The sequence below is a fragment of the Oryza brachyantha genome, chromosome 11 (assembly GCF_000231095.2).
Source record: "Oryza brachyantha chromosome 11, ObraRS2, whole genome shotgun sequence".
NCBI classification, from domain to species: Eukaryota; Viridiplantae; Streptophyta; class Magnoliopsida; order Poales; family Poaceae; genus Oryza; species Oryza brachyantha.
Genome location: NC_023173.2, coordinates 6,311,388 through 6,455,566, shown reverse-complemented (window position 1 = coordinate 6,455,566; position 144,179 = coordinate 6,311,388). Strand labels below are relative to the sequence as shown.

At 41.6% G+C, this 144,179-nt stretch overlaps 8 protein-coding genes, 1 long non-coding RNA gene and 3 pseudogenes across 16 annotated transcripts in view; 4 read left to right on the top strand and 8 right to left on the bottom strand.

The window, feature by feature from the left end:
• Positions 1 to 5,266: 5,266 nt before the first annotated feature.
• LOC102701586 (achilleol B synthase-like) lies at positions 5,267 to 32,912 on the top strand. The gene is given in 19 exon segments (XM_040528789.1): positions 5,267 to 5,470; positions 7,009 to 7,194; positions 16,366 to 16,454; positions 16,534 to 16,726; positions 17,003 to 17,087; positions 17,983 to 18,105; positions 18,108 to 18,148; positions 18,952 to 19,140; positions 26,187 to 26,300; positions 28,426 to 28,548; positions 28,643 to 28,762; positions 29,156 to 29,254; positions 29,671 to 29,727; positions 30,758 to 30,804; positions 30,881 to 31,024; positions 31,110 to 31,287; positions 32,300 to 32,374; positions 32,461 to 32,544; positions 32,796 to 32,912. Coding segments are annotated over 19 exon segments (2,268 nt in total).
• LOC107305252 lies at positions 26,618 to 35,147 on the bottom strand. Of its 2 annotated transcripts, XR_001551373.2 has the most exons (4): positions 34,703 to 35,147; positions 34,466 to 34,611; positions 27,606 to 27,659; positions 26,618 to 27,502 (listed from the first exon to the last, which is right to left on the bottom strand). It is a non-coding gene; the product is annotated as an uncharacterized LOC107305252 (long non-coding RNA). The 2 variants fall into 2 exon arrangements; XR_005812739.1 differs by having other exon boundaries at positions 26,618 to 27,659.
• A 14,189-nt stretch (positions 35,148 to 49,336) lies between these two features.
• On the top strand, positions 49,337 to 51,750 carry LOC102719907 (probable glutathione peroxidase 2). The gene is made up of 6 exons (XM_006663301.3): positions 49,337 to 49,615; positions 50,055 to 50,131; positions 50,244 to 50,305; positions 50,407 to 50,525; positions 51,301 to 51,468; positions 51,545 to 51,750. Exons 1-6 carry the CDS (start codon positions 49,442 to 49,444, stop codon positions 51,575 to 51,577), a joined length of 633 nt encoding a protein of 210 aa, XP_006663364.1. The 5' UTR covers positions 49,337 to 49,441; the 3' UTR covers positions 51,578 to 51,750.
• Positions 51,751 to 53,425: 1,675 nt separating this feature from the next.
• LOC102701865 lies at positions 53,426 to 55,630 on the bottom strand (annotated as a pseudogene).
• A 6,621-nt stretch (positions 55,631 to 62,251) lies between these two features.
• LOC102702140 lies at positions 62,252 to 64,094 on the bottom strand. The gene is made up of 7 exons (XM_006662835.1): positions 63,984 to 64,094; positions 63,818 to 63,907; positions 63,509 to 63,715; positions 63,223 to 63,378; positions 62,966 to 63,016; positions 62,733 to 62,873; positions 62,252 to 62,626 (listed from the first exon to the last, which is right to left on the bottom strand). The coding sequence occupies exons 1-7, from the start codon at positions 64,092 to 64,094 to the stop codon at positions 62,252 to 62,254; spliced, it is 1,131 nt and encodes a 376-aa protein (XP_006662898.1).
• A 1,875-nt stretch (positions 64,095 to 65,969) lies between these two features.
• LOC102719627 lies at positions 65,970 to 67,749 on the bottom strand (annotated as a pseudogene).
• Positions 67,750 to 82,409: 14,660 nt separating this feature from the next.
• On the bottom strand, positions 82,410 to 86,507 carry LOC102719057. Of its 4 annotated transcripts, XR_001551507.2 has the most exons (5): positions 85,913 to 86,507; positions 85,168 to 85,579; positions 83,132 to 83,276; positions 82,984 to 83,049; positions 82,410 to 82,701 (listed from the first exon to the last, which is right to left on the bottom strand). XR_001551507.2 is itself a non-coding variant. In XM_015842668.2 (4 exons), exons 1-3 carry the CDS (start codon positions 86,129 to 86,131, stop codon positions 83,158 to 83,160), a joined length of 750 nt encoding a protein of 249 aa, XP_015698154.1. In that variant the 5' UTR covers positions 86,132 to 86,507; the 3' UTR covers positions 82,826 to 83,049; positions 83,132 to 83,157. The 4 variants fall into 4 exon arrangements, 3 of the variants coding, with proteins under 3 accessions (XP_015698154.1, XP_015698153.1, XP_006663363.1); XM_015842668.2 differs by lacking the exon at positions 82,410 to 82,701 and having other exon boundaries at positions 82,826 to 83,049; XM_015842667.2 differs by lacking the exons at positions 82,410 to 82,701; positions 82,984 to 83,049 and having other exon boundaries at positions 83,184 to 83,716.
• Positions 86,508 to 87,083: 576 nt separating this feature from the next.
• Positions 87,084 to 94,932, bottom strand: LOC102718782 (UPF0481 protein At3g47200-like). Its single transcript, XM_006663299.2, has 2 exons — positions 94,327 to 94,932; positions 87,084 to 87,740 (listed from the first exon to the last, which is right to left on the bottom strand). The coding sequence occupies exons 1-2, from the start codon at positions 94,930 to 94,932 to the stop codon at positions 87,084 to 87,086; spliced, it is 1,263 nt and encodes a 420-aa protein (XP_006663362.2).
• Positions 94,933 to 99,824: 4,892 nt separating this feature from the next.
• Positions 99,825 to 102,701, top strand: LOC107305223. Its single transcript, XM_015842144.2, has 5 exons — positions 99,825 to 100,347; positions 100,459 to 100,559; positions 100,674 to 101,501; positions 101,855 to 102,190; positions 102,282 to 102,701. Exons 1-5 carry the CDS (start codon positions 99,825 to 99,827, stop codon positions 102,699 to 102,701), a joined length of 2,208 nt encoding a protein of 735 aa, XP_015697630.2.
• A 903-nt stretch (positions 102,702 to 103,604) lies between these two features.
• Positions 103,605 to 104,589, top strand: LOC107305313 (annotated as a pseudogene).
• A 3,715-nt stretch (positions 104,590 to 108,304) lies between these two features.
• LOC102702696 (protein NRT1/ PTR FAMILY 4.5-like) lies at positions 108,305 to 115,265 on the bottom strand. Of its 2 annotated transcripts, none has more exons than XM_040528738.1 (5): positions 115,081 to 115,265; positions 114,311 to 114,528; positions 110,319 to 110,762; positions 109,367 to 109,491; positions 108,305 to 109,226 (listed from the first exon to the last, which is right to left on the bottom strand). In XM_040528738.1, the coding sequence occupies exons 1-5, from the start codon at positions 115,169 to 115,171 to the stop codon at positions 108,368 to 108,370; spliced, it is 1,737 nt and encodes a 578-aa protein (XP_040384672.1). In that variant the 5' UTR covers positions 115,172 to 115,265; the 3' UTR covers positions 108,305 to 108,367. The 2 variants fall into 2 exon arrangements, with proteins under 2 accessions (XP_040384672.1, XP_040384673.1); XM_040528739.1 differs by having other exon boundaries at positions 114,311 to 114,958; positions 115,081 to 115,172.
• A 23,813-nt stretch (positions 115,266 to 139,078) lies between these two features.
• The window catches only part of LOC107305221 (protein NRT1/ PTR FAMILY 4.5-like), a 5,855-nt gene continuing 754 nt past the window's right edge, over positions 139,079 to 144,179 (bottom strand). For all 3 annotated transcript variants that reach the window (XM_040529125.1, XM_040529126.1, XM_040529124.1), the window contains exons 3-6: positions 143,806 to 144,023; positions 140,772 to 141,224; positions 140,280 to 140,404; positions 139,079 to 140,185 (exon numbers count right to left, since the gene is read on the bottom strand). In XM_040529125.1, the coding sequence (XP_040385059.1) occupies positions 139,294 to 140,185; positions 140,280 to 140,404; positions 140,772 to 141,224; positions 143,806 to 144,023 (1,688 nt within the window). In that variant the 3' untranslated portion in view covers positions 139,079 to 139,293. The remainder of the gene's footprint in view (positions 140,186 to 140,279; positions 140,405 to 140,771; positions 141,225 to 143,805; positions 144,024 to 144,179) is intronic.

Genomic DNA, 144,179 nt, shown 5'->3' with positions numbered 1-144,179 from the left:
GTGCGTACTTGGGTTGATTTCTAGACTAAAGTTTAATTCATAATATTGTTGAGAAATTTGTGCATAATTTTTTAGCATGACAGGATACCTAAACACTTCTTAGAATCCTACATGGTGAAAGGAATACATGTTGGTATAAATACAAGATCTTTCTAGGAGGACAGAGCATCGAATTTCAAGATAAACATAAGCCACACTGAACCAAGATCGAAGGACTCACCTAGCTACTATTCACTAACTTCAATCTCTCTACCTAGGTCATTGCTCTATAGTTTGATAGGCTAGACGAGTAAATTGCTCATGCCTTGTACTCTATGTAGTTGGATAGGCAAGGTCACTGAGCTTGCTTTGATTCATTGCTTGTTTTGAACAAGGCCAGGCATGGTGAAAAGAAAGAATGACTTGAGGTGTCAGGCTGATGGAAAAACTCGTGCATGGGATGTTAAGGTTTTGTGCATGTGAGGTGCTAGCTTCTGCATGCATGGCTGACAGGTGGCCAATTGTCGAATTGAAATGAGAGAGTTGAACGTTGGCCAGAGTGTGGACAACGGGTAAAAATAAGGGGTAAAAACAAGGAGTAAAAACAAGGTTTTTTTAATAGCCTGGGTATTGGGATTTTTGGAGATTTTTTATGGTTGATTTAGACAGAGAGAACGAAATAAAACCTAGAACCACCAATTCAAACTATGAAAATAAAACTCTCTCCTTAATCTAAATGGGAACCTAACAAATAAAATAAAATGAAAAAGCTATCATTACAACCTAAGATTGTCATGTGTTGTCGACGTGCATAGGTACTCATTTGGGACTATCAAATGCTAGTCTTATAATGCGATGTGGATGTGGATGATCAAGATGGGATTTGTCTCTCTTAAATAGGAGATTGTAGGCCACTTGATGTAATATTGCGGAAGCAGATGCCCGGTTATGTGATTAAGGACCGAATCACGAGTTGTGTAATCTGTCACATGATCAAGAGATTGATTGATTTATCAAAAGGATGGTGCGTGTATTGCTTTGATCTTAATATACACTTGGTGGGACCATATGTTTTGCAAAGAGATTTGTACATACATTACAGGTCAACTGATTTGATCTTAATATATACTTGGTGGGACCATATGTTTTGCAAGTTGCTATTGTTAACATGTGGACCAAAAATATGTTTTTGGGTTGTCACCCGAGTATACATGAACCTACCAGGTTGAACATTTAACATGTTTGATCGACATATTTGGATAGAGGTTTAATGCGGTTTAGATCAAGTATGGATACGAATAGAGTTCTTGGTGGGTGCGGAAGACCTAGTTAGTAACTCTATATATATTTAGAGGGGAGGGCTGTGGGATTGATATACACAAAATCGCTAGCCTCACCTCCACCCACGAGACTAGCCCTAGCTGCACAGGAGTGCTTGCAAACTCAAATTCGTCATTCCACCCATGTACATGCTCTGGTCTGGTCGTCAAGTTGTAATAATCTGCTATCTTTAAACTCTGCTGAACGAAGAAAGGCTAAAAACATGTCCATGGTGCTACTTTAGTTCAGAATTATGGCTTAGGTAGCGTTCAGGAGGCTGGTTAGATCCGGATCAATATGGAGAAAATCCCCAAAATTCTCCAACTCAATAAACCTTGGTTTTTGAGAAATCACCTGAACGAAACAGGTTATCTCTAATGGACTTAAAGTGTCATCTCTATCGGACATGGCTCCCGTCACTAAACAAAGGTCAGTGATGTGAGAAAATATCTTAATCGAACATCCGACCGTCACGGATGATACTCATCTCAATCGGGCCTAGATTATGGCCCATGACAGATGACTCTCATCTCTGACAGGCGGTAATTATGGTCCGTCACAGATGACTCTCATCCCTAACGGGATATAATCTAGGCCCGTCATAGATGAGTATAATCCAAAAAAAATAAATTTTATTATCTGTGGACTCTCATCTTTGACGGGCCTAGATTATGGCCCGTCACAAATGAGTATAATCCGAAAAAAATAAATTCTATCATCTGTGTACCTTTGGTCATCTCTGACGAGAATTTGTTGGTTAGCTTTTGTCCTCACTCGTGTGCCCTAAGCATGCTTAACCTCATAGTTCTTTGAAGATTGCTTTTCTGAAATAAATTGTAATTTGTTGGTATAAGTATCCTATTAATCCTATTAACATCTGGGCCAGGATGTCACATTCTAACATCCCCAATTCATATACATTCACTCACAAATACAGCCATCAATATATTTAACACAACCACATTCATACAAATTTTACTCTGGTATTTTTTTCTATATAACATTTTTTGAACAATTTGAATTCGAATTTAAGAATATGACAAATTCAAAAAAAAATTCAAATAATAAATGATTTCAACTGAAAAAGTCAACAACAACAAAGTTTTATAAGTCATCAATATCTATAACTTTTATTTTATTCATTTTTCTATACAACATTTTTTTAAACCATTTGAATTTGAATTTGAAAATATGACAAATTCAAACAATATTTTGAAATAATAAACGATTTCAACTGAAAAAGTCATCAACAACAAAGACGTATAACTGATCAAGATCTATAACTTTTACTTTGGAATTTTTGCTATATAACATGTTTTGAACTTCAATTCAAATTTAAAAATATGACAACTTCAAACAATACTTCCAAACACTAAATGATTTCAATTGAAAAAGTCATCAACAACAAAGTTGTATAACTTATCAATATCTATAACTTTTATTTTGGTTATTTTCTATAAATCTTTTTTTAAACAGATTGAATTTAAATTTAAAAATATGACAACTTTAAACAATATTTTGAAATACTAAATGATTTCAATTAAAAAAGTCATCACCAACAAAGATCTATAACTCATAAAGATCTATAAATTTTATTTTGATTATTTCTTAATCCGATAAAGTGATAGTAACATTATTCACAAAGTTCACATATCTCTCATCTGGTTTATAAACTGTAACGCATATATGCCAATTTTGTGAACAATGTTACTAATACTTTGGCGGATGAAGAAATGACAAACATAAAAGTTTTAGATTTTGATATGTTATACAACTTTATTGTTGATGACTTTTTTAGTTAAAATAATTTAGTATTTGAAATTGTTGTATGAAGTTGTCATATTATTAAATTCAAATTCAAACTATTTAAAAAAAGATATATAGAAAATGACGAAAATAAGAGTTATAGATCTTGATAAATTATAAAACTTTGTCGTTGATGACTTTTTTAGTTAAAATCATTTAGTAGTTGAAAATGTTCTTTTGAAGTTATCATATTTTTAAATTCAAATTCAAATTGTTCAAAAAAACGTTATATACAGAAATGACCAAAATAAAAGTTGTAAATCTTCGTATGTTATACAACTTTGTTGTTGATAATTTTTCCATTTGAAAATATAGTTTAAAGTTACCATATTTAAAAATAGTCATCAGTGACGGGCCATAATTTAGGCCCGTCAGAGATTAGATTCATGTGTGACAGACCATAATCTAGACCCGATTGAGATGGGTGTCATCTCTGATGGGCTTGATAGTTCGGCCCGATTGAGATGATTGAGACAATCTCAATCGGATATACATTTTGTGCTCGTCACAGATGAGTATCATCTCTGATGGGCTTTAAATATATACATCTGGATTCGGTCGTTGGACTACATTTACAACAGGCTCATTTTAGGCCCGATTAAGATGACTGTGTTCTGACGGCCCACTAGCACAGCCATGCGATGGGCCGTCACAGGAGGATCTGTACTAGTGAATCCTGAATTTGGTACCCTAATTATGAAAATTTTGTAATTCCCAAAGGGAAAAATCCATAAATTGATAAACCCAAAAGAATCCACAAATTACGTACGGTTTAGAATTCAAAAATGTTTGGAGATTTGCTGCGCGTGGCATGAGCTTTGCCGCCGTGTGACAATTTTCACAAGGGTCTTTTCATTATTTTTTGAATACCTTTCCGTGTCAACATGATCCACGAGCATTTTTATATGTGTAAAAGGAAAGGACATTATATATGGACAGGACAATTAACAATAATATCTGCAGACCACAATGCGGCCCTAATACATACTAAACAATATATATAGTAAGATCTAACAATAAGATACTGCATATACCAGCTGCAATAAGATATGAGAAATAATGGATGTCTCAAGGGCAAGGAATTTTATCCCCAATATATAGCAAAAATCATTTTCTGCGCATTTGCGTATTTGTAACCTAGAAAAATTCCAACAAGCTAGGTTTAATTTGTATACAAATTTAAATCAACCATCCGTATTTATTATGGTTGAAGAGTATGAGAGAAGAGAAAATATGTACTGTAACCACATTAATTTGGCGCACATATATACCACTGTCCAAGTGTGTCAAACAAAGATTCGACCTCTCATAAGATTTATTTCCCAGTCAACTTAATACGCTCTAGCTTTTCGCTTTTCTCCTAGTCTATCAACAGAAGAGAAGATATTGCTGTCCTTCAATAAAAAAAAAAGGTTGCATGATGTAAGAAAACAGGTGGAGATAATACAGAAAAATTTAAATATAAAACAATTGATGAGCCCAGTAGTATCATTGATAAGACTAAAAGTTCTGTGATACCCATTTCACAATTAAAACTGATTGTTTTGATTCAAACAATACATGTATATACAAAATATATATTGATTGCTACATGAAACATAACACATGTTGGAACAATTTCTAAATGGTACATTTTTTTTATATATTTCACAATGTATTGTGCACTACGTAGGAAAAACGTTTGGTATTGCTTCAGGTATACATCTGACAAATGAAAGTCACACATGTAATGCAGAACTAAGGACAGATCTAGAATAAAAATAAATCTGATTCCAGCCGCAACCCAGATTGCTCATGCAATCAATGTAACCATTTCTTATTAGTAGCGTAGTATCAGTATCCCACCAACTTCTTATCGCTGCTCACAGATATATTCAAAATGATATGATTCGCTTTCTTTCCAAACCAGGGTATAATCGGATGGACAAATTAAAGTTAATTGTTTGATGGACATGCGACCCTCGTGTGCAAATAAACATAGCACACGTACGGTGGCACCCTGCAGGCTAGGCTACCAACCATCACTCCCAATTAACCAAAGGTAAGGTCGGTGACGGCGATCGATCAATCTCCCGCTTGCCGGCGCCGGAGAAGAGAGCGACCGTGGAAGCTAGCTAGCTACCAGCTGGGTCATCGATCGACGCCGCCGGCCAGTAGATCGATGTGGAGCCTGAAGGTTGCGGATAGCGGAGGAGGCAGCCCGTTGCTGTGCACGGGCAATGGCTTCCTCGGCCGGGCCGTGTGGGACTTCGACGCCGGCGGCGGCACGCCGGAGGAGCGCGCTGAGGTGGAGAGGCTGCGCCGTGAGTTCACCGCCGGCCGCCACTGGAGGAAGGAGTCGCAGGATCTCCTCCTGCGGATGCAGGCAAGTTGTTATAATTTTCCTCATCGATCATTATACAGAAAATTACTCAATGGATGAATCCATATTTTAAAATTATAACAAGTACTCGCTCCAATTCCAAAATACTCCTAGTTGGCTTTATGGACAATGAGACGGTCAACAAAACATATCTTTTATTATAACTTTTTACGGTAATATATCTTTCATTTTCATAATATACACATTGTTTATTTAACTTTTGTTTAGTCAATTGTCTTATTTAAAAAAATTTACATGACCATCCGTCTTATTCACAACAAATTATATAATTATAAATTATTTAATTTATTATATGAGAATTTAAGAATGTCTTATAATTTTACATATTTGCATAAAAATTTTGAGTAAGACAAACAATCCGACGTAGATCCAAAATTCAATGATGTGAAATAGAAAATAGAAGGAGTATGATGTTTTGGACTACATAAATTCATCCACGAATAAACAAATATATTTTATATATTTTTGAAGATTCATTAGCATCTATATAAATATTTATAGTGTTTTATATAGTGAGAGACATAAAATAATATAATATGGAGGGGAGGTAATAGAAGAAATAAGTAAATTCTTCGTTTTACCATAGTACTTTCTAGGTCTAATCTATACGAATTGAGATCACGTGCATACTTTCCGTTTTGTCCCACCGATACCATCAGACATATCCTCATTGTTAGCATGCAGCACGCACGAGGGTCCCCCATTACGACCCTCCTCTTGGCTATAGATGCCAACTGGGCCGCCCGGCCTGGCACGGTCCAGACACGGTCGGGCCCATGGAATGATTAAAACTAAATTGATTTTTTTCAACAACATGGAATGTATCGTCTTTTGCTTTTGCTTATAAGTCAAAATTTAGATTTTCCAACTTAAATTAGAGCTGATTCTGGGGTTTTTTCGTTGTAATTTATTTTTCGGTCTCGTGCTTTTAAGTCGCTAAAAACACTTACATAAAAATTTTATTCACAATTATTCTTTGTTCGTAAATATGAGAGCCAAATGATCATTGCCCCGGAAGAAGCACGAGGCGTATACCACTCTACACAAATGTATATAACATGCATTCAGCATTATCAGAAAAATGATTCATATTAATTAACTAATGATATAGCAGCCGGTAACAATAGTTTAAATGGAAAACGGTTCCAGACTGTTGTTATGCTCTATCGGTGCTATTATATATTTTGATTAAGGAATCGGCAGTCGTGTTTTGTACTATAATCTTTTTAGTAGTGACCTTTTGAAAACAAATTATTTGTACATAAAAGGCCTAGTTTGGGCCCAAATAAGCCTTCGTTGACATCTCAACAACTCAAAAAACTTCGTTGTTTTTTTTAATTTTAAAAAAGGGCCTCACTCTGTAGAGGACCTATGAATTACGACGGAGTTATAGTTCAAGTAGAATTTGTTACAAAGAAGTTACGGGCTATTAATTAAATTTTTAAATCATTCAGACAATACTGTTATCATATCATCGATATATCCTTTTGCTAAATGGTATCGATCTCTCTTCTATGCAGTATGCAGAATCAACCCGTCTTCAACCAAATCTTTCGGCTGTCGTAGTTCAAGACAATCAAGATGTGACAGAAGAAACTATATTATCTTCGTTGCGACAAGCTCTTAATCAATATTCGACTTTGCAAGCACATGATGGGCATTGGCCTGGTGACTACAGTGGCATCCTGTTCATTATGCCACTCCTGGTATGCATTTTATTTTTATGTGTCCCTAGATTGACTATAATGACTAGTTTGTATAGTAATAATAAGATCTCTTATGTACTAACTGGTTTTACTCATCATCATCATCATCATCGTATAACACATCGGACGGTCTAAAACATATGTAAGCAGTTTAACGATCTGGATCATCTTCCCCCGTATGACAGGTAGATATTTCTATTTAACAGAAACCTTGAATATGGAAAGCCAACGGCATATCGTGAAAGGATCACTAATTAATAATTTTTCTTCTTAAATTTATATATTTAATTATTTTTTAAGGATTACTAATTTATGATGGATAATATTTGATATACTATTTCTATATTACGAGAATTTCTATAAACAAGACAAACACTTTCATAGACTAATTTATGATGGATAATATTACTGTTAGTCGAATCACTAACAATAATTCAGAGACAAATCTCTCGTAATAGGAATGACTATGTGGTATTCTACAAATACTTTTTAGCACCATGTTTTTATGTCAAATAAGTATTTTTTTATATGTCAAATGATGCATCATTGTAGAATATTTTTAAATCATTGAAAGATATGTTCATCTACTTATCATAACGGACTGGAAACACAACTTATGAAAATATCATCAGTAATTTCTCTTTATTAAAAACTATTATATATGTTTACAACTATAAAAAATTCGTGCGATAAATATCTTTTAGGTATTTATTTTAGAGTTCCACAGTTATTTTGTTACTTTGATATATACAAACGTTAATAAAATTTCATTTATTACAAGAAGACGAAAAGTTGAATGTAATGCAAATTATGTTTGTATAAAGTGGTTTTCATTGAATTTAACTTTATAGGGTTTAAATTTTCTATTAATATCAGGTAATGCAAATAATTTATTTAACTGAAATTATCCTAGCAACGCGTGAACATGATATTAAAGTAATTCTGAAATTAGTGTATCAATTTGTTGTTGCAATATTTCTGAAATTTGCATATAAACATGTCCTTGCAAGTTCTGCAATTACAATCCTAACTTGAAAACTCATAATTTATTACAATGTGGTCCAACCTATGATTAATTATTTAAAGGTATAATAGTGACTATTAACTGGTGGATTGCTGCTATTTTGTCAGACTTTGTTTAAATAATCAGATTAAGGAATGCTTGAAAGACAAATAACTTTGAATGTTTGGTTTATATCTGATTTCATTTAAAAGAATTTAAAATATCTTATTTATATTTTTGGATTGGGTCGTAGCGTTAGCACGAGTATATTGCTAGTATGACCTGAGAGAAACAATTAATAAGAATGACTAGATTGTCCCTAGATTGAAGTGGCCCAACAAATTTTGTCCCACCTAATTTGTATTGTATGATCTCGTATAACCTAAATTTGAATCAGGTCCATCGATTAGCAAGTGAGAAGTGTGGCACAAGGGCCCCCACAATTAAGGCCGTAACAAAAATTTGTACGTATAGGGCTTCTAGATTTTGATGTTTTAATTGAAGGCAGTATGTTCGAACATGTTTCAAGATTGCTCATTCCATTTCTATAAGTTGTCACTACTACATATACGAGCATCCATGATGTTTTTTAACAAATCAATATGATGTACTATATAATAAACAAGTCTAACGAGTTTTAAAAGTAGCTTGTTTGACATATGACTATGATGCTAGATTATGCCCAAAAAATGGCATTTCATCTGTGATAGATGTAGTGGGATGAACCATCATACACAAATAAGGTCATCCATGATTCTCGATATTATGAGAACTAGGGTTCTGGCTTGTGAATACTTAGCACCTAGGGTACGTCCCCTGTAGGGGGGCAGGTCACCTTAGGCCTTCCACTGTAGGAGGGCCCTGCGGGAGAGAGAGAGGAGAGGGGGTCGGTGAGGCTGACCGGTGGGCCCTAGGGGGAGGAGAGAGAGGGAGGCGGCGGGGACCAACAAGTGGCCCCACCAGGAGAGAGGGGAGGCTGGCTGGTGGGTGGGCCCCACTGGCCAAAGAGAGGAAACTGGGGAGTGGATGACCGGCGCGGCGGCGATGGCGGCCGGAGGAGGCAGCGGCGGTGCGACAACCGATCGGTGGCGAAGGGGACGGCGCTGGCGGCACGGTGATGACGGAGGATGGCGACGTTGGACCGAGAAGGACCCAGCGGTGTTGGCGCTCGGGACAATGACGGCGTGTGGCGGTGGTGGCCGGAAAGGAGAAAAAGGGGAGGGGAAAGGGAGAGAGCGCTCACCGGCAGCGGGGATGGCTGCGGTGAGTCGGCGAGGAGACGGCACGGGTGTTGACGGCGGCCGGTGGCTTGGAGAGGCGGCAGTCGACGAGATTGATTTGCAGCGACGCATGGGAATCGAGAGGAGGGTGCCGATGGCGGTGCCGAGTGTATTTAAGGGGGTGACAACGCTGGGTAGGGTGGGAGACGGTTGGGGGAGTCCACGGCGTAGACATGTCAAAGGCGCGCAGCGCAGGCCGTGAAGTTGGGATGAAGGCAGACTTGACCGGCGGTGCTCGACCGACGGCTGATAGGCGGGGCCCGTCTGTCGGTGGCGCAGGAGGACGAGGGAGGCGGCGCGAACTTCCAGCATAGGCGGCGCGTTGGGTTGGCAGCCTAGAGTAGAGGGGGAGGAGCGCACGGGCATGGGGAGGAGTTGGGTCAAGCGCGATTGGCTAACCCAGGGAGAAAGAAAAGAGAGGAAGGGGGAGGAGGTAGGCCAGGGGAAGAGAAATTGGGCTAAGGCCCAATTCTAAAAAATAAAGAAGCCGGGAGGAAAAAGAGAAAGACAAAAAATTTTATTAATTTATGGAGCAAAATTTTATCCTCTGGAATTCAAATTTAAATCTTGTTAATAATTTCTTTTTTCCCGACATATTTTAGAATATTCTAGCGAACATAATTTAATTAAATTAATTCTTTTGAGGATTATTTCTGGGTTAATTAAGCCAATTATTATTAAACAATTTTTTTAGTGATTTGGGCGTAGGATAGAAACTCAGGGTTTGACAAACCTAACCCATAAACGAAATCTCGACCCCGAGATTTGGCGGTGCTGCCGAAGAGGTGTGGATGGGCGACATTGAGCTCATCTTCTCTTTCCCAAGTGGCTTATTCTTCCGAGTGATGACTCCACTGAACTCTGCAAAATTTGATCACACGATTCATGGTCTTTCTTTTGATGGTTTCCAAGATCCGAGCTGGCTTCTCCACATAAGTTATGTCCTCCTGGATGTCAAGGTGCTCTGAATTGGCTTGCTCTTCAGGCACATAGACATTTCTTCAACCGCGACACGTAGAAAACATCATGGATTCCGACCATATTAGCAGAGAGCTCTAACTGGTAGGCAACTTCTCCTCTACGTTCCTTCACACAGTATGGTCTCACAAAGCATGGTGCCAACTTTCCCTTGGTCTGATACCGATGAACTCTTCGTAGTGGCGTGACACGAATATACACATAATCTCCTACCTCAAAGCCGAGATCTCTTTGATGGTTGTCGGCGTAGCTCTTTTATCTAGTCTGAGCAGTCTTCAATCTTTATCTGATGATTATGACCTTCTCTTCAGCTTGACTAAGGACTTCAGTCGCAAGAACTTGATGTTTTCCTGTATGATCCTAGAAAAGAGGTGTGCGGCATTTCCAACCATACAAAGCTTCAAACGGTACCATCTGCAAACTGGCTTGATAACTGTTGTTGTAGTAGAACTCTGCATATGGTAAACTTTTGGCCCATACTCGACCAAAGTCAAGTGCACATGCTCGACGCATATCTTTTAGGATTTGATTCACCTGTTCAGTCTGTCCATCTGTCTACGAACGATAAGTTATACTAAAATTCAGACGTGTTCCCAATTCTTCCTGCAATTTCTATCAAAACTTTGACATAAACTAGCTCCCACAATTAGAAACAATCTTCTTGGGTACTCCATGTAGACACATGATCCTGGGCAAGTAAATCTCGGTGAGTTTCTTCCCAGAATAGGTGGTGTGAACTGATAAGAAATGTGTCACCTTAGTCAAACGATCCACGTTCATCCAAACCAGTGATGAAGTCCATCCCGATTTCTTCTCATTTCCACTCTGGAATCTTGAGAGGTTGTAGCAATCCTGCTGGTCTTTGATGTTCCACTTTGACTCGTTGACAAACATCGCACAAGGCGACATACTCTACAATCTCTCTCTTCATACTAACCACCAGAATCTTTCCTTCAGGTCTTGATACACCTTGCTACTCCTTGGATGAATAGAGTGCTAAGTTTGATGAGCTTCTTAAAGTATCAACTCCTTCAACCCCTTGTTGTCTGGCACACACAATCTATCACCCATCCAGATTGTTTCATGTTCATCTTCCGTGAAGTCTTGAGCTTTACAAACTCTCATGTTCTTCTTGAGTTCCGCTGTTTCTGGATCATTTGCTTGTGCTTGGCGAACTTGATCAACAAGTTTAGGTTATGCCTCTAGGGCTGCAACAAAACTTTCTTCGACCAAACTCAAATTTAGTCGTTCAAACTCTCATTGTAAGAGCATCTGCAACCACATTTGCTTTGCCTAGACGATAATGGATACTCAAATCATAATCCTTAATTCATTCCAACCATCTTTGTTGGTGAAGATTCAAATCTGGCAAAGTAAAGATATACTTTAAACTCTTATGATCAGTATAAACTTCACACCTCTTACCGATTATGTAATGTCGCTAGATTTTCAAAGCATGAACCACTGTTGCTAACTCCAAATCATGAGTTAGGTAGTTACCTTCATGCAGTCTCAACTCTCGAGGAGGATAGGCAACCACTCTTCCTTCTTGAATCAATACACAACCCAGACCTAACCTGAATGCATCACAATACACCTAGAAGTCTTTCGTGTGATCTAGAAGGATCAAAACTGGTGCGCACTCGGCTATGTCATTGGCTTAGCAATCTTCAAGAAATTCTCAATGAATCGACGGTAATAGTCTGCATGTCCTAAGAAACTTCTGATCTGAGAAACAGTCTTTGGCGGTGTCCACTTTGTAACTGACTCCACGTTACTGGGGTCTACTGCTACTTCTTGAGCATTGATCACATGGCCCAAAAACTTCACTTCACTTAGTCAGAAATCACATTTAGTGAACTTGGCATAAAGTTGGTGTTCTCTTAGCTTCTCTAGCACTATTCACAGATGTTGTTTGTGCTCTCCTTCTGACTTGGAGTAGATGAGAATGTCATCAATGAAGACCACCACGAACTTGTCCAAGTATTCCATGAATACTTTATTCATGAGTTCATGAGGTTCATACAGAATGTCGAGGCATTGGTAAGTCCAAAAGACATTAGGATACACTTATACAACCCGTAACAAGTAGTGAATGCGGTTTTAAGGATATCTTCTTCTTGGATCCTTAACTGATGATAACATGATCTTAGATCGATCTTGGAGAAAAATTTGACATCGTTCAACTGATCAAACAAATCATAAATCCTTGGCAAAGGGTACTTATTTTTGATGGTAACATCATTCAATGCAAAATAGTCAACACACATCCTCTTGGTCTTGTCTATAACCGGAGCACCCTAAGGCGAAGTACTCGGTCGAATGTAACCCTTCTGTAGTTGTTCATCAACTTGCCTTTTCACTTCTGCCATCTCATTGGTTGTCATTCTATAAGTTCTCTTGTAGATCGGTGCAGTTCTAGGTACCAAGTCAATACGGAACTCAATCTCTCTTTTTGGCGCCATGGTAGTAAGATCATCTAGGAAAACTTCTGCATACTCAAAAACCACTGGAATGTCTTCCAACTTCTTTGAGTCTTCAAGTGCTTTTGACGGTTACACTTCTGCTTCTGCTTGATTCAAACTTGTCCCGACTTTCACTAAATCTGGAGACTGATAAGTCACCACTTCTCCACCTTCACTGGTCAAGGTGATGGTGCGATTGACACAATCAATCACTCCTTGGTGTATGGTAAGCCAGTCCATCCCAAAATGACATTTAGGTCTTTGGATTCAAGAAGGATGAGACTGGATTTTTATGGGCACAACTGGACTATAGCTAACATGAGTCATACTATTTCCTAGGGTACTAACCCACATCGGGTTCTTTAGTTCTTTCCATAACCCATGAATCCCCACAAATTTCTTCGATATAAACGAATGTGTAGCACCAGAATCAAAAAATATTATAGCAGGTATTGAGTAAACGAGGAACGTACACAATACCACTTATGGAGCAGCTTAGGCTTCTTCTGCGGAAGCGTGATTGACATGAGCCTACACAAACTTCTGCCCGCCGCACTTCGGCTTCAGGCACTTGTCTGTGAAATGCCCAGGCTCACCACAGTCGTAGCACACTCTGGGTTTCCCACCTGAGTCCTTTTTGGCTGGATCAGACTGCGTTGATGGCGCTGAGGTGTTCTACGAACTCTGAGTCGGTGCTTGGAGGACATGTTGAGTTGAAGCACGCTGAGATTGGCCCCCACTATTGTTGTTGAAGTTGCTGGGGTTATAGGGACTGCCCTTGCTATTGGGCGATATGGAACCAGGGCTTCTGGTTATTCCCAGGATTAGGCCTGAACTAGGAAGCCTTCCTTTTGCGGTCCATCTTATTATGCTGGTCTTCCTGGTGAATAGCTTTATCCACCAGCTTCTCAAAGTCAACATAGTCACCCGAGGGCAACTGCTTCTTCAATTCATCTTCCATACCTCCGAGAAACTTCTCCTACCTCTCGACATCTGTAAGGACATCTTCAGGTGCATACCGTCCCAGGCGGTTGAACTCATGCAAGTACTTAGTCACTGATTTGCTACCCTGCTGCAAAGCGCGGAACTCCCACTTCTTATGAGTCACAATCCCATCAGGTATATGATCTTTGTGGAAGTTGTGGCAGAACTCCGCCCATGTAACCTTTGTCGTATAAATGCATGTTGCTAGGAAATTATCCCACTATGCAAAAGTGGGACTCATCAGTTGATGCGTGGCGAAGGCAACCTTTTCCTAGTCAGTGCACTGTAGTAGATTCAGCTTCTTCTCAATCGCATGAAGCCAGTCATTAGCTTCCATGGGATTGGTGGTGCTTGCGAATGTTGGCGGCCTGATGCGAAGGCATGGATCTAGTTTGAAACTAAATGAAGTTTGATTTTCTTTTTAAAGGACTGCAGATGCAACAAGTTGTATCTCAAAGTTATACAACTTGATAAGATCTATGTTGTTGTTGAAGTTGTTTACATGCTCGAATATGTGTTAAAGGTGATGTGATCTATTTTAGAACATGAAGTTCTAAATATATTTCAAATGGCATATGTGGAGACATGCATGTATCAAATGTTGTAGAGTTTAGCCAGTGGCGGATCTAGAGAGTGGTTCTAGGCTCATCCAAAAAATCCCAACTTAAGCCCATATATATAGAAAAAAAACTCATGTGAGAGGAAAAAGACAAGAAAAGATTATTTATTAACATATACAAGATGCACTTTTAATCAGTTATATACTTCTATTATATATTGCATGTTAAATTTGTGACATTTATAAAAATTATGTAAGTTGGACCACCCCTGCTAAAATCATCGATACGCCACTAAGTTCAGCAAGATGCATAGCTTTGTAATTTAACCATATTTTCATTTGAAATCATTTGTATGCTATAATATGCACTATAATTGATGAGATTTAAAAATTGATTTTTGTTTAGAATTTCCAAATGATCTTGGACAAAGACATGCCCTATGTAAAAATTATAGAGATTATGAAATATACAACTTTGTATGACATCATTTTGATTTAAAGTCTATTATCAATATGTCCTACATGTTTCAGATAGGTACAGTGAAAGCAATTGAAACAAAAATACAGTCAATGTGTGCTCTATGAGTGAGATGTGAGATGTGAGATGGTAAAGGTAGTCTATGCCGAGAAACATGTCTCATGACGGGTGGTATGTTTTCTCACATATGAGGTTTTCTCACTGCTACTCACTCCGTCCCACTGTACTTGATGTTCTTCGTCTCCTCCCTTGTCCTAGAAAGGATGATGCCCTACGATTTCCAAGTACCGAGCGAACCAACATATGGGAGAAACTCTGCTGCGTGTGGGCCCAAGCTGCTATGCGTGTGGGCCTGTCTGTCCCCCTCTCTCTCTCAGGTCTGCCATTTCATAGATAAAATGACGCTGCTGCTGGAATGATTTGGGGGCAAATTTGTAATGTTCACTTGGGTTTATTTTTCCTTCACCATCCCAGAACGTCAAGTATAATGGGACAGAGGGAGTAGTCAATAATTAGTAAGGAGACTATATGTCCATGGATGAGCAGTTCTCACGATATTGTCTTCTCTCATTGCTCTATTGGTTTGGCTAGAATATTCATATTTTTTTTGGCTTTCATACGTGTTCAATGATATGATAACCATGGTAAACTCAACGAATTGTAGCTTATATGACCATGTGAATGCACTTTCTATGGACTAAATATTTCATTTGTGACTTGGTAAGGGAACTGAATTGCTGCATTAGGACACAATACTGGTTACTAGATAGCCCATTACCACTATTGTGATGTGGTGTGTTTCCTCCACATAACTCCAGTTGTCACATTGCAAACTAAATAGATCGAGTAAAGTGCAGCAGTAGCATAATTCATAATCAACAAATTGTAAATAACTTGCATTAAGTGAAACAGTGTGTCTAGCTATGTTGTATTCTGTAACTGTCAATATATACATCCCAATTTAAAGTAAATTTACTTTTTTATTTATTGATATTTTTTAAAATATATGGGTTCATGTTGTGTTCTGCACCAAAGAACTAAATTCGTAGGGACGACACTGGTTTGAATAGTTGTCCGTTCCTTGGAAGCCATCAAGACTAGCTATCCTAATATACTAACAGTACTGGTTTACCCTATTATTGTTCAACTGTATAATAACTTCTTACATAGTACTCCAAAAAAAATTTGACATTGGCTATAGTTTAATTTTGAACTAATCATCGTGAAACATTTCCAAATGGAGGGAATATGTCATAACCAATACAGTTACATTCATATGTTTCTTCATTCTCAATAGTCTTAAGGTCTCTACAGCCCAATATTGCTGATATTTGAATGAGGATGACACCCAAGTCCTAGTTTCATATCCATCATAATCATCATAATGTTACTCATACATCCTGTGATTCCTGCATCTTTTTCAGATATTCTCCTTACATGTTACGGGAACACTCGAAGTCATCTTATCATCGGAACATAAACGTAAGATATGTCGTTACATACATACAACATTATTTCAGTCGGAATAGAATGAAACATGTAATTAAATAAGCTGAACATTTTTTTCTATATGTATAAAACATGTTTATATAGAATGAAGATGGCGGTTGGGGGACACAGGTTCTCAGCCACAGCACCATGTTTCGCTCATGCCTGAACTATGCTACACTGAAGCTCCTTGGTGAGGCCCTGGATAGCAATGAAGCTTTAGCCAGAGGGCGTCTGTGGATCTTATCTCATGGAGGTGCAACTGCAGCACCTCAATGGGCAAAGATATGGCTCTCGGTATGCATTGGAACAGACTTAAAAACCTTCTCTCTTTTTGGGTTTTTTTTTCTTTTTGCCCCCTTTTTGTTTAGCTGTCATGGGCAGAGTTGAATCAAAATGTTGAACCCCATTCCAATTAGTTAGTTGTGGACCATTCTGTTTTAACTTTTCTGTGTATGCTTAAAAGTGTTAACCATTTTACTGGAATGCCTTCAGCATGACCAAATGAACTTGTTTAATATTTATGGACTATATGGCCATAGTAACACAAGCTAATCTTATATGTTATCAAAGATCATTAGTGTATACGATTGGTCCGGAAACAAAGCAATAATTCCTGAATTATGGATGATGCCCTATTTTCTTCCAATACATCCAGGTAAATTATTCATTAGTTTCTTGCATTAGTCTCACAACTTTTTACATTTCTTCTCATTTTAATTTCGCTGCAAATAATGTGGAAACAGACATTATGTTACTGTCGTAGTTCTTCTAAGTTAACTTGAGCACACAGTTTGCTGGATTAATTACTAGGTAATAATTTTTATGTCATCGTCCTTCGTCGGGAAAATTTTATTTTTTTTATCAAAGGGAAAATTTTATTTCTACCCCTCATTGCAGTTGTATTCTCTCTTTTGTCGTCAAAATTTTGCATCTCTCTTTTACCATTCTTCCGTTAGCAAGCATTTTCCTTTTGCCATTACTAGCACTTGAAATTTTAACAAAACAAAAAAATACCAATAAGCCAAAATCTAGCAAATTAAAAGATATAATTATAAAATATAAAAGTGGAAATACAATTATTATTATTATTATTATTATTATTATTCAAAATATACAATACAATGATTTGGTTCATAAATGTTTCGTAAAATAATTTACGCTAGGGAATTATATGGATTGTGCAAAAATATTTGCATTTTAATGTTACATATTAAAGTTACACAAAATTATTCTAACTAATTAAAAATTTTCTGTCCATGTGTAGTAATAGATACATTATATATTATTGTTTGTATTTCTAACTATTTTTATTCCCATAAGGGCATAATGGTCTTTGGGGGAGCCAACCTTATGGCCAGCTAGTGTTGACCGGTCATAGTGTTAAAAAAGGCCAACAGAATAGTGGTAAAATTTTGATGGCGGAAAATAAAGTACGCGTTCAACAAGTGGCAAAAAGAAAACTTTCCCTTGTTTGTTTGAGTGAAAAGAATATCAATGGTAAAGTTATCCTTTTAACTTCATCTTAAGAACTGAGGTTACTTTTTTCACAGCAAGATTTTGGTGCTTTGTTCGTATGATTTACATGTCCATGGCATATCTTTATGGGAAAAAGTTTGTCGGCCCAATCACTCCAACTATACTGGAATTAAGAAAGGAGTTGTACAACATACCTACAATGAGATTGACTGGAACAAGGCTAGAGATTCTTGTGCCAAGGTTTGTAACTCCCTTCAATAGTTAAATTACTAAATTATATAGTTAAATCATCCAGAACTTTAGTGAAGCCATAAATCTCTGTAGTTCAGTATTACCGAGGCTGTGTTGGTTTTATATAGTTTTAGGGTAAGTTATCTCGCGTAAAAAACTTAGTAATATATTAGTACATGATTAATTAATAATTAAACATAAAAAGTTAAAAATAGATTAATATGGTATTTTAAAGCAACTTTTCTATAGAAAATTTTCGCAATAGCAGTTTGAAAAACTTACGCACGGAAAAAAAAGAAAGGAAAATCTAGTTTATTGGCGTCCCTGCCGAACACGGCCTGATTGGCACTACTAAAGAACAGGAGAAAAAACAAACCACTTATGTGTGGATATGTATTCCCATGATCTTGGTTTAGGGGGTAAATATTGGGCTTTTTATAACATATTTACCAACGAAAAACAATTTATGAATAAAAGTTTTTTATATGTAATCTCAGTGATCTAAAAGCTAGCTAGAAAATAAACTTCAGTAGAAAAACCCAAAATCAACTTCAAATTTAAGGTTAAAAATTTAAATTTTGACTTATAAGCATAAGTAGAAGTGAAAAGATAGACGTCAGTTTTATCCTTCAACATGGCTAGAATTGTCATTGAGCACTTGCTGGAGCCAAAGAAGACAATGTTTTTTCATTAATGATTATTGCTCTTGCATAGCTACAATTGACCTAAGCAAATTCTACAATATGTTCTCTATTAGATATTGAATTATTGTAATTAAGAAATTAATATGTTTATCAAAGCTCGTGTTACAGGAAGACCTTCGATATCCTAGTTCATGGATACAAAATATTGCATGGACATGTTTAAACAAGTTCGTGGAACCAATCTTTAATGTCTGGCCACTTAATAAGCTTAGGGAGATATCTCTGCGCAACCTTATGAAACATATCTACTATGAGGATGAGAACACCAAATATCTCGGTTTATGCCCAATAAACAAGGTAATTTGCTCAAAACATTTTTTTGTCTTCTAAGTAAATGTTTTAGTTTTACTCCCTAAAGATGATTATGTAGTAACTTAGCTCGCAAGTGTTGTGGCCCATAATAGGGTTATGATACTCAGGTAACTGAAGAGGACTTTTGAATCTGAAATTTAATAGGAATTCTCAGAAAATACAGCAGGAAGGTATAATAATAAATGAATACAACACAAATCACACACGCACTACCATGATCCATATCAAGAAAACCACATGAACAATCTCGCACAACTCGACCTCTACACATCCATGGTCTCTGATATGATAGTCTATCTGATTAACAGTTCAAAAGTCAAGTTTCATACCTCTCTTCTGCTTATTCTTCCAGAATTTATAGTTGAAGCGCATAGGTATTAATAGAGGTTGTTCACTTTCCCCTTTGTGTGTGTGTGTGTTTGTGTGTTTGTTGGGGTGAGGGAGTGGGGAGTTGGAAAGGAATGGGAATTTAGAGGTGGGATGTTTAACTTCTTTCTTTGGATATGGAACAGAGTACAAGTGAGATTGAATAGGGAATTAGTTAGAATTCACGGCTTTTTAAGGGCATGGACAATCTATTATCTGTGTATTTACATATGAGCAATAGATAACTAAATTTATAAGGGGAAAATTCCCTGCATGCATCTAAGTTCAGCCTATCCTTGTATATGTCACATTATCACAGTATCACACTGACATAGATCTAGAGTCCACATGTTAAAATGAACAAACATAAAAGACATGAGGTGAGCTTTCCAGTTGCATACTTACCAAGCAACTTTTAAACAAACACTATTTATCTGGGGGACCTATTTACCATTGGTTCTGGTTCATGAGTTGATCCTTATTTCCTGAGGGAAGTTGTTACTTGGAATATGATGCACATGTTGGTGGTTATCATTGAAGAATGCACTCAGAAATCCCACCTCTGTAATTAGGAGAATGTTAGGTCAAACTATTGAAACTTTCACATTCTATGAGGAAAGATGACCACAATGAAGGATTAAGTCTTGGGCTGGTTGGTCTTAGTCTTGTGGGGTCCTATCCTTTCTTTTTTCAGTTTTCAGTTACTAGGACAGCATCTAGGACAGGTTGTTAGGATGCTTTAGGACAAGTGGTTAGGATGCTCTAGGACAGGTTGTTAGGATGCTCTAGGACAGCATCGTTTAGGCTAGAATGCAGCTATAAATATGTATCCAACCTCCCCTCGGGAAGACATGACAATTGGGGATAAGTAAACAAAAAACTGCCCCAGGTTTGAGTGTCATCCTCTCACCAATGAGAGTAACAATTAAGATACTAACATCTGGTATCATAGCCACACTTTCCTGTAGGTTGAACATCTCTTGCTCCTCCCCTTCCGAAGCTCGAGTGAGCACTCAGCCACCACCACCAGCAGCAGCACCTGCTGCTCCTCCTTCTCCTTCCCCTTTCCCTTCTCCATGCAGCAGCCCCCTAGAGGCGCGCCATGTCCGACGGACAGTCTCGGTTGTTCGGGCGCCTCGAGCACACGGCGTCAGCAGGACGCCGAGCTCGCTGCAGCGCAAGAGCGCAAGCGAGCAGCGGCACATACCGCAGCAGCAGCAAGGCTGGCGGTAGCGGAGTTGGCGGTGATCAGGGCGGAGGCGAAAGCAGAGGAGACCGAAGATGCACCACACGTGGCGGAGGCTAAGGTTGAGACCTTGCGCAGCAGCATCAACGGCTCCATCACCGGCGACATCACTGCCGACAGGAACCTTGAGGAGCTGGTGAGAGGAAGGGCGCAGGAGCGGACAACACGGTGGGTAGGAGCCCACCCCCATGGCGGCAGCGGTCCAGGGGACCGCGCGCCCGCCGACGGCGCTCCAGACGGGGGTGCATGCGGTAACGGTAGCCCAAACGGACGCAGGCATGCCGGCGACAGCCTAGAGCACGCGCGCGACGGCTACCCTCCTAGTGGGGGGTCGGATCTACGGAGAGCACGGCCCTCACAGGCAGCGCGACTCTTATTCCCCTGACCGGCACCATGGCTACCACGGCATCCAAGCGGTGGTCAGGGACTTTGGTCCCGGTGGTGGGTGGCCTACCCTCACCAAGACCAACTACATCGAGTGGGCTGCGGTGATGAGGGTGAGGCTCTAGGTGTGGCACATGTGGGAGGCAGTTCGGTGTGGTGACGTCGACTATGATGAAGACCGACAGGCGCTGGATGCCCTCATCGCTGTAGTTCCATCCGAGATGCAGTTCTCGCTTTCCCAAAAGCGGACTCCCAAGGAGGCCTGGGGCGCCATCGCTACGGCACGCATCGCTAGCGACCACGCCCGCAAGACCACGCTGCAAGCACTCCGCAAGGAGTGGGAGAACCCGGCCTTCAAGCCAGTGAGGACATCGATGATTTTGCCCTCCGTCTCAACACTCTGTTGCAGAAAATGGTGCAGTACGGCGACGCCACCTACAACGAGGAGAGAGCTGTCGAGAAGCTTTTCCGCTACATCCTAGAGAAGTACAAGCAGATCGCCCGCTCCATCGAGTCTGTTGGAGCTCTCCATGATGATGATCGAGGAGGCGATTGGTCGTCTCAAGGTCGTCGATGGCGATGAGCCACAGCCCCTCTCCGGGCCCATCACTATTGGCGGGAAGCTCCATCTCATTCGGGAGTAGTGGGATGCCTGCTAGGGTGATGGGAAAAAGGGGGAGTCCTCCTCGGTAGGCAGCCGCAAGCGCGGCAATCTGCACAAGGGGCGGAGAGGCGTCCAGGTCAGGCTACGAGGACGTATACGAGGTAGGGACCACGGAGGCATCCAAGGCGGAGCCACCGGCAACCGTAGGCCGACGCGAGACAACGCCTGCCGCAACTGTGGCAAGTCTGGCCATTGGGCCAAGGACTGCCAACAGCCACAACGCGGCTAGGCCAACGCCGCACAAGTGGAAGAGGAAGAACCGGCCCTGCTCCTGGCACACGCAAGCATCGAGCTATCTCCAGTGGCTCCGGCCGCATCAGCTTTCCTCCACCTAGAAGAGCCGAAGGCACGCACCCTTCTTGGCGACGGCTCCAACAACGACAAGACTGATGGGTAGGTCCTCGAGACCGGCGCTACCCATCACATGACCGGTCGACGGGAGTTCTTCACCGAGCTTGATCCCAGCGTCCGAGGCTTCGTCAAGTTTGGGATGCCTCTAGCGTGGATATCAAGGACACCGGCTCCATCATCTTCACCACCAAGTCCGACGAGCACAGGCTGCTCACTAGAGTCTACTACATCCCCATACTGAGGAACTCCTTCATCAGCATTGGACAACTGGAAGAAGAGGAAGGCTCATGTGTGGTGATCAAGAACGGAGTCATGAGGATTTGGGATCGGCGCAAGGTCGGGGAGCGCCGTGGTCGCCTCCTTGTCAAGGTAACCAGATGCACCAACCGACTCTACATCCTCAACATGCAGGTAGCACAACCCGTGTGCCTCGCCGCCTGTCGGGACGACGAGGCATGGCAGTGGCACGAGGGCTTCGGCCATCTCCACTTCGAGGCCTTGAAGCGGCTCAGTACCAAGGAGATGGTGCGAGGCATGCCATGCCTTGACCACATGGAGCAGTTTTGCGAAGTCTGCGTGTTGAGGAAGCAGAGACGGCTCCCCCTTTCCCCATCAGACGAGCTTCCGAGCCAAGGAGCAGCTCGAGCTTGTGCATGGGGATTTGTGTGGCCTAGTGACTCCGGCCACACCAGGAGGACGACGCTACTTCTTGCTGCTCGTCGACGACCTCTCCCGCTACATGTGGATGATGGTCCTTGGTCGCCATCAGGCGCACGCAGGCTGCTGCGGAGGTGTAGTGCGGCCACAAGTTGCGCGTCCTGCGCACCAACAACGGCAGCGAATTCACGGCGGCTGAATTCGTGTCGTACTGTGCCGATGAAGGTATTCACCACCACTACTCCGCGTCGTACAGCCCGTAGTAGAACGGCGTCGTAGAGCGACGCAACTAGACAGTTGTGGGGATGGCTCGAGCCCTCCTCAAGCAGAGAGGGATGCCGGCTCTCCTCTGGGGGGAGGCGGTGGTGACAGTCGTCTACATCCTCAACCGCTCACCTACCAAGGCTCTCGATGGCAAGACGTTGTACGAGGCTTGGCATGGGCGCAAGCTAGCCGTCTCCCACCTGCGGGTCTTCGGCTGCCTCGCGTTCGCCAAGGAGCTTGGCCACATCAGCAAGCTTGACGACAGGGGCACCCTAGGGGTGTTCATCGGCTACACGGAAGGCTCGAAGGCCTACCGCATCCTCGACCTGAAGACACAGCGTGTGCGCACGGCGCGCGATGTGGTGTTCGACGAAGGGTGAGGATGGGCATAGGACAAGACGATGGAGAACGGCTCTACTCCGACGTACGACTTCACTGTCGAGTACATCCACTTCAAGGGAGCTGGGGGAGTGGGCAGCTCTCCTTCATCGAGCGTGCCTACCCCAGTCTCCGAGTCTCCACCAACTCTGACACCCGCCACTTCGGCAGCGCCATGCTCTTGAGCCACGACTTCGCCTGCGACGAGCTCTCTACCGACACCACCACAGCCGGCGACCCCATGCACTCCGGCGCCAACAGCCACCCCTCAGGGCATGTCCACACCAACACCAGCTCACGTCGAGCGTAGCCCGATGCGGTTCGCTACTCTGCTCTCACATGATGAGGAGCGCATCGACACCTACCACGATGGAGAGCCCTTGCGGTACCGCACGATGGAGGACCTCCTCGGCGACCAGCTAGTGCCGAGACTGGTGCCTCATGACTTGAAGGAACAGTTGCACCTTGCGTGCACAACGGCGAGCCTCGGTCCTTCGCAGAGGCCGAGAGACACGCGACATGGCGCGCCGTGATGAAGTCGGAATTGGACGCGGTTAAGGAGAACCCGACCTGGGAACTTGCTGATCTCCCTTGTGGTCATCGTGCGATCTCCCTTAAGTGGGTGTTCAATCTAAAGAGGGATGAAGCCAGAGCCATCGTCAAGCACAAGGCTTGCTTGGTGGCACATGGTTTCGTGCAGCAGGAGGGGATCGACTTCGATGATGCCTTTGCCCCCGTGGCACAGATGGAATCCGTGCGACTCCTTGCGCTAGCAGCCCAGGAAGGCTAGCGCGTCCATCACATGGGCGTCAAGTCGGCGTTTCTAAATGGTGTCTTGAAGGAGGAGGTTTACGTGCACCAGCCGCCGGGTTTTGCGATCCCCGGCAAGAAGGGCAAGTTGCTACGCCTGCACAAGGCTCTGTACGACCTACGGCAGGCACCAAGGGCATGGAATGACAAGTTGGATTCCACACTCAAGGGGATGGGCTTCGAACCAAGTCCACACGAGGCGACCATCTACCGGCGGGGAAATGGAGGAAATACCCTACTGGTGGGTGTTTACGTTGATGACTTGGTGATCACCGGCACCAAGGATATAGAGGTGGCAGCGTTCAAGGAAGACATAAAGGCCACTTTTCAGATAAGTGACTTGGGGCCCCTCTCCTTCTATCTGAGAATCGAGGTGCACCAAGATGACTCCGGGATCACACTTCACCAGACTGCCTACGCCAAGCGCGTCGTTGAGCTAGCTGGGCTCATCGATTGCAACCCAGCCCTCACCCCGATGGAGGAGAGGCTAAAGCTGAGCCGGGACAGCACGACAAAGCAGGTGGACGCTACGCAGTACCGACGTTTTGTGGGAAGCCTTCACTATCTCACCCACACACGGCCAAACTTAGTGTTCTCCGTTGGCAATGTTAGTTGGTTCATGCAGCGACCGACGACAAAGCACCAGCAGGCTGTGAAGAGGATCATCCGCCACGTTGCGGGGACTCGACCACAGCCTCTACTGCCCGAGGTGCCCTGGAAAGGCACGGTTCATTGGGTACACCGACAATGACCACGCTGGCAACATCGACACTAGCAAGAGCACGAGCGGGATTCTCTTCTTCCTCGGTCAAGCAGCAGGTGATGGCCCTATCCAGCTGCGAGGCCGAGTACATAGCGGCCTCCACTGCTTCGACCCAGGCGCTCTGGCTTGCTCGACTGCTCGGTGATCTCGGCAAAGACACTAGAGCGGTAGAGCTCAGGGTGGACAGCAAGTCCGCTCTGGCCCTGGCAAGGAATCCTTTTTCACGAACAGAGCAAGCACATCCGAGTGAGGTATCACTTCATCCGAGGGTGCTTGGAGAAAGGGAGCATCAAGACGAGCTACATCAACACCAAGGACCAGTTTGCGGATCTACTTACCAAGCCCCTTGGGAGGATCAACTTTCCCACAAGACGACGCACAAGACTTAGGGGGGGAATGAAGGAATAAGTCTTGGGCACTTAGGGGAGAACAAAAGAATAAGTCTTGGGCTGGTTGGTCTTGGTCTTGTAGGGTCCTACCTTTTTTTTTTCAGTTTTCAGTTACTAGGACAGATTGTTAAGATACTCTAAGACAGGTGGTTAGGATGCTCTAGGACAGATTGTTAGGATACTCTAGGACAGTATCCTTTAGGCTAGAATGCAGCTATAAATATGTATTCAACCTCCCCTCGGGAAGACGTGACATTTGGTGATAAGTAATCAGAAAATTGCCCCAAGTTTGAGTGTCATCCTCTCACCAATGAGAGTAACAATTAAGATACTAACACACAAATATATGCATATATCAACGGCTGAAAAATTGGACTAAGTTGATGACCTTATAAATGACGTGTTTAACCCACACAACACCTTTAATTCATTTGTAATAAGTTAGGTGTCGACAACGCAAAAGCAACATTGACTGCAATCTTGACATTCTCATTGGACAAATATTGTAAAATAAACTGATAATCACGCAGTGTGTGGAGATCAGTAAAATATCAGACATTTACACAAATAACTACGATGAGTGACAGCAGTATATATGATGATTGTCATAACAGCAAGCTTTAAAGTACTGTGAAAATCTGTTGAATGTAGCGGAAGAAAGCTCTGAAACTTAATTATCATCTTTAAATAACATTGTTGCTTTAGCATTACTTATTCACAATTCAGCACTATGTTTTGACCAACTTGCTTTGTTATTAGGCATTAAATATGATTTGCTGTTGGATAGAAAACCCAAATTCAGATGCATTCAAGAAACATCTTCCAAGGATTTATGACTATCTATGGCTTGCTGAAGATGGCATGAAGGCACAGGCACTATTTTGGCTGCATGCATTTGTTGACTATTTGTTGTATTTATTTAATTTGTCTGCCATTAAATTTTCCTGGGTATTTTACATGCTCCCTGAACTTGATAATTTCACACTTAGGTACCACAAACTTATGTATGTAGTCAACAAAATTTAAACCATTTTTCATTAGTACATAGATATGACATCATACCTAAAGTGCCACATGTTCTTAGTGGTGTAGATTTAACCATAAAAACAATCACGTGCCCTCCTTGTCTGAGCTTCGAAATCTGCCACCCAACCACTATGTTTTAAAGTTTTTACAAATTGACTCCAATATATTAGTATCATGGAATTGTCCAATATTTGGTTCAAACAAGTGAATATCATATTTTTCGAATAACAATAATTAATACTAACAAATTTGAAAAAAATATGTTCAAACAATCAGATCCTTACATGAGTTCAGCTCAAATGCCATATCCAATAACTACACCTAGCTGGTGGAAAGTTATATTCTGAGATGATCAACAGAATGACAATAAGGAGCAAGAAATCAAACCTGGTGGGTGAGGGCATATATTAGAGAAGTTAAGAGAGGGTGGATATGCCAGCAAGGATAACAAACGTCATACATCGACGGCAGAGGAAGACCAGCCGACAGTCAGTGCAGAAGACGTACTGAAGCAGTCAACGTTGTATGGATGAGGCATAGAGGAGGCTGACATTGATCATCGCATGTTGGTGCATTGGAGACCTTCGTAGCCAATCTGTTGTATTCCGCATCCTTTTCTTTGAGCCAACAATGTCATTATGTCCAAGTTGTCAGCAGGATTCTTTTTCCCAGTGCCTCCTACCATCTCCACATTGTACTTTGTCATTACTGCTGTCGGCCGTACCACCATACTGTCATCACCGTGGCATCCTCATCTTTTCCACACACACATATTGATCAGACTCATCATAAGAGTAGGTTCCACTGCATTGCTATGCTGGCCACATCTGTGTCATGCAGTTCTGTGCTCCGCGGCCTTGCAGTGGTGTTCCAACCATCATAAATTCCATAATCTTTTCTCATTGATCATAACATCACTTTTAAGTTAACCAGAGAACAAGTCACGCACCACATGTAGTTGCCATTTCGCTACCTTTGTGTTATTAATTTACGTTTCTTCTTCTCTTTTATTGGGTGGGTGGTCAGGTGACAAGCCAACGCAACAAGTGCTGCAAGAAGGGAGTCCATGCTATGAGCAGAACTAATTAGTGAACAACGTGGATATAGAACCTGCATTACTCAAAAGGATTGAATAATTTGGTCTCACTTAACCGAGGCATGAGAATTGAATTGGATGAATGGACCACTTGCATGCGCCAACTTTACCTGTTAAGAGGAGTGTAGGCATCAATAATTCACCGACATCACCATGTGGATATGCACTAATAGTAAAGATAATGTACAAACCAATCTCTAGTGGAATAACAAGTATGCTGCAATTGGCATTGTTTAATTATTTCTGGGTAGTCACACGGGTTGTCAACATCATGATCCCAGGAGTGGTATGTTTCATGGGATCAATTTGCAGGGGACAAATGGTGGTATATAATCACTTGTATGGAATTTCAAAATAAGTACTTTTTGTAGAAAACCAAATTATCTCGGTCAGGCATGTAATTAACTTTGGTGTACACCTGTTAACTTATATTCAATTATGATCAGTTTTTGAACCATATTTTGTTAATAATATAAATAAAAGTACAGTATGCTAATGATATTCATTTACCTTCCAGAACATTTAAACCATACTTTCAGTTAAAGAAATATAATTTAAGCTCTAAGCGAAATGTCTTTTTTTATATTGATATATTTTGTTGTTCGGTTCAAGAATGTCACATCACAAAAATTCCTTTGCATTGGACATTTAGGACCATGATTATATGACATATCGACCTGCATATGAACCCATATAATATTGACCAATACTTATGATCTGTGATCATTTGCATATCGAACATCATGTTGATAAATTTTATATTCTCTGTGATATGGCGCAACTGCATGCATGAGTTCCTAAGTTAATTTTTCAAACATAAGAGGGTCAAGCTTTGAATAAGGAAAAGACATTTTTTTGTTATTCTATTAATTATAGGTATATGATGGATGCCAGACATGGGAGACAGCATTTATTGTTCAAGCCTTTTGCTCCACAGGTCTAATTGATGAGTTCAGTACAACTCTTGAGAAAGCCTATGGATTTCTTAAAAATTCACAGGTTCATTATTCTTGATCGTTTTGCAACTAGATTACTAACTACGATGATATTGATATTTTCCAACAAAATCTCAAATCCACTTTCTTACTTGAAGGTTCTTCATGACCTCCCTAATAGCAAAAGTTTTTATCGCCATAGATCAAAAGGTTCATGGACTCTTTCTACAGCAGACAATGGTTGGTCAGTTCCTGATTGTACAGGAGAAGCACTTCAGGTCATACAAGTTTGTTATCATCCTGCATACTATAACTACATAAAACCGCAATGGTTCTTACTGGTGAAAATAATTGTTTTTTATCTCAGTTTTTTGGCTTTGTTGGACAGATTTTAGGTATGATTTCTTCTGATCCTATGGTTTTCAGTTATAATTTCTATGTTCTGACATCTTAATCAATTTCTTATAATATTTGAAGCAAAAACTATTTCGTCCAACAAGGTATCACTCAGTAGCATTATATGTGCCATGCATGGTAATATGGATCCACCATCAGCTACACTGAAGCAAATTTACTACCAAAGCACAATCCACTATTTATACTTTGATTTTAAGTACTACTAAATTATTGGTTTGCTTGTTCTTGACTTTCTATATTATATCCTATCTTAGGCACTACTACTGCTGTCAAAGATTTCTCCTAAACTTGTTGGTGATCCAATAAAAGAAAAAAATTTGTATCAAGCTATCGACTGCCTCCTTTCTTTTTCGGTATGACCGTACAATAACTCAAGCATTCTCCTGGTTTCATTCATGTTTATCAGTACTAATATTGTGGGTCGTCTGTAATTAAAAGGGACTTGAAGATAATTCTATTGAGTGCCTATTATGTTGCCCGTTCAAGTATGTACCCTTACTGTTAGAGAAGAACTATATTACATTGGAAAAACTGAGTAACACATAGGAGAAAATACAACAGGGATGCAGTGATTACTGTCTCATCATAAACAACATTTGTCAAAGTTGTAAAAGTTTTTCATTATTTCTTATCTTTCTTGACCAAAATAAAACGTTGTGCAAATATGATGTTGATGTTTAAAATGTCATTAATTTATGATGCATTTGTATGAGTTATCATCATAGCTATATAAAGTTTGTTTTTGATCTCGTCTTTCGGTTGCATGAAGAACAAAGATGGTACTTTCTCTTCGTACGAATGCACGAGAACAGCTTCATGGACAGAGGTGCACATCTTTGGACTACCTTGTGAACAATTTCCTGGATTATTATAAATTAATATCGCAATGTTTTCTTGAGTTGAAATGAAGAATATTTGGCACACACAGAAAAGGGCAATGCACCAAAAACACTCTGTAGCATTGGGATTTAATGCAAAATGTCTCTATATGGCATTATCACTGGCAACATGCATACCAACCCAGCTTCAACGTATGCATACCAACCCACTTACATTCATCATCAATCACTTTGTGCAAAAGGGTTAACCCAGGAGTGCTATGATTAGAGTACTTGTGATTATATCCTGGCCAACATATATAACTCTCTATATGGGACTAATCCAACCAGCATACTACTTAACACGGGCACATGGCATTCATTAATGGACCAGGGTATTGCTTGTCAAATCCACAATAAGAACTTGTTCATCATCCTAGCTTAAGTGCTTAACCTACTCCCTCTGTTTCATAGTGTAAGACTTTCTAGCCTTGCCTAGATTCATATTGATGCTAATGAATCTAGACATATATATAAGTTATATACATTCATCAATTGATGAATATAATTTAGGCAAGTCTAGAAAGTCTTACGATATGAACTACAATATTAAGTATCATAAAGCGCAAATTTATGTAAGAGATAAATACTACATATGAAACTAGACTTTGGTTTTCAGATCACTAGGGGTAGTTTCAGATTTCAACTCCACAACATAGTAGACAGGCACCTATATATAACAAGGACAAGCATGAACTTATGGTCTAGCAAAATAGGTTCACATGAAGAGCATTACTTCAAGGTACCTAAATTATTTGTGTCCAATTAGCAATTGGATTTCAGTGTTTACCAAAGTTCCTATTATGTCAATGTTAAACCAGTGAATCATAAATTCCAGGAAGTCGTCAAATGTGTTTACTGTTATGATGTCTTAATCATGTTATCCTTTACTCATCCTTCATATATTCTCGAATAATTTTTATTTGAATATTGATTTTACCATATTATTGATACATGTGCACTAACTTGAATACACAGATTCTGAACCCTTCGGAGAGTTTTCGGAACATTGTGGTTGATTATCCGTAAGAGTCAAACATCTTATACTAACCATTTGCAGTTAAATTGAAACCTAACTACAACGATAAGGCCCATACGCAGACATGTCGAGTGCACATCTTCAGCGATTCAAGGCCTGCTGTCATTTAAGGAGTTATAGCCAGGGTATCGTGGTGAAGAAATAGAAAATTGTATAAAGAATGCTGTCAGGTTCATTGAGAACAAACAACAAAATGATGGCTCATGGTATGATAAAGCTCATTGATGGGTGTCTGTCAAAATACAATTTGAGTTTTGTAGTTAACAAGTAATGCATTTCTTTCCACAATAGGTATGGCACATGGGGTGTATGCTTTACCTACGGGGCATTCTTTGCAATAAGAGGATTAGTTGCTGCTGGTAGAACTTATGAGAATTGTCAGGCTATCAGGAATGGATGCAAGTTCCTATTGTCAAAGTAGCTTAGTGCAGGTGGATGGGGTGAACACTACAGTTCTTGTGAAAGTGAGGTATATCTTATTTGTGTTTTTAACATAGTTAATTAAGGCTGCATTCAATTGCGACTTGTGAGTCAAGAAATGAAAACGCCACTCATTTCCCATGAGCACGCTTCTAAACTGTTAAATGGTATTTTTTGCAAAATATTTATATATAAAAGTTTCTTTAAGAAACAAATTAATCGAGTTTTCAAGTTTGCAATAGCTAATGCTTAAATAATCATTCACTAATGAGTCTTCTCGTTTTGCGTGATCTCTTCATCTTCTTCACTCATCTTCAAATACACCCTAACTATGAAAAGCATGTAAAAGTCATATGCTGCAACATTGTTTTCTTCCATCGTTGTGAGAAAAGCGGTTATATCAGCTTGTCGGAAGGTGCAAATCTAGTCTTCAGATATGTCTAGGTGGAGAACAGTAACATGGCAACCGAATGGGCATGTATAAAGGAAAAGACCAGTAGAAAGTCATATCAAAATTGTGTAATTTTCAACGGATGGATCATTCCACTACTTATAACAACAGCCCTAGGATAATGCAGTAGATTAGAGCACAGGCTATAATTTTCCTAGAATGTGCCTGATTTATACAATCACAGAAGCTCAACAATTTTACTCTATTTACAATCAACTACCATCTCAGTTTTTTTTGTAGATGACACCTTAGAATCTGTGCCATCAACATCTCTAAATGTTTGACCACTAATACATGAGAAACCGTAAAGATTTGTTTTATGAAAAATATATTAATATTTATGCCATTAGAAATGATTTTATTATAATGTAATTTTATTACTATATCTTAATGAAAACTTATGGAAATTAATGATCAGAGTGGTATCTCTAGGACCACAAAAAGGCAAATTAAAGTAAAAAGAGCGAGGTAGTACTTCTAAACAAGGGAATTAGTTTAGTACACCAACCCTTTTATATGCTATGAAACTAGATCATTTTTCATACAATACATTTTATTAATTTGAGTTCACAAATATTACTAGGATTACATTAACACTGATTTCGAACAGGTCTATGTCGATAGTGGGAGTCCTCATGCTGTGAATACCTCCTGGGCAATGTTAGCTTTAATTTACTCTGGACAGGTCAGTTTGTCAACTGTTCCATCAATTTGGCATAACAATGTCAGCAAATCCATTGTCGTATTCATGTGATTATTAACCATATACAGATTGAACGAGATCCAACACCATTATATTGTGCTGCAAAACAACTAATCAACATGCAACTTGAGACAGGAGAGTTCCCTCAACAGGTAAGTTTTAGGATGATTCTAAAACTTGTGAATGCGCCCTTATAAGGAGGACTCTACAATTTAATTTGTCTAGTTAGCACATACTGAATCAAATAAAAGAGAATTGAGTTGCACAATGTTCACTGCTAAAATTCTTATTCGCCAGACAGACTATAAATAACATCAAACTAGCAGTCTACCACAAACTTGAGAATTGTGTTTAAGTAGGATTAATATCCAACTGACTTGTGTATATTTGGTTTTGATCGAAGGAACATGTTGGATGCTTCAATTCCTCCCTTTACTTCAATTACCCAAACTACCGCAACTTATTTCCTATTTGGGCTCTCGGAGAACTCCGGCACCGACTTATTGCAAGCAAGGACTGAAGCAGGCACATTTTTATGTGATGATAATCCACCCTACATTTATGCTCTACAATTGTGCAATTCTGAAGGGTGAAGTACAGAAGGCACATCTCTAGCTATATAAAATATAGTGTTTCTAAAAAAAAATGTCAAATTAGGAAGCACCAAACCCATAGTCACATGTATATACCATGGCTGTAACTCTTAAATAAATAGTTTCTTACAGACAGACCACTTTGTCTAATGGAGTCTTTCATACAATAAGACAATTCATAGTTTGCCAAAGCTATGATACATAACTAATGTGAAGTTGTGAACCATTTATTGCAGTTCAAAATTCTCATACTTTTTCAGTTTTATTTAACTTCCAATATATATATATATATGTATGATGATGTTTTCCCCCAATCCTAGAGGTATAAATGTCCCTTCCATTACAGCCCGTGGTTCCACTTCCGAATCCAGGAGAAAATATGCAAAGCCACAGAATCAACAGGAAAAAAGATGGACACAACACTCCAACCAAAGCTCCAAATGACATGAAAATTAAAATATGGTCCAGAGAAATATTAAGATCTAGTAGACCTATTAGGATACTAATAACATCACAAATATCACTAAAGTTCAAAACATTCTTCCATATAAACAACCAAGAATTACATTGGGCAATTTTACAAAAAACAAGGTTTCAAGTTGCTGGAGAGAGGAGTCAAATAAACATGTTTGATGATTTTTAAACGCCAAATGACTTCCAGTCTCACACTTATGTTTCAAGTGTGTATAATCATCTTCAGTGCCATAGGAGGATCTCAAATGAAACATATACATATTTATTATATTTAACCATCATCTCATTTAAATCCATGAATGGTAGTAAATTGAGAACACATTATTGCTAGCTACATGCATCGTGTTGCATTTTTGTTCTATTGTTATCATGGATGTCAAGATTATGCATGAGTAATTAGGGCCTTGCTTGGAGGAGCAACTGAGAAGCAGTTCTTTTGAGAATAACTTTCTGGACTGAGAAGCAGCAGGTCCTTGTCTAAGTGTAATAATGATCTCGTAGGATAAGTTTGGTAGAATCTTTTATTTTCGTTATTTCTGCACTGTATTCATGCTATATTGCTATCATTAATTTTATCGGTATGACATGTCTTAACACTATGATATAGTGTAATAGTTCCTAGCGGTAGATTGATATGGAAGTGAAGTACAAATATTCAATGGTCTGCATGTCCACTCAGTACACGAAGTACCTGTTGGTTGAATACTGTAACAAGAAATCGTTTTGGCGAAGCTAGTTAGCTAGAAAGCATTAAGTCCATCGAACCAAGCAATACTTATTCCCCTACTGAGAAACCTAACTAGAAGATAAGCAGAGTCAATGGTGCAAGGCATAGTGGCAAACTTTAGCAATTCATTATCCATTTTTCATAGTAACTGCTGTAAATTGTATGGCGGAAAGACGGCAGGACCGTATTCCGCATATTTCACGCTCTCGGTTTCGGCTAGCATCTCACCTTCACTGGTTATGGTTCAGTACTTGAGTGTTGCGAATTGCTCATACTTACAGTGGTTTGGTCTCTTGTGTGGACACCGGACAGCAGGAGCGGATCAACAATTTCCATCATTCGACGTCTCTGCGTAGATCAGATTGATTGGTGCATCCACAGTGATGCAATCAGCGGTCGATTTCGCTGCTTTAACATCTGGAGGACTGAAACCCCCCAAACAAGTTCAGACATGCACATGCTCTGAGCAATCAGGTGGTGACTAATGACGAATCGGAGCTGCTATTTGATTGTTACCTGGCCTGAATGTTGAGCAAGGAGAAGCAGAAGAGCGAAGTGACGGCGTCGACGGCGGCGGCGGATACGGAGGCGCCTATTTTCCTCCAGGGAGAGGGGAGGGTTCGCTTTCACGGCGAGGGATTGCGGCGACGGCGACGGCGCGCAGCCGCGCACCGGTGGTGGCAAAGGCCGCGGACGCGACGCCCGGAATGGGCAGGTCGCGCAAAGATGAGGCTGTGGCGGAGCAGCTACGGCGACGGCGCAAGGATGAGGCTCCTCGCCGAAACATCTCTCGCTGCCGCTCCGTGCCACCATCACCGTCGACGGCGGTGCTCCGCCGCCTCTTGGCCGTCGCCATCGCCGTCGTCTTCGCCGGTGCTAGGCGCAATGCCTCCACGCCGCCGGCCGCTGACCGCCGCCGCCCGGCCACTCCCTTCCCCCTCCACGCCGCTCGGCCGCTCCATCCCCCCCTCTGTTCTCTCCCAATGCCTCGCCGGGCCCACCTGTCTGTCCCTCTCCCTCTCTGTCTTGGGGGCCCCGGCCCGTTAGTCCCCCTCACCTCTCGGTCTTGTGGGCCCGTCGCCGAACCCCTCTCTCCCCGTGGGCCCCACGGCCAGCCCCTCTCTCTCACCCCATGGGCCCCCTTTGTCATTCTCCTTGCCACTGACTAGTGGGTCCCGGCTGTCAGCTTTCTTCTCTCCTCTGATGCTGACGTCATCCTCTAGTTAATTGTACAATAAATCAATAAGGTTTTCCTGTTTAGTTTAAAACACAGTTAATCTTCTAAAATTCATAAGTAATTCCTCTAGTCTCCGTTTAGGTCCATTCAAGTTTTATTAAATCCAGAAAAATGCCAAGAATCCATTAAAAATAGGTTCTTTCTCTGTTTCAGTAGTTTTATAGTCTGCTTTTGCTTATTTTGCCTTGTTTATCATAGGTTTTGACCCCGTTGAAGCATCGTTCGTTCTCAAAGTCGTCGCCGAAGTTACTCGTGGGTCTAGCAAGGCAAGTGGCACCCTCCTTTGAACATATTGAACCCATGTTTATAAAATTCCCCCGCTTTACATTCAAACATGCATTGTTTTAATCTATTTATTTTATTTATCTATTGGGCAATTACCTTTATATCCGTTGTTTTCGACTCATTATTATTGTCATCCCAGGGTTAATTTGACTAGAAATAGGCTTAGGCAATGCTTAGCCATGTTTAGTTCAACTAGCTCACCAATTTTTATTTAATATTGATTACACCTTGATACACCTTTAATGGTTGTGATCATTATTCATTTCCCTGATATGGATTAATATAACTAAAATATTGCTTATGGTGAGCTGTGGGTGCATGGTTTTGAGAGTCGCACCCATGGCAATTAAGGACCGATTCTCGGGAAACCCTGAAAGTCTTACACGTACTAACCATAAGCCAGAATGGGCAACGGTGAGACTCGTAATCTAGCTTGTCCCTATTCGACGTACCAAGGCAAGGGTGAGTGTGATGGAGTATGGACGGGTAATCATGGTGTAACGAAAGCCTCTGCTGCTTCCGGATTCACCAAGGCACAAGAGGGGACTGCCCGACTTGATGTAAAGGAGGGGGTGAAACCTAAAGTGCGGTGCGATTGTCTAGGGAGGATTAGGTGAAAGGTCTTATCATGGTTTCCGTACTGAGGTATCGTGGTGATATGTTGGGGCATGGTAACATGCTTGGGAGACATGTCTTGTGGGTAAGTTGTACACCTCTGCAGAGTAAAACTATTCAAATAGTCGTGCCCGCGGTTATTGGGCGAACTGACAGATTCACTGGGATTAGTTAAACCCTTAATAACTTGATTAATCTTGGAACTGGTTTGACCCTGCGCAACGTGGTGTAACGTTGGTAGTGGTTTAGGTCTGTCGCAACGTGGTTTAACGTTGGACAGAGGGGTGGACCCTGTTGCAGTGTGGTGTAACACTGGACAGTGGTTTGGGCCGGTTGCAACGTGGTGTAACGTTGAACAGTAAATGGTTAATTTCAAGTACTTTAATTTACTTTTCATTTTAGTCTATTTTATCTACTGTTTTGCTAAATTACTGTTGTTTTGTGCAAGTTACCCTTAGCCTATCCTTAATACCCTATTGCATTCATAATTCTTCCTCTGTTCGGTGTTACTTGTTGAGTACGGTGGTTTGTATTCAGTCTTGCTTAATTTTCCCCCACCAGAGCAAGTGTCAGAGTTAGAAGTCAGAGGAAGGTTGTTCCGAAGGTTGAAGTGAGGTTCAGTCCACCGTCAAGAATGCCTGTGGTGTGGAGCCGTCATCGCCAGCTGAAGCTGAAGATTAGATGGTTTAGTTTGTTTTCCTTTTCCGCTGCATTTCGGTAGATAATTGTTTTTATTTGTTTTTAAGTCGTGGAACTGTGTATTAATTTGTCATAGTGTGTACTCGGGCTGATTACTGGACCGAGATTTAATACACGCTATTGTCCAGAAATTTGGTGTAAATTTCTGGGCGTGACAATCCCCGCGTCAGGTGCCAAGTTCCGCCTGAGTTGAAACCTCGGAAGAGGGTGGCGATGCGCCGAAAATAGTTGATCTAAATTATGATATAGATAGTTTACAATGATCTCGGGCATACATATTTATACCCTCGGGTGAATGCTAGTCCGTGTCAGACACGACTCCGCATAGATAAAAGGAAATAACAAACTCTATCTGTAACACAACACGGTTTCTAATAGATAAAAGAAAACAAACTAAGTCCTTATCGGACTCTAATCCCTTAAAGATAAAATCCTAATTAACTATAACTACTAGATAAAATTACGCCGCCAAGTCTTGGTCTTCACGATTCCCTGTTGAATTCGAACCCTTTGGTATAAAATTTCTATCGACGATTGCACATTTCCTTATCCAAATCCAATACGGAAATTTACCAAAATTTGGTGTTAACAACGGCAGAGTCGGCTGCTGGTGGGTGGCCTGCCAACGCGGTGACGACAAGCATTCTTCTGTTGGAGGCGTAATACCCTACTTCTGTTGCTTGAGCACTATCCGAGTAAATGCGTACAAACTTTTGAGGGAAAGTTCTGCTATGTCTTCTTTTGGATCCTCTTTTTTTCTTCCTTGCTCCCCCTTTCTCGGTTGGCAAGAGCCTCCTTTTATACTAGTAAGAGGACACCACCATCGATATGGTCTTATCAACTACTGATACATATGCTATCATTATGCTATAGCTTATAGCTTCTCATCATGTTCTGTTGACGCTATGGCGATCTGCTGGTGTCACTCGGCTCCCATCCAGTCCCGTCCGTCAGAGGGTATGTGTAGTGGGCAGCCATGCTGTCCTTGCCTGGTTCCATCAGTCAGAAAGCTAGTGGAGGGGGCGCCACGCCTCTCCTGCCTGGTCCTATTGGTCAGCGTCTAGACCTTAGGGCCAGCACTCATTCGGATCCAGCGATCTGAACGGGGCAGCCACTCTTGCTTCCCCGCAGCTGTCCGTCGCATTTAATGCAACGGTGCATCGGCGACAGAGAGGGGACAGGTCATCCTTGAAAGTGCATCTAAACCCCTAATTTTGTTTTGGTGATTAATGACAATCAAATGATGAGTGCTAATGACTTGTGTCATAATGTGAAGGTATAGATAGTCCTCATGAGAAAAGTTGTGGTTGCGACGCCTACGATAAAAAGACAAGAAAATCGGTATATCCGTGTTGGCGTGTGTATTTGTTTTATGTTTGAGTCAACTAGGAATTGCGTACTATAAAGAGGGGTGCGCAAATGAATTCTAGGAATGAATCCGGTGCTCGGAAATATTTTTGAAGTGCATCTTTTAGTACCTTTCTGAAGTTGTGCTAGAATTTACGGAAGTTCCGAAGGTACCAACGGAACTTCCGAAGAGGCCAGTTTAGTTCTGTATGATTAACGAAAATTCTAAAGAAGAACCTTCGGAAGTTCCGAAGAGGTCAGAATCGGTTCTGAATGAACCACTGAATTTTCGATGAAGAGCTTCAGAAGTTCCGAAGAAATTGATTTCGGCACTGTAAGATTCACGGAAGTTCCGAAGGAATTGACCGAAACTTCCGAAGACCTGATTTTTCACAGTTGACTTTGAATTTTTCTAAGTGTTGGGGGCTATTATTTTAAATTGACCGAAAGTTTCGAAAGAGGCTTCGAAAGTTCCAAAGAGAGCATTTTTTGCCCCCAACGGGCAGAAAAAGAGAGGGGGTTATAAATACTCCCCAACCCCTCGAGCTAGTGTTGCTGCTCACATTGCTTACTCATTTGGCACAACTTGATTTGTTGATATTCGCTTTGAGTCTTACTTTCTCACTTCCTTCTTTCCACGGATCTAAGTGATTTGGATTTTGTGTCTGTGAGAGTTGGTTGGTTTGAGTGTCTGGTGTTGACTTCGTGAGAAATTTCTTGAGCACTAGATTCATCCCCAAGAACTCATTGCAAGCTTGTTACTCTTGGTGTTTGAGGACACCTAAATGGCTAGGCATTGTTCCTTGAGCCGCCAAAGTTCTTGTGGTGTGCTGGGAAAGTTTGTGAAAGTTGGGTCTCACCTTCGAAAGGGAAGAGACACCTCGAGTGAGGGGGAGTGCACGAGTGCAACCCCGAGGAAAGGGTTGTGGAACCCGACTCAAGCTTGAGCTCCTCAACAGAGAGTACAATCCCCTCAAGGATTGGATTTTCGGTAAAAAGTCTTCGTCTCTATTTGTGGTGATATCTATGATTTGCGCTTTGCTTTTGGTTGTCGCGCATACTCTAGTTGCTGATTGTGCAAAGCTTGTAGGTGGTTTGCTTATATCAGTTTTGGTTGGCTAGATCTACTCATTTCTTGTTCTAGATCTAGTGTTGTCGGAAGTTTCGAAGATCAACGGAACTTCCGACGGCCAGAAGTTCCGAAGCCCTGACCGGAACTTCCGAAAGTTTCAGCTTCCGCCTTTTTAGGTTTAATTTTTAAATCGCCTATTCACCCCCTCTAGGCCTTGATATACTCTTTCAATTGGTATCAGAGCCTAATCTTCTTATTAGGCTTAACCACTTGGAGAGATCATGTCGGGAGAGAGGAAGAGTAATGGCGATTACTCCGCCGTCGAGCATGATTATTCTACATCTACATCATATTCCTCCTATAGTGACAAGACACCGTACTTCACGGAGTATACCGCTCGGAAGCATAGGATGAAGATGCACTTTGTGGGATACCTATACTGGGGGTATCCGGAGACTATACAAATATGTACGGTCAATGGGGTACCGAATAGGAAGGAGAATATATTTGTACGGTGTTGGCTAGGAGTACGGTACATACCGGATTGCATGCCGTGTACTTCGGACCCAAGCCATAACCGAATTGGGATAGATCTTAGTCTTATTAGATTAGGACTCTATCATATCTGTAACCCTTCCCCCACTATATAAGGGGTACGGGGTGCCCCCTTGAGGGCAACGAAGATCCATCTGCGCAATACAATCGCCAAGCAGGACTAAGGTATTATCTCACCACGTCGAGAGCCTGAACCTGGGTAAAACCTCTCCGTCTTCATTATTAACCATCGAATTCCGAGCTTGGTAGCCACCCTGTAAGTTTATTGCCGACCCCAATCGTCGACAGTTGGCGTGCTAGGTAGGGGCTCTATCTTTCTTTTTTGATCTAAAGCTCTTTTCAGCAAAGTTCGATGGACTTCAACTCGAACATTATGAAGAGAAAGTTCCCACCGGGCTCGATCTTCAAGTTCGACGGCATCAGGCTTCAGACTGACCAGTTTGGTGCATTGTCGTACACCGACTCAAGCTCCTCCGACTCGGACGAAGAAGTTTGCCGGTTCGAGCCTAACATGGAGCCATCAGGTCAGACTCAGATCCAATCTGGGTCACACGACACCGAGATGCTTTCTCCGAGCTCGGACCAACAGGCAAGTCAGGGCACGACTCCAATGAAGGTCGAAACCAATCTCGAGGCAGCGCCGACTCCTATAGTCGACGCCTCCGAGACTCGTAGCAGCACAGGAAGTTTTATGCCGCCCCGAGAGGTCTTTGCCGCCAGCAAGCCGGCATCTCCTTCTTCTACAGCCAAGTGGCAAGAGGAGAAGGCGGCCCGACTAGCAGAAGAGCGCCGACTTGAAGAAGAGAAGGAATGTCAGGAGCGAGAGGAAAGGGAACGGCAAGCGATGCAATCTCACGCTGCGCTGCGACTCCAATCTCGGAAGATGCAGCGCGACCTGCTCCAAACACAAGTTGATGGGCATGACGTCTTCAAGACGCCCTAGCAAAACGTCCGGGTGGCCGCCGATCTACTCGGCAACATCATCCAGCAACTCCCCCGGCCGGATATACCTGTGGTGGAAACCATAAATAAGGTCAAGGCCATGGTGACCACTGCTGCGATTCAGCACTCCCTTCAACGCACAGCAAGTACCCCAACCGCTCGTTCGGAGGCTCAATCATCTAGATCTCCTAGGTCTTGGGCGAACATCTCCCGGAAACCGACTAGGTCCCGGCCACATAGCGAAAGCAGAGCGCGCTGGCACTGTCCCGACTCGGCGCAGAGGAGACTTCGTCGAAAGGCAACACCGCATCGATGATGAGATCCGCCGACTGGATCGGCAATGCCAGGAGCTCAGGGCGGAGAAGCAGCGTCTCAATCAAGAAAACTCTACCGACCTCCACCACAAGCTCGAACAACGACGCCGAGAGGACCGTCGCCACGACCGGAACCACTGAAGTCACAGCCAGGCGTCTAGTCATCGGTCACCTGAGAGCTCTGACACTGACATGACAGATGGCATCCTGGCCTTCACCAAGAACTTAAGTCAGTTGACTTGGCCGACTAGTTTCAAGCCCACTGGCATTAAGAAATATGACAGCTCCACCGACCCGAAAGCATGGCTTATGGTATACTCCATGGCCATCCAGGCGATAGGAGGCGATACCAAAGCCATGGTCAACTACTTACCGGTTGCCTTGGACGATTCGGCCAAACATTAGCTGTTGGGGCTCTCCAAATGGTCCATTGACTCATGGGCAGAGCTCCGCGAACGATTCATCGCCAATTTCTAGGGCACATACAAAAGGCCAAGGACGAAGTACTGTCACACCCGGAGTTTTGTCCTAAGCCTTAAATCGTAAAAAGGAATTCGTAAATAACAATTGGCTTAATTAACTCAGGAAAAATCCCTCTAAAGAAATTAACTCAGTTAAATCGAGGCTCGCAAATCGACTAACTGGATTTAAATTCAAATTGCAGAAGTATAAAATTTGATCAAACAAATTAATTTAAAATTCGGCAAAAGTAGGGTATTCCTTTTTCCCTCATTTTTCCTTTCTTTTTTCTTCCTTCTCAAATTGGGCCGAAGTCCAATTTTCCTCCCTTCCTTTTCTTTTTCCTTTTTCTTTTTCTTCTCCTTCCTTCCCGGGCCGGCCCAGCCGAGCTGGCCCATTTCCCCTCGGCCGGCCCAGCCGACCGGCCGCTCTCTCCTCCTCCCCGCGCGCGCCCTGCCTGGGCCGCTGCCTCGGCCCAGCTCGCTCGCTCGCCCGTGCCGCGAAGTCCGTCGCCGCTCCTTCCTCCCTCGCGCCACTGACAGGTGGGGCCCACCTGTCAGCGACAGTAAACCCGCCAGCCCGCGCGCCCGCGCCGCGCCGCGCCGAGTCCGAGTCTGAGTCCGTGCCGCCGCCGCAACCGCCGCCGCCGTATCGGCCGCCGCCGAGACCGCGTCGTGCCCGACTCGGTCTCCAACCTCCGCCCCGCCCTAGCCGGCGCCGCCACCCTATAAATTCCGAGCCGCCGCGCGCCGTCGCCCCCTTTCCGCCTTCGTCCGAGCCGCCGCCGCGCTGTTGTCGTTCGCCGCCGCCAGTAGATCCAGCCGCTAGCCGTCGGTCGTCGCCGTCCAGTTGCGTCACCGCCTCCGCCTCGCTGTCGCCGACCTGCTGCCGCCCTCGTCGCCGCCAGGGAGTCTCCCCAGCGCTGCGCATTCCTTCGCCGCCCGGTCGCCGTCGCGCCCGGTCTCCTCACCGTCGCCGATCGATCTCCGTCGCCACCGCCAATCTTCCGCTCCTACCCGCGTCGCCACCTTCGCGTCGATCTCGCCGACTCGCCCGCGTGTTCGCCGCCGCCGGTGAGAATCCCCTTGCTCCTCCCCTCTCTCTCCCCCTTCCCGGCCGACCGCCGCCGAGCCGCACGCCGTCGCCGGACACGTGCGGAGCTCCTCCTCGCCGCCACTCGCTGTGGTCGTCGTCGCCTTCGCGACGCCGTCGACCTGCTGCCGCCACTTGCGCTCGTCGCCCGGTTATCGCCGCCGAGCTCTCCCCGTGCCGTCGTCGCCGTGCGCCGCGCTCGGTCCCGCGCCACGCGCTGCCGCCGGACGCCGGTCGTCGTCGTCGCGCCGTGGTTGCCGTCGCGTCGTCGCCGTCGCGCCGTGATCGCCGTCGCCGTGCGCCGCCGTCGCCGTGCGCCGCCGTCGCCGCGCCGCCCGCAGCTCCCGCCGCCGGTCGCGCTCTCCCCTCCTCTCTGTTCCAGCCTCTCTCTTCCTCTCTCTCCTCCCCGGGCCCGCGTGTCAGTCTCTTTCTCCCCCTCTCTCTCACCGACAGGTGGTCCCCACCTGTCAGCCGTCAGCCTCCTCTCTCCTCGCTGACGTCAGCAGCCCCATTAATTGCGCAATAATTGATTTAGGACTTTTCTGTTTAGTTAAAAAACCCAGAAAACTTCTAAAATTCATAAGTAATTCATCTAGTCTCCGTTTAGGTCCATTCAAATTTCATTAAATTCATAAAATTGTCAAGAATCTTAGTTTCTTTTGCTGTTTTCAGTAGAGTTTGTGCCTGTTTATTTATTTTTGTGCTTTGTCGCTTAGATTCGGACCCCGCCGAAGAGCCAGTTTACTTCGAGTTCGTCGCCGAAGTTCCCCAAGGGCCAGAGCAAGGCAAGTGACACTCATCTTTGATCATATTGAACTCATTATTGCAAATTCCCCCGCTTTAATAATTCAAATATGCATTGCTTTAATTAAAGTATTTACTGTATTTATTTTCTTCGGGTAAACCTTATTATTATGCCGTTGTTTATCCAACTTTATCCATGCTGGACCAGGGGTAACTTGATTAGAGTTAGGCTTAGATTAATGCTTAGCCATGCTTAGAACAAATAGCTCATCGGGATCACAATTAATCATGCTTAGTTCTGAATAGCTGAGATATTGTTTCATTACCCGGTTCGGGTTAATGTTAACTAAAATATTGATAATGGTGGGCTGTGGGCGTATGGTTTTGAGAGTCGCACCCATGGCAATTAAGGACCGGTTCACGAGAAACCCTGAAAGTAATTAAGTGCTAACCACATGCCGAAATGGGTAAGGTGGGATTTGAAGCATGACTTCGAACTATTTGACGTACCGTGGCAAGGGTAGGCGTGATGGAGTATGGACGGGCAATCGTGGTGTAACGAAAGCCTCTGCTGCTTCCGGATCTACCAAGGCACAAGAGGGGACTGCCCGACTTGGTGTAAAGGAGGGGGTGAAACCTGAAGTGTGGTACGATTAAATAGGGAGGGTTGTGTAACGGGTCCTATCACGGTCTCCTTTTCGGTATACCATGGTGGTATGTCGGTGCACATTCAAGTGTAGTGGAGTCGTGTCTTGTGGGTATAGTAGTACACCTCTGATCAGAGTATAAACTATTCGAATAGCCGTGCCCACGGTTACGGGCGAGCTCCCAGCCTCACTGTGATTAGTGAACCTTTAATAACTTGGGTAATTGGTTTCTCACTCGGGACTACTGCAACGTGGTGTAACGTTGAGTAGTGGTTGGGCCTGTTGCAATGTGGTGTAACGTTGGACAGTGTTGTGGTGTTTTACAACTGTTATTTACTTATCCTTTAATGTATTCTATTACCTTTATTCTTTTAATCTCTGTTATTTGTTTAACTGCTGCTTTATTCTAACCTTAGCCTGTCCTTGTTAATCCCTATGCATCATTTCTCTTTATTTTCCCCCTTGTCCGTGTTACTTGTTGAGTACGGTGGTTTGTACTCAGCCTTGCTTAACTTTCCCACCCCAGAGCTTGAAGTCGAGTCCGATGGAGGTGCCTCTTAGGAGTGAGCTATTCCGCCGTCGAAGCGTTGCCTGTGGACTGGAGCCGTACCCACTGGAGCTAGTCTACCTTTTCCTTTCCACTGTATTTCCGTTAGAATAAGTGTAATTTTCAGTTGTTTCTAAGAACGATGGTAATGTAATCAACATTGTCTTTTTGTGTACCCTGGCTGGTTCTGGACAGGGAATTTAATACACAATTAAGTTCAGAAATTCGTGTGAGGAATTTCTGGGCGTGACAAGTACGATCTGTACCAAGTCCAGCAAAGGAAAGGCGAATCTCTGCGGGCCTATATCAAAAGGTTCTCAGAGGTCCGCAACTCCATCCTTGACATAAAGGATGACGTGGTCATTGCCGCATTTCTAAAAGGAGTACGCGATGAGCCATTCATCACTAAATTCACCAGGAAAGAGCTAACCATTGTTAAGGATCTTTTGGACATGGCTAACTTCTATGCAGCGGCCGCCGATGCAGTATCCGCCTCACGGGGAGACAAGCACGAGGAGAAAGGACAACCGTCAAGCAAAGGAAAGGAGAAGGAGCACAAGAAGGATTCGGACTCACGGAAACGTAAACCCGAGGAGCTAGTGGCCGTCGTAGATCGACAGTCGATCCAGCCCCCCAAGATGTCTGATTATGATAAAGTCATGAACATCAAGTGTCCCTACCATCTGAAGTCCTCCCACCTGGCCAAAGATTGCTTTATTATGCGTCACTATGTAGAGCAGTTCTTTTGCCCCCAACGGGCAGAAAAAGAGAGGGGGTTATAAATACCCCCCAACCCCTCAAGCTAGTGCTTCTGCTCACATTGCTTACTCATTTGGCCCTTGGCTTGATTTCTTGAGATTCACTTTGAGCCTTACTTTCTCACTTCCTTCTCTCCATGGATCTAAGTGATTTGGATTTTGTGTGTGAGAGAGTTGGTTAGTTTGACTTGGTTTGAGTGCTTGGTGTTGACTTCGTGAGAAATTTCTTGAGCACTAGATTCATCCCCAAGAACTCATTGCAAGCTTGTTACTCTTGGTGTTTGAGGACACCTAGACGGCGAGGCGTTGTTCCTTGAGCCGCCAAAATTCTTGAGCTCCTCTATTTGTGGTGATATCTCTCTAACTTGTGATTTGAGCTTTGCTTTTGGTTGCCGCGCGTACTCTAGTTGCTGATTGTGAAAAGCTCGAAGGTGGTTTGCTTGGATCAGTTTTGGTTGGCTAGATCTACTCATTTCTTGTTCTAGATCTAGTGCTGTCGGAAGTTCTGAAGATCAACAGAACTTTAGAAGGCCAGAAGTTCCGAAGCCTTGACCGGTACTTCCGAAAGTTTCAGCTTTTGCTTTTTTAGGTTTAATTTTTAAATCGCCTATTCACCCCCCTCTAGATCTTGATATACTCTTTCAATCCTTGTGGTGACAGGGGCGTCGCCGCGCTGTCAGGGACGCCGGTCCCCTTTTTTGCCTCTTTTTCTGTGGGAGCGAACAGGGGGCGCATGCCCATGCCCATCATTGGGTCGTCGCGTGCCTCAGCCCCCTTCACATCGTAATAAATGCGGTAGTTAGGTGGGAGGGCTATGCCCGCCACGCGGTGGGCCCCATGGTGCCCGGGCCGTGCACCAAGGGGGGTCAGGGACGCCCCGACCCCTCCGCTCGGCCGACCTTTTCGGGCCCGACCTCCCTTCCCTCTCAGGCTTAGGTGTTCCTGGGCCCACAGTTGCCACGTGCCAACTACTTAGGGGACCCCCCCGGGCCCATATCTTCGGCAGTATTCGATTAGGTTTCCTATCTTATAACTCGTCCCTCGGTATATAAGAGGATATGAGGTCCCTCGAGGATAGGTATGAGATTTATGATGATATTCGAAATCTCACTAATAAACACAGATAGCCCTAGTAAATAGGAGTAGGGTATTACTTTATATTAGAAGGCTCGAACCAAAATAATTCCTTGTTTACTGCACACCATCATACTTTCGGTCTCATATGCTATTCCTTTATTTATTACCGATACAATCCATCAACAGTTGGCGCGCTAGATAGGGGAGGTGTCGAGGTACATTGGACCCATTGCCCACACTATTGGCCCTACTATCATCTCATATGAAAGCCCTTATCTTAATCACCATATCAGCCGCCAACTTCGTCATCGCCGAGTGGGCTTCTCCGTCTCCATGGTGGGTCGCCTCCACAGTCGTTGAGTAGTAACCTCATCCACACAACACTGGTCGCTTTTGCCGCTATTGAGTGGTGACCTCGTCCTCATTTCAGTCACATTGTCATCGCTATTGAGTGATTATCCCCGCCATGGTCGGTCGTCTTGGTTGCCACTGAGTGATGGCCTCATCACCACATCGATCGTCGTCATTGGACTTCATTGCCACTGAGTGGCAACCTTTTCACCATGCTGACGGCATCTGTGTCACGCCCATAAATTAATTTCTGAACAATAGCATGTATTTAATCTCGATGTAGGACCAGTCGAGTACACACTATAATAAATTAAAACAAATCCATCATCTTAATTAAACAAATAAAATAACATAATCTTAGCAACACATCGGGAAAGGGAAAATCGAATTTTCATGCCCAGAAATTACACCAATTTTCAAACAATAGCATACATTGACTCTTGGTCCAGTATCAACCCGAGTACACACTATGACAAATTAATACATATCCATCGTCTTAATTAAACAAATAGTCTTAACAATGCAATGGAAAAATCCTAATGGAACTACAGAAGCAACAATAGCGGCATAGCCCACAGGTAGCACTTGAGGGTAACAACTCGCCTAATTTCAAATGGCTGCTCTTTGGACTCAGCTTTGGCTTCTAGGAAAGTAAGGATGAGTCCAATAATCATACTAAACAAGCCACAACGAACAAATGCAATAGAACAGATGCATAGCAGTGTACAAAGGAAATAAAGGCTCAATGGTAACTTTTGCATAAAACATCATTTACAAAATAATTACTTTAGCAAAAAAAACAATTGAACAATTAAATATCAATGTTAAACCAACCACTATTTAGTGCTAAACCACACCACATAAAGCCCAACTAACACTAATATTTTATGAAACACGCAATACTGGTGCTACTAATATCGTGCTAAACCACATATAGCACCAGCTTAACTTATCTCAACAAATTTTACCAGATTCATGTAATTATGAAAACAATGAAACTAATCACAACAAATCTCGTTCGATCGCCCATAACTGTGGGTGCGACTGTTTAAAAAGTTTTACTCTAGTTAGAGATGTACAACTTTACCCATAAGACACATTCCCACATTTGTACCTGTATGTTGACATGTCACCATGGCATCCTACGAAGAGGTTGTGATATTTATATAATACACTCCTAACCATTAATAACACATTGAGGTTGCATCCCTTATACCCTCATTGGGGTTGGATAGACTATCCCTTGTTTTGACCTCTAGCTATAAGTACGAGTGGGTTTTCTATTAACAAAGAGAATGCTGTTTCTCAATCCATATAATTATATTCTCATTCATAAGTGCCACTATCAATTAACTAACTAAAAATGACCTAGTGATTGTTGTCAACTTTCCTTTTGGCTTGTGTGCAGACGTTCAAAGTGTTAAACAATGTGTTTTTCTAAAAAACATATTTTAGGTAAAATTTCCTGAAATCATATTTGTAAAGTAAAATTTTTAACTTTATAATAATTAATTCTATCGTCTATAATAAAATTTTGATAATCTTTTATTTATCATTCTACTTATATACTCTTTATGTCTTATAAAAACCAAATTAGCATCTCTATGTCCTATAAAAACCAAATTAGCACCGGATGTTACGCAATCTAATATAACGAATCTTAGAGCATTCCAACAGATAATCTAAATTTGGTCATCCATATCTTTATTTGGATAATCATATAAAACAATTCCAACCTCCATATCTCTTTCTATTCCACTAGATCTTTCATATATGACATCCTTCATATTTCTTTGGAGGATGAAGAGAGAACATCGAAATATAGAGTCTCTCTCCAAATATACATGACATCTAAAAATAGAGGATGAGATGGATGTTGTGCTGGAGCTCAATCTTTATCTTTCATTCTCTATTTTTAAGATAGAGAATAAGATAGATGAACTGTTGAGGATACTCTTGGAATTAGAATTATCTTTGCTACCATTTACTTAGGTGGTGTTTAGATTAAGAAAATTTTTGGGAGGAATATCACGTCAAATATTTGATCGGATGTCGGAAGGGGTTTTCGGACACGAATGAGAAAACGAATTTCATGGCTAGCCTAGAAACCACGAGACGAATCTTTTAAGCCTAATCAATCCATCATTAGCACATGTTGGTTACTATACCACTTATGGCTAATCATGGGCTAATTAGGCTCAAAAGATTCGTCTTAAGATTTCTTTCATAACTATGCAATTAGTTTTTTTGGTTCAGCTATGTTTAATGCTTTATTTAGATATAAAAAAATAATGTGATATTTTTTAAAAAAATTTTAAAAACTAAACGAAGCCTTATATTTTTTGGATATTTTTTGGCCGGAGGGAGGAGCAGACACCCGAGCGTTCACGCTCACGCCTCACGTCCATGCTGTGCGGTGCGGCAGGGCTTGCCACCGGCCGGCGTTGCAACCTGCAAACCAATACAACCATCTCCCAAGTTGGTTGATGCGACGTCCCAGCTACCTCCCCCCTCATGGCTACAACTAGCGGCGGCGGCAGCATTGGTGGCCGGCGGATCTGGGGTACCTCACTCGCCGTCCTCGCGCTCGCCGTCGCCGTCGCCCTCGCCTCCTTCCTCTCCCTCCGCTCGCCCGGCATGGCCGAGGCCGACGACCTGCCCGCCTCCGTCCACGACATCTCCGTCAAGGTACCTTGCTATCTGCTCCGTGGTTTCTTGAAAGGGTCGCGGTTCTTTTTTGGGGTTATTCTAGCATCGGTCTCGACGGGGCTGTAGTTCTGGGATGTTGATTTTTTTTTGTTGGGAGGCTAAATTGTTTATCTGTGGCCAAGGTTGAACTTTTCAGTTCCAAGTTCCTGTCGGAATTGGGTCGTGTTACCACGATGGGAGGTTGGATTTCAGGTGGAGTCTGTTGGTGTCCATGTAAAGATGAACTTTTTGGATATTCTCGTTTCATAAAGTGAACTTTTTTTTAATACCAGAGTTACATATGAAAATTAGTGGTGGTTGGTTGAACATGACTTGTAAATTTGCAACCAACTACGGCCAAGCTACTATCTTTCTGCGAAATTCCTGTTGAAGTATATGATTAATTCGGTCTCTGGGCTGATGTTTGATTCTTCCGAAGGATATAAAGGGGAATGATGTGAAGCTGAGCGAGTACGCCGGGAAGGTTCTTCTTGTTGTTAACGTGGCTTCAAAATGGTACTGATCAGATCCGATTCCTTTATTTAGTTTTTTTAGCAGGCATATCATGTTGCTCCCAGATTCTCCATGTACTGAATTCTCATTCAGTTACTCAATTTGTTCTCTGTAGTGGCTTAACAAATTCCAATTACAAGGAGTTGAATGTCCTGTATGAAAAATACAAAGAAAAAGGTCTACTCATTGCCCCATATTTTGAATTTAATTCTGATTCAGCTTATCTCAAAAGTAGCTTATGTACATTTAGTTTCACTATGATACAAAATTGGATTCAGGTCTTGAGATACTTGCATTTCCATGCAACCAATTTGCTGGTCAAGAGCCTGGCAGCAACGAAGAAATCGAACAGACAGTTTGTACCCGATTCAAAGCAGAGTTTCCTATTTTTGACAAGGTTACTGGATTTCATCTATATCTATAATATTTTCTTGAAATGGTCTATTTCTTCCACTAGTTATTCTGATATCCGTACGTTTCTGAGCTTTCTATGTTTACTATTTCAGTTTGTCCGAAAGTAAGATATCTACTTAATGTTGATAGCTTTGTATATATGACTGTGGGTTTCTTATCTATTCAATTCTAGGCCAACTGTACCATCTTTGTAGATACTATTTTTGGTTCCATCAATTTCATATTTCGAGGACTGTTTTCTGTAGAGATTTCATGAGTTGCCCCAGACTGCGAGCCAACGATGTAACTTATTAGAGTTACTATTGTTGGAGTTAAGCAAATTGCCTCTCTCCATTAGCTTAGGTTTTTGGGTTGACCTGGTTAGCCAGGCAACTCAATGTGGTGCACAATTAAATAAAATTGTTGCCCACTTCTATTCCATGCTTGAGGCTTGAGGAAGCTTCTTGTGAGGGGTGTTGTTGAAGTTAAGTGAATTGCTTGCCTTGCTCCATTAGCTTAAGTTGTTGGGTCAACTGGTTGGTGCATGAACTCAATAATTATTGAGTTGCATGGACTAACTAGTTCACTCAAAAACTCAAGCTATTAGATAAAGACAACCAATATACTTCAAAACTTATTCTTGTTTAGCTCTCTATGTCCTTTCCTGGCATATTAATCTGTTAATTTTGATTGATTGCTGTAGCAAGCAAATACTTCCATATTTCAAAATACAAACCTGATAGAATAATTCATACTCTTGCGGCATTATGAATGTGTAGATTGATGTTAATGGGAAGGAAGCTGCACCACTATACAAGTTCTTAAAATCACAGAAAGGTGGATTCCTTGGTGATGGCATCAAATGGAACTTCACAAAGTTTCTCGTCGATAAAGATGGCAAGGTTGTCGAGCGATATGCCCCAACAACTTCTCCATTGAAGATTGAGGTTTGTTCTCAAACACAATAGCTATGTATTTGCTTTTGTTCTTTGTGAGCTGACACTCTTTTGGTTCCATATGCAGAGTGATATCCAGAAGCTACTTGGGACCTCATAACTAGCATCACAGAACATGTATGTGGATGCCAAATGTTGTATAATTGGCTTAAAAGAAGGTGTTCCTACATGTGATGTTTTGTAAAGCACTCGTGAGATGCAATTGGTTTTAATTGTCTATGTTTATAAGCAAGTGGTTTGCCTCTTTTATATGCAGAAAACATTCTGTGCGCATTCCTAACTATAGTGGGATAGGAAGCTGGCTGTGTTGTCGATGGGCACTGGGGTTCAATTTCTAAATTTTAAATATTTGTGTTTACCAGTTTTAAGAGTACACAATGAGTGCCAAATATAAGAATTTACGCAAAATTTGCTACAAGGCATTGAAAAAACGTGTAATTAGCCTGTGGATACCGTAAGATCACGAATTTACTGTAGGGCACTACAAAACACTCTGACCATTATTTTATTAATTTCAGAGTCAAAAATTTTAAAAATGATGAGATTGTCCTCGGTGGCTAACCCGTTATGCTGACTGGGTCTGGTCGAACCAGACCCAGTTGGTCTCGGTGCTGCACCACACTCGACCCTAGCCTACAGGGTGACTGAGCAGTCGGCGACGACGACAACCTAGATACGACGAGGGCGGCGGCGGCGACGACCCAGCCACCATGAGCAATCTCATCATTTTTAAAATTTTTGACTTCAAAATTAATAAAATAATGACCAGAGTATCTATCAGCTAATTACACATTTTTGTGATGTCCTGCAGTAAATTCGTGATATTACGGTGTCCACTAGCTAATTACACGTTTTTTCGATGTCCTGTAGCAAATTTTGCCAAGATTTTAAACCCTGTTTAAGATAGGTATTACTGAAGTGCAATCCAGCCAACTGATGCAAAGACATTTTTCAACTATACTACTCCATCCGTCCATCAAATTAAGTATCTAAAGCAATTATTGATTAAAGTATTTTGTTTGTATGTATGTTTAGATTCATCGGTAACTAATGCTCAAAAGTCTTGCCTCGTGAGGAGATAGTAATATTGATGGACTCATTAGATCGATGTTTGTCTATCAAGGCAACACAACAGCAAATCAACAGAGAATTGCTGGTAACCATTGACAAATCATTCTTCCATTCCAGGTTTAATTTTGTATATTGGTATGAAATTGTGCAAATCCAGATTTAATTTTGTTTATTTTTTAATACATTTGAGCAGCTCTCTGTTCAGTCTCTGGCAATAAAATCAATGGGAGTTCTATGTCTCTTAGGCCCTGCTTAATTCTTAAAAACTTTTCTAAAAACATCACATGAAATCTTTAGATACCTAAATGAAGCATTAAATATACATAAACATTAAAACTAATTACACAGTTACGGGAGAAATCATAAGACGAATCTTTTGAACCTAATTAGTACATGATTAGTTATAAGTGGTACAATAATTAACATATCTTAATGACGAATTAATTAGACTTAAAGATTTGTCTTGCGATTTCCAGGCGAAATCTAAAATTTATTTTATAATTATCCTATATTTAATACTTTGAATGTGTGTGTGACCTCTCCTCCGAAAATTCAGATAGTTGTAATGCACACTGATTATTTGAGTGGTTGTAGCTGTCAGAGGCTGTCATTGGTCTGAGCCAGTTTGTCAGAGGCTGTTATTGGTCTGAGCCAGTCTGAATAATTTGTCTTGGTGTGCTTGAATTCTGATATAACTCTCAACTTCTCTTAAGTGCATCTCTTGGAACTCCAACATGTGCAGACAATTGCATGCAGAACGAAAAAAAAAAATTCAAAACTTTCCAATCCAAGAGAAGCTTAGTCAAGAGTTAAAATGGTCTCTCTCACCACAAGCGGCGGCTGGCTACCGATGATGGTTGACAATGCAATCAAGACCATTACCGCATTGTATTCAGATTACAAACTCAAATCCGTTGCAGAGTTCTTGGCTCATTATTCATATTATTCGATGTTTACACACGAGCAGCAGCCGAAGCAAATACAGATAATCACTCGACGCTCTGGCCCGGAGAGCAACCTGTGCCACCGTAGTAGAATTTCAGGCCGCCGTCGGAAGCGACCGGACGCCCAACCTCGTAGCACCTGGGCGCAGTCACGGCCGTGTAGATGCCGCTCAGCTCGGGGGTCACCGGGCTCCTCGACGCATCGATCACCCGGGCCTCACCGAAGCACGCAGCGTTCGTCTCTGCAGCATCATCCGGTGGCTGGCCGCTGCCCATGGGAGGGAACGGCTCCCCCGGAGCAGCGCCCACCACGCCCATCCAGACGACCCTGTCTGCAGATTCAGACATCCGGGTGGTGAAGAGCGCCGATGGCCAGTAGCCCACTATCTCCTCTCCAACCTTCAGCACCCAGTCTCCCAAGAACTTGTGATGTTTCAGGTTCAGAGCAACGAAACAATGTGATGTCAGATGATGGCCTTTTTAGTTATCACATCGAATTTTTAGACATACATTTAAAGTATTAAACATAGTCTAATTGTAAAATAAATTTTAGATTCCGCCTGAAAACCACGGGACGAATCTTTTAAGTCTAATTAATCCGTCATTAGCGCATCTTGCTTGCAGAGGCAGGGGCTGTGTTTACCTTGACGATCTTGACTCTGACGATGTACTGCTTCCCGTCGATGGTAGAGGGTGGCTTGAGTATCAGCCCTGGGGCTGCTGTCTTGCTCATCTGGACAAAGCCGGCGCAACGAGTGTTGACGCATGACCTGCCGTTGTCGACCTGTTTGCAGGGAAAGTATGTGACTGTTGTTTTCTTCATGAACAGGTTTGTCCTTGTTTGATTGGTAAAACTGAGATGGTGATTTTGGCACAGGTTCTTCTTACCCATGCAATCTCCAGGTGAACATGATTGTCGCCATAGAAACGTGGATCAATCTAGGATTGAAGCACCATATATATATATAATATTTTATTCATTAGTACTTGGCTGTGAAGTATGTCGAAATAGAGATGCGCGTGGATTGATCCATAGGTAATTCATAGCTGACACTAATTCATTTGGTTAAATTAGATCTAGCCACAGATTATCCGTTGGTTAACCTGCGTCCATCCCTACGTCAAAATGTTTGACACCGCATATACATTACTGAGAGAGAGTACAACTTGATTGTTTCAATATACATCCTGTCATTCTCACATGAGAAAAATGCTTGTTCTGATGCAAATAAATTTAGCTGTCAAAATGAGATTCTTGAGATTATTAATAACTTACAGACCATCCTGCAGCTACACGACTTCCTTCATTTTGTACTACAATAATTGCCCCACTAAACCTTGGTGGTCTTCCTGTGCCGAGATCTGGTTCCCACACTGAAATTGGTGACTCGAAACCATAAAAGGTAGACGGCACTGTTGCAACTGCAGCCATCTAGAACAAAACAAAGAAAAAGGGGAGTCAATATTAAAGGTAAAATTAACACAAATACTTCTGAGCATAAAAAGGAAAACATGAAACACGTATATGATGGGAGCTAATAAAAGTTATAGAATTATCATCCTCACATGTAATTTTTCGTTTGCATTCTCATTGTAGAAGTATTTGAAATCTGTGATATTATCGAAAGATGTGGTATCCATTGATCCATTATAGCTTGTTAAGATTGGTACTGTCCCAGAGGGGCAATCAATTTTGCTCATCTCAACATCGGAGGTATTAGATTTGGATCCTTTATCACCATAGATACTGTCAAACGAAGAAGCTGGTGGAATCTGCATTGAGAATAAAATTCAAAATTATTAATAGTTTTTATGGACAAAAGCATGAATGATATGAAATCTAAGAAAATAATAAATCACCGGCTGTCCAGTATGGTTCTTCAGAGAAGGATGCCTCAAAGAGCTGCGATTTGAAATTAACAAAAGCAAAGGATTGCCCATCTGCAGTCTGAAATTCGATGAACACAACAGATTTGGGTGAGAACATATTCCATAAAAGGTGGTTTTGTTAAAATGCAATATACCTGAACCGTCTTGATGTTTGAATTCTTATCAATCTCTTCAGTTGTTGCCTCTACGCTGAATATTAGAAAATGAAGTACAAGAAAAGTTTTCATTGTCCATGCTTTGTGTCCCATGGCTGGAGACTTTGCCGTAGACATGTACGGTAGAATCTGTGCAAAAGAAGGTATTTGTATCAAACTATCAATAAGCACATAAATAATCCAAATCTGAACCGTCGTATTTATTGCATACATAAATCTGAATCTACCACATTTATTGTTTGCATCACAATAGCAAATGAATCCTTTCCATTCACTTTAGCATTTATACCTTCTTTAGATTTATTTCATTTGTAACATAAATTAATTAATGCACTAGTTTTAGAAGATGTGCATTTATGTTGTCAGTCATTAATATCTTGTGCTGAACAAACTAATTTTCTGTACGCCTTTTGTATTCTTAAAAATCAATTGATTGGACCTATATACTTTGTGTTGACAAGCATCGATTTTTAGCTGTTGAAGGCTCACCCAAGGATGGAATTTTGCAAAGTATGCATATATATTCTAGCAAGGTCGAATATTTGAATAGAATTTAATTGATTCATGCAACATAATGAAAATTTTAATAAGACAAATATGCAAATTTTGTGCCTCTGCCCTGCTAAATGATACTAACTGGTAAATACTAATAATACTTGCATACATGGGGATGCTTGGCAAGCATAAACTTGGACCAAAAGACGTAGATTGTGTTATACTATACACACCATCGAATGTAGATTTTTAATAGTAAACTCTGGAGGTTAGGACAATAATTGAGTGTAGAGATGCTACATTTTAAAGAATCAATTTTCCATGAAAAATATACCTAACACTTTTAGTCAATAACATATTTTATTCCCTGAGCATATTGAACCAATAGAACACAATCATGAGGATAATATTGTAGCTATTAGAAAAAGTAAGAGACAAATGACTACAAAGTCTTTTGGTGATGACTATATTGTATACCTTGTGGATGACACTCTAAGAATCATTGAAGATACGTATTCATCTCCTGACACAGGCTATTGGAAGGAAGCAGTACGTAGTGAGATGGACTTGATTATGTATAATGATACTTGGGAAGTCATCAAGCGTTTATATGGGTGCAAACCTGTAGGATGCAAGTGGAACCATGGTAATTAAGAACCGGTTTACAAGAGCAATCGTATTTACTGCAAGCAAGCGTGGGCAATGATAGAATTTAAAGATAGCCTTTTCTTCTTCTAGGCACTGAGATGACGGTAAGTGGGATGGAGTTGGGTCAGCCCAGGAAAGGGTCGATCGACTCCTTGATGTACCATGGCGCAAGAGGGGTAGCTTGCCTAGTGGAAGTTTACCTATGTAGGAAGTGCAACTTTAGTGTGACGTGAATGGTTATGAGTGGGTTATGTGGAATGTTTTGTCACACCTCTCATTGGGATGCCGTGGTGGCATACTGCCGTACGGGTACGTACATTGGGGCTATCTTGTGGGTAAAGTTGTATACCTATGATTAGAGTAAAATTGTTTAATCATTTGCATCCATGCTTATGGGCGATCGACTGAGCTTCACTTTGATTAGTTCCATCCATTTTTTATAATAAATGAATCTGGTTAATAATTTGCTAGTATAGATGGGTGAAACTAGTATTGAGTGGTTTAGCACGGTATTAGTGGATGCTTGGACCCAATGCAGTGTGGTGTAACGCTAACCAGTGATTGGTTCAATCTTGATTAATAATTATTAAGGTTTTGTTTTGCTAAATAAAAGGTTTTGAAAATTGTTGTTTTATGCAAAATATCCTAGAGCTATTCCATTGTACTCCCAATGGTCATTGGTCTCCGTAGAATATATTATTTGGTGTGACTTATTAGGTATAGCGGGTGGTACTCAACATGAGTTGTTTCCTCTTTCTCACAAGTTGGCTACGAGTCAAAGGACATCTTTTAGGAAGATTAAGGATGCACGTTGGTCGGTGCCACGAGATATTAGTTTAGTTACATTTGGCTGCTTCTAAGAATATGTTATTTTAATTATTTTGTAAGACGGTGACAACTAGGATTCAAATATTGTAGTATATACGTGGGTTGATTCTGGACCGGAGATGTGTTGAATTTCCAGGGAGATGTGTTGAATTTCCAGATGTGACACCTTTCTCCACTCCTACTAGCTGTATCCAACCAGCCACTGCCATCTAGGGATGAAAATAGTATGGAAATTTACCAACTGATACCGTTTTCGAAAATAATAATATAAAAATAATATCTTACCGACCATTACCTTTTTAAAATTTAACATTTTCAGATTCTGTCTGAACTTTATTGAGTTTCACACTAAGTAGTGCAATTCAAAATTTTTATAAATATGGAAATTTCCTAATCATACCGATACCGTCTCTGAAAATTTTATTAAAATATAATACTGTTTCAGACCGTTTTCATCTCTACTGCCATCCTCCCCTGAATTATAGTTAACCTCCCTCACCTCACCTTGGGCCGAAGCCCATGAATGAGAACATGGCCTACCCAGCCACTTCAGAGAAGTTTAGTATCCCTTCCTAAAGTAAAATACCCGAGCCCATGGACCTCCTGCAAAGTCTACCATAGCTCCCTCAGGCCCCTTTTCCTCTCGAGTCAGTGCCCGCGCCACGTTAGTTAGGTGGGCGTAAGGTAACTTATGCCCTGTCATGAAAAACATACTAATAGATTAGTACATGATTAATAATAAATAATTATCAAAAAATATAAAATATATTAATATGATTTTTTAAAATAACTTTCCTATAGAAAATTTTTGCAAAAAACACACCGTTTAGCTGTTCGGGAAGTGTGCGCGCGGAAAACGAGAGAGGCTTAGTTAACTAAGCCATGCTGCCGAACGCGGCCTAACTCATCCCTTTCCTAAAGTCCACATTACACCCCTCGGACCCCTCGTGCCAATATATTTCTGAGGAATATTTTTGTCCCATTAATCCTTTGTCCAAATTGCCCTCCTTCCATGGCATTCGCCGTAGACCCCAATCTCACCTGTCAACGTGATTCCTTGATTATTTCATACTCTCTTCGTACCTAAATATTTAACATTATTGACTTTTTATACATGTTTGACTGTTCGTCTTATTCAAAAAATTTACATAATTATTAATTATTTTTATATCATTTTATTTATTGTTAAATATCCTTTTACATATATATAGCTTTACATATTTAAAAAAATTGAATAAGACGAATGGTCAAATATGTATAAAAAATCAATGGTAACAAAATCAATGGCGACAAATATTTATGATGGAGGTAGTATTTCATAATATGAAATAATCCATATCTCAAATTCATATCTCACACTTTGCTTGTGATTAAGTCCAGATCGCCCAATCAACGGTCGGAACGAAGGTTGACTGAGCGTGTTTCGCTGCGGCCTCGCCGATTATCCGTTTCTTTTCCCAATCTAAATGAATCCCGCTTGTACGATTGACAGGAGATCAAATCGGTAACTACATGATGGGCACGGTGGCCGTAATGCAGAGGGCCTCAGTTCCTTATTTTTTCACTTTTGCGTATACTTATAAACCAAAATTTAATTTTTTAACATTAAATTCAAAGTTTATTTTTGAATTTTTATCATAGTTTATTTTCTAGCCTATACTTTTAGTTTATATATATAAAAGTTTTATTTACAAATTATTTTTCTTTATAAATATGCTGTTTGATTTATTTCAAAAAAAAAAACAATCAATGAGTCTGTTAGGATAGAGAGGCCTTAAAGTGGGCAATAGTATTAAATGCAGATTATTTTTATTGATTAATGGTTGTGATGGCATGTTATTTTTAATCAAATATTAAATCTTTCTCATTAACATGAGAGCTAGTGCGGAATGTCCAATTAGACCACCTCCAACGATAGAGATCACATACTATCTCTAAGCATTATAAAAGACAATTTCCTTAATGATCTAGCTCTTAGCAAATAACTCAAATACAAATAACCCTATAATTCATTCTCAATTGACATTAAAATATGTACAAGAGACTATCCTTTAATTAAGATATAGCTTTTGTTCTCTTCTATTTAAAAAAATAGATATTATTTATCGATATCTATTAGAGGTGGTCTTATAAAAGATACAGAGCCATAGATAAATTTTGTTGCAAGCGCCGTCCACTCCTCCAAATATGCCACCCGGCACCCGCTGCCGAGCTCGAGACTTGATGTATGTAGGGCAGTAACGTTACCCGCCCACATTTGGCCTTGTTTTCGTGCGCATCCTTTTCAAAACTTCTGTATTTTACGAAACTTTTTTATAAAAAAATATTTTAAAATATAATATTAATCTATTTTTAATTTTTAATTAATAATTAATTAATCATGTACCGATCTATTATTATGTTTTTTTTTACCCTGAAACTATCTTAAAATGGGCCGTGGTTGGATTGGATTGGATCCGTCGTATCTGCTCTCCCGTTTGGTCAGCTAGCATGTGGTCCCTCTTCATGTCTGTTTCCAGTGTGAGATCGCTTTGAGTTCTTGATCTGGTTGTTGCACACAGACTGTTTGTTGTTATGTTTCAATGGACCAACCTGAGTTTTTTCTTTTGCAGTTTCTTGATAAATGATATTTCCTCCACACCTTAAGATACCATTTTGCATAATTTCAGGTTCCAACTACCAGTGAGTTGAGATGGGGTTAGCAATGTGATGGTACATGTTTGTGTGTCCCGGCAATACAACAGCAAATGAACAGAGAATTGCTGCAAATAGGGTAACCATTGACAAATCTTTCCTTTGTTCCAAGTTTATTTTTGTATAATTGGTAACAACTTGTGCGATTATTTAGGGCATATTAAATGGTAGAGCCCATCGTGAACTCTACCTTAAGTCACGTTAGCAACAAGAGACTATTTTATAATGATACGTATAAAGGTAGAGTCAGGTGTGGTTTCTTGATTAGTATAATAAAATATTTTATTATACTAGTTTTCTTTTTATACACGTTTATACAAGAAAGTTACTTTAATAAATACTAAGAATCGATTCTAAGCTATTACTAGGCCCGGCCCTGGGACAGGGCGAGCGGTGCAACCGCCCCGGGCCCCGTCTAGCCGAGGGCCCTTGACCTTCCATACTTAGCGTGTAATTATATATTTTTCGTTGTTAGCTATGTACTGCATCCTACGTGTCATGTCATGCCACAAGCACCATTGGTTGGCTGTGGAAAGCAAAGCCACTATACATGGATTAGTTCAACCAGCATGCACGGCTCTATTTCCAAGACAATTATTACTAATTTTAGTGCTACAATTACTGGATAAATAGATGTTATTGATTATTCCCACAAATACTTAAAAATGTTTTTGACATCATTATTAATGATTTTCTATTCATTAATTCATAGCACTATAAGCTGTTGTCTCTAGATACGATGGACAACTCTTCTACTAGCATTTTTCTTTAAGCAACAACATCTTAAATTTTTTAGGCTTGTGGTAAATTAATAGAATTAAATTTAGTTGAAATTACTTTCTATTTTATGTTTTCACAATACAACAAATACTCGCTCCGGTTACCAAAACAATATATATGATTTATTTTACTTATAACAAATATTTGTTAAATACGGTTAATTTAAAACAGATACTTCATAGTTTTAGGGGGCCCTAATTTTTATCTCGCCCTAGGCCTCTAAAATATCAGGACCGGTCCTTGCCGTTTCCATGTATGATAACAACTTTTCTTTTTTATTCTCTCTCTTTCCTCCATGTCACTAAATTTACTTACGTGGCGATTAAGAGAGTCAGATAATAAGAACCTTTGTACGTGCGTGCATCATGTTCAGGACTATCATACCTATGAGCAGCTCTAATTAAATCAAGCAATTGATGTTTTTTAATTCACAGTGGATTTTGTAAATTTGTCACTAGTTTTTTCTATATTGTAACGTCACCACTTAAAGAATAGTTATAGAGTTATTTTTATAATTTCAAAGAATAGTTATAGTGTTATTTTTATAATTTTTTAGTGTTAGCTTTGTAATAACGTACAGTTTAAATCAGTGGTAAGTTTGCAATTGCTCCTAAAATTACTGGGATTTCTGTCTGTTAGTCAGATTGCAGTGATGCAAATTAACAAGATCGTTCGAGGGATTCTGGCCGTCTGAGGCTGTTCCTGGTCTCAGTCAATATGTCATCGATTTGCTCTGTGAGCCCCTTGATGCTCTAGCTTGACTCATTTACATCTTTTGTTCTAGTGACATGAATTTTGATATAACTCTATCTTCTATTAAATGCATATCTGGGAAATATAACCTTTCCACATAATTACTTGTAGACTAAAAAAACATCAATTTTTTCTTAGCCAAGTGAATCTTAGTTAAGAGTAAAAATGGCCTCTTACCATAAGCATTGGCTACCAACGATGGTTGGAAATGCAGATAAGATCATTTCCGCATTCTATTCAAATCACAAACTGCAAGTCGTTCGGTTCTAACGGCTTGAAACCTACTCCCTCCGTTTTTTTATTTGATGACGTCGACTAATGAATATATGTTTAACCGTTTGTCTTATTGAAAAAACATATAATCATTAATTTTTTTAATTGTGATTTGATTTATTATTAAAGGAACTTTACTCATGACTGAAACCTGCTTAGATATTATTCATATTATTCGATGTTTACAGTAGCAGCAACCAAAGAACAAAAAAAAAAAAAAAAAAGATCAAACGCTCCAAGCAATCACTCGATGGGCAGACTTGGAGAGCATCCTGTTCCACCATAGTAGAACTGCAAGCCCCCATCTTCAGTGCTGGTAGGACGCCCAACATCAAAGCACTTCGGTGCAGTAACAACGGTGTTAACCCTGTTGAGAGCGAGAGTCACGCCTCTCCCTGACGCATCAATCACTTTGGCGTCGGAGAAGCAAGCAGATTTTGCATCTCCTTCGTCAGGTGGCTGGCCACTGCCCATGGGAGGGAAAGGGTCACCTGGAGCAGCACCAGCCACGCCCATCCAGCTGATCCTGTCTGCAGATTCAGACATGTGGCTGAAGAGCTTGGATGGCCAGTACCCCACTATCTCCTCCCCAACTTTCAGTATCCAAGCCCCAAGTAACTGTCCATTTGATTTTTGCAAGGAAATTTTGTTATCATCAGATGGAGTGTTTCATGCAATTCTTTGTATATGGCAGTGTCATGGATTGTGTTTTTTTTTTGTTTACCTTGATAATCTTGACCCTGATGATGTACTGTTTCCCATTGATGATGGAAACTGGCTTGATTATTATTCCAGGGGTTGCTTTTTTGCTAGTCTGAACAAAGCCTGCACACCGGACGTTGACACATGACTTCTCGTTGTCAACCTGTTGCATGAAAAAGGCATGAAACGTTATTTCTCATAAATATATATGTATCTTTGTTTCATTGATACAATTAAGATTGTAAAATTTCTTACCCAGGCAATCTCAAAATGAACTTGGTTGTCTCCGTACAAATATGGATCAACCTGGGACCGAAGCAACATAGTTTTTACATTAGTAATTGACTGCACAGTATGTCATAATTTTTGACATCATATAGATTGTTGAGATCAAGTACGAGTTGATTGTCTCAATAAATGTTACTGTCTTTCTCATATGAGAAAAGGGCATCTTCTGATGAAAATAAATTTAACTATCAAAATGAGATTCTCTGAGATTACTAAGAACTTACAGACCATCCTGCAGCTACACGACTTCCTTCATTTTCTACTATAGCCATTGCCCCACTAAACCTTGGTTCTTTTCCTGTACCGAGATCTGGTTCCCATACCGAAATAGATGATTGTAAACCATAGAAGGTAGATGCCACTGTTGCAAATGCAGCCGTCTACGACCAAACAGAAAAATGGGAAATCAATACTAAATTTGCAATTAATACAAATACTTCTAAGCACAGAACATAAATCATGTATATAAGATGGGAGCTAATACAATTATAGAGAACTATTGTTTCTTACTTGTGTATATTCCTTGTTGTTCCCAATCTCATTGTATTTGTATCCTATGATTTTATCCAAGCATCTTGGACTCATGGATGCATTGTAGCTTGTTAGGATTGGTACTGTCCCAGGGGGACAGTCAATGTTGCTCATCTCAACATCGGAGATATGAAATTTAGGTCCTTTATCACCATCAGTACTGTCAGGAAAGGAAACTGGTAGCATCTGCATTAAGAACAAAATTCAAGATGCACCTTAAAACTATTGAATTATTTTAGGGAAAACCATGAATGATACTGAATCTAGGTAAATATATAATTAACTTACTGGCTGTCTGGTATGATTCTTCAGCAAAGGATGTGTCAAAGATGGTTGCGATTTGAAATCAACACAGGCAAAGGTTTGCCCATCTGCACTCTGCAATTCGAGGAACACACCAGTTTTGGATCAGAACATATACAAGAGAGGGGGTTTGTTAGAAAGCAATATATACCTGAACCGTCTTGACGATTAAATTGTTGTCAATCTCTTCTGTTGTGGGGTCTACACTGAGTATTAGCAAACGAAGTAGAAGTGTTTTGATGGTCCATCCTTTGTACCTCATGGCTGGCCACCTTAACATAGAATATATGTGGTAATATCTATGGCAAAGAAGGTATTTATATCAATATGTGAAGAATAAGCACATTAATCTAAATATGAGGCCACATATTTATTCCTTGCATATCTAAATCTAATGTACCATATTTATTGCTTGCTTCATATTAGCAAATGAATCTTCTTCCTTTATTGCAGCATTTATATCTTCTTCAGTTTTTCTTATTTCACTTGTAAACATAAATGCACTAGTTTCGTTAGATGTACATTCATTTTGTCAGGTGTTAATGCACTGTAGTTAATAATGAACCAATAAACACTAATTAGATGTACATTCATTTTGTCAGGTGTTAATGCACTGTAGTTAATAATGAACCAATAAACACTAAGCTAAAAAAAATGTTGGTATGCCTTCTGTATTTTTAAAAATCAATTATTGAACCTATACTTGTTCTTTGTGTAACTATTTTAAATATTCATGTCAGGATGACGTTTCAAGCATCAACTTTAACTGCTGGAGGCAGCCCAAGGATGGAAATTTGCGATTCACATATTACATATGCAAATCCAGGTAAGGTCCAATATTAATTGAACTTTAATTTATTCATGTAACATAATGAAAATTGCAAAAAGATAAATCCGTAAAATTTAGTACAGTTCAAAACTTTTGCATCATGCCGCTTTGTGAAAGCGTTTTCCAGGACAAACGCTGAGACTTTAAATTAATGCAAACCTCAACTAATTAAATTAAAAACAATACCAGTGTTTGAAAATCAAATTAATGTTGGAGCTTTTGTAAATTTGCCACTATTTTTTTCTAAATTGAAAGGATGTTATTCGAATGACAGTTCCAGTGACACTTTTGAAATTTTGTAGTGATAGTTTTATAACAATATTTTAAATCAGTGGTAAATTTGCAATTGTCTCGTGTTCTGCTGTTGATGTTGCATGTTGAGATTGCCTTTTTAAGTTAATGATGTTGGAGAGGAAGTTTTCTCAACCTAGTTTTATTGTTCTCTGTTTTTTTTTTGGATTTGTTAAATCCTACATGTATTAAAGCATCTAGAAAACTACAACTCTCCTACTGAGCTCAGTGGCAACAGTACATGTGCCATAGCTAGCCATCGTACAACTCATGTCGTGGGCTAGCTTTTCAGCCTTTCAGGTATGGTATAATGTACTTCTGCTCTTGCCAACTAGAAGTTGTTTAAAAATTTGATGGCTTGAAACACGTAATATGAATTACTTAAGCTCACATGTTTTATATTTTAGCGCTTTTATGAAACTTATTTTATAAATAAACTCCTAAAAAAACTTTAATAAGAATGGGCCTTTTTCTCGATACCATGTTCGTTAACGCCGAGACCCTTGCCCCTAGAGAACGACGACACCAATATCATTGGCACCGAGAACTTATTTGTAATAAATTCTAACAAATAACTAATCTGTAAGAAAAATATATTTACAAATAGGTCCTCGTGCCAGTCATACTGCTGCCAAGTATCTATTTGTAAATATATTTTCTTACGTATAGGTCCATTTTTCAGAAATTTTTACAAATAGGTTCTCAGTGCCAATGACATTTGTGTCATTCTTCTCCGTGCCAATGACTTACCATCCCGGAGATCGAGATTATCGGCGTCATCGTCTTTGGTGCCGAGACATTGGAGCTCGGCAGCAATGACAGTGGCACAGAGTAAAAAAGTTCATTTTGGTTGAAGTTTTTTTAAGAATTTATTTATGATTAAATTATTCTAAAAGGGCTACAACATAAAAACTGGTGAAATTTAAAATTTCTGATGGAGAATGTTATTCGATATCGTCATAATAGCAGTAACATAAGCAAGTACAAACTTTGCGAGATATTATTTGACGAACTGACTTAGTGACTTGGTGAACATCCGGCTCCACCAAAGTAGAAGTGCAAGCCCATGTCATCAGTAGATGGAGTCCCAACTCGATAGCAATCCGGGCTTATCATGCTTGTGAAAATTTCAGTGAGATAGGGAGATACATATTCCATTGATGCATCAATTACTTTCACATCTGTGAAGAAAACTGCCCTGCCTTCACCTTCTGCTGCTGGCTGACCACTGCCCATTGGAGGATAGGGTTCACCAGATGCAGCGTTTGATACACCCATCCAACCAATCATATTTGCAGAGCCTGACATGTTGGTGAAGAGCTTTGTTGGCCAGTACCCAACCAATTCGTTTGCAAATAGCAATACCCATGTATCCCATACATATAAAAAAATGCATGGAAAATAGAAAATTATGGAGTAATTTATGTGTGTAATACTAATGGTAGAGCAAGGGATTTACCTTAAAAATTGAAACCATCATTAAGTATTGCTTTCCAGTGATCTTGGAAACTGGTTTGAGTACAGCTCCAGGGACTATTCTAGTGCTGAGCTGAACAAAGCCCTCGCAGCGAAGATTGGTGCATGACTTGTCATTATCAGTCTGCATGTTTCATGAGAAAGATGTGATAGTTTGTTTCTCAGATAAAAATTAATTGGTTGTAATACAATTGAGATAGTAATTTTGGTTCACATTCTTACCCATCCAATCTCGAAATGAGCATGGTTGTCCCCGTACATATCTGGATCAACCTGGGGATTGAAGTACCATATATAGTTTTACATTAGTAGTTAACAGCAAAGTATGTCAATGTATTTCAGTGAATTTACTTATAGCCCAAACCATTTTAGGGTTTATGGTGGTCTAGATTTTTTCTAATGTAAACAAATTTAATTGTCCAAACTTTTTTCTTAAAGATAATAAGAACTTACATACCATCCTGTGCCTATTCGGATTCCTTCATTTTGTACTTCAACAACAGCACCAGTATATCTTGGAGGTCTTCCTGTACCCAGATCTGGTTCCCATACTGAAATTGATGACTGCTAAAAAGTAGACGGTTCTGTTTCTACCGCTGCGATCTAGAACAAAATAATATTGATCAAGGGAATCGATGTTAAATATACAATAGAATTAGAGAGAAAATGTGAAGCATATGATGGGAGCTAATTAACAACATTAAAGAAGCTATTACTATTACATGTCCATATCCACCGTTGTTTCCATTATCTTTGTGTGCTATCTTTTTGTTGAAATGAGTTGCCCTCATGGATGAATTGTAGCTTGTTAGGATTGGTACTGTCCCATAGGGACACCCAATTTTGCTCATGTCTGCACTGGAGATATAATATTTAGATCCTTTGTGACCTTCTGTCCTATGAGCAGAGAAGCCTGGCTGCATCTGCATAAAGAATAAAGTTCAGTATGCACATAAACATCAGGTATGGTTGTAAGGGCATGGAGCATGTAGAATGTGATGAAATCTAAGAAAGCAACAGCTTACCAACAACTGGCTGGAGATGTTCCTCAGCAAAAGGTGTTTCAAAGTTGGCTGTGATTTGAAATTAACACAGGCAAAGGTTTGCCCATCTCCATTCTGAAATTCGAGGATTGGATGAGTTCTTGCATCTGAACTAATATGAATATATGGTTAGCGGTTTGTTTGAATTCAACACATATATATACCTGAACAGTCTTGATGGTGGAATAGTTGTCAATATCTTCTGTTGTTGGCTCTGCACTGAATGTTAGCAAACAGAGTAGAAGAAATATTATTTCAGTTGATCCAGTATATCCCATTGCCAGATACTTCTTCATAGAACCTCAATGCTAGAATATACATGAATGGAAGGATTTATATTAATATACGAATTAAAAGTATAAATATAGATGTAAAGGACCACATTTATTGTGCGCATTTATATCTTCGAAAATGAATCTTGTTCAATCCAGAACGCATATAAATGCATTTGCTTCAGAGGATTTATATTTATTATGGTAGGTTAGAATAAATTGTTCTCATTTAATTCACCAACGAACTGTAAACTAAATTATTTTGTACGCCTTATATATTTTGATTGAACTTATCTTTCCTATTTTGAACGCCTTATAAAACATTTTGTTCATATTAGTTCAGATGCAAAACTAAATGGCTAAATGACTAAATATCTAAATGGAATGCTCGTTTATATCTTCTTCCTGCACTTTCTCAATCTTATTAAATTACTTCATGGAACCTCTCTTCACTTCTTTGCTTCATGTGAATTTCAAGGAGGACATGACTACACTAACCTCTATTTGTTCTTCAATTGTACTGAGCATCAACTTCTCTTTTATTTATGTGCATAATCTTGGAGTGTGTTGATTTGATGAACTTCTAAATTATTAATTGTTGGTAAAAAAGAATATGAAATATGCTTTATGGTGATGGTAATTGGCACTGAGTTACTTCTACGTGAAACCATATAGAAACCGAAGTTACTTTTATCAAAAATAAAGTTACATTTATCTAAAACCAAAGTTACTTCTAACTAAAAATAAAATTACTACTTTGTTTTTTAAAAACAAGATTACTTTAATATGAATCTACTTGTATTAGAAATGAAAGTTACCTATATCTTAAAGACAGAATTACTTTTATCAAAGAACAAAGATTTTACCAAAAAAACAAAGTTACTTCTATGTTTTTAAAAATAAATTATATCTAAAATTAAAGTTACTTCTATTTAAAACAAATGTTACTTCTACCTTAATGCAAAGTTACTTCTATTTTTGCTTAAAGTTACTTCCTTTGTCACACAAAATTACTTTAGCCTCTTATAAAATAAAATGCAATATATTTCTGAATGTACAAATCTAATATTTTTGTAAGAAAAAATCAAAAGCGTCACACATACTAATGAATTGATTTGGTTATTAACCATTTATGGTACCAACTCATAATAAATAATTATTAATCACTACGTGCATGACTCTAAATTAGTTATATAATTAATAGAAAAAATATACTTACGTTGCACCGGGTTAAATTAATTTTAATGGTATAAAATAAAATAAACTTTAAAAACAAATTTTGAAAATAAATTGTGCGGGTCAATATACAATTGATTTTAAAAGCAGGAGGAAACTTATAAGATATGGTCAACATCATAAAATATGGTGAACATCATAAACAAATAAATAAGATGAGTTGTCTTTTAACAACAAAGCTACACCTGTTATGACATTTTCAACTAAGTTTACTAGTCATACTCCCTTTGATTTTTCATTTAATAGAATTATTAATTTTATTTCAAACAATACACAATAAAAGCTAATAAAACATTTCAATTTCATTCTTTTTTTTTATTACTGTGAACCGTAGCGAGTGGCGGTGGTATCGGATTTGAAACAAAACTATGTTTTTATAAAATTATACGGATCTATATGAAAGAGTAAATCAAGACCTAGAGGGGGGTGAATGGGCTATTAAAAATTAAACAAAAAAAAGCAGAAGTTGAAACTTTCGGAAGTTCCGGTCAGAGCTTCGGAATTTCTAGCCTTCGGAAGTTCCGGTGACTTTCGAAACTTCCGACGGCATAGGATCTAGAAAAAAAAAATGAGTGGATCACCAAAGCACAAACTAGTAAACTACCTTCAAACTTTGCACAATCAGCAATTATAGCACGTGGGACAACCAAAAGCAAAGCTCGAAACACAAGTTAGAGAAATTTTACCACAAGTATACACGGAGAGTTTGTACTGAAGTTCCAATCCTTGAGGGGATTGTACTCTCCGTTGAGGAGCTCAACTTGAGCCGGGTTTCCACAACCCTTTCCTCGGGGTTTCACTTATGCGCTCCTCCTCACTCAAGGTGTCTCTTCTCTTGCGGAGGTGAGACCCAACCTTCACAAACGTTTTCCCGGCGCACCACAAGAGCTTTGTATGGCTTAATAAATGACGCATAGCCGTCTAGGTGTCCTTAACCACCAAGAGTAACAAGCTTGCAAGAAGTTCTTGGGGATGAATCTAGTGCTCAAGAAATTTCTTCACGAAGTCAACACCAAGCACTCAAACCAACTCAAATCCATAGTCTCACACACACAAAATCCAAATCACTTAGATCCGTGTAGAGGAGGAAGTGAGGAAGCAAGGCTCAAAGTGAATTTCAAGAAATGCAAGCCAAGAGCATAAAGATGAGCAAATGAATCGGCAACCCTAGCTTGGGGTGGGGGGAGGGGGTATTTATACCCCACTTATTTTAAGACCGTTGGGGGCAAAAGATGCTTTCTTCGGAAGTTTCATTCTGTTTAAAATAACAGCCCCCAACACTATAAAAATTCAAAGTCAACTGTGAAAAATCAAGTCTTTGGAAGTTCCGGTCACAACCTTCGGAACTTCCGTGAACCATACAGTATCAAAGTCGATTTTCTTCGGAACTTCCGAAAGTCTTCTTCGGAACTTTCATGAATCTTACATTACCGAAACCGATTTTCTTCGAAACTTCCGAAGCTCTCTTCAAAGCTTCCGTAATTCATACAGAACCGAATTCTGCCATCTTCGGAACTTTCATAAATTCCAGCACAACTTCAAAAGGAGAGTAAGAGATGCACTTCAAAAATATTTACGAGCACTGGATTCATTTCTAGAATTCGTTTGCGCATCCCTCTTTATAGCACGACATTTCTAGTTGACTCAAACTTAAAAATAAGCACACACACCAACACGAATATACCGGTTTTCTTCTCTTTTCCACGTGGGCAGCGCAACAACAAACTTTCTCTTGAGTACTAGATATACCTTCACAATCTCAGACAATTCATTAGTCCTAATCATTTGATTGTCATTAATCACCAAAATAAATTAGGGGCCTAGATGCACTTTCAATCTTCCCCTTTTTGGTGATCGATGACAACCACTTGATTCACACAAGATAAATGAATAAATTTAGTGAAATTTTGACACAAGGTAAAGATTGAGCTCCCCCTGAGATATGCATTATATGCATAGGGTAGCTCCCCCTTACACCTTGCATCTCCAATCAAGGCACAAAAGTGAACAAGCATATGGGTAATAATTAAGATAGCACACTCACATAGATAGATTACATCACATCATCCATCACATAGTCTTAAACCAGAAAGTAACCAACATTGTTCCACGACATAAGCAAAGTAAATATGCGATGTGATGCGAATAGTTCAATGCAATGCAAATAGTTCAAATATTCCAACCAACTCGAGACTAGGATAAAGATAGATTACTTCTCCCCTTTGGCATAGAGACACCAAAAAGAAAAGAGGTGAGAGAATATGGTGAGGACTCAGTGGTGGGGAGCGTGTGTGTCTTGATCAAACTCCCCTTCAAATTCCCATTGCCACACCTCTGGCTCACTCACTTGACCTTCAAACCCAGTGTCAGAATGCTCAATATTGAGGTGCTTATGGATCTACTTGAGCCTCCAAGTATTCTTCTTCCTAGCATTCCTTTCCTTGACTTGGATGTTGTGGTTCGAGGAGCAGATCTTTAGAAACTTCGTAGGAGAGGAGAACTTCTTTTGTACTGAGGCTCTGGAGCGACCCCTAGAGGAGCTATAAATCTTAGTCTCCCTAGAGCCCGCGGCATGCCCTGAACCGCCTGCCTGACTAATTCCTCCTTGAGTCCCCTCATCTCCAGACTGATAGGTGGGCTGATCCAGGCGAAGACCCAACCTAGTATGCTTCACCTCCTTTACAAAAGTAATCCCTGTGACTGTCTCAATCATGACCATTAGCTTAGGTGAGTAGCCCAACCCCTTCCTGTGAGAAACAAAGGTGGTGAAGGTCTCATCCCAGATGAACCTATGAACATTGAAAGTATATCTGTTCATCTTCCACAGAATGTTGCGGGAGTAGGAGTTGATGTGACTAGCATCACTATCCTTAGGCGTTAGCGTCTTCCTCAGCATCCTGTTAAGGTAGATGTATTTGGGCTTGAGCCCCTTAACTGTTCCTAGCACAGGCTACACCCCAGGAATGTACATGCGACTCATAAGTTCATCACTTAGCACATCCTCATTATGAATCGTGTTCTTGTCTGCCATGTTGTAGTTCTCAAAAGCCAAAAGAACTACAAAGTCCTTGTAGTTGATGTTGTACCATCTCCCTTGAGTCATCTAGTGCATTGTATTGTCATCATTGCCCTGAAAATAGACTATGGCATAGAATTGTGCCATAACTTTCTCACGCCAGTCATGCTGAAAGCCCATGATGTCGGTGAGGTACAATCGGTGACAGATGTTGATGATTTTATTCACTACCAGCACATCCAACCTTTGCAGACCATCCTAGTCAATCCATTGCATAGGAATTGTCTTATGTTGCTTAATTAGCCATGATTACAGTCTCATAAAAGTCCTACTAGAACTTGGTCCAAAAGCGACTGTTAGAGACGGTCCTTGGAGCACCAGGTCCACTGTCGCCTCTTGCCCTCTCCACATCATCCTGCCTCTTCTTCCAATTTGTGACATTTCCTCTGCCCCCTTGAGGTCGGTGAATGTACAGGGGACCAACCACGTCCCCTGCTCGATGGCCTAACCTAGAACCATTGAACCGCCGTGTCGGTACCTTTGCTAACGCCCTCTTCTCTGGTAGCCTGCCTCCAAGGTTTACCCTCTCTGTCTAAGGAGCTTCTTCATTGCCTGAGGGTGACCAATCACTGTTAGAAGCATCGTTTGTGGAGGGAGTTCGAGTCCTTGTTCTTTTCCCCCTCTGCTTGTTGAAAAGCTTCTTAGTGGGAGCCATGATCCTTACACACAATCAAGAACAAAGTATTAAGGATGGGAGGACTCTAGGAGTGTAAATCATGAGATGGTGCTCAGGGTTGAACTACCTTCAGAACTTCCGAAGGTGTTCAAACCCGAACCCCAAACCCAAGACTCGCACGATTCAACCGTGGAAATTGTGAATAAGCTCTAGGAAAGTATTCTATAACCACGGATCTAAAATTTTACGAGGCGGAATCCAAAGACATTGTCTCACGGCATGTAGATCCAGAGGAAAATGGAGGAAGAACCAAGAGAAATACCTTGAGACAAAGAATCTAGACCCAACTTGAAGGAAGAGTTCCTCGGAGGTTCCAAACCCGCCTCCAAACCACTTGGAGTGCACGGAAACTCCGAAGAGGCAAGGATCTAACCCTAGGTTTTGGTGGAGAAATGGGACTAGGGTTAAAACCATGGGGGAGAGGTGAAAAGTGAAGAAATTTTCACGTTCCCCATGGCCTCCCTCTATTTATAGTTAGAGGTATCTTCGGAAGTTGCGGTGGTCTCCAGTGGAACTTCCGTCAATGTTATAGAACCGAAACTAGAAGTTTTAGAACCGGAAGTTATGAAGGAAAAAAATGGTTCTGTAAGATTTCTAGAACTTCTAGTCAGCCTGACTAGATCTTTCGAAAATTCTAGGAAGTCCCAAAAAAAAGTTTATTTACGAAAGGAGGACTCAACCAAAAACATTTTGATGACTCGGAGTGAGGATGGTTGAACTATATTGATCTTTTATGAGTATGCAACAAGCTCAAACACACACAAGCATCACAAATTGCAATACAAACAACTTTATGTCATGAATGTTTATGCATGCATTTGACCCTCTCTTGAAGGGCATGTATGAATCTACATAGATTGTGCTAGAGCCACCATTTACACAAAATGGAGCTCCAAAAGCACATAGATTCAATTAATCGACACAAGAGTGACTATTGATCATTCATGAATTGCATAAGCAATTTGTCACAAGGCGCTATGCATCCATGCAAGATATCAAGCCACATTTCGAGAACCCAATATATTTAGCTCATTCCTTGAGACACAAAATCTATTCTCATCTAAGGGCTTGGTAAAAATATCCGTCAATTGTCCCTCGAGAACCCAATATATTTAGCTCATTCCATGAGGCACAACTTCTAGTCGCCCTTGGTGGAGTGATCTCTTAGGAAGTCATGGCGGATGTCTATGTGTTTTGTGCGAGAGTGTTGGACGGAGTTGTTGGCAATTTTGATGGCACTCTCATTGTCACACAGTAAAGGCACTTTTATCACATTTAGGCTATAGTCTTGCAAAGTTTGCTCTATCCAAAGCAATTGAGCACAACAATTGCCGGCCGAAACGTATTCCGCCTCGGCGGTGGATAGGGCGATGGAGTTTTGTTTCCTAGAAGAACGAGAAACAAGGGACCTACTCAAGAATTGGCAAGTACCCGATGTGCTCTTCCTATCCACCTTGCACCTGACATAATCCACATCGGAATAACCAATGAGATTAAATTGGGCACCCTTAGGATACCATAGGCCAAGATTAGGAGTATGAACTATGTATCTAAGGATTCTCTTAACGGCCACAAGGTGACATTCCTTAGGAGCGGCTTGAAATCTTGCACACATACATACGCTAAGCATGATATCTGGCCTAGATGCATAAAGATAGAGCAAGGAGCCAATGATGGAACTGTATACCTTTTGATTGACGTCTTTACCTTGCTCGTTGAGGTCAAGATGCCTGTTTGCTGGTATGGGTGTGCGGGCTGACTTGGCATTCTCCATGTCAAACTTCTTGAGCACGTCTTTGGTGTACATGGTTTCGCAAAGTAAGGTTCCTTCCTTTAATTGCTTGATTTGAAGCCCGAGAAAGAACTTTAATTCACCCATCATTGGTATCTCAAAATGCTTATTCATCATCCTACTAAACTCATCACTAAACCTTTGTTAGTAGAACCAAATATAATGTCATTGACATATATTTGGCATGCAAATAAATCTTTGCCATGTCTTTTAGTAAAGAGAGTAGTATTAGCTTGGCCTATCTCAAAGTCATTTTTCACAATAAAATCACGAAGGCATTGTGAAGTTTGTACACGTGATTGGGGTACTTTGGGTCTTCAAATCCTAGCGGTTGTTCCACATATACCAACTCATTTATAGGGCCATTAAGAAAGGAATTTTTCACATCCATTTGGTATCGCTTGAAATCATGGTTAGTTGCATAAGCAAGCAAAATTCAAATTGATTCAAGTCTAGCAACCGTCGTGAAAGTTTCACCAAAATCGAGTCCCTCAATTTGTGTGAAGCATTGTGCCACTAACCTTGATTTGTTTTGTGTAACAACGTTGTTTTTATCTTGTTTGTTGTGGAAGACCCATTTTGTTTTACTAGTGACCACACTTGATTTCACGTGAAGTTATTGAGATCTTGCATAGCCCTGTTAACGTCAGATTTTGGCAAATAGTCGTTATGGATTGAAACACAACTAAAGACCGAATCGAACAAGAAGGGGCGAATTGGCTGGAGGCAGGAGATTGGAAGCAGCACAAATGCAGCCGATAAAGTCCGAATCGGACAGGAATTGGAGTCCGATTCGGTGTTAGTTTAATTAGGTTTTATCTTAGAGTTTGTTTAAGATTTTTATCTTTAATTAAAGTCCGAATATTACAAGTTGGTTAGTAACGGATTCTTATCTGGATAAGTTAGTTAACACCCGAGGGTATAAATATGTGTGCTCAGGGTCATTATAAATCATCTTCAGATCAATCAACTTTGGTGCATCACCACAAAATCTTCGACTTGCTTGGGCTTTCAACGCGGGGTTTGTCAGCTTCGCAATGTAAGTTTAAGTTTGTCAAAACCCGTCGATCGACTAGAACAAGACTATCTCGGTTAAGTCCGATCTCTTGCCTGGTTGATCGGTGGGCTGAGTTCTATTATTGGTTCATTCTGCTTTGGTTTGAACTGGTAGTAGTTCTCGATCAAGTCCTCACGAGTCCTTCTGCTTAGTTTGCTAGCATGATTCTGGTTCGCTTGATTCTGTCTCAGTTCGGTCCGATCAATCTGGTTGGCTGGGTCCGTGTTATTACATTAGATCGAAGGCTCGTGAGGGTTTATCGCTGCAGTTCTAGCAAGCATTATCCTGAGTAATATGTTGGCTTATTTATTAGGTTCATCGATCTTCATATTTCTATGATTATATCGTGCTAGATTGCATATTGTCTCGGTTAGGTTTGATTTGCGTGCATTTGGTGTGATCTATTTATAGAAATCTGTCCGATCGGCCGGGTTTAATGGAAAAGTTGATAGATTACGCTGGTTTGCTATCGTGTTGCTAGTATGTTGCAATACTATGTGTTGACGTCAAAAATGTGATCTGATGTATCACACACGAAGGCCTGGGAGTCAATCTTAGACAGCTCCAGTGCAGGACCTAAATTCTTAGAATGCGCGGGCGTGCCAGTCAGTTTGATTCTGCAACTGACAAGATGAACGGTTAAACAAGCCGATCGGCTATCGAGCCGATAAGTGGCTAAATGTCCAGCCAATCAGATGTTGATGCTGCAACTGTTAGCCGATAGGATAAACAATCGGCTGTAAAAAGCTTGGATCGGCTAGAACTTGATAGAAATATACTTAAATGAAATATTAGACCAACGTAATCCGCCAACTTACTTATTAATCTTAGTCAATTGGACGAGCCCCTATAACCAGATCGAACTAGACGTACAGAGATTGGACTTAACCAAGACAGTGTGTAGTCGAGCACGATACAATTATAGGAAACATGATGATCGATAAGGCTAATAAATAAACCGACGAATTCCTTGGAATAAACAATGAATCATGTGTTACGATCGGCTAAACCCAACTTGCATGTAATTCTCATGAGCCGATACAACATAAATAACTGCCGATCTAACTAAATCAAGCCGATTGGTATAAAAATAATGCAGTAAAGCAATCGACTATTCTATTGATGTAAATATGATAAGCATGTAGATTGGCAAAAATCATCGGCTATAGATGGCAGACAAACAACCAAAATCTATAAAATACCTAGCCTAGATTGCTAAGAATAATCATAGAAGATCGGACCCAACTGAGACAGTTCAAGATTAAACCTAGCAATATCAGGATAGATACTAAACAGATCTAGATTGCTATTAAGCCAATGAGCCGATGACTGGTAACTTATCGGCTAGTACTCCGATAAAACTATGAGCAAAATACATCAATCTGATATAAACCATCTGATAAACGCAATCTACTAGATTGGACCGAACCGAGACAGTACTAGATTGAATATATGAAACGGCGAATATCAATAGATCACCCAAAGTGGTCAACATGATCAACTCAAGATACCAAAGTAACTCGAGGTAAAACTGATACGATAACTAGCAATCACATGGCTAGATTAGAAGATCAGACCTAACCGAGACAGTCCTAATCTAGTTGATGCGATTACCGTGGCCCGACGGAACGATGGACTTACCCCTCCGCCGGAGATCGAAGCGATGCAGCCCCGCGTCAGGTGCCAAGTCCCACCGAAGTTGAAACCTCAGACAAGAGGGTGGCGATGTGCCGAAATTTGTTGATCTAATTGATGTGTAGATGAAAGCAATGACCCCGTGCATACATATTTATACCCTCGGGTTGAGGCTAGGCCGTGTTGGACACGACATATAACTCCTAACAGATAAAAAGAAATAACAAACTCCTAGATAGATTCTATCTCTAACACACAAGTCCCAATCGGACTCTAACAACCTTAGAGATAAAGGAAAAATCTAAACTAACTCTAATTAACAAATAAAATTAAATTACATGGACTCTAATTATTCCTGAATCTATTTGTAATATTCTAGGTCCAATCGGACTATTTCATATCTCATCTAGACTTCATCGGCTGAATCCGAGTCGTATTCTGCTTGGTCTTCTATCCGATTGGCATGTTTCCTATTTGATTTGGTCTTTAATCACAGTTTAATCTCCAACGGCAAATTACCAAATTCCGGCGTTAACACCATGCTAATTCCACATGTGATGATATTTAGATCTGTACCGTCTTGACTGAGTTCGATCTTCTAGATCTAATGTGATTATATGTGCAGTTAATTATTATTGTTTTATACTAGTAATTGATATAGCATTCCGGTTTATATTCAATTCCGCACTTAGTCTCCTATCAACTGTCGATTTTACATGCGATAAGTGTTGAACCGGTCCAATCGGTTGGTTAATTTTAAGACAGTCTCGGTTGGGTCCGATCTTTTAAGATTAATTGGTTGGTTAGCCTGTTCGCTATTTATCCTGCTGTTGACTCAGCTAATTGAGCATATTTACGTCTATCATCATGAAATTCCTGTAAAGCCGATCGTCTAGTCCATCGGCTAGGGTCCTAGGACGGTATCGGCTATCTGGCCGATAGCGATTGCAAGGTTAACTGTTTTACATGTTATATCTTGTCAGTTACAAGATCAAACTTACTGCCACGCCCAACATTTCTAAGAATTAGGTCCTGCACTGAAGTGGTCTAAGATTAACTCCCAGGCCTACGTGTGTGATCGTTGATTATTATTTTCAGTGTCAACAAGCCCTCACGCAATCGACATATTCAAGTGCCTCTTCCACCCTAAGTGGCTCAATAGAGAAAACAAACGAGTAATGTTCACAAAAAATTGCAACATGAGATCGAGTTGTTACCCCTCTACTTATGTTACCAAGGATGTTGTCGGTAGGGTGGTCACGATGGATGCTTTGATGAACTCTTGGGTGTGTTACTTATGGTTCATCTTCACGACATTCTTCATCTTGATCATGAATTGTTGGTGATGGAGGTTCTTGCGGTTGCGATGTTGATGGCTCAACATGTGTTGATGAAGAAGGATTATTGCCATTTGACACTTGTGGACTTACATCCCCAATGGCCATCTTTCGAATCGCTTCATAGGGTATCTCTTCTTAATCTAGCACATGAGAGTCAACTTGCTCCTTTTGGGAGCTTTTAGTTTCGTCAAACGTTACATCGCGCGCGATTTCAACAACACCGAAGGTCTTGTTGAAAACACGGTTGCACACGAGTTTGATGCACACGAGTTTGTTGAAAACACGGTTGTTACCAGTAAGAAGCTCATAAGATGTCTTCTTTAGGAGACGATGGAGATACAACCGGTTGATGGGTGACATGCGGTGTTGACGGCTTCGGCCCAAAACCGATCCGACGTCTTGTATTCGTCTAGCATGTTCCTCACCATCTCTATAAATGTTCTATTCTTTTGCACTACTACACCATTTTGTTGTGGGGTGTAGGGAGCGGAGAACTCATGCTTGATGCCTTTATAATCAAGGTATTCTTCAATGTTAGTGTTTTTGAGTTCACCTTTATTGTTGTTTTGAATTTGCTTGATCTTGATAAGGAAATTTACCAAATTTTGGTGTTAATAGCTGCATCTTGCATGACGGGTTCCTCAACTCATCGCAGTATTGGTTCTCATGTTGGTGTTTGGCTTTGTCTTCAAGTTGCTTGCGTTCATCTTCTTGCCTCCGTTCTTCGGCCAGCTTGATCACTTGTTCCTCCTAGCACATCCTCTTGGCTTCATGTATTGATACTCGTGTGTAGGGCTCAGGCTCGCTTGGCTCAGCTCGGCTTGAATCTTAAACGAGCCGAGCCCGAGCCTTGGTTTTAGCTCGTTTGTGAACCGAGCCGAGCCCGAGCCAACTCGCGAGTGGCTAACGAGCTAAATAGGCTCGGTTTGAAGATAGACTTCTGGCTAAAACCAATGAAATATCGACTTATACTGTGAATCCAAAATAATGTTGAGCGTTCAAAAATTTTACAGTTGCATGACGAATCTTGATATTACATTCTTGAAACATTTTCATCCTAAGATTGCACATCTGTAATTGTTTTGTTCAAGGGGAGATGCTCACTGGACCAGCAACAACTTTGTTCATGTATGAAATATCTACCATGCTTAATCTTCTAGCACATTTCAGATTGTCAAATACATGCTACTAGCAAAGCTCACGAGCCGGCTTGAGCGGAAACACCAGCCGAGCTGAGCCTCATGCGTAGCTCGGTTGGAGTACCAAGCCAAGCCGAGCCAGGCTTGGCTCAGCTCGTTAACACCCCTACTCGTGTGGTGGTGAAGATTCCCTAGGGGAACAAAGCTTCCCAAGCTGTTGTAGGTATATGTTGTTGCGAATTGGGTAGTCGGGTCATTCTTGACATTAATCCCGACTGGCACAGGTGCTGACTCCAGGAGATTACGACTCTATGTGGTGAGATCCAAATTGGATCTCATCTTCGATTGGATTCGTGTTGTCTGGTACAAAGTGGCACACCGTCTCCTCAGACTCAGATGACTTCGAATCTATGAAGTAGGGTGCACCATACTGATTGGTGAGAAGTATGATGCTGCTGAACTTGAAAGTTCCCCAGGGGCAAATTTTGTCTTTGTGATGTTCGAGTTTGGGTCCATCGATCTCATCGTAACATTTGAAATAGAAACTCTACCTGGCACGCCAGCTATCAATGATCAAGATTGGCAGTAATATATGGGGAGGCTAACGAGGTGCAAAGATCGATGGTTAGATGAAGACATGGGGTTACCCAGCTTTAGGCTAGCTTTAGATATGCGAGATAATACCCTACTCCTGCTTGGTGATTGTATGTGGTTGAATATGTGGGTGTCCCCTAGGGGGTGCCCCGGTTCCCTTTATATAGTGGAGGATATGGCTTATAGATACAGTTATAATCAAATTAGAGTAAGATCTACCTAGCCCAGATACGGTAGGGTCCAGTACTCTCGGTAAATATTACCAAACTCCAAACTGAGCTAGTACAAGATAATGTTACCTTCTTCGTATGGTACCCCTTCCCTATACGGATACATACAGGTTAAGGATACCTCTGGTACGGGTATCCCACAACTCTATTAGAGGTGTTATTGCTGATGGTGATGTAAAGATATGTTATATAAGTACTCATGATAACCAAGATGATATGATGACAAAGTCAGTTCCTTCTATTAAGTTTGAGCTTTACTCAAGCTTGGTTGGTCTTACGGTATCATTCTTCGAGACTATTTGGCACGCAGTCAATTTGACCAATGAGGTGTTTATTGGATTGATGTTTTTAATGCTACAAAAGGAAATTCATGTCAATGTGGAGATTGTTAATTATGTTATCCTAATTTGACTAGAATTCTATATTCACATTAGTTTCCTATTAGGGTTTTCCCAGTCGTTAACTACTGGGAGTAGGATTAGTTTTCTATTAGGATTCTCCTAGTCTTTTGCTATTAGGACTATGTGATTTCGTCTTATATATACTCTTGTAAACCGCAGGGGAAGAGAATAGGTTCTCGTTATTATTTCCATCCGTTTTGTATCAATTCATAGTAGTGAGTTTTGTAGATTGGTGCTTGTGGTTTTTTCCTATAAGGGTTTTCATGTTAAATCTATGTCTTGGTTGTGCATGTATTTTCATAACATGTATTTGGCTTTTGGGAAAATTATACACATCCCTAACAGTGTTCGCTCGGCCTTGGCTTATTACTAGCCTGCCCGTGTGCACTATTGATTGTCACTTCAAAACGTGTTCCCATTTCATCACCAACTTCAAAGACATGTTTGCATGTTCTGGGGCCATACAGGATGCCTACCAGATCATGCACAGTGACACCAAATCCTTCTTTGAATAAATTTGATGCTTCGTCGATAAGCGTGACAACATCCCTAGTGCCACGGACATTGAAGTGATGCTACTTTCTACAGTGGAGTAAAGAATGCCAATTTCATCAAGAAATGGTCACACAAGCATCGAAAAGATGTCCGACATGTGTTTAATCAACCTAACAAGTATGCCAATTTTGTAGGGAGGCCTAGCCTCCCACTTTGGTAAACCGACCAAGAAAGCCAAAGAGTTACCTAAACCGAATAATGGCAAGGTCCAAAAGGATAGACAATGCCTCTATCATACCATTTCCAATCAGTCCTCCCCACCCATGGCCCTCCTCTGCTCCATCGGTCCTTCCCCATCGGTGGTGCTCGGCCTTTCCTCCTCCCGTACCGGTGGCTTCCAGCATGAGACTAGGAGCCAAATCTGGTGCTGGCAGGCCTCGAGAGCACAGATCTGCCAGCCGGGCCTCAAAAGCATCGATCTAGAGGTGGCCCTGACTTAGGTGGATTGTGTAGCCATGACAGCAGATCAAGCAGCTGCAGTGAGTATTGGATTTGGCCTTGGTGGTTGCAGGGAGCGGCAGTAATCCTCTACGTTGACTCCTTTGTTTCACATATGCACAGTGACGATAGAGCTTGGGAGGCCCCATGATGGACAGCGAGGATCGCCTCCTCCACCGCATCCATGGCCAATGATGACACAACCTCTTGAAACAATAACCTAGCAGCGGTGTTGTGCAGGTAGCTGATGATTTTTTAAGGGTACGAGACTATGAGAGCCTAGAATGAAATGGGCCTAATTGTTTCAACTAGACTCAAACTAGGGGTGGATACCGAGACAGCTCGGCTTGATTTAGCTCGTTAAAATAACGAGCTAGCTTGGCTTGGCTCGACTCGTGGGAAAGCTCAGGCTAGCTCGTTAGGCTCGCGAACTAATCCCTATAAAATTGGCCCCAAACAATTTTGCAGCAAGTTATACAAGCAAAAACACAAACAAGGATGCAAACCATATGTACAACCACAGTCTAGTAGTTCACAGATGGCAGTCCACAGATGACAGATTGACAGACCATAGTCCATAGTGTTAGTGTACACAGAAGTGACTCAAGACTCAAGTGACAGAAGCACAAGCCACAGTTCAACACTTCACAGAAATACAGAATCACACACATCCACACTTTAGTACATCAAATTTATTTAGTAAAGTTGCAGCTTGCAACGTAGAAAGGGCACATGTCCATGATGGCCAACTTCTGAATTTCAGCAGCAACAGCAAGCCATCATTTCTCCCTTTCCCAAGAACAACATGGATGAATGGATGATCAGATATTCAGATAGCAAAATGATATGTCATAACTCATAAAGCAACATTGAAAACAACAATTTTCTACAATTATAAGGCCTTATCACTTTATATCACACAATTGAAATATTTATAAACCATGAAGAGGCAGCACATTACATTATCTACATTATCTGTCCTTATCACTGTATTTCAGGCAGCACAGTGCATTATATACATGACTAGATACTACAAGTTGGCAATAGGCAGTAAATAAGTTGAATATATACTTAGTTGCTTGCCACCACACAATTTGGGAACTCCACTATTTCAATGTCATCATCTCCATCTTCTCCCTGTCAAAACAGTCCAAAGTGAACAATTTATACAGAAGACTTGACACAATAAAGAAGCATAAATAATCATTACATTACGTACCACCAAAGCCTGAACTCTTTCTGGCTTCAAAGAACTACGGTAGTCATCAAGAATTCTTCCCCCGGTGCTAAAAGTGGACTCTGATGACACACTGCTAGCTGGAATAGCCAAGAACCTCTTTGCCATGTTGGATACAACAGGAAACCTATGGGCATTTACCTCCAATAATTAAGTTGAATGTGTTATCATCAAGGGGAACATTTGGTTCATCTAGATAGATGAGTAACTCAGATTTTGAGGATTCCTTAGCATTTGATTGCAAAAAGGATTGGAAACCACTTGGAATAATTGAAGCCAATGAGGTGGTCGTAGAGCTTGAGGATGAGGCAGAGAGCCCAGTGTGTGTGTTGTTCCCACCTTGGTTGTGGCGACATATCGCCTCATACTTATTGTACAGTTTTTCCATCTCAGCAGTTATGGCTGCAACCTTTGTTACACACCTTATCTCATCAAAAAACTCACTAAAGCACCACTTAATGTACCTCATTTTGAACCTAGGGTCAAGGATTGTAGCAATAATCATGATATTGTTTGTGTTCTCCAAATATTTACAGAACTTTTCCAACATTGCATCAGCCATAGCCACTAGCAAAACATCATTAGGATCAGGTTCATAGTGTCCAGACTGCTACCCAAGCCTTGCAGCTTCTATCAGTGCAGAATTTGCTTGTGTTTTAGAAGCTAATATTGCAATCTTAACTTTAGCTATGTAAGGATAGAAAACATTGGCAGTGGGGTAGGTTGACCCTGAAAAGGCAGTGGTTGCACCAGCCATTGTTCCTAAGGCCTTGTTTAGTTCCCAAAATTTTTTTCCAAAAACATCACATCGAATTTTTGGACACCTAAATAAAACATTAAACATAGATGAACCAAAAAATTAATTACACAGTTATGAAAGAAATCTTGAGACGAATCTTTTGAGCCTAATTAGTCCATAAGCCATAAGTGCTATAGTAACCAACATGTGCTAATGACGGATTAATTAGGCTTAAAAGATTCGTCTCGCGGTTTTCAGGCTAGCTGTAAAATTCGTTTTTTCATTTGTGTCCGAAAACCCCTTCCGACATCCAATCAAACATTTGACGTGACACATCTCCCAAAAATTTTCTCAATCTAAACACCCCCTAAGATTGGCTGAATTTTGTCAAATACATCCCATTCAGATTGTATAGGTAGCCACTCATACTTGGTGTCTGTTTCAGCATAATAATCAAATGCATTTCTATACTCAATGCCTGTCTCTAGCATCCTGTAGGTTGAACTCCACCTTGTTTTAACATCAAGAGACAACCCTCTTCCAACTCTAATAGAATAACTGTTACACACTCCAACAAATTTGTACATACGAGCTGGAGACTTCTTAAAATACTTCACAGTGTTCCTAAGATTGCTTATCAAAGGTTGAATTGGTTGCAGGCCATCATTAACCACCAAACTGACTATATGGGCAGCACAATGAACATGGAAATAATCTGGATCAAACTGTGATTTTTTTCTAGCAGCAAGCTTGGACTTCAAATTTGAAACAACGGTGTCATTGTTGGAAGCGTTATCAAGGGTTATTGTCATGACCTTATCTTCTATTTTCCAATCAACCAAGCAATCAAAAATGGCTTGAGCTATCACAATACCAGTGTGAGGAGGGTCCACCTCAACAAAGTTTAAGACACGACATTGCAAAACCCAATCAACATCTATGTAATGAGCCACCAAACACATATACCGAAGGTTTTGATTGGATGTCCAAATATATGTAGTTAAACTTATGGTCTCAGCCTCCCTAAGAACTTTTCTGAGTTGCTTCTTTTCAGATTCATAAAATTTCATGCATTCATTTTTTATAGCCTTTCTACCAAGTAATTCATAGTTACTATTCATCCACTTCATTAAGGCATTAAACCCTTTATGCTCAACTATCCTAAATGGGTAATCATGTTGAATTATCATACGGGCAATCAAAAGTTTTGTGTGATCATGATCATACTCAGTAGGATGCACAACCATAGAACCATCAACTGAAGGAAAATCAAGTGTACCTTGAGCTTTAGCCTTTGCAAGCTTGTTCAGATATATTGTGCACTTGTCTAAGTGACGATTCAGTGTTGTAGTGGTTCCCCCAGGGTGATATCCATAGCTGTGATGACAAAACCTGCACTTTGCCTTACATTCCATCTTCCCTTTCTCCCTCTTGGAGGGAACATTGATCACCTTGAAATATTTCCAGCAACCAGCACGCTTTCCTCTTGTTACCTTGCCCTTGGAAGGAGATAGTGAAATACTTCCCTTGGTCCTTTTTGCACCTCGCTTACGAGACTTTGACTTCTCTTCTCCATCATCTCCCTCACTACCGCTTCTTGAAGAAGGTAGGCTCATCGACATCTCATCATTCATGTCAAAGCTGTTCTCTTCATCCTCTCCTTCATCTGGCACGACTACCATGTCCATTTCCTGCGCAAATTATTTTTCATACACAAACCCACACAAGCTGATTACTAGCTGGTAGCTGTTAGCTATCTTAGTAGTTGGAAGTAGTAACTACTAACTAGTAGGCACAAATATGCAATTTTTCATTCAAAGGCTCAAAGCTAAATGCAAATTCAAGGCTAAATAATTTTAGATGGAGCACATAACTATATCATCAGACCACAGACATGGAGACATCGAGACATACCACAGATTCATTCAAAGGCACAAACCACAAACATGGAGAGTGGAGACAGATAAATATAATGATTCATTCAAAGGCACAAACCACAAAGGCTTTGCAACTTGCATACATACCACAGACATGGAGACATTAGCTCGTGATGTTGATTCCAGCGGCTGTGCTCCTGGTGCTCCAATTGCTGTTCCAGAACCTCGACTGCGGCCAACATTGCTTGGAGCAATCCGTGCAGAGCGTGTACATGTCGCTGCACCTGCCGACGAGGATGGCGTCACACTCGCGCATTTGCTCGGGGATGGTGGTCGAGGTCCTTCACCTTGAGGCGCCAGCTCCATTCAGAGTTTCGGACAACCGACGGAGGCGGCGCGCCAACAGCGGAGGGGGGAGAGCCGGTGGCAGAGCTGGGGGCTTGGTCCCCTCGGACACCCGGCAGCGGAGGCGGGGCGCCGGCAGCCGAGGGGGAGCGCCGACAGCGGAGGCGGCAGGGCTTGGGGCCTGGCCGCCTCGAACAGCCGGCGGCGGAGACGGGGCGCCGGCAGCGGAGATGGAGCGCTGGCAGCGGAGGCGGCAGGGCTTGGGTGGCCGCCTGGGAGAGCCGGCGGCGCACCGGCGGCGGAGTTGGCCGGTGGGAGATCCGGTGGCGTCGCTGCCTGCTGTGCCTGTGTGTCGCACACACGAGGCCGAGAGGGAAAGAGACGAGGGCGGCGGCGTGAGTGCATTGGTGGCTTGGTGCGTGACTGCGTGAGTGCTAGGGTTTACCTTCGTGGCTGCGTGAAGCGTTGGGCCGTAGCCTGTGGGCCGGTGGAGGGTGGACTGTGGAGTGTGGTATATGCTCAGGCTCTTAAGGCTCATGAGTAGAGCTGGCTCGTTATCTCTAACAAGCTAAAATATCAGCTCGGCTCGTTAAAAAAATAGAACGAGTCGAGTCGAGCCGAGCCGAGCTTGTCGTGAGTCAAGCGAGCTAACGAGTCACGAGTTTTCTGTCCACCCATAACTCAAACATATATGCATACACCTTCATAAAGGAAAATTTGACAAGAGTGGCATAAAACTAAGAAACATCCAGTTGTTACACCCACTACCAAATAAGCACATAAAAGCGCCTAGACATTAGGGTCAGTTTCCAAGCAAATGAAGTTTTAGAAACACAATTCTTTATTGGTTCAAAACAGCTCCAAGCTCCATTGTTTTTAATAAAGAAAACAGGTCCAAGAAATATTGACATCTACTTCATGCACTTTCCTCACTGTAATATCATGCTAGTAGAATATGTTCCTTTGAATAGGGCTACCTCTTGTAGAGTGACATGACCGAACAGATTGTCTGCATGAGAGTGGCGACAAGCAAAATGAAGGCGACAAGAAGGGAAATGAACACCCATGGGTTACTGAAATAGGTGTGCAAGAGGCTCGCCCACCATCTGTTCCAGGGCTTGCTGCAGTGCGCGTTCACTTGTCGGTACAGGTTGTTGAGGCGGCTGGATAGGCCCATCACCGCCACCTTGTTGATAGTGTTGTTGAAAAGCTTGGCCACTTCTTCGTCACTCCCTAGCGCGCTCCTGAGGATGTGCCTGGATTTTAGTAGCGCCACGTCCTCTGCCGTGTCGACGATGTTGTCCATGAAGAAGACGAACGCGGTGACGTTGTTCCCGGCCTCCGGGTGGAGCTGCTCCAGCGCCATTAGGTTGAGCAGCAGTTTCTCGCTGGAGTTGTCCACCGAGATCGCTGGCATGGTCAGCACACCACGCTCGAATTGGACGCCCTGGAGGTTGTCGCCATTGCTTTTTCTGAGCTCGAAATGGACCCTAGCCTCATGGAGCTGCACCGCCGACGGCATGAACACCTCTTGCCTCTGCGTCCATGTGTAGTCCTGACCGACTCCGCAGAAGCTTTTGTGGAAAATGTCGAGGGGGTGGAGGCCCAATGTCACACCTGGAGTTTTGTCCTAAGCCTAAAATCGTAAAAAGAAATTCGTAAATAATAATTGGCTTAATTAACTCAGGAAAAATCCCTCTAAAAGAACTCAATTTAATTAAATCGAGGATCGCAAATCAATTAACAGGATTTAAACTCAAATTGCAGAAGTATAAAATTCGGCTAAACAAATTAATTTAAAACCCGGCAAAAGTGGGGCTTTCCTTTTTCCCTCCTTTTTCCTTTCTTTTTCCCTTCCTTCTCAAATTGGGCCGAAGTCCAATTTTCCTCCCTTCCTTTTCTTTTTCCTTTTTCTTTTTCCTCTCCTTCTTCCCGGGCCGGCCCAGCCGAGCCGGCCCATCTTCCCGCTCGGCCGGCCCAGCTGACCGGCCTCCTCCCCGCGCGCGCTCCCTAGCGCCTGGGCCGCCGCCTCGGCCCAGCTCGCCCGCGCCGCGCCCGCGAAGTCCGTTGCCACCTCCCTCCTCCCTCGTGCCACTGACAGGTGGGACCCACCTGTCAGCGACCGCGCCAGCTCGCCCGCGCCCGCGCCGGCCGCGTCCGAGCCGGACGCCGCGCCGCCACTGCAACCACCGCCGCAACTGCCGCCGCTGAGTTCTCGCCGCGCCCGACTCGGTCTCCAACCTCCGCCCCGCCCAAGCCGGCCTCCCCGCACTATAAATCCCCACCGCCGCCGCGCCGTCGCCCACTTTTTCCTCTCCGCCCGATCCGCTGCCACGCTGCCCCGTCGTCGCCGCCGTTCGATCTCGTTGTCGGACGCCCTTCGTCGCCGTCCAGCCGTGTCATCACATCCGCCTCGCCGTCGCTGACTGGTTGCCGCCCCTGTCGTCGCCGGTGAGCATCCCCAGCGCCGCGCATTCTCCCGCCACCCGGTCGCCGCCGCGCCCGACCTCCTCACCGTCGCCGAGTGATCTCCGCCGCCATCGCCGATCGACTGCGCCTACCCGCATCACCACCACTGCCTCGACCTCACCAACTCAACCGCACGGTCGCCGCCGCCGGTGAGCGTCTCCTTCCTCCTCCCCTCTCTCTTTTCCTTCCCGGCCGACCGCCACCGAGCCGCACGCCGTCATCGGACGTGTGCGGAGCTCGTCGTCGCCGCCGCCCGCTGCTGTCGTCGTCGCCTTCGCGACTCCGACGTCAAGCCGCCGCCACCCGCGCCCGTCCACGCCCGCGCTCGTCGCCCGGTCGTCATCGCCGCGCCAGTCCATCACTGTCGCTTTGCCCAGTTGCGCCGCGTGCGCCGCTGCCTCGGTCATGCGCCACGCGCCGTCGCCGGACGCCGGTCGTCACCGTCGCGCCGTCGCCGCCGTGCCGTGCGCCGTCGTCGAGCGCCGCCGCCGGCTGCCGCCATCGGCCGAGCCGCTCTCCCCACTCCCCTCTCTGTTTCCCTCTCGCCGACCGACAGGCCCCACCCGTCAGCCGCCGCTGCGCCCCTCCTCCCTCTCTCCTCCCGGGCCCACCTGTCAGCCTCTCCTCTCCCCTCTCTCCCACCGACAGGTGACTCTCACCCGTCAGCGCCTCCTCTCTCCTCGCTGACGTCAGCAGCCCCATTAATTGCGCAATAATTGATTTAGGATTTTTCTGTTTAGTTAAAAAACCCAGAAAACTTATAAAATTCATAAGTAATTCATCTAGTCTCCGTTTAGGTCCATTCAAATTTCATTAAATTCATAAAATTGTCAAGAATCCATTAAAAATACTTTCTTTTGTTGTTTCAGTAGAGTTTGTGCCTGTTTTATTTATTTTTGTGCTTGGTCGCTTAGATTCGGACCCCACCGAAGAGCCGGTTTACTTCGAGATCGTCGCCGAAGTACCCCAGGGGCCAGAGCAAGGCAAGTGGCACTCATCTTTGATCATATTGAACCCATTATTGCAAAGTTCCCGCTTTCTTTATTCAAATATGCATTGTTTTAACTAAAGTATTTTACTGTATTTATTCTTTCGGGTAAACCTTATTATTATGCCGTTGTTTATCCAACTTTATTCATTGCTAGACCAGGGGTAACTAGATTTGAGTTAGGCTTAGGTTAACGCTTAGCCGTGCTTAGAAAAAGTAGCTCATGGAATCACCTTTAATCATGCTTAGTTTTAAATAGCGGTAATAATGATTCATTACCCCGTTCGGGTTAATGTCAACTAAAATATTGATACTGGTGGGCTGTGGGTGCATGGTTTTGAGTGTCGCACCCATGGCAATTAAGGACCGGTTTATGGGAAACCCTGAAAGTAATTAAGTGCTAACCACATGCTGAAATGGGTAAGGTGGGATTTGAAGCATGGCTTCGAACTATTTGACGTACCGAGGCAAGGGTAGGCGTGATGGAGTATGGACGGGCAATCGTGGTGTAACGAAAGCCTCTGCTGCTTCCGGATCTACCAAGGCACAAGAGGGGACTGCCCGACTTGGTGTAAAGGAGGGGGTGAAACCTGAAGTGCGGTGCGATTAAATAGGGAGGGTTGTGTGACGGGTCCTATCAAGGTCTCCTTTCCGGTATACCATAGTGGTATGTCGGCGCACGTTCAAGTGTAGTGGAGTCGTGTCTTGTGGCTACAGTAGTACACCTCTGATCAGAGTATAACCTATTCGAATAGCCGTGCCCACGGTTACGGGCGAACTCCCAGCTTCACTGTGATTAGTGAACCTTTAATAACTTGAGTAAACTGGTTTTCACTCGGGACTACTGCAACGTGGTGTAACATTGAGTAGTGGTTGGGCCTGTTGCAACGTGGTGTAACGTTGGACAGTGTTGTGGTATTTTATAACTGTTATTTACTTACCTTTTATTGTATTCAATTATCTTTATTCATTTTTAATCTCTGTTATTTGTTTAACTGCTGTTTTATTGCAACTAACCCTAGCCTGCCCTTGATGATCCCTATGCATCATGTATTACCCTCTTTTCCGTGTTACTTGTTGAGTACGGTGGTTTGTACTTAGCCTTGCTTAACTTTCCCCTCCAGAGCTGGAAGTCGAGTCCGATGGAGGTGTCTCTCAGGAGTGAGCTGGTCTACCGTCGAAGCTTTGCCTGTGGACGGGAGCCGTACCTGCTGGAGCTAGTCCACCTTTTCTTTCCGCTGCATTTCCGCTAGAATAAGTGTTATTTTCAGTTGTTTCTAAGAACGATGGTTATGTAATCAACATTGTCTTTTTGTGTACCCTGGCTGGTCCTGGACAGGGATTTAATACACAATTAAGTTCAGAAATTCGTGTGAGTAATTTCTGGGCGTGACACCCAGCTTGTTAGAGCCAACCATATCGAGGCGCCCTAGGAAATCAAGAACCATGTTGTTCACCTGTTCATCATTCTGTACGTACCCATGCATCAATTGAAACACATAGCGAGATATATGTCAGGATCAGTGAACAACCGTTATACATATGAATACTTATTAGAAAATTAATCATTTTCATATCTGGAATCATGTGTGTGCAACGGAGGTAATTAGTTATACTGAACAATTGATTCACATGTTGGTTTTCAGGCATACTCAGCTTTGACATTCTACTGATACATACGTGGACATGCTGTCAGAGTAGAACCAGTTTGAAAGAGCTTTGGACAAGACATGAGAGTCATATGTGCGGAAGGATGACAAACATTGAGAGTCATATGTGCGGAAGGATGACAAACATGATAAAAAGCAAGTCTTACTCATAAGTACGACTTCTCGGTCTAACCGGAGTTATGTGTGGATATCATGTATGTCACCACATGAGAACTTATCCTAGTAGGTGAATACGTTTGACCGTGAGACTTGTCCGTAAGAACCCACGTATTAAACTATTTTCTTTATTTCAGAACTTACTTAATAACCGAAACTTTCACCCTATAGTCAGGATGTGGAAGCTGACGCCTATTGATGTGAGCAATTACAGGGACTAAGTTGTCGCTTTCTTGTTAAATTGTTCCTTTTTTTTAAATGATGTAATCAATCTAAAAGGGTAATTTCACACTAGCAATTATAGGGACTAAGTTTGTAATTGCGACTTGGTTCATACTTTTCTATGTTGTCAACTTTTTTCGATGAATTTTTGTATTATGTGTTGCCTATTAGGCACCTTTCATGTGCTATTCATTTAAATGTCTAACAATACTTTTCTGAACAATGTACAAATGAAGACTTACGATTTATCGAGTCTTGATGGATTGCATAAATTGCTGCATTCAGAGCTTGTTGCTTCTGTGCAGCAGGTATTGTATATTGAGATGCCTATAAAGACTAGAAATCCGAAATTGCAGGATTGTATATTGCAGGCGATATCTGTTTAATGTTTATTGCTGGATGCCTGGATTGTTGTGTGTATTAATGGGATTTATATGTGCTGCTATGTGATATGTTTATGTATTGCTGCTGTTTCCGGATGGCACGAATGGTAACACCTAAGGCCAGCCTAGTTTTACTATTTTATTATTTTCAAAATATATATCCGTAATGGGCTTAGATTAATTAATAACCTTTACCTATACTGCGACTATGAGTAACAGGCTGCGAATACTTGTCACGGTCGTCTTCGTTATATGGCCCGTGACCGATAATGTTACAGTTATAAATCGGTAACAGGCCATCTACACACCTTCATGGTTGGTCGCACAAATATTTGTTACCAATAATATGTGTTACCAATAATATCAATCCATATCAGGCTGTTCACCCATAACTGATATGTTTTGGTTTCCTGTTTCTCCGTCACGGGCATGATACTCGTGGCAGATGTGTAAGATCATAGTCATGATCTATATATTGTGATGAACAGTTGGCTTATAAAGTGACAGAATTTGGTCTGGAAACGGGTATGGTGTTGTGTGAGTGTGTGTAACTAATGTGGGTCAGGTTGCGATATCTGTGCCCGGAAGCGGTTGGTTTGTCTCTATGTGTGCAGGTGACTTGAAGTCAACTATGGTCAATGGCTATTAAGGACCATGACTAGGTTCAGGGAGGAACCGAGGTCGGGATGCCATGTGACATGGTTGGACTGGAGTCGTGATTCTCGAAAGTCAATATCGGTCAACGGCGTTAGGATCGTGACTAAGCTCAGGGAGGAGCTAAGGTCCGGACGATCGAGAATGCCGGGTGACGATGTTGAATACGAGATGACACATGGTGTAGGAACACCGTGTGAGGTGGAATCGTAACGGGCTTCACATGTTGCTTGTGTAAGCGCCAAAAAATCGCGAAGTAAATTGGATAAGAAAAAAAAAAGAGAAAGTTGCTACATGAATCGGATCGCTACAGTAGCGCGGCACTGTAGCAAACGGGTTCAAGCACTGCAGCGAACCGGATCGGATTACTGTAGCGGACCCGGAATACTGTAGCAAATCGGGATACTGTAGCGGATACTTTACTGTAGCACCGAGATTTGGTTTTGGATTCTAATTGGAGATAATTTTGGAGATGAGTCCTACTAGGTTAAGGAGTCTGATTCCTAGTCAGAGAAAGATTTTGTTGTATAAATAGGTACCGAGGGTATGCTCCCTGTGTGCTTTTGGAGATTTAGAATTAGAAAATTAGAGTTGAATAGTTGTTGATTCTAGATCAATAATTTTGAGAGGAATGCTGTTGTTGCACTTTGTAAATACTAGTTGAAGCAATAAAGTTGAGAGCATTCAATCTACATATTCTGCTTTCATCTACCGGTATTTCTCTGGATCTCGACGATCTGATTGACGGCATAGGAGCAACGCGATCAAGTTAATCTCAGGAGCGGCGTAACCAGATTGGCGGCAAAGGACGGCGTTACCAGAGGTAATCGCAGGAGCGGCTAACCAGAGGTAATCTTTTATTCCGCAAAAGATTTTTGGGTTTTGGTTTTCTCTACCATTCACCCCCTCTGGTAGGTCTGTTTAGCTCTGTTTCGATCCTACAATATACGTTTTGGCCCATGACAGCTAAGGAGTAGCACAGTAGCGTCCATTGGATCTCCCTTCATCGCTTTGCTTTCATACCACTTGCTAAAAATTGGTCCAAAATCACCATCGAAAACAGAATGCGAAAGCATGTGACAGAACATTCAAAATTCAGGACAACACTGAGCCATGATATTTGTTAACGAGGTTGTGTGGTAGACTAATCTGAAGGACAATAATTATTGGAGTATTGCCCGATCTAGCATATCACGGCGTATCCGGCTTTCGGTGACCATCAACCGACAATGTTGCTCACTAGTCATTTCCTCACCTATGTGGTGCATATGGCATCAAAAACAAGAAATGGGTAGGAGAAACATTTTGTCCGGATTAATTTCGTATAGAGAAGGCAAGATTGATCCAAATGACTCAAGGATGAGAGGGCACTACAAAATTAGTTACTGCAAGGTTTTAGCAGCGGTAATAGCTAGGTTAATTTGTACGTTTTAGAAAAGAGGGGTAGAAAACAAACACTCTCTCTATTTTTTTATTTGATACTATCGACTTTTGAGTTTACATTTGATCATTTGTTTTACTTAAGATTTACGATTCGATTATTACTATGGAAATTTGAGCATGACTTATAATTTTACATAACTATTTAGTAATTTTAAAATAGATAAATGGTGAAACCTATATCCAGGCCTCGGTGGCGTGAAATAAAAAAAGTAGAGGGGAGTATATAATTACCGGAGTCGTCCCGTGCTGAACAGCCAGAAGCCTCTGGAGGAGAAGCAGAGGCAGCTGGTTCTCCATCAAGAGGACGTCAGAGCGCATCACCTCCATGAGGTACAGGTAGCCGTGCTCGCTGAAGACGGGGTCGTTGGTCGGGTAATCCCCACGCAGCATCCCTCCGAGCTTGTTCATCCGCATCAGCTCCACCACAAAGCACCCGTCGGTCACCATCACCTGTACGAACCTCGCCGTCACCGCTCTTCCTCCTCCTCCTGATCCTGCTCTCCACTCCTCGCCGATGTCCTCGTAGGCGTCCTCCAGCCGCTGGGCCACCGCCTCGACGGCCGCCACGAATGCCCGCACCGGCTTGCCGCTGCGCTTCGCCATGTGCAGCATGGCGCGGCGCTTGTGCGGCTCCATGGGCGCGAGGGCGGCGTCGCCGTGGTGGAAGGGACCCAGCGAGACGAGGAATGGCACGTACGCCCTGCGCCTCGTCACGCCGTTTATCCACTCCGGCACCTTGTAGATGGAGTGCTTGCTCCAAAGCGCCATCTCCGCCGCCGCGTCGGTCTCCCTCTCCATCTTCTCCATCTCCATCACCCAGCTACAGCCATCCTCCATTTCCTTCCGAGCTAGCTCTGAAGCTCTAGCGAGCTATCATGCATATACTAGCTACGTACCCTACTAGTCAAAAACTTGCCAACATAATAACGACACAAATCTTCTGTAGTTTCCCGGTATATATGTATATTGGAGGCGTTGCAATGATAACTAGTACTTGATTTTACAAAGCAACGATCTGTTTTTACTTTAAAAAGCGAGCCATCTTCACGAACACTGCTCCACTTTTAGTCGTGATGTCGTTAATTAGAAAAAAAAAAGATTTGGCGCCATGGACCAAGTGACTTCTTATGTCTCTACCCCCCTCCTGTTGCTGCTCACTTGCTTATATATATGTTATTTTTTGCATAGTGATAATAATCGACCATATACCACTAGTTTATACCTTCTGTTAGAACCAATAGGGCTAACTGAGACATGGATTTTAGCGTGAAATCCTTATAGGAAAAAGGCACAGGAAACTACCAGCAATAACCATTACAAGATAATTATAAAGCACAAGAATAACAACGGGCCAAGGTGCCCTTTCCATACAACTTACGGCGGAGACATATATACAAAGGGCAATCTAAGAGTCTTAATACAAAACAACTAGACTAGTATCCATATGGTATACCGGCCGTATACCATATAATATAAGGATATGTATCTTTAGTCTATGAAATACACATGGTAGAGGAAGGAAGTTGTATATTGACAAGAAAAAGATAAGTAGTACGATCCTGCTACGACTCAACCTATCGGGCAGTGTGTCACATCCTGCCCTCGGCACCACCGTACAAGTGACACCAAGCAGGGTGTGCTATAGGGAATGACAAATTCTCTCCCATAGAATTGCGTCATAGCTACTAGGATATCTTAGGAAACACAATACTGGTATTCACGGTAACGCGATGAATCAGTTCAATGCTAATAAATATATTATCTCTTTATGCAGTTTTCAATAGGCTCGGAACTATAAAATTTAGGAAAAAAAATAGAAGCAGAGGGACTTAGGCCGCATTCGGTGTGGAGGGCTTATCCTGGCACGAAATACGTAGTAATAGATTAGCACATAATTAATTAATTATTAATTATTAAAAATATAAAATAGATTAATATGATTTTTAAAACAATTTTTCTATAGAAATTTTTTGTAAAAAATACACCGTTTAGCAGTTTGGGAAGCGTGCGTGTGGAAAACAAGAGAGGATAAGTTAACTAGCGGAGGTGGCGAACGCGGCCTTAGAGTAGCTACGAACACTATCCCCAGGCAGTGGCTTGGGTCTAGAGATGAAACTCCAACATTTGTCTTCTTCCTATACTTAAACATGAGGGTGAAAAACAACAACAATACATAGATGAGTACTTTCGTAGTCAGCAAGTCGCTAGAAAACGTTGATATGCAAGCTGCAAATTAATGTAATATTGGTTTTTTTGACAAACAATTTATTTCAACATGCTTTCCAAACTCTGAGCATGAGTTTCATAATTCATTTGGAAAGAAACTTCCTGTCCGTCAGCGAATTGCTTCACAGCAACTCAAACAGGATAAACCATATTTTAGTCTTAACATCATTCATTATCTACTCATTTCCTTTCATAGTTTCTTTGTGCCATCTTAGCAAAAAAATCACTTTATTGCCATATTTCCCGACATAACTATTTCTTATGGTTAACTGTCTTTCTCAAGCCGAACCCAAGTTTGGTCTTCTCGGCCTCACAACACCATATCTCAGTACATTGCATTAGTTTGACCTTCTTGGCCCTACAACATTAGTCTATCCATCTTGAACCAATGATACCCCAAGTCACACAAACTTTTTTGCAACCATGAAGGTTAACCATCCATCACACAAACAAACTCTGGAAATGATTCTCATCCCGTCAACCAGTTTCTGAAAACAAGTTAAAGCAAATATACGCTAAGTGAATCACCTTATATTAACCCTTGATCGTGGGCATACGGTTCAAACAATTCAGTTAAGACTATAGAGACTGTGCATTTTCCCACATGATGGTAAGCTAACTTCGATATTGGCGGTACTGGACGCTGGTGACAAGGCCTTTCCCTAGCCAGCCCAAGAAAATGGCATGTCATATAGGAGGGTTGTGTCTCTCAAGACTGAGTATCTGACTCATCTCGGGCCATCTTCTATCTAGGAAACATTGGGGAAAACTCCGCTTTAACGTCGTCTCATGGCTAGCTCGGGCACAACCTATCTTCACATTCCCATGCTGACACAACTATTACATACAACCTTTTCATGAACTAACTAGTTACTCTTCCAGAGGTGTCCCATAACACTCGAGTGGTCAAACTATAAGATGAATGGGTGAAATACTCTAAGGAGTCGGTCCTTACGTGGGACTACAAAACCAAACCATACCGGCAAGGCTTTGTAGCGCAAGGTTAAGCAAATTCTTTCTCTTTTCAAACCTACCAGTTCCTCGAGTTGGTTTAATTTTTGGAAGCATTTCACAACCCATATTTTCCATATTGACAAACATGTAGAAATATGGTACCGGTGGATACCTACTTGTTGGTCCAAGAGTGCTTTAGGGGATGTTTAATGAATTTTAATATCTCTGCGCACATAAGTTTTCTTCTATGTGAAAAAGAAGCTCTGATGGTTCATCATTCATATTGGATTAAGACACTTCTAAGAACACAATATAGTCTTATCGTGATCCTTTGCTCAAGGGAGAGTGAAGGAATAACAGATTAACAAAACAAAAGGAAAATGTTGGGCATCATGTGGAGACTTTACATGTCGGATAATGATTGTTCATGGATCGAGTTGACATCTACTTTATTCCTATCAATAATCTCTGCGTGACCAGCTAAGTAGGCTTTCCAAATTATCATCTTTTTCTTTTGTTTTAGCTCTTTCCTCTTTGATATTTTTTAAAGTATCACCATTGTCATCACGGTAATAGCCTCTTGCTAGCAAGTACTCACCGCGTTTTATATTATGTCTAGATTTATCCATATATCGATGTATGTATTTTATATATGTATCTAGATTTATTAGTACATATATGAATCTAGGTAAGCCCAGAAAATCATATAACATATAACCAAGGGAATACATTCTGTGCATATATACTTTGGGTAGCAAGACCACTATATATCTGCCACTTTTTGAGCAAAGACCACAACTATTATTATAGGTGAGATCTTATGGTACTTGAAAAATACCTAGAGTCATCAAAGATTGGTACCTCTATATATGTTATACGTAGTAGTACCAAGTTTTTTACTATGATAACTCGAAGTTACCTTAATGGTAAAAAAACTATTATTGTAGAACTCCACAATTTGGCTATAGTACAAAGTGAGATTTTCATTTTCTTTGGTACATATTGCCGAGGTATTTATGGTAGATAATTATTATGCCATAGATTGATTTAACTATGTCTAATTAAATAGATTATAATATAAAATAGTAAGATAAAATTTAGTCTTTTTAGTTGCTGGCTGCATGGTTGGCAGGTTCTCGAGATGGGTACACGGAAGCAGTGAGAGAATGGAAGGAATCGTACTGCCACCACACATGACGTCATCTGCTCTCACTACTATAGAAAGCGTTTTTCAGTACGAGAGAGTCATTTGGTTCCATTCCAGCGGCTTTTGCTGGCACCTAGAAAAACCGCACCCACGGTGGTGGGTCGACAAGCCGCATGCAAAGATAGGTTATCGCATGTGGCTGCTTAAGTGACTCACATGCGACAATGACGGGTGTCTTAAGAGACCGCAAGCATTATCCCATGCGGCTGTTTAAGACGGCCACCTGCGATAATAGGGCACATTATCGCATGCGGCTCTCTTAAGCAGCCGCATGCGTTAACCTATTTTTGCATGCGGTGATCGGCCATATATGCTCTCGCCACACCTCACCCCATGCTCGAGCCGTTGCATTTGAGAAGTTCTCTCTCCTTAAGCAAGCAATAAATAGGGGGAGGTTTCAAACTCGAAATTTTTACTTGAGCTCTGTACAAAAGGTGAAGAACTCTATCTCCTCCTTAATTTGGCTCCATTTTTGTTCAATTTCGTTGGTGAAAAGTGGAGTTTTTAAAATATTTTGACAAGGTTTGTTCTAGCTTGTTTTTGCAAAATTTAGCTTCGATATATATGTTTTGATGGGCAAATTTTGCATGTAAACACGCGTACATACTATAGTTACATATATTGTTGTGGTTTATTTCGAGGAATAATTGCATTTAAATGATTGTGTGAAATATCTGTTATCTATTATTTTTATCGATCTGTAGCTTTTTGTCTTAATATAAATAGATGGGTTGATCGGTTGTCTGTAAGAAAGGTGTGAAGAACTCTTTCTTCTCTTTTATTTGGCTCCATTTTTGTTAAATCTCATTGGTGGAAAGTGGAGTTTTTTTTTAATATTTTGACGAGGTTTGTTCTAGCTCGTTTTTTAAAAATGTAGATTCAAAATATATGTTTTGATGGACAAATTTTGCATGTAAACACGCGTACATACTAGTTTTAACTATGTATTGTTGTGGTTTATTTCGAGGAATAATTGCATTTAAATGATTGTATTAAATACGTCATGTCTATTATTCTAATATAAATAGATGGATCTATCGTCATGGATGTACGACATGCGGAGAACTCAGCCCATATTTATGAAGGAAGCATCTAAATTTGTTGATCAGGGTAAGGCGCATGCATTGAGGGAGAATATGACCAAAATCTTTTGTCCATGTCGTCATTGCAATAATCAGAAATTATTGGTTGATGCTGGTGAAATATTCGGCCATATAATGGAGTACGGATTCACTGCCAATTACATGGTTTGACATATCACGGGGAAGTCGATGACCCCCAAGATGACGATGAAGAGTTAAATTTCGATATGAATAAGGCAGAGAATTTTGTAATCGAGGACATGCCCTATGAGAGAATGGATGTGGATGTTTCTAGTGATAATGAAGATTTCGAGGGAGGTTTTGATTTAGAGGACATGCTACACCATGTTCAACCTGAGGTGCTAGCGGGTAGGTCACGAGGGTTGGAGAATTGGCAGGCATTGGAGAAGGCAGCGAAGGATCTTCTTTACGACGAAACGGAGGGATGTGATAAGGATTTCACAGTCTTGCGTTCAGTGCTTGAGCTTCTGAGATTGAAGGCTAAACATGGGTGGTTCAACACAAGTTTTAATGATCTCTTGAGTTTGTTGCGTGCATTGCTTCCTAAGCCTAACTTTATACCATCGAACACGTATCACGCAAAGAAACTCATCTGTCCTTTATCTCATGGTGTTGAAAAGATTCATGCTTGTAAGAATCGTTGCATTCTATATCGTAAAGAATATGCAGACTTGGAAAGTTGCCTAACGTGTGGCACAAGTCGGTATAAAATAGGAAATGGGCCTGTTGATATCGAGTATACTGATACAGATTCTGATAAGGGTAAGCGCAAAAAGATTCCCTCAATGGTGATGTGATACTTACCAATTAAGGACCGCATGAAACGTTTGTTCTCCAACCTGACTGATGCTGAGTTGATGAGATGGCATCAAGAGAGCCGGAAGACAGATGGTCTGATTCGACATCCCGCCAATGCTCGCCAGTGGAAGACATTTGATGCAAAACACCTAGAATTTGGCAATGATCCTAGGAATGTAAGGTTCGCATTGAGCACTGACAAAATGAACCCGTTTTGCGACTTAAGTAGCTCACACAGCACATGGCCAGTCCTTCTCACAGTGTATAATCTTCCAACATGGATATGTTAGAAACGAAAGTACATTCTTCTCACTATCCTCATACAAGGTCCGAGCCAACTAGGAATCAACATAAATGTTTCTCTTGAGCCTTTGATGGAGGACATGGTGGAGCTTTGGAAAAAGGGGCTACGACTGTGGGATGAGTTTAAGCGGGAGCACTTTAATCTACGTGCGATCATATTTATTACTATCAATGATCTGCCTGCAAACTTTTCATTATCTGGACAGATTAAAGGAAAGACTAAATGTCTCATATGTTTGGATAAAACTTCGTACAAATACCTTACGTCGTCGATGAAGACAGTATACATGCGACATCGACGGTTCCTACCACCAAAACACATGTACCGTAAGATGGTAAGATTGTTCGATAATACAGTGGAGAACGACATTGCTCCCGAAACACAAAGTGGTACATACGTATATGAGATAACAAAGAAGATTAAGGTTGTATATGGCAAGGGAAAGAAGAAGACTGTCAAGAGGAAGAAAGCTGATGGTGACAAAGATACTACGTTGCCATTCAAGAAGCACTCAATTTTCTTCAAATACTTAGATTACTGGAAGGACCTAGAGATTCGTCATGCAATTGATGTTATGCACCTCGAGAAGAACGTGTTTGACAGCACCATTGGCACTTTGTTGGCCATCCCGAGTAAGACGAAGGATGGATTGAAGTCATGTAACGACCTTGCAGATTTGGACATAAGTCATGACCTTCACCCAGTAGTGCTACCAAATGAAAAGATCAAGATTCCTCCTGCTTATTACTCCTTGACACTAGAAGAGAAAAAAAAACATTCTGTAAATGTTTACAAGGGGTTAGAGTGCCTACTGGTTTCTCATCGAATATCAGGAAGCTTGTCTCTACGAAGGATTTGACCAGTTCTAGATACAATGCGCGTGACTGCCATAGTCTGCTAACGGTATCCCTACCAATTGCTATAAGGGCAGTTAAGCTCGTCCATACCAAGGTGGTCATAACAAAATTGTGCTACTTTTTCAACCGAATTTCACAGAAGGTATTTTATCCTCTGGAATTGGGTTCCCTTCAAACTTTTGCAATCGAGACTGTCTGCCAGCTCGAGATATATTTCCCACCATCATATTTAGATATGATGGAGCATTTGATCGTTCACATCGTTACTTAGATTATTGAACTTGGTCCGTTATACTTACATCAGATGTAGGCATACGAGCGTTACATGTCAATCCTCAAAGGTTATGTACGCAATTGCGCTCACCCTAAAGGATCAATGATAGAGGGATACATAACTGAAGAGGCAGTTGAATGTTGTATGGATTACGTAAAGGATGCTAATGCCATTGAGATTCATGCGAATCGACATGAAGGGAGATTGTCTAGAAGGGGTACTGTTGGTAGGAAGCAGTTCTTCGACAATGATTACAAAAAGGTGTCCGCGGCACACAATAGCGTTCTCCAACAGCTCGCTATCGTTGAGCCATTCTTTGAGCGACACATTGAAGAAATCAAAGCATGCTTCCCAGGGCGAACCGCCAATTGGGTATCAAAAGAGCACAAGCGTTGCTTTGATTTGTGATTCAAAGATCTCAACCTGCCAGTTGGTGATTGTATGGAGCAACTTACTTTAAAAGAGATTGGCATGTGGACTTTCTAGTATTGTCAACTCATGGCAAGGTTACGACATCAATGGATTTACCTTGTATATGAGTACGAAGGACATGAAAAGCACAGCACAAAATAATGGAGTTCGTGTCGAAGCGATTGACACGAATGGTGAAAAGAAGTCGTATTACGGGACCATAGAGGAAATATGGGAACTCGACTATGGCCTAAACATCCAGATCCCTGTGCTCCATTGTCAATGGTTTAAAGACACAATAGGGGTTTCCGTTGATGACTATGGGCTAACGATAGTCGATCAAAGTAAAACAGGTCATAAGGATGGTCCATGGGTTTTAGTAAAGCGTGTGGCTCAAGTTTTTAATGTTAGAGACCCTTTAGATGAAGGGCCCGTTTGGCACAGCTCTAGCTCCCAACTCCAACTTACCTAGAGCCAGAGTTGTGACAAACGCTACAGATTCTATTTTTTTTGAGCGGAGTTGATGGAGCTGCTACTTAAAAAAAGAACTACAGGGTGAAGCTGGTTTTTTCCTGCTCCACAACTTTAGTCCATGCCAAAAGACCCAATACCCTTTATTTTTCTATTATAATTACACGAATCTGCCATTGATATACCATAATCTATTCGATCTCCTTCTCTCCGTTACTCCGTACGTATTCGTAGCGACGACGCGTTCGCAGCCGGCGGCGCTCGCAGGAAGCAGCGGCGGCGTTCAGCGGCGGGCGACGCGCAGCCTTACATCTGCGCGGTAGTGCGCGGCGGGCGAGCGGCGCAGGCTGCGTCTCCGCAGCCAGGGCGCAGCAGGCGACGGGCTGCGTGCAGGCACTGCGGCACGGGCGACCAGGAGTCAGGACGCAACGTGGGCGGCGGCAGCAGTAGCCTGCACGGCACGGCGGCAGCAGCAACGTACAAGGTATTCCCTACCTTTTTTCTGATTTTTTTTCTATATGCAAACTGCAACCTAACTAAATGATTTCATGATTGCTTTATTTGATTGTTTGATAATTTGTTTGTACATATAAAATAATATTGCCTATTGTTTTACTTAGCAATACATAACATTATTTGATATATCATTATTGTGCATACAGATATACCTAAATGATTATTTCATTGTACATATAAAATAATATTGCCTATAATTTTTACTTAGCAGTACATGTGTCTTGGAAATCAATACTCTAGCTCAAGAAAATTTGTAATGTTTATAAGAAAGCTGTGTCATGTTTTTAATTGTTGGTAGCATCTATTCAGTTATGTGATCACAGTATTTTAGTATATGGTCTATATTAGTATTGAAAAAAGGAATGGTGTGAGTGGGTTGATGACAGGGATGGCTGAAAATATTCCTTCAAAAGGTGTTAAGATGCCAATGGATTGTGCTGATTGGAATGACTACAACACTAGATTTGTTTGTGAGATTTTTGCTCAACAAGTACATGATGGTAATCGACCGAACCGTCATTTATCTAATCCTGGTTTTGATGAGGTTCTTGAACAATTTGCCTCAAAAACGGGTTTGAGGTACACTAGGCTACAATTTAAGAACAAATGGGATAAACTTAGGATTGAATACAATTGTTGGAAGAAATTGAGAAGTCAAACCGGTTTAGGATGGGATAACACAAGACAAACGGTGACGGCAACTACATAACGTTGGAAAAAATTGAAGGAAGTAAGTGTTCCAAAATAATTTTATAATTTAAGAAATGTTGTATTATTTTTTGTGTTCTAACTGTAATATATAATTGTGTATTATGCAGGATATACCCGGATGTGCAAAGTTCATGAAGGCTGGCTTGCAAAATGAGGAGCTACTTGAGAAGATGTTTGAAGACATTCGCAATACTGGAGCTGACCATTGGTCTTTAGGGCAAGACACCTTACCAACAGACACCATTGATGCAAATAATATTGCCAATGATAACGACAATAATGTTGAAACAGAAGATGATGAACCAAGTGCCAAGAGAAAGAGAGGTGCTGGTGGATCAAAGATGTATAAGGGGAAAACGAGCAAGAGTGGATCACAAAAAATGGTTGATGAAATTTCGAAGAGTAATGAACTTTCTGCACGGACTTTGTCTTCTATTCAATCATTTTCTAGGTTGAGAGAGGATCCTTCGGGTTGTTCCATAAAGGATGTTATGGCCTTGGTGGAGGAATGTGGGGCAGTTGAAGGGACAAATGAGCATTTCATTGCAATTGAAATATTTGTCAAAAAGGATCAAAGAGAGATGTTTGTCAATTCACTGCGCACTCCCGCAGGACGCTTCTCATGGCTTAAGAAGAAGTACGAAGTGAAATACGGAAATTAGTTGCATGTGGTGTGGTCATGGAATGTATCCTTTATTTTACTTTTGTCCTTTTTATTTGAGAACACTATTTATAGGTTGGTTTTCGTCATGAACTTTTGTTGGTTTGTATGACCTTAATAGTATGTGTTATCGCTACTCGTGAACAATTATTATCAGACCTATGTCACGCAATTGTTCGTTCAATTACCACTTTTAAATGAATATTTTGCTGTGTATGGTCTAATTTATTTTTCAAAATTTATGTGCAGATGTCAAGTGGTAGTGAAGATGGTTCATCAGATGAGGAATATGACTGTGATGAGCTTACTATGCAATTGTTTCAAATTGTAGCATCTAATCTTTCTTCAACTAGAGGAATTGCAGAGAGTTATCACTCATTGTACATGGAAAAGGCTGCCCCAAGGAGATCACGACTCAGTAGAATGGGATGCGTGCAGGAAACTTTGAGCACACCAGGTGAATGCTACAAGATGCTTCCTATGAGGGAACACCTTACATTGCACTGCATTATATTTTGGTTAGTAAATACAATCTTGAATCTACTATACACATGCATACGATGGAGGCACTTGCAATTTTCCTCTATATACTTGGTGACGGTTCATCAAACCAAAGAGCACAAAATCGTTTCAAGCATTCTGGTGAGACTGAAGAAGTATTACTTGTTGTGGTGGCTTTGGGGCATGGTATCGTGCATCCAAAAGATCCAAACTTCCCTATTGTCCATGATAGAATTAGAAAGGACCGTCGTATGTGGCCACATTTCAAAGATTGTATTGGAGCGGTTGACGGTACTCATATCCTTGCAATAGTTCCAGATGAAGAGGTTAGGTATATTGGTAGGTTCAAATCAACTACTCAAAATGTTATGGCAATTTGTGATCATGATATGAGATTTATCTATGCATCTATTGGACAACCTGGCTCGATGCATGACACAACTGTGTTATTTAATGCTCTAGAAACCGACAGCTATCTTTCCTCATCCTCCCCAAGGTAATTACCACATATTGTGTCTTTTATATTATATGTGATTACATTATAAATTAAAATATTTCTAATGGTACTATATTTGTAATACTTAAATCGTAGGGAAATATTATCTTGTTGATGCTGGCTATCCAAATTGCCCAGAGTACTTAGCACCATACAAGGGACTATCATGTCTCTGAATTTCAAAGAGGATCGTCAACAAGTGGTGTGAAAGAAAAATTCAACTTCTTACACTCGACTTTGCGCACTATCATTGAGAGATGCTTTGGTGTATGGAAGATGAAGTGGCGGGTTCTCCTAAAAATGCCTAGCTTTCCACTTCGAAAGCAAAAGATGGTTGTGGCAGCGACAATGGCATTGCATAATTTCATTCGTGACCATGATGCGCTGGATAGGCATTTTCGTAGGTTTGATAGGAATCCCAATTATGTGCCTACCATCCCATCTCGATTTAGGAGATATGTCATTTCTCATGATGCATCGGACAATTCCACCGATAGTCAATGTGATTTGTCGATGGACATATTTCGTGATAACCTTGCTAGTCGAATTGCGGCTTAATAATTTTATACCATGGCATGTTATTTTGTGCATATTTCCTTTATGTTTAGATGACAATGTCATTATATATTATAACTAAATATTTATATTGTGTGCAAACTGTCATATATTAGATAGTATTTTGTAACCATATAATTGTGTTGTTAAAATTCAAATGAAAAAAGTCAGTATTACATGAAGAAGAAACATAATTTAATATATGGCTTATTCATGCATATAATCCATAAGGGTATTATTGTCAATCTACTCCGTATGCTCTCTTTTAGGAGTTATGGAGCAGACAAAGCTAGCCAAAGAGTTTTGATCTGCTCTCCAGCTCCCACAGTAGCAGCTCTCACTGGAGTTGGAGTTTGGAGCTAGGATCTGGAGTTTAGAGCCCTACCAAACGGGCCCGAAGAAAGACTGTTGTCGTATCCGGTAAACAACCGATTGTCGGCATCGATAACATTGAAGACCCTAATGATTGCAACCAGTTTGATGATGTACCATTGTTTACCAATCTTCCTATGTGAATTAAGAAGGTTGAGAGAACAATCGACGAAGCGAATGTGTACTACGTTCGATCAGATGGTGTTGCCAAGATAATTAAGTCATAGTTATTTTGTAACCTTTATTTCGTTAATACCACTTTGTCTCATGAAGAAATGCCGAAATTGGAAGTTATAGGTATCGATGAGTTATACTACTCTGTTTTTGATGACCGGTCTTTTCATCTTAATATGAGATACACAACTCATTTTATTCGATATTTTCAAATTTAAATTTTTTATTGATAAAACAAAGTGGCAAGGCACAATCGACAAAATAATAACCCTGACAAGACATTGAACGTAATAATAAGATATAAAGTACTAAATATTTTGAGAAATAAAACATAATTTCATTAAGAATTTAAAAGTATTATTAAGAAATATTTATAAGAATATACATCAAAAATAAAATATGCACTGAGAAAGGATTGATTGTGAAAAAACAAAATTATTTCATCACAAATCCCTTTGTAGAAGTGGAACAGACCAACTCAAAAAATAGTGGCATCCCTCTGACTCTCAATAGTATTTTGCGGTTAAAGCTTGGTGTTGCAGGGGAATTAAAAAAATACGTAGTGATTTCACATGTTTCATAATATCTTATTCCACCTGAATATTACCTAGGGTTAATTACCTTAATTACTGAACCACACTGTGTCATTGAAGGGTCTTACTCATATCTTCATTTTATTTTCTGTGGTTAACTTTCCTTGTATAGGTTTGGTGCCATATATTCATATGAAAATTAGCAATGTCTTAATTATTGAACAGCTTGCTCATTCCTTATATTTTTGGTGCTGTTAAGGAATGATCTTTTTCTGGTTAAATAGCAAGCCTGCAAATAAGAAAAAAAATTGTGTTAATTTGTTCCAGATGCAGTAGCTGTGTGCCTAGTGAAATGGTGCCATGCATGTTTACTTTGCAATGTGCATTAAGCTTACAATTTATAAACATTAAGGGGTTGTTTGATTTTAACTCGTAAAACTAAACTGTTTCCAGATCATGACTGTTCACGCTAGAGTTAATATTGATAAAGTAATTAACAAATCTCGTTCGCTTGTATTTTTTACCAATGCACTGACATATAATTAACATGTTGTTTTAGGTTTTGTACGTGCCCATGAATGCTTACCGAATATCGCACTCTCTTCCATCTCTGTCTTCATGACCTGAGACAGCCCTCACTGTCGGCCAACCCTAAGCTCTGCTCTTAGATATATCTCAACTCAGTATCTTTAGTGGAGCTTGCCATGGAATTAATCTATAAATATTCCAAGGAATGCCATAGCCATGAGCTATGATGTTATTAGTAAGCAACAATATACGCAGTAGGAAGCATGTTGCTATCTGAACTTCGGGTTTACAAATACCCTATAAATCCAATTGTCGTAGAGCTGTTTGCAATGATACAATCAAGTTTGCATGGAATTGTGAAATGGCTAACCGTAAATGGTATAATTAATTTATAATTGATTTATTATCGTCGTAGCGTTATCACGGGCATATAACTAATACTAGATCAAGTAATAACAAAATAATAAATACTGATATGTTTTTTAAATAAAACAAATGCTTAAAAGTTAATTAATCTAAAAGTCAACGACGTCAAATAGAAAAAAAACAGAAGAGTATATAGGAACAATATATTTATTAGCAGTGTATTGGTACACAAGGTGAACATAGACACAAAATATTCATGGCTGGATCACATCCAATCCATTTTGGGTGTTATTACTACCCTTGCTCTCTCCTTGTGCCACCACTCTCTGGTTATTCCTGTACACATACCTCCTCGCCAAGAACACGTAGATCACCATCGCCACCACCTCGATGACGCAGAGGAGGCCGTAGAACCGGTCGAGCTTGCCGTCGTTCAGGTTGGCCCCGTCCAGCCACCCCCCGCCCCCGCCGCCGTCGCCGGCACGCCGCGTGACGCGGTTGGTGACCTGGATGAGCAGGCTGCCGAGCCACGCCGACACGCCGAGGATGCAGTAGAAGATGGAGCTGCCGATGGACTTCATCCCCATGGACGCCTCGCTGCAGAAGAACTCGAGGAGCCCCACGAAGGAGGTGACGTCCACGATGCCGAGGAGGAAGAACTGCGGCGTCAGCCAGAACACGGACATCGGGGCGCCGGCGGCCTTCCTCCTTGTCTCCACCACCGCGGCTACGGTGGTGGCCAGCGCGGCGGCCACGAAGCCGACGCCGATCCGCTGGAGGTGGGTGACCCCGCCGACGTAGCCCGTCAGCCGGCGCAGCGGCGGCACCACGACGCGGTCGTAGACGACGAGCGTGGCCATCTGGAAGACGGTCGGGATGAGGAAGAGCGTCGCCGGCGAGATGTGGACGGAGCCGAGCCTGGTGTCCATGGTGTTGCCCTGCTGCACGGTGAGGGTGAGGATGAGCGGCACCGGGATGTAGCTGAGGATGGCGGCGGCGAAGATGGGCGCCATGCGCAGCACGATCTTGGTCTCCTCCACCTGCGTCACGCTGCACAGCGACCACGCGCCGCCGGCGTCGTCTCCGGTCTCCACTGCCGCTTTCTCCAGGCACCTGCAAATTTCAGACGGATTTTTCAGACAAATTTTGAAATTGAACATATCAAAGATGAATATATGTGAAATGTTTTTAGTGATAAGTGGACAATGCCTGATGTTTCTACATGTTCAGAGTTTGGAGCTGCAAAAACATACCGAAATCCCTCTGTTTTGGGGAGAACTTCAAGGACGTTGGCATCATCATCTTGGCTGATTTGCTTTAGTTCGCTGGGGTTCTCCGGTAACCTTACGTTTCTTTTCTTGAATGCTGCAACGAAAACCTAGCATACATAGCTTCATGATAACAGATCTTTCACAGTGGATGCAAGGAAAAAAAATAAAGAAATTGATTGTCCATCAGCCAGTCTCACGAAACTTGTATGAACTTAATTGCACATATCATTGCAAAAAAACGTCATCTGTGACAGATTGTAACTTTTCAATGTATATAGTTTGTTTGTGTGTATATATATAAATGTGGTAGCATCCATATAGCATGGCTAATAACCAAGATTCTCTTCTTTTTCCACGTACACGCTTCCCAAATAGATAAACAGAATGTTTTTTGCAAAAAAAATTATAACAAAGTTGCTTTAAAATATCATATTAATCTATTTTCAATTTTTTATATTTAATAATTAATTAATCAGCTACTAATCAATTAGTACGTTTTTCGTGTCGGATAACTTACCTCAAAACTACCAAACAACGAACATGTTCTAAGAGCATTTCTAAGAGAATGACTATCTCACTTGCCATACTTCAATTTAATAATTTTGTAAAAAAAATTCTTTTAAGAGAGTGGCTATTTGACTTGCCATGCCATTTGAATAGCTAAATTTGAATTCTCAATGACCAAATCTAGCACCACATTCCCCCACTAGCATAATTACTATCTATGGGTCCCACGTGAGTGGGATCCTCTTGTCAGCCTCTCATTGTTAGGATTTAGAGGGTGGAGATGGATACTCTCTTGGAGATACTATATAAATTCGAATTGTAAAACTAAAATAAATAACTAAATTTTGATTTAAATAGTTAAAATTTAGCCATGGTATTAGAGATGCTCTAAGACTCTTATACCGTGGAACCGGTGAGTAGCAGTTACCTGCAGGATTCTTGTGAGGGGGCTCCCCGTGGGGAGCTGGTTCCGGTAGAGCGGGAAGGCGGCGGCCCAGAGCAGCAGACCGACGGTGACGAAGGCGGCGCAGACGGCGAAGCCGACGCCCCAGCCATGGCTGTTCTGCAGCCACACGATGAAGACGAGGCCGACGAACCCCCCCGCGGAGACGGCGAAGGTGTACCAGTTGTAGAAGCTCGCCTCCTGCCGCTGCTCGTCGGGGTCGGCCGGGTCGAACTGGTCCCCGCCCAGCGCCGGCAGGCACGCCCTCGCCGCGCCGTCGCCGATGGGGACCAGGTACAGCCCCAGCAGCAGCAGGCTCAGCTTGGCGCCCCGCACCGGCTCGCAGCCGCCGCCGCCGCCGCCGCTGCTGCTGCACGCCGGCGGGTGCAGCGACGGGGTGGACGCCTGGACTGCGAGCAGGATGTAGCCCTGCGAATGCAGCGGCAGTGACCGATCATCCATGGGTGAGAACTGAGAAGCTTTCTTGGATCATGTGCTTGCTACTTGCAATGTGAATGCTACTGATAATTAATCTTATTATGGAAGATTTTACAGTGTAATTTTTTGCTTCTATGAGAATTAAGGAGATGTGAGATTTTGTATAACCATTCATTATCACAAAGTAGTAGTCCATGTTGCAAGGAAAAAAAAACGGTGCTAACTAAAACATGTGTACTCTTTGGAATGGATTCAAGCTAAACTTTATTTTACTCTTGGTTCATTTTGAGGAGGTACATTTTGTTATGCTGGGATTTATGTATTGGAATTTCTCATTTTCTTATACATGATCTTGGGTTGAATGAAATTTGAAATTTTAGAAAAAAAAATGAAAATTTTTTTTTGGTTGTCAATCAATTATTTGGTTGTGGCCATCCTTTTCACAGTTAAAACTCTAGCCATTAATCGATATTAAGCAGTCTGATTGTCAATCACATCAGCTTAACTACAGACATAATAGTTGAGAGAACAGTTGCAGTGTTGAGACATAATAGTTCTACAAAGGCTGAGGGAAAAAGATCGTCTAGTAGGGGTGATCGATGGAAACATAAAACTTAATTATATTTCAAAATCCGGCAGTGGTGCTAGCTATGAGTCAGCACTAGTAGCTTAGGTATTCTACAATAGTACTTCAGTCTACCTCTGTCTCAAAATACTTCTATCTCTATAACATAGAAGTATTTTGAGAAGATGCTAATATTTACTAGGCAATGTTACAAATCAATCAATTATATGTATTATATATTTGGTTACGGTGATCTTTTCCAAATTATAACTCCAGACACTAATCAGCACTCTGGAGTCTAATGGCCAGTCACATCAGCTTAACTATAGATATAATAGCTGAGAGAACAGTTCTAATGTTGACAGCTTCTAGAAAGGGGAAAAAGATCAGTAGGGGTGATCCAAACATAAAACATACTTCCTCCTCCGTTTATTCAAAAGTTACATAATTATTAATTATTTATATATAATTCTATTTATTATAAAGTATATTTTTATGTATATATATATATGTATAATTTTTTATAAAAAAACTTAAATAAAATAAATGATCAAACATGTGTCAAAAAGTAAACCGTATTAAATATTCGTGGAAGATGGGAGTATATGTTTCTCAAAGGTCATGGGGCTCCAATCATGTACACCAACTCATGGTCCCACTGCTAGGTCTTTATGGAGAGTCCATTCCCTAATTATTTGTCTATTACTCAGACATAATCTACACCAACTGACAGAAAAAAAAAGGTTTCTTCATCCCAACAGTGCTCACTCCTATCTGTGCTCCATGGATGGTGATGTGTTGACATCTCCTACCATGCATAAAACGAGTGGGTCCGTTGATGGCGATACCTATGGCAAATCGGTCACCAAACTGCAGTCAAACATTCTTTCTTTCTTACCATTTTGATAAGCCATGCTAGTCCTACGTAGAATAAAAATTAAATTGAATCCACTGCTGGATTTTTTTTGGTAAACCTATTGATTAGAGTTTCACGATTCATGTTGAAATCCCCTGTCAAACTGAGAGAGAGGATTAGACGCTATGGTACAACAGAGTGTGCCATGCTATTTGCTCAAGGTTGCATTTAAGTGCGATCGAGGAGTTGATATTAACATAAAGGTGTCACGTGTCCTTATGAAAAAAATATTTTAAAAACAAATTTTTCTTTCCATGGATAAAAAGGAAAGATAAAATATATGGCTAGTCTTTAAATTTTATGAGAAGATGTCATTTAAGTATGGGATAGCGACGAGGGAGCCGTGAGTGGTGAAGTTTGTGAAACTAGGGGTAAATGAATTAACCAGGGACAAATGAACCCGAGTTTGTAAAAATATGGATGAGGAGAAAGATAAAATCTTTCTGGATGAAAGGAGTATATATCCGCAGCATATTATTTTTCCGTCTTGCTACCTGTCAATGCGTTGCCCATATCCTGAGCACATTTCAATAGTTTATCTAACATGGTGGCCGACATTTTTTTTCATTTTCATAAAGGTTGAAAGTGACAAAACCTTCTTGTTAGCTCTGCTGCACACAAATCAAACTAAAATTTGACGCGTGACAAGAAAATCAATCCTACATGATAAAATACACAAGAAGATTCTTTCTTTTCTGTATTTCGGACGACACTTTTCATTACGGAGAGACACCGCATGCTGTCACGGAAGAGCTGAAAGAACAGGTAATACAACTACTACAGAAAGGTCATTCGGAATTGCACTGATCACTGTTGTTTAATTCCTAAAACCGTCGTGACAGAATATTATTGTCGGATTACAACTATGTTCTGCCTATATATAATTGAGTATTTTTAAGGTACCATACTATTTAGTGTAAAAAGTGTGAGATTTGCTTCAGTCCAATAAAAAATATCTCTAGATACCGATACCTCGTGGTACCAAATCATTTCTGATCGTTCGATCTAACAATGTACATCTCACTCAGCTAGATCCAATGGTGAGAAACGATTTGGTATCTCGAGATATTTTTTGTTAGACCGGAGCAAATCTCAAAATGTGTGGTGCCTACAAAAAATTTATACTAAAATTCTATGTACCTTGAGCTACTTTTAAAAATGATAAAAAAAAGCCCATATGATGTGAACTAATGGTGATTTTGGATAATGGGTAGTAATACGACTGAATATATATCACTTCTGAAAGCCCACTGGCGATAAAAAAAAAAGACTAACAACACCGGGTATAAATGAGCAGTGATGCGAGTTTATTTAATAATGTTGTAGACCCTATATTTTTTACTAGACGGCACCATTAAATCTGTTGTAATATGTTTCATTATTCGTCTTACTTGAGAATAATATATAATTACTTATTTATTATAATAATTATTTTAGACATGACATATATTTTGAGATATTTATATAACATCATTGGATAGAACGAATGAATGATTAAATATATGTATAAAAATCAAGGGTATTATCTGCTGCCAAGTTAAGCAGAGCGAGCATGTAGAGTCGCTGGCGTATAGCAAACGGGCAGGCATGGTAGGGGTGTGGGACGGTGATAGACAACGACCTTATTAGTGGATTTCATTGGACTTCAAATTTTCCTGGACTCTTCACCAACCTTTGTCAATTTTGACGGTAAATATGTCGGCAATTTGTTTTGCAAAAGTATTATTAAAGGTGTTTATGATATTAAAAATAATACTCTATGCGGTTTTCTTTTATTTGACACTATTATTTTTTATATATACGTTTGTATGTTTGTCTGATTTTAATTTCTTTTACAAACATACAAAATAATAAGTTATTTTTAAAGTTTTTAGTAATAATTAAATTATTAAAAATAATTAATACTATATAATTTTTTAAGTAGAAAAATCAGCGATGTATCGGAGGAATTATATCTGGTTTAAAACAACAAAACGGGGGTGATTGGCATTAATAAGAGAGTTAGAGAGACGAGAGAGCAAGGAGGGAGCTAGGAGAGGCAGGATGCGATTAGCGTACCAAAATCTCGATGGGGGTGAAGAGGAGGACGGCGTAGAAGCGCCTGAGGTAGGAGTCGGCGAGGAAGGCGGCGGGGATGGAGAACATCTGCAGCGCCGCGAAGTAGTTGCTGGACGTCGTCGACGCCTCCGCCACGCCCATGCGCATCGGCCCCCTCAGGTAGCTCACCAGGTTCATTATGTTGGCGATGTTCGCCGAGTTGCTCAGCAACACCATCGCTGCATGCATTCATTTGTTTTTGTTTGTTTCCCATCCATTACGTACATATGTGTGTGTCTCCCCATTTCGCTCCAGATATATTCACATGCCAGAAAAATTAATGATGAACAACAACAACAAGACTTGCATCGTATTACCAAGGCGATTGATCAAGCATAAAACAATCTTACCCGACATATTTTCGCTTTTGTTCGTACTTATAAGCCAAAATTTCAATCTTCGATCTTAAATTTAGAGTTGATCTTAGCAGCTTTTTTCAGCCTTGGGTTTTAGATCACTAAGCTAGCATACCTATATAAAACTTTTATTCACAAATTATTTTTCATTTACAAATATATTATTTGGTTTTTTCTAAAAAAGCCAAACAAATAAATCACCTCCTCATCTTCGTTGACTAATAGAGGTGTGCATTCTAGAAGCTAGACACCCCTGTGAACACAAGCCAACAACTCTCAGTAGTGATCTACAGCAACATATCACCCATGCATAGATAAAAAGAATCATATACACGGAAGGAAGCAACATCATGGATGATAGATGGCTGAGCGCACCGTGGATGAAGATGGATGCCCTGACACCTCCATGCCTCTTGGTGTCCACCGGCCTCCCCCTCCAGTCCACCAGCCCCGACGAGCCGCCCATCACCTCTCTCTCCCTCTCTCTCTGAACTCTGAAACTGTTCTCCCTGGTCGATCGATCTGAGGTTGATCTGAATTATTGCTTCGCTCGCAGCTTTCTGTCCGGCGAGTGGCGATCGATCGGCGCCAATATAAAGGGGGGACGCGGACGCGGTTGAACTTGCGGCAGTGGTGGCGTAAGAGAGAGGAGAGGAGAGGAGGGTGCGTCCAATGGAGGAGGAGAGAGTGGCCCGGACATCGGGAGAGCAGGAGACTGTGAGAGGAGAGTGAGCTGCCACCAACCGTGGACGAGACGACAGCGTACACGCCCGTCCAGTCTGTTAAATTATTATTATTATTACAGTCTATTCATCCGCTCGTCGCGAGATAACATTAGGGCCTGTTTGGATCTAGGGATTTTTTTCCCTTATCATATCGAATGTTTGGTCATCAATTAGGAGTATTAAATATATACTGATAACAAAACTAATTGCATAAATAAAGACTATTTCATTAGACAAAATTTTTTAAGCCTAATTGATCTACGATTAGCAAATGTTTACTGTAGCATCACATTGGCTAATTAGACTCAATAGAATCATCTCGCGAAATAGTCCAGAGTATGGGGTGAGTTTTATTAATAGTCTATATTTAATACTTTTAATTAGTGTCCAAATATTCGATGTGACATGGACTAAAAAATTAGAGGGAAACAAACACCCCCTTAGAGTAACCCTAACAGATCATCTAAATTTAGTCATCCATATCTTCATTTAGATGATCATTTAAAACATTTTTATCCTTTATATCTCTTTGTACTCAGTAGATCATTTATATATGACATCCTCTATATTTCTTTGGAGGATGGAGAGATAACATTCAAATATAGAGTTTCTCTCTAAATATGGATGGCATCTAAAAATAGAGAATGGTATGGATGTTCTGCTAAAGCTCAATCTTTATATTTTATCATATATTTTTAGGATAAAGGATGTGATAGATAAACTGTTGGGATGCTCTTAGAGGATGTCACAGATGTATGATCTACTGGAGTACAAAGAGATATAAAGGATGAAAATATTTTAGATGATCATCCAAATGAAGATATGGATAACCAAATTTAGATGATCTGTTAGGGATAATCTAGGAGGTGTTGTTTCCCTCCAACTTTTTTAAGAATAGATGAACTGTTTGGTCGTACTCAAGGCAGATTATTATGAACAAATTTTGGTGTCCCCGGTTTTATGGGATTTTGATGTTTGACAAAATGATTTATTTTGTACGGAACTACCGCTTGCATTATTTTTATTCGATTTTTTATGTTTATGTTTGATCATTCGTCTTATTTAAAAAATATATAATTATTAATTATTTTGTGTTGATTTGATTTATTACTATATTCACGTTAAATATAGCTTATAATTTTGCATATTTACACAGAAATTAAATCAGACAAACGATATAGCGTACATCAAAAAATTAACGACGTCAAATAAAAAGAATAAAAAAATAGAATATGTGTAGATCTCTCCAACCCACATATAGTACTTTACTTTTAGCATATCCCATATGTACAAATACAAAACTAAAACATTATTTACTTAATCAAACTCCAATAAATGCATCCGTGGTGTACTTTACTGAATTTCAATACATTAATTGCTTCTAACACTAGGTCTTTATAGTGTAAGAGGAGTATTTGTGTGGGATGGAGGGAGTAGAAAAGATGAAGTTACTGTTAAAAACGTAAAAGTTTTTTTTTTAATCAAGGACAACATGTAGGCGACTTCTTCACTGAAAGATGTTAATTAATGTTTGTCCCAATCTAACAAACACTAATCTCAAGCCATCTAAAGCCTATCGTGGGGTCAAAACTCCAAAGTGGATATGACTCCTTCATCGAAGAAATATCAATAAGGTCATTATCGTGGACGGTTCTAGCTATCGAGATCAAGATTTTTACCTGTAAACCTTTGAGTATTTGCGGAAAAAAGGGCATCCACAACAACGCCTTCATCAAGGCAAACATCACTTATACCCCTTTTATTTTTTTTATATATGACACGGTTAGCTTTTCAATCTATGTTTGACTATTTATCTTATTTAAAAATTTATATCTAAACATACAAAATTATAGGACATACTTAAATTTTTTATAATAATAAATTATATTATAACAAAATAATAAATAGTTATATTTTTTAAATAAAACGAATGGTTAAATAGTATGCAGCTAAAAGCTAAAGGCGTCGTATAAAGAAAATAAGGAGGGAGTATGTTGTTATAAAGATAAGTTGTATTCAAACGGAAGAGAAAAAACAAGTCAATTACATGGTTGATTAATTAGAAGATCGTACGTGAGAAGGCGTCTTCATATCGTCTCCATGAAACAGCGTGCGCCATTATGTATTTTCGCTGTCATTACTCCTTATCATTGACTCAAAGGTTTTCTATTTGCAATGTAATTTTGGGGATTTGTTTTATTTATTTGCTAAGGAATTAATTCCCATGGAATCGAGACATTATTGAAAAAAGAACTAAAATAATATTTCATGTGTGTTTTAATTGAGGGCACCGTTTACTTGTTTTTATACATTTGACATTCCATCCTATCCAAATTTTTAGTGTAACATACGAAAATATAAGTAACATAGATTTAGTAATATGTATGATCGAATAAGATGAAACAAACCTAATAGAGGGCGAATGGTGGAGAAAACCAAAACTCAAAAATTTTTTGTGGAATAAAAGATCATCTCTATCAGAAAACTTGACAGAACCTTGTTACCTCTGGTCACACCGCTCCTGTACTGCCAGTCAAACTGCTCAAACCGGGCCAATCAGACCGCCGCTATTCCACCGGTCAAACCGCATTGTTGCCTATGGTTAGACTGTCAGTGTCACTGCCAGGACCGACCGGGGTACACAAACAACAAAATCGACAAACAGTTCCACGTCTTACAAATGCAACGGAAAAATATAACAACTAAACTAGTCTTGATCCTGTGAAGTGGCGACTCCAATCTACAGGCAGTCTCGATGGTTGGGTACTCCTCTAAGTTGCCTCCTTCTAACTCGTACTCCATCTATGGTCAGGGAGAATTAAGCAAGGCTAAGTATCATTCATGATACTCAGCAAGTCACACCTAAGGGAAAGGTATGAATGCAATACAATATCAAGGGTGGCTAGAGTTAATTTGCATAAAGCAACAATAGAGAATGAATAAAAGAGTTAAATAAACATAAAGATAAATTAAACAATTATATATATCATTGTCCAGTATTACATCACGTTGTGATAGACCCAGCCCTACCTCGGAGCTACACCACTTCCAACTAAATCATATTATTAAAGTTAAGACTAATCACGGTGAATCTAGCAAATCGCACATAACCATAGGCACGACTATTCAAATAGTTTTACTCTGATAAGAGGTGACCAGAAGACAAGGCTCCACAACATGTTATCACATAACCTTCACTGTCCATGATAGAACCTATCACATAACCATGATTAGGGCTAGATAACGAGCTGGCTCGGCTTGGCTCAACTCAGTATAACTTGGTAAGATAACGAGCTGGCTCGTTAGAAGTAACGAGCTAAAACGTCGACTCGGCTTGTTAAAAGCTCGTGAGCAATTTCACAGGGTTGCCGCCGATGTCCTCCTGTTGGGGCGACTCTGGCGGCCTCGGGTGGTGGCATCGGGAAGGGGGACGACGGGGGCTGTTGCGGTGAGGGGGCAATGGGGACGGTGGCGGTGGGGTGACGGCCACGGGGATGGAGGCGACACCGACAACGCCAGTGGGGGGGACGACTGACGCCGGCGTCGGGGAGGGCGACGACGGGCTGCGGGGTGCAGCCTGTTGCGGCGAGGGGGCGACGAGGGCGACAGCGGTGGGGCGACGGCGGTGGCGCTGGTGAGGGGCCGACGAGAGGCAGCGGCGGTGAGGCGACGGCGGCGGGGAAGGGGGCGACGGCGTGGAGGGATTCAGCGTGGAGTAATGGAGTATGGAGTCGGTCTCTCTCTCGGTGCTTCTCGGTGGCCGGTGAGAGAGAGACCGACTCCAGACTCCAATACTCCACGTCGTCACCCACGTCGCACTTGTTCGTGAATCCCTCCACGACGTCGCCCCCCTCCCTACCGCCATCACCTCACCACCACCTCCTCCTATCGGCCCCTCACCGGCGCCACCGTTGTTGCCCCACCACCGCTGCCCCAGTCACCCTCTCACTGTCACAGGTCATAGCCCATCATCCCCGTTCCCCGACACCGATGTTAGTCGTCCCCCTTACCAGCGCTGCCGTTGTCACCTCCATCCTTGCCGTCGTTGCCCCACCGCCATCACCCCCGTCATCGCCACAACCCCCGTCGTCCCCCTCACCGACGCCACCGCCCGAGGCCACCAGGGTCGCCCTGATAGGAGGCCTGTGGTGGCAACCCTGTGCTATTGCTCACGAGCTAAACGAGCTGACTTGAGATTTTAACGAGCTGAGCCAACGTTTTAGCTCATTACTTCTAACAAGACAACTTGAGCTAGCTTGTTATCCTACCGAGTTATACGTAGTCATGCCAAGCCCAGCCGAGCTGAGTCGAGCCAACTCGTTATCCAGCCCTAGGAGTATGTGAACAAGCAACCATCTTAGCATGACTACATGGCGAGCAATCCAAATCTTCAGTCTAGGCAAACTATTAACAAGATCTAAACCACTAAATCTGGTGAAATAGTCCAAATCTACAATGCCAGAACATCACATATCTAGAAAATTTTGCAACAAGACATGTAACTTAAGAAGAAATGCTACTTTCAAAATCAGCTTTAAAAACTCTTAGAATCATTAAGCACAATATCTCCAAAAGAATAAAAAATTTTACTTCCACTTTTCAACCAAAGCAGCATCATTCAAAGCAAACTTGTCACTTACCTTGATAGATCCAATTGCAATGATCGTACTAGTAGAAGCATCGCTGAACATAGTCTAATCCTTCCTTGATGCCCTCAAGAGGGAGGAGAACCAACTTTTATAACCAGGATGTGTTGCGAATAACCAGAGTCCACAATCCACACATTATCATTCCTCGCCAAAAGTGCCTACACACAAGCAAATGTCGTAATCTTAGTAGTTAGTACTATGGTTAGATAATAAATATTTAGGAATTAAGTACTGAGACACATAATCAGAACTAATAGGAACATAACTAGTAAAAAATGCAACATGTTTCTCGTTAGAAAAAATCACCCAAGGTCGGTCTGACCAATTAGGTCCATGTGGTCTAACCAGGGGTACAATGCCAATCTGACCACCAGTATTGCTGTGGTCTGACTGTCTTTCTTGAAGTAAAAATTGATTTTTTTCACCATTGTTTTGCAAATCCAATTTCTGGTTCCGTTATCTATGTTCTAGAAAGTCTAAAACAGAAACCAAGAATATGACTATCTTTACCACTAAAAGAACTTGTATATTCATGATGATGAGTTGAAATAGAAGGTTCAGCACTAACAGTAGATTTAGTAGTAAAGACTAGTTTTGCATTCATGACATGTTTAGAACTCACAACTTTTGATGAACATGCACTCAAGAAAAACATGCCAGTAAATTTAAGCACAGCGGTATTAGGTTCATGTTTAGTCAAAATTTCACCATTCTGAGCAACACTTAAAACAACAGGGGATGTCTAGAAAAGTGAACATAACGATAAAAACCTAAACCACAATTATTTGTGCTGACTATAGATTGGTCAAGAATCTTTGCAAAGAACCTTTTAAATAAGACACCTCTTGAGTGACAGTAGCATAAGTTTTGCAAGCATCCATGAGACCTTTTTGTTTTTTGTTTTGCAATTTTTACAAGAAAACACTTCATAGCTTAACTATGTCCTCCATTTTGTTAACACGACTTAAAGCATCTTTGTGTTTCGTCTCATTAGCAAAGCATGTCAAGCAAGGGTTAGCACTAGATTGTTTCATTCTTTTAGAGTTAATCAAGTTAACCACAGAGCTAGCAAACAAAGCAACTCGACATTTGTTTAATGCCCTTTTAGTCAAGAGCAATTCATCAACCATTTTTGTGTGCATGGTAAAGCTAAGAGCAAGACAGGATAAATTTTTTTATAGATTTATTATTTCTAACATCACAATTTTTGCAATTATTCCAATTAACTTATCTTACAACATTCACTTTAGCAAATAAATTCTCACAAGATTTTCTTTCATCGTCATAAAAAAAGAGATTTTAATTTAGTTTTCGCAGAAATAAGTGAATCATTATAACTTCTTGTTGATTAATTTTTTTCTCAATTTAGAAATTTTGTAACCAAGTCTATCCATAACTTCTGGAAGATATTCAACACTAGAAGAATTTATTACCTAGTTCTCATTGTCAAATTCTTCAAAACACGAGGAATGCTCTTGTCGTTGTCTTCTTCCTCATTATCTTCAAACTCAACATCACTATCTTCCTGAACAGCTACAAAAGTTTCATCCAACATCTTTTCATAGTACTTCCTCATCTTCATATTCTTGAGGTGCTTCTTACTCTGCCGGTGTCCTTGGATGCATCTTGAAGTTTAGCTTCTTATTTTGCCGGTACCTCTTCCAAGCTTGTGGCACTAAGAGCTATCCATATCAACATACTGTTGTAATGCTTGAACATACTGTTGTAATTCATCTTTTCATAGTAGTTCCTCATTTTCATAGTAATGCTTGAACTTCTTATCCATATGAACGACTACTTGACATGAAGACACTAAAGAAGTAGATTTTGAATAAGTCCTTTTTCAAAGAACATTTATTTGATAGGTTTTCAATTAAGTATAAAGAATATCCAAAGTTCAAGCATTCATATCAACATAAACATACTGTTCAATTGAAGTAACTTTAACATCCCAAACATTCATATCAAGGTCATTAATAAAGTGATAAACAATCTTAGATTTAGAATAGTTAACATCATAAGCAACATCAACAGATCTAAGATCACTCAAAATTTTGTTAAAACAAGCCAAGTAGTCGTTCAAAGATTCTCCAATATTCATCTTAAATTTTATGTACTCATTTTTGAAAACATCTTTCAAAGATTTCCAGTATGAAAATCATTCAATGCTTTCCAAATCTCATTAGCAGTTTGCAAGATGGTAGACGCGATCAAAATCGGAGCGAGACATCTAATTTGAAAGCAGGAGTATCATTGCGATCAAGAATCTCAGAGGTTGAGCAATGTTAAGCCAAATATCATAACCCAGAGATGTAACATAAGATTCCATTTTTTCTTCCGATAGTCAAAATTAGATCCATTAAAGATGTGAGGTTTGTTTATAAACTTTTCGGGCATGGCAATTAGATCGAAAGATCAGGAAAGATCAAAAAGAAAAATGTGGCTCATACTACTCGTAGGATCGAACAAGACTAAACAAACCAACCAGAGGGGGTGAATGTTAGACAAAACCAAAACATAAAAATCTTTTGCGGAATAAAAAATTATCTCTACAGAATAACTTGACAAAACCTTGTTAACTATGATCACACCACTCCTATACCACTGGTCAGACCACCCAAGAATGGCCGGTCAGACCGCCGCTACCCCGTCAGTCAGACTGCTTCCTTGCCTGTGGTTAGATCGTCGAGACCTAGGAAAACACTGGTAGATGAAAACCAAAGATGAAGATTGAATTATCTTGACTTTGTTGTATCAACTAGTGTTTACAAAGTGCACCAACAACACTTCTTTCAAAATTTTAATCTAAAATCATAATCCAGTTCAAAACCCTAATTTTCTCTCATCTATGTCACACAGAAGGCACATCGGATGCATACCCCTTGGTCTCTATTTATACCTCAACGTGGTTATACAAAGCCTACGTATATAGTACAAATTAGGAATCTAAATCTTTCAAGAAACCTTTCCTTAACTGAATCCAACATATCTTTATTTATTTTCTTATCTCCATTAATCTTTCAAAATTTGGATTCTATTCCAAATTCGACTCCTATTTATTTCCTTATCTCCATTAATCTTCCCGAATTTGGACTCATTTTCAAATTTGACTCTTATTTCTTTATCTTTATCAACCTTCCCATATTTGGACTCCTTTTCAAATTCGACTCCTCTTTCCATATACACACAATCTCTCTTGTAGGCCATATGGAAACTACATCATCACATACATTATCCTCTAGCCTTTAGTATCTCGCATGATCTCGTGATCCCTAGACATCGGCTACTCCCTAATCAACTTTGATTCATCATCGACAATACTCTTCCAAGGCCTCAATTGATACCTACACGTGCAACAATAAATAAACTATATTTCGAGCACAAATCCATCCTAACTTGACTATTGTTAGCATAATAATAGTAACCATACATATAGAAACCATCTACCACCAATTGTCCATCATGAAAACATTTAAATTAACTTCTTATTCTTACAATATATAAATCGAACCACAACAAAAAAATGATTTACACAAGTTTGTTTGAAAAAGATGAATGGATAAACGTGGATTTAAAAGTTAACAGTGTCATCTGTTATGGCGTCAACAGTAGGTGCTAGAGGATTCAATCCTTGGCTACATACGAGCTAATTGTTGCCCAACCTATAAATTAGTAATGCACTGAATCTTAACCTTTAAAAGGTGGGTGCTTAGAATGCATAACATGCACATCAGAAAGGACAGGGGTGTCTGCTGGCACCAATTGTCCATCAATGTGCACAGTGAAGTCATATCATTTAGAATAGGGGCTTTGCAAGTTTGTCGCTCGTTTTTCCTAATTGCAACGATGTCACTCAAATGACAGTTCAGGTGGTATTTAAGCATAGTGGCAGTTTTACAATAACGTTTTAAACCAGTGGCAAATTTGCAATTGTCCCTTTGTAAGCATGTAACCGTAATCAACATTTAACCATTAAAGCAAGTAACTGGTAACGATAATCAACATTTTAACCATTAAAGCAAGTAACTTGTCTATGGTACATTCATACAGATTCCTAGGACAACATGCATGCCGGCTATCAGCTATAGTTCACAATACAGTAAAGATATATACTGCATAACACACACTAGTAGCTAGTAAGATTAGTCCCATTCCCATTGAACACTGTTTCTTTCAGACAGGTGTTGATTACTGTTAAAGTAAACTTTAATTGTTTAGTTTGGTTGGACCATTGGTGCACACATCAACCAGTTATTCTGTGGGGTCATGGTGCTCATAGCAACAGGTAGTGGGTGAAGGATTGTAGGACAGTTCAGTGCAACAAAAATGATGTGTAACCCTTTTGCATGATTGCAATTCTTCAGCCAAATCAACGATCAATCCCCAGCCACCTGGCGTTCTCTGTACATGTGCGACGACTGCATCATGCTGATGTAGTTCAGACGCATGCAATATGTTCACAGTCACACCGGTGATAGTTTGGCTTTTTCATGCGAGATGACATATATGTAATAATTTGTAAATAAAATTTTTATTAATGTATTGTTAGAAATGTAAAAGTCAAAGCTAGAAAATAAACTTTAGCGGAAAACACTAAAATCAACTTCCCATTTAAGGTGTAAAATTTAAATGTTGGCTTTTATGCATAAGCATAAGTGAAAAGATAGGACTACAATCTATATAAAAAAACTAGACCGTTTGAAAACTATGTGTTGTTTTGAAATTGCAACAACATCAATATGTTCACGAACAATATTGGGAATAACCGGATAGTACTCAGCCAACAAAATTCCGGCCCAGGTTGCTTATGCAAACTGTGACAGTCAAATAACCTTAGCTGTTCTTGACACCATAGCTAGTTTGCTAGAGAGCATAGACTACTAGTCTACTAACTATCATTCGATCAGAGATTTGCACTGAGGCAACTTGAGCAACAAAATCATATATATATACCACGGAACGTCCATTATAAATATGGTATATATATCTATTTTCGTTGCTTTGACTTGATCATATCGGCATAAATATTCATAACTGATATTCCTACCTTTACAATTCATTCTGTATTTATGCAAGACATTATCCTTGTTGGCATTTGTGCTCAGCACTATATAGATATAACTGTGGGTTAGGATATGAAAAATGGTGGTATCAGACTGTATATATCCAGCGCCCCCATTGAATACATCTTTTGGTGAAGATAGAGAACATAACTGAAAGTCCCTAGTTTTCTATGTTGTCAGCTATATATCACTACTACAGATCCCTACAAATATGATGACCCAATTGTGACGGGGCCCAAGAGCCCGTCAGTGGAAAAGCCATCTATGACGGGCCGTCATAGGGTCCGTCACATATGGCTGCGTATGGTTTGGCCCGTCACCGCTGATAAGTAATACGTGACTGGAACAAATTTTGGCCTGTCACCAAAAGTTATTGCTGTCCTTAGTGCAACCTGTTACCGGGGCACATGATCCGTGACGGGCACTGAGAATAGGCCCGTCGTAGATGTATCATCTCCGACGGGCCAAAGGTTAAGAACCGTCAAAGAAAACTTTTCCGTGACGGGCATATGATGACGGCCCGTCAGAGATGTTCTTTCGGTAACGGGCCTTGAAGTAAGGCTCGTTAAAGATGCTTGTTCCGTGACGGGCTTTGACCTGTGACGGACAGATGTTTAAGGCCCATCAAAGAAGTGTTGGACTGGCCTAAGGGTTCAATATATATATATATCAATGTCGATCGCATTCCATATCCCACTATTCAAATTTCTGGTGGGAGGCTAGAGGGGGTGTCACGCCCGGAGTTTTATCCCAAGCCTAAATATGTAAAAGAAATTCGTAAATAACAATTGGCTTAATTAACTCAGGAAAAATCCCTCTAAAAGAACCTAATTTAATTAAATCGAGGTTCGCAAATCGATTAACTGGATTTAAACTCAAATTGCAGAAGTATAAAATTTGGCCAAACAAATTAATTTAAAATTAGGCAAAAGTGGGGCTTTCCTTTTTCCCTACTTTTTCCTTTCTTTTTCCCTTCCTTCTCAAATTGGGCCGAAGTACAATTTTCCTCCTCTCTCTTTTCTTTTTCCTTTTTCTTTTTCCCCTCCTCCTTCCCGGGCCGGCCCAGCCGAGCCGGCCCACCCCATCCCTCCAGGCCGGCCCAGCCGAGCCGGCCTTCCCGCCCGCGCGCGCGCTCCCCTCCACCTGGGCCATCGGCCCAGCTCACCAGTGCGCCAGCCGCTCGGCCCAGCGCCCGCGCCCGCGCCGCGGCGAAGTCCGCCTCGCCTCCCTCCTCCCTTGCGCCACTGGCAGGCGGGCCCCGCCTGTCAGCGACCGAACTCGGGCGCCGGCCGAGTTCATCTCCGCCCCGACTCCTCCCGCCGCCGCCGCGCCCGACTCGGTCTCCACCTACCGTCCCGCCGCCACTTTCCCCTCTCCGCCCGAAGCTTCACTCCGTCGCCGTCAGCCGCCGATCTCGTCGTCTGCCGTCGGACGTCGCCGCCTACCCGTGTCGCCACCGCCGCCTCGCCTTCGCCGACCTTCCGCCGGCTTCCGTCGCTGCCGGTGTGCACCCGAGCTTCCTCGCCGCCTCCTCGCCCTTTTCGCCGTCGTGCCTAACTTCGTCGTCCGCGCGTCGCCGTCCGCTCTCGCGACGTCGCCGCTCCGCTCCGTTCGCCATCGCTCGTTCCTCCTCCTCGCCGACGTGCTGCCGCCTTCCATCGCCGCTGGTGAGCTCTCCTCTCCTCTCTCCCTCTTTCTTTCCTCTTCGCCACTGCTGCCGACCTCCCCGTGCCGTCGGCAAGCGCCAGGAACCACGCACCGCCGCCGTCAGGTCGCCGCCCGACGTCGTCGCCGTCACGCCGTCGTTGCCGTGCCGTTCGCCGTCACCGCCATGCGCCACTGCTCCGGTTGCGCTGTCGTCGTGCGCCGCCGCTCCGGTCGCGTTCGCCGCTCGGCCGCCAAGCTGTGTCGCTGCTTGGCCGACGCCACCTCCTCCCGCGCGCAACCATCGCTTCGCTTTCCCCGGTCGCGCCGTCGCTCGCAACGGTCGCCGCCAATCCCACCGCCCCGCTGCATCCCTCTCCTCTTCCTCCGTGCGCGCGCCGCCCGGCCGTCGCCGCGATGCGCCGTCGCCGCCTCCCCGGCCGAACGCCGCATCCCATCCCCCTCTCCCTCTTTTTCCTCTCCGTGAGCCGTCGCCAGGGACGCCGCCGCGCGCCTGCGCGCCTTGGTCGTCGTCTCGCCCTCCCGCGCGCCGTCGTCGTCACCTCGCGCCGGTAGTTGCCGACGCCATCGTCGCCCTCCGGTCGCCGGTCGCTGCTGCCGACGTCGTCGCCCTCGCGCCGCTGGTCGTCGCCGTCGCCACCCTCCGCCGCCGGCGCCGTCTTCCCCTTCTGGCCGGGACAGCCTCCCCCTCCTCCTCTGCTCTGGGCCACTGACGAGTGGGTCCCACTCGTCAGCCGTTGACTGCCCCTTGCTTCCTCTCTCCCCTCCCCGGGTCCCACCTGTCAGCCCCTCATCCACCCCTCTCTCCCACCGACAGGTGGCCCCCACCCGTCAGCGCCTCCTCTCTCCTCCGCTGACGTCAGCAGCCCCATTAATTGCGCAATAATTGATTTAGGACTTTTCTGTTTAGCTAAAAAACCCAGAAAACTTCTAAAATTCATAAGTAATTCATCTAGTCTCCGTTTAGGTCCATTCAGAAAAATACCAAGAATCCATTAAAAATAGTTTCTTTCTCTGTTTCAGTTGTTTTATAGCCTGTTTTGTTTGTTTTGCCTTGTTTGTCGTAGGTTTTGACCCTGTCGCAGCGCCGTTCGTTCTCGAAGTCGTCGCCGAAGTTCCTCATGGGTCTAAGCAAGGCAAGTGGCACCCTTCTTTGATCATATTGAACCTATGTTTATAAAATTCCTCGCTTTACATTCAAACATGCATTGTTTTATGCAAATCTAATTACTTTACTTATCTATTGGGCATTTACCAATATATCCGTTGATTCCCACTCATTATTATTGTCATCCCAGGGTTAATTTGACTAGACTTAGGGTTAGGCAATGCTTAGCCATGCTTAGTTCAACTAGCTCACCAATTATTATTTAATTACTGTTACACTTTAATAGACCTTTAATTGTTGTAATCATTATTAATATCCCATTGAGGATTAATACAACTAAAATATTGCTTATGGTGGGCTGTGGGTGCATGGTTTTGAGAGTCGTGCCCATGGCAATTAAGGACCGGTTCTCAGGAAACCCTGAAAGTCTTACACGTACTAACCACAAGCCAGAATGGACAACGGTGAGACTCGTAATCTAGCTTGTCCCTATTCGACGTACCAAGGCAAGGGTGAGCGTGATGGAGTATGGACAGGCAATCGTGGTGTAACGAAAGCCTCTGCTACTTCCGGATTCACCAAGGCACAAGAGGGGACTGCCCGACTTGGTGTAAAGGAGGGGGTGAAACCTGAAGTGCGGTGCGATTGTCTAGGGAGGGTTAGGTGAAAGGTCTTATCATGGTTTCCGTACTGAGGTATCGTGGTGATACGTTGGGGCATGGTAACATGCTTGGGAGCCATGTCTTGTGGGTAAAGTTGTACACCTCTGCAGAGTAAAACTATTCGAATAGCCGTGCCCGCGGTTATTGGGCGAACGGACAGACTCACTGGGATTAGTTGAACCCCTTTAATAACCTAATTAATCTTGGAATTGGTTGGACCCTGCGCAATGTGGTGTAACGTTGGCAGTGGTTTGGGTCTGTCGCAACGTGGTTTAACGTTGGGCAGAGGGTTGACCCTGTCGCTACGTGATGTAACGTTCGACAGCGGTTTGGGTCTGTTGCAACGTGGTGTAACGTTGGACAGTGGATGTTTATTTTAAATGTTTACTTTTCTTTTATTTTCGTCTATTTTACCTACTGTTTTGCTAAATAACTTCAGCTTTTGTGCAATTTAACCTTAGCCTATCCTTGTTACCCTATTGCATTCATTATTCTCCCTCTCTTGGCTGTTACTTGTTGAGTACGGTGGTTTGTACTCAGCCTTACATAATTTTCTCCTACCAAAGCAAGTGCCATAGCCTGTGTCAGGGGAAGGTTGTTCCGAAGGTTGAAGTAAGGTTCAGTCCGCCATCAAGAATGCCTGTGGTGTGGAGCCGTCATCACCAACTGAAGCTGAAGATTAGATGGTCTAGTCTTGTTTTCCTTTTCCGCTGCATTTCGATAGATAATTGTTTTTATTTGTTTTTAAGTCGTGGAACTGTGTATTGATTTGTCATAGTGTGTACTCGGGCTGATGCCTGGACCGACATTTAATACATGCTATTGTTCAGAAATTTGGTGTAAATTTCTGGGCGTGACAGGGGGCGAGTTGTTGATCCGAATTTAATTAATTAGGAAAAAGTGTGGTAATATACTCAAGGATACATAGCAATAAATATTAAATAATTTCGAAACAAGTAGTATGTCTACATTTCTATTTTTCATGGATTGCCGTGTTCCGTTCTTGTTGTTTTAAAGTTGAAGTGTGGGGAAGCATATATTTCGCAAAGGTAAGAGAAAATAAAATATAAACAAATGATATACACTAGTAACAGTATATTTATAACAATTTTTTTCTCCTGAAGGTTTGACCATGGATAGAAATTGGATGTATAGAGTCGACCGGCTGAGCAAAGAGCAGAAGTAGAGTCCAGGACTACTTAAACATTGCCGAGGACCACATGAAAGGAAAGAATAAAAAACATATGACATGTCCATGCGTTGATTGCAAAAATGAGAAGATGTTTGCCGATCGAGTACAAGTACAGTCACATCTGATTCATCGAGGATTCATTAAGGGTTACACATGTTGGACAAGTCATGGAGAGGAGGAGTCAGTTAGTACGGTAGGACAAATTGAAGAACAAGAAGAAGATGACATGTTTGTTCCATCTCCTTTAGGCGGTGACATGATCAATATGGAGAATGATAGTCTTAATGCCATGTTGTGGGATGCTAAGGATGCCGATTATAACCAAAAGGACTATGAGAAATTCACAAGATTGGTGAGCGATTTAGAGACACCGCTATATGATGGATGCAAAAGCAAGTATACAAAATTATCTGCAACCTTAGATCTGATGAAGTTGAAAGCAAACAATGGTTGGTCCGACAAGAGCTTTACGCAACTACTAAGTTTATTGAAGGACATGCGCCCGGAGGATAACACCATACCAAAGATGACGTACGAAGCAAAGCAAGTATTGTGCCCCGACCCCTGGGTTTGGAGGTTAGAAGGATTCATGCATGCTCTAATGATTGCATATTGTACTACAAAAAGTATGCTAACTTGGATACATGTCCAGTATGCAAGGCTTCATGGTTCAAACGTAAAGATAGAATTAACGAAGGGAAGAAGTCGACGAGAGGTGGTCCAGCAAAGGTTGTTTGGTATTTGTCGATCGCTGCTCGATTTAAGAGGATCCTTGCTAATCCCAAGGAAGCTGAGTTACTCCATTGGCATGTGGAAGGTCGTAAGTCCGACGGTATGCTAAGACACCCTGCTGATTCAATGCAGTGGAGAAACATTGACAAGATCTATCCACAATTTACAGAGGACTCGAGAAACATGAGGGTGTGCTTGTGTACAGATGGAATGAACCCGTTTGGAGATATGAGTAGCCGTCACAGCACTTGGCCTGTTCTCATCGCAAACTACAACTTGCCACTGTGGTTGTGTTTCAAAAGGAAGTACATCATGTTGTGCTTGCTAATACAAGGACCGAGATAACCGGCGAATGATATTGATGTGTTTTTAGAGCCAGTTATCGATGACCTAGAGATCCTTTGGAATGAAGGGGTTCAAACATGGGATTCGTACGGGCGGGAACAATTTAATCTTCGTGTTCTACTGTTCGGCACAATTATGACTGGCCTGCTCTTGGTAACCTATCTGGTCAGTCAATAAAGGGGAAGAACGTCTGCATCGACTGTAAAAAAACACACGGAGTTTGTGGCTTAAGCATTCCATGAAGATGGTTTACTTGGGTCATAGAAGATGGCTACCAATCCGACATCGGTACAGGAGAATGAAAAGAAGTTTCAACGGGAAGAATAAACTCTTACCTGCTCCCAAGACTTTGACTGGAAAAGAGGTTTACGATATGGTCCAAGACGCACGTAACGAGTTCGGAAAGAAGAGGAAACCATCCACCCAAAAGGACAAGCCGTTATGGAAGAAGAAGTCCATATTTTGGCGATTACCGTACTAGAAGAACCTAGAGGTCCGACATTTCATTGATCTTATGCATGTCGAGAAGAATGTGTATGAGAGCTTGACCGGTTTACTACTGAATGTTGCTGGGAAGACAAAAGATGGCTTGAATGCACAACGTGATTTAGAAGACTTGAACATTCGTACAGAACTTGCACCCGTTACCATTCCAGAGACAGGCAAAGTGTTTCTTCCTCTAGCGTGTCACACATTGTCCAAAGAGGAGAAGATATCGATGCTGACATGCTTGAAGAATATTAAAGTCCCTTCAGGTTATTCTTCAAGGATCAGGTTCATGTCATTAGAGGACCTAAAGTTAGTGGGAATGAAGTCTCATGATTGTCACGTACTAATCACACAGTTACTTCCGGTCGCGATTCATAATATTCTCCCGGTTGATGTCCGCCACACGATTATGAGTTTGTGCGCCTTCTTAGATTCCATTGGACAAAAGGTTATCAATCCAGAAAGGCTTGACGATCTTTAGGCAGACATTGTGAAAACTCTGTGCCACATGGAGATGCAGTTTCCACCCTCTTTCTTTGATATCATGGTTCATCTTCATGTCCATCTCGTGAAGCAAACCAAAGCATGTGGTCCATGTTTTCTACGGGAGATGTATCCGTTCGAAAGGTACATGGGCATTTTGAAGGAATACGTCCGTAACCGAGCAAAACCTGAAGGTAGCATCATTGAAGGGTACACTACTGAAGAAGTGATTGAGTTTTGTGTTGACTACATGTCAGAGACAGATTCAATTGGTGTTCCAAGATCTCATCATGAGGGGCGACTAGCAGGTGTTGGCATCGTAGGTAGAAAAAGAATACGGTCAAGCTCACTTTACGGTCCTACAACACATGGTTGAAGCAGCGCCATACTTCGATGAACACCTAGCGAAGCTTCAAGAGGACCACAGTGGCCGTTCGGAAGAATGGATTATCAGAACTCATAACTCTTGTTTAATGAATGGTTTAAGAACTGCATCAGAGCTTCACAGGATAGCCATAGCGAAACGCTTGAGAGGCAAGCAGCTGGTCCCTCATGGGATGTGGACACATGGCAAGGTTACGACATCAACGTTTACACCTTCTACACCTTTCAGCAAGACGATAAGACCACAATGCAAAACAGTGGTGTCCGTATAGAGGCAATTCAAGATCAAGTTAGGTCAAACTCATACTATGGACGCATAGAACATATTTGGGAGTTGGATTATGTTAAATTTAAAGTGCCTCTATTTCAGTGCCCATGGGTCAATCTACGTGGAGGAGTGAAGGTCGATAAGCAAGGTCTCACCACAGTTGATTTTAGCAAGGTCGGGTATGGTAACGAACCATTTGTTCTTGCTAAACAAGTTGTTCAGATATTCCACATCAATGACCCAACAAACCATAGGTTGCATGTTGTAAGAGAGGGGAAGAGAAGAATCGTGGGGGTCGAGAACATCGTCGACGAGGAGGATTATAACCAACACCTACATGTACATCAACACGTCGAACTTGATGATCATGTTGGTGATGGGGTTGGATATGTACGTTCTGATCACTGGGAGGGGGAATACATGTAGAACATCATAAAATATATTGTGTAATGAATTATAAAATATATTTTATATTCTAAAATTTTATCCAACACTGAAATTAAATTCTGTAATGAATTACAAACTATATTTTATATTCTAAAATTTTATCCAACATATGCTCCAGCGGGAGTCTAAAGCAAGACCTTCGGCTATTCTCCTCCCTTCGAATCCACTGAACCATTCTGTGTTCCGTGACATGTGCTCAGGCGAAAAGCTTATGAATATAGTCTCGAAGACTTTGTCAACGCCCTATCCGTGATGGGCCCTAAATTCTAGCCCGTCACATATAACGTATTAGTGACGAGCGCTAACGTACAGCCTATCACAGATACCTTATCTGTGACAGGCTGTACTATAGGGCCCGTCACAAATAAGTTATCGGTCACGGGCTACACTTTAGGGCCCGTCACAGATCATGACATATATGTATGGTGCCTAGGGTTTTCGTGCACTGCACTCTACTCCGCCGCCAACACCCACCCGTAGATCTGCCGCCTCTGACAGCGCGACCACTGCCGTCGTCCGGACACCACCACTACCGCCAGCGCCCCGCCCCCTGCGTCTACGGCCTGGACCAAGAAGGACACCGCCGCCCAGACCGAGAAGACCACCATCGTCGCCGGTCGGAGCAAGAAGGCCACCGCTGCCGTTGCCGCATGGAGCAAGAAGGTCGTCGCCACTGCCCCTCGATGCGAGAAGGCCACCGCCGCCGTCGCCGCCGCCCCCCAGAGCAAGAAGGCCACCGCCATCACCGCCGCCCCCCGGATCGAGAACGCCACCGCCCCCAGAGCAAGAAGTCCACCGCCGGCGCTATGTTTTTGCTTCTAAACTTCATTTTCGGATTTTATTCCTGTTAGATAATTAGTTGCTTGCTATCATTTTCAGATTTTAACCATACAAATAATTTTCTGCTAAAATTAGTAATTGGAATATATAATTCGCTGCTAAAATTAGTTTATTGCTGTCATTTCAATAATTAGTTGTTCAAATGAAATAATTAATTGCTTGCTGTCGTTCTAATAATAGTTAGTTGCTTTTAAACTTCCACAGTGCAAATTAGAATCTTGCTGTTAAGGTATATGACATGGTTTTTATTGTTAAAGGTTAAGTTAATGAGATTTTTTTGCATATTTTACTAGCTATTTATGAATTGCATGTGATGAATGGTTAACAATCGGGTTTTTTTGGGTTTAGCAACATTTGTCTAGTCTCCTGAGACGTTTAACACATCTGGTCTTCGCCTTCGTGTGGTTTGATGGGCATGTCTCAGGCTGAAGTTGACTGGCACGCTAAGTCCGAGAAAAATGCTCTCTTGCTTACTATAAATTTTAGTTCTATGAATGTTGAGAAAACGAGGTTATCCAGGTTTAGCAACATTTGTCTAGTCTCCTGAGACTTGTAACACATCTGGTCGCCGCCTTCATGCGGTTTGACGGGCATGTCTCAGGTTGAAGTTGACTGGCACGCTAAGCCCAAGCAAAGTGGTCCCTTGCGATAGTCTATGTAGTCGTGTGTATGTACTCATGTAAGTATGTTGTCAGGCGAGATTTACTTCGTACATCTCACTTGAATAGCAAATTTACTTACTTTGACTAAACAATATTGGTCTGGCAGTAACTACAGTCTAGTTAATGTACACTTCGTGGGGAAAAATTTGTACCGTTCGCTTATAGACTAAACCAACTCCAGTGCAGGTGACAAGCACACACACTGCAAGATGAAAATCCAGATCTAGAGCGCGAGAAGCGTGGCTCGGCTAAACAAGCAAGAAGGGTTCCTCCGAAGAATCTGAACCCCATCGAACGTCGTGCGTAGGATTGTAGTGTTCCCGCATCTAGCGAGTGTGGCCTTGACTTGATCAAGGCAGTGCTAGGAAGACCATGTTCACTTCGCAAACCTGCCTTGAGCAAGTCTAGGGCACACTCGCCAGATGCGGGAACATTACACTCCTACGCATCACGTTCGATGGTGTTCGGATTCTCCGGAGGAACCCTTCTTGCTTGTTTAGCCGAGCAATGCTTCTCGCGCTGTAGATCCAGATTTTTATCCCGTAGTGTATGTGCTTGTCTCCTGCACTGGAGTTTGTTTCTTCTATAGGCGAACGGTACACAGTTTGTTTCTTCGTGGTGTTCGTTACATCTTATTCGTGATGTGTTCTTAACGTTTACATGTTGAGTAATGGTTTAATGTTTCTGCCTTTATTATTAGGAAAACTCATAGGACAGACAAGCCGATTGTGTCCGAAATGGCCGACCAACAGCCACAACCGTCCTCACCCACTAGTGCAACCACATCAGGTCAGAACCGTAGGTCACAGAACAAACTTCCTGAGACCAAGTACACCATCACCGAGATCGATGGGATTGGAACACCCACTGCACCTAAAATCGTGGTGAAGAAGTTTGCTAGTATTTGCGGCATTCTAGGCCAGCGGTACTTAGCATAATCCACTAACACGTGGATCAGGTGACTCCGGCGGAGAAAAACGAGGCCTGGGAAAGGTTCAAGGGATGTTATGACTTCCCCGAAGAAGCTGAGAGAGCCCTGAAGGAAAGAGCGATGCAGAAGATGGGTACGGCTTGGAAGAACCTGAAGTATAAGCTACACTCTGAGTACGTGCTCAACCGCAACAACCCAACCCCATTTGATGAGTACCCGCACATCACACTCGAAGTTTGGGAAGAATTTAAGCAATTGAAGAGCACGTCGGAGTTCCAAGCCATTAGTTCGGCTCACAAGGAGCTGCATGCTAGGAATGAGCATCCGCACCGGTTAGGAACGGGAGGATACATAGGGAGAATGGACCAATGCCACTGAGAGGATGAGGCCGCCCGAGAGTCTAACATCCCGCCTCCTTTTGCCGACATCCCGGATGAGCGCGCGAGAAATTAGGCACGAGCACGTGCAAAATCGAGTGCCGCTGGGACGGTTTCCTTCCCGAACCCCGCGGATGCCCAAGTGTACCAAAATATAGTGAGTTTGCAATTTGATTAACATCACATCCTCGTAGACATGCGTCGTCGAACTCACATTATCTAACCAAACTTGTCTTCCGTAGGTTACTCTAGTTACGGACCTAGAGTCCTCGCCAAGCGAGGTCCAATCTCAGCGGAGGGAGGATGACCTACTCACCAAAGCGCTTGGAAACCCTGAGCATCGAGGCCGCACAAGAGGAATTGGTTCGACCGTTCCTTGGAAAATTGGCCTCGCTCAGTATAGCTGGCAGTACAAGAAAAGAAAAGTAAGCAAGGCGGACAAGGAAATCCGCTTGAAGGAGCAAATAGGAGAGGAGTTGCAGGAGGAATTTAGTCAAGAGCTTAATGCAAAGATGGTTGAGGTCGAAGCAAGGATAAGGCATCAGCTTGAACGTACAGAGACAGATGGTCATAGTTGACGAACCACCTCCCGCCGTTGTAGAAGAAGTATGCCCTTCACAGCGGAGAAGTAGCTGCGCGTCAGCAGAAGTTGGGGACGTAGCTCCTGCGGTGCCAGCCGCAGTTGATCACATTCAAGTAAGTAGCGACCTATTCGAAACTTGATCATTTTTCAATATGTATATACATCCTTGCATTAAATACATGATTTCAATGCACGTAGGATACCGCCATGTGCATCTTACGAGTAAGCGTGATACCCACCTGGTGCTATGATGCTGCGGAGGGCCAAGCGTACAAGCCAACTGATACCACGAAGGTGCACGGCGCGAACTTGGTTGCTGGACACGCAAAGGTCCAAGTCGACATGGTTAAGGACGACTGGCTGACATGGCCGTTACAAATCCCTCCCAACGATGAGATCATGACACTAGGGGCGGCTCGTGGGAGTTTCATCCAATGGCCCAAGGACCTAATTGTCATTAAGTTGGCTTCTAGATCTACTAAGCCGTCAGCTAAGCCCACTGCTCCATCTTGCCCATCACCTTTAGCTCCGACTGCTGTACAACAACTGCAGACGCAAGCCGGAGTGGAAGCTAACATTGATTTTGGCCCTACAAGGGCCGTGGAAAGGGAAAGGCAAGGGGAAGGCGCTAGGGTCGTTAGCTCCCAAGAAGCTTAACCTTGACATTGTAGTGGCCAATCCACAACAATTCAAGTTAGGCATGCCTTTGGTTGCAGACAGCGTCCTTGGCAAAATGGGGCCTTATTCCCGACAACTACATGGGTACTACATGGAGAGGTCCAACGTGTTAAGAAAAAACAAAGATGCATCCATAGTCGGGTACCATGGTCCTGAGCCATTCCTGTCGTCGCCCGCATACTTCGTAGTGGGATTCGATGATTTAAGTGACCTTTTTCAACAACAGGCGATCGACACAGGATTGTTGAAGTGCTACTCCTTGTAAGTATCGATAGCCTAAGTACAGATTAATTATGCAAGTACAATGCACCGTACAATGCTAATCGTAGCTTCTTCACTTTTAGGTTATGTTGGAAAGAGTCCCGACAGACAAGAAGCCAAGTAGGCTTTCTAGACCCTCAGCAGATTAATGACACGCAGCTGAACAATGCTTTGGAAGCAGCTGTCGAATATCTTAAAAACTACTTGTGAGCACACCAAGACAAAGACTTCATCGTGTATATGCACACAACCAACAGTATGTACTCCATCCATAGTTAGAAACTATTTCAAAACATATATCCTTGATTCCTAACCAGAAAATACGTTATGAACGCAGATATCATTGGATTTTGGTGTGTATTGTCCTTAAATGGAGTAGGGTTTACTACCTCAACTCTCAAAAGAGTGACAGTACAACTTGTCTTCTCTAACCTCTGCCTTGGACTCTGCATGGGACCAGTATGTCCTAAAGGGGGGCAAGCATCAAGGAGGAAAAGCAAACCTACACCACCACCTTGACTTCTCTATCCAACAATAGATTAGCGACACGTGTGGTTTCCACGTGTGCCACCACATGCGAAATCTTATTATGCAGGTGAAGAATTCAGATCTTGAGGTTTGTGTAATGTTCCATTACTACAGGTTTACTTATAGTACCTTCATCCCTAAATGTTTGACACCGTTAACTTTTTAATGCACGTTTGACCATTCGTCTTATTCAAAAAAATTACATAATTACTAATTATTTTCATATAATTTTATTTATTGCTAAGTATACTTTTATGCATATATATAACTTTACATATTTTACAAAAAAATTTGAATAAGATGAACGGTCAAACGTGCATTAAAAAATCAACAACGTCAAACATTTAGGGATGGAGGGAGTAATATTCTAACCACGTTATGCAACTTTCTAATGTTTCGTCGCCATCTCTATTACAGGCAAATATAAATAATATTTCTCCTCACAACTTCGGCAATATTAGAGAAGAATTAGCTTCCTTTTTGCTTTCAGAAGTTATATCACCAAAAGGATCTTTTCATGCCACTTCGAGGTCATCCTAAACAATTTTCCCTCTAGCTTGTGGTGTAAAGCTAAACAATTTTTCTAAGTAGTTGTGTGCTATAAAGTATAATAATTTTAATTCCCTATAGCTTATGGTGCAAAGTTAAACAATTTTTCCGTACATTTCAGCTAACTATGTATTTACAAATATTTGCCACTAAGATGCTATACATCATGTGTTCTTGTATATATTTACATGATGATTGCCGACAAAGTACAATACTTGCGGTACACAAATATTAGTATATATCTATATTGCTCACCAAATACAACTGTTGTGACCAAATATTTGTATTTATCTCTTCTGGGATTGTATATTTATGCGTGTATATTCCAGAGGGCATGGCTAGCAATCAAGAGGCTAGCCGAAATACAAATTTTATTTTTTTGTATTTTATTATCGGTGACGGGCCATAATAAAAGTGCATCGCTATTGCATTATTCGTGACGGGCTTAGAACCTACCAGTGACGGGTTGTAATTTTAGCCCGTCAGAGATAAGTTCATGCCCATCCTACATAATCGCCTGGATGCCTATCGGTGACGGGCTATAAAATAAGTCCGTCACAGATGACTAGTATCTTTGACGGGCTCTATTTCAAGCCCGTCACGGATACGATATCCATGACGGGCTGTAACGCCTTCCGTGACGGACCAACGTTGAGGCCCGTCAGAGATGCCTACGATCCGTGACGAGATTTTGTCCGTCAGTAATGTATCGGCCTCATCAGTGACCACTCAACATTGACCAAGCCAGGGTCTGTCACCAAATGGCCTTTAGATGTCAGGTTCTAGTGTAGTGTATTCTGCCTTAGGAAGTGCAGCATCCTGCAACTAGGGCTGCCAGAATTAGTTTCAACAGCTTAGTAAAGTCCACATATATAGTAGCATAACCACAAATACGATGACCACAGACCATCTCCTTGCATTCACATACTAGTGAAATCACTATACAATCATATAAAGATTAGCTTAACTAGAATTGACCCAAGTCAACCCCAGCTGATGCAGGCTTCATGTCGTCGTGCTGATGAACGCCGCCATCAGCAGCAACTCGCTGGTCATTCCTGTACACGTACCTCCATGCGAACAGGAGGTAGGCCACGAACGCCACCAGCTCGACGCCGCACACCAGCCAGTAGAACCGGTCCAGCCTGCTCCGGTTCAGGTCGGCGCCGTCTAGCCACCCGCCGCCGGCGCCGGCGCGGCGCGTGGCGCGGTTGACGAGCTCGATGAGCATGGTGTTGAGCCACGCCGCCAGGCCCACCATGCAGTAGAAGATAGAGCTGCCGATGGACTTCATGCCGTCGGAGGCCTCGCTGGAGAAGAACTCGAGGAGCCCCACGAAGGAGGTGACGTCCACGACGCCGAGGAGGAAGAACTGCGGCGTCAGCCAGAACACGGACATCGGCACCGTCGGCGACGACACGCTCCTCCTGCGGGCCTCGACGGCGGCGGCGACCGCGCAGGCGGCCATGGAGAAGACGAACCCGACGCCGATGCGCTGCAGGTGGGTGACGCCGCCGACGCGGCCGGTCGCCCTGCGCAGCGCCGGCACCACGGCGCGGTCGTAGACGACGAGGATTGCCATCTGGAAGACGGTCGGGATGGCGAAGAGCATCGCCGGCGAGACGCGGATGCGGCCCAGCCTCGTGTCCATGGTGTTCCCCTGCTGCACCGTGAAGGTGAGGATGACGGACACCGGCATGTACCCCAGCGTCGCCGTGAGGAAGATGGGCACCATGCGGGCCACGATCTTGGTCTCCTCCACCTGCCACACGCTGCACAGCGACCACGCTCCTCTACCGCCGCCATTGCCGCCGCCGCTGCTGCTTCCATGCTCCACTATTGCTGCCTTGTCAAGGCACCTGACAAAAGGAATAGAAGATAGGGAAAACATTTGATTTGCAATTTTTTTATGTTGTTTTACTCTTTTAGCATATAGATTTTTTCAGCGCTTACTTTAAACCTGGTGTTCTCTGAAGAATCTCATGCCCTGTCAGAGAGTCATGCTCGGTTGGCTGATACAGTTCATCAGGGTTCGAAGGTAACTGAAGATTTCTCTTCTTGAATGCAACCACCAGGACCTGGTTTTTGGAAAGTCAGAAACTCATATAAAAAAATTATCATATAGAAAAAGATTTGATCAAACTTCAAAAATTACTATAACTAATTTTATATTAGGATAAACTGATAAAATATAATAAGTTTACGATATTACGATAGTAATTCTCAAGCAAAATTCATTTATAGCATTTGATTTACATTTAAGCTATGTATTTAAAAGATTATTGACGATCGGAATTTTATAAATTAGACCAAATAATGCATTTAACGATAAATACTTTTGACAAAAGAGTAGCTTTTATGTTGTACAACTTGTTTTATTACTAATTTTTGAACACGAAATTGGCAAAAAAAAAAATCTAAGAACAAGTCAATCTTACGAAGTACCTGCATGATTCTCGTGATGGGGCTTCCGGCCGGCACCTTGTTGCGGTAGGTCGGGATGCCGGCAGCCCAGACGAGGAGGCCGAGCAGCACGACGGCGGCGCAGACGGCGAAGCCGGCGTCCCAGCCCCGGTAGTCCTGCACCCAGACGACGAGCACGAGGCCGACGAAGGCGCCGAGGGAGACGGCGAAGGTGTACCAGTTGAAGAAGCTCGCCGCCTGCCGCTGCTCCGCCGCGTCGGCCTCGTCGAACTGGTCGCCGCCCAGCGCCGGCAGGCACGCCCGCACGGCGCCCTCGCCGACGCAGATGAGGTAGAGCCCCAGCATGAGGAGGCTCAGGTTGCCGCCGTGCACCGGCTCGCAGATTCCCGGCGGGTGGTTGGCGCCGGCGCCGGCGGGGCATGGCGCCGGGTGCAGCGAGGGGACGTGCGCTTGGATGGCAAGGATGATGTAGCCCTCGAAGGATTAGAGCAAATTTCAGAAAACTATAGATATTTTGATAAAATGATCGCAAAAGTACGCCTATTTTAACTAAATTATTACAAATATAGATTTAAGGATGTGTAGAACAAAACTATTTATGTGTAGAATAATAGACGTGTAACTTGTAATGTAATTTCATTTGTTTTGTGTTCTACGCGTAAGTCCGGTTCGAAACTCTGTATGAAATTTTCAAAAAAATTACGGATTCAGAGCCACCGAGAGCAAACTATATATCGTCCAAAACTTTTGGAAATTTCCATTTTTTTGTTGGATTCATCAAAATTAATAAACACTTCAAATTAGTTAAGACCAAAACTTCCGCATTTTGTGAATTTTCGAAATAAGAAATTATATCCATAATATTGTGTACAAATGGGCAAAGGGCTTTGCACAAATATATTGAATTAGAAATGATTAAAGCAGACTCGCTCCGATCTGTCTCAAAACATAAGCATTTTTTGTGAGAAACGCTTAAAAATACTTATATTTTTAAACAGATGAAGTATTAGTTCCTCACAAGATTATTTAAAGAAAATGGTTAATTATTTTAAATTTATAGATAGTCAACTTTTAGTTTTATGACAAGTTGTATTCGAATTTAAAATGTGTTTTTCATTTTTTTATATAAAAGTTCAATATGTTTTGCGTGAGTAGATATGTAAGTTGCAAAAGCAACATAAGTGTTTTCTTTCTCTCTCCTTATTGACTTTGGGAATGGACATTCTACATGAATCTGTTTGGTTGTCCCCATGTGTATGGACATTCTACATGAATCTGTTTGGTTGTCCCCATGTGTTAACTCATAGTGGGAGTAGATTGCAATAGATTTATAACTTTTAAGAAGAGAATTTTTCATTATTCTTGAGAAGGTAACATGAGATACCACTGTTTTCTATGTAAAATTTGTTAATCTCTGGTATCTAAGTTACTAAGAAGTATCAAATTTTATATAAAAAACAGTAATACATCCTGGTATCTTCTTAATGATGGTAAAATTGCTCTTTTAAAAGAGGTCGGATAGATTCCATAATTATGATATGTTAATTTGATATATTCTGTGCACTATAGGAAGCCCTTAAATACATAGCGAGTTTCGGTATACCTTTGTTCTATTTCACATTATAAATTCCTTTTTTGGTAGTTCCAATCCTTTTTTTTTTTGTACTTTTTCTCCTTGTCACTAGCTAACAACACAACAACACATTCTTTATAGCTTTAGATATATTTCCTTCCCATTGTTTCAGTTAAACTATATGTTATTGTGTTGCCCGGATAATGGCCGGGCACATGCCCGTGATTATGATTTGATTGGACTAAACTAAACGTCATTTTCTTATATATAATTTCCTATAGCAACAGATTATGAGACCCGACAATGATAGACGCCTTAACCTACACCACTGTAGACGACAATATTGCAACAAGAAGTCCACCTAAATTTTGAGATGTACACATCAGCATATAAATCATGTCAATGACATAAAGCAGATGATATAATGTAACATTTTCCTTAATTTATACACTTTAAAGAAAATAGACTCTGCACTGCACGAGCCTTTTATTTTCAGGTCGATGAAAAAATAGACTCAGACCGCGTTCCAAGCCTTTTCTTTCAAACAATTGGCCAAATCTTGTTCAAACTAGTTCAAAATCAATTGAACTTCGTGCGTACTTGAGCTGGATTTCTCTTAATTAGCAACATATGATTTCTCTGCTAGACTCAGGAGTTGAATAACTAAATTGGTGTTAAAACTGTAGGAGTAGCTGGATACTGCATCTGGTTATTTTGTTTGAGATTTGTACGTAAGTTTGACTGTTGGTCGTATAAATTATTGTGCAAATATATAAAATTATAAGTCATTCTTAAAGTTTTTTAAAGTAAATCAAACTATAAAAAATAATTATAATTACAAATTTTAATAAAACAAATAGTCAACATAGACCCAAAAGTCATTGCCTGAAAAACCGATATCACCGACATTTGGGTACTATTCACCATATTGAAACTTCTTGTGCAAATATGCAAAACTATAGGTCTTTCTTAAAGTTTCTTTATCAATAAATCAAACCATAAAAATAATTAATAATTAAATAATTTTTTTATAAGACGAGTGGTCACCTAAAAGTCAACCGTGTCAAATAAAAAAAGGCTTTTGCAAATTTGCCACTGGTTTTTTTAAAATGCAAGGATTTAACTCGAATGATTGTTCTAGTGTCATTTTTATAATTTTGTAGTGTCAGTTTTGCAATAATTTCAAACCAGTGGCAAATTTGTAACTGTCCCAATAAAAAAAAGGAATGTAGTATAGTACTCCCTCCGATTTTTTATTACCGTTGACTTTTTTATGTGTGTTTGACCATTCGTCTTATCCAAAAAATTATATAATTATTGACTATTTTATTATGATTTGGTTTATTACTAACATAAATTTAAGTATAATTTATAATTTTTTATATTTAGATAGAATTTTTAAATAAGCTGATCGGTTAAACGTAAATCGAAAAATCAACGTCGTCAAATTAAAGAAAAACGGAGGAAGTACGCGTGTATTACCAAGATCTGGACGGGAGCGAAGAAGAGGATGGTGTAGAGGCGCTTGAGGTAGGAGTCGGCGAGGAAGGCGGCCGGGATGGTGAAGACCTGCATCATGGCGACGAAGCCGGTGGAGGTGGTGGACGCCTGCGCCACCCCCATGTTCATCCTCCCGTTCAGGTAGCTCACCAGGTTCGTCATGTTCCCGATGTTCGCCACGTTGCTCAGCCACACCAGCACTGCATCCATCCATGCGTCCATGCATGCGCACGTTACTCTTATATACTATGAACATTTAATATCAAACTGATCCTTATGTATATGTGTTTATCAATCATGCTGAGGGTCCAAAGCTTCAGATGAGTATGTATATATGTGAGTCTCACCATCGTCCT

Bases quoted from the DNA above. Each gene is read 5' to 3' on its own strand.
- LOC102719907 (XM_006663301.3), top strand. From the start codon at position 49,442: ATGGCTACAACTAGCGGCGGCGGCAGCATTGGTGGCCGGCGGATCTGG. The intron at 49,616-50,054 runs GTACCTTGCTAT...ATTCTTCCGAAG, and splicing joins TCCACGACATCTCCGTCAAG to GATATAAAGGGGAATGATGT. The intron at 50,526-51,300 runs GTTACTGGATTT...ATGAATGTGTAG, and splicing joins AGTTTCCTATTTTTGACAAG to ATTGATGTTAATGGGAAGGA.
- LOC102702140 (XM_006662835.1), bottom strand. From the start codon at position 64,094: ATGAGGTACAAAGGATGGACCATCAAAACACTTCTACTTCGTTTGCTA. The intron at 63,908-63,983 runs GTATATATTGCT...CTCGAATTGCAG, and splicing joins TAATCGTCAAGACGGTTCAG to AGTGCAGATGGGCAAACCTT. The intron at 63,017-63,222 runs GTAAGTTCTTAG...CTTCGGTCCCAG, and splicing joins GTGTAGCTGCAGGATGGTCT to GTTGATCCATATTTGTACGG.
- LOC102719057 (XM_015842667.2), bottom strand. From the start codon at position 86,131: ATGGAGCTGGCGCCTCAAGGTGAAGGACCTCGACCACCATCCCCGAGC. The intron at 85,580-85,912 runs GTATGTATGCAA...TAATTTGCGCAG, and splicing joins CTAATGTCTCCATGTCTGTG to GAAATGGACATGGTAGTCGT. The intron at 83,717-85,167 runs GTACACTTGATT...ATGTTTTGCTAG, and splicing joins TGCAAAGGCTAAAGCTCAAG to TGGCTATGGCTGATGCAATG.
- LOC102718782 (XM_006663299.2), bottom strand. From the start codon at position 94,932: ATGGAGGATGGCTGTAGCTGGGTGATGGAGATGGAGAAGATGGAGAGG. The intron at 87,741-94,326 runs GTAATTATATAC...TTTTAGGCTTAG, and splicing joins TTCAGCACGGGACGACTCCG to GACAAAACTCCAGGTGTGAC.
- LOC107305223 (XM_015842144.2), top strand. From the start codon at position 99,825: ATGCCCTATGAGAGAATGGATGTGGATGTTTCTAGTGATAATGAAGAT. The intron at 100,560-100,673 runs GTAAGGTTCGCA...TGGATATGTTAG, and splicing joins TTGGCAATGATCCTAGGAAT to AAACGAAAGTACATTCTTCT. The intron at 101,502-101,854 runs GTTTCTCATCGA...CATCAGATGTAG, and splicing joins AGGGGTTAGAGTGCCTACTG to GCATACGAGCGTTACATGTC.
- LOC102702696 (XM_040528738.1), bottom strand. From the start codon at position 115,171: ATGGGCGGCTCGTCGGGGCTGGTGGACTGGAGGGGGAGGCCGGTGGAC. The intron at 114,529-115,080 runs GTGCGCTCAGCC...GAATGCATGCAG, and splicing joins GGCATCCATCTTCATCCACG to CGATGGTGTTGCTGAGCAAC. The intron at 110,763-114,310 runs GTACGCTAATCG...CTGCATTCGCAG, and splicing joins TCACCCCCATCGAGATTTTG to GGCTACATCCTGCTCGCAGT.